Below are 109,730 nucleotides of genomic sequence, written 5' to 3' on the forward strand. Positions count from 1 at the left end.
AGCAAAAAAAAAAAAATTGAAAAATAAATAGAGTTGTGTCGAAAATTCTGTACACGACGTGCCTGAAGAAAAACGTACGGCGTAACCTGCAACATAATAATATATTATATACCTACATTGGAGGCACGCACCCATAACATATAATAGAAGTACGTTGTTTTTGTAGATCCACGCAAACCCGATATCGGAATATCCGAATATATATGAATATGACAGCAAGTATATAGAAATATTATATTATATTATGCGGCCGGCTGCAATAACTGTGAAGCCGGTCCCATATAGCTATACAGTATATCTAATGCAAACGATCATTGCGATATACATGGTGGTAGACGGGATTTAATATAATATAATTTAATATTGTACTAAAAGTATTTGTATTTCTGCTCCGGGCTGGATATTTGAGCAGTTCCACATATTATAATATGATATGTGTATAATATAAGGTCCCTTTGAATGGATCGGATAAGGATCGAGCAGGACGAGATACATTTATCTCAATTCTTTGTATGCTACTATATTCTCACGAAATCTATCAATCTGTATCTATTCACACACCATCCTTAATATTATGATATTATATTATTTATTAATTTCACTAATATTTTATACAGGGTGATTCACCAATAAGCATGCATACCCCTATTTTTTTAAATGGTTTGACAAAAATATAAAATAGATGTAATACCTATTTGGATCTAGTGTTTATTATATTTGGACCATTTTTACAAATTATAAATTTTGATGTATTAATATAATATTATAATCATGGCTCCCATATTTTCCAAGCCATTGACCTATTATCCATGGTACACGAAATTAAAAATCTGGTAAGTGGTTGTCGCTCTGCTGTACAGTAGGTTACAAGAGGGTCAATGTATAATGGATTGTATTAAACTTGAATATGATAATATCTTTGTATATGACAAATGATTCTGAGCGGAGACGGTTTGTCAGTCTGGATTTTAGATTCTGAGCGAAGCGATGAATGTATTGATTTTACAATGATGTGTGTTTTTTTTTTTATTTTTGTGTCTGTCATCACCTTTTAGGACAGTAAAAGTGCTTGGATTTTCTTCAACAGTAACTTTTCTGATAGGAAAGTGAATCTAGTTGGTACTTTGGGGGGTCAAAAGTAAAAATTTCCCAGTAGTTTTCAAAAGCGACATGAAAAACAAAAGAAAAATTAAGGAAAACGGGAATTTTTACGCAAAATCTGTTTTTGAGAAAATCGATTTTGGTTTTTGGTGTAACTCCACAACAAATGACCGTAGGGACAAGAAATTTTGACTGAATGTTTATAATTGCATTTCCTATACACCATAACATTTTCCAAATATTTTGACTTATTTGAGCTGTTTACGGACATTGTCAATTGCCATTTTTTTTAGTTTTTTTTTCTATAAATATCAATAACATTTTATCTGTTGAGTAAAAAAGCTTGAAAATTTAATAGAAGGCTCCTAGGTTATTGTTTCAGAGGCAGATGAAAAAAATTAAAAATCCTTAGTCACAGTTTTTATTAATAAGCATTTAAAGTTCAAATTTTGACAAAATACGGAAAAATCACGAAAATTAGCAAATTATTATGAGTTGAGAATTCATAAAAATTTTTCTTTTTAAATCTAAGATTTGAAAATGTAATACAAGATTCCTTATAAGATTATCTACGTTTATCAAAAAAAAAATGTCTATAAGAAAGTCAAATTAAATTTTTACGAGCGTTTGAAGTTCATGTTTTCACAATATTGGATATTCACTCGATTTCTCATGTAACAATTTTCTTATTATATTGTAATTAAAAAACGAATGACTGTAGATACTTGAAAATTTCACAGAATGGTTATATTAGCATTTTCTATACACCATACAATTTTGAAAATATTTTGACTCTTTTTGAGCTGTTTACGGACATTGTCAGTTTTCAATTTTTTTAGTTTTTTTTCTATAAATATCAATAAAATTTTATTTGTTGGGTAAAAAAGCGTGAAAATTTAATATAAGGCTCCTGATATATCGTTCTAATAGCAGTTGAAAAATATTAAAAATACATAGGCACAATTTTTTTTTATAAGCATTTAAAGTTCAAATTTTGACAACATTTATCAAATTTATAATTTATTGATTATTTTGTAGTTAAAAATGTATAAAATGTTTAACTTTTATGGCTAAGGATTGAAAATTTAAAACAAGGCTCCACGTAAATAGGTTATATAAATTTCTTTATTCACAGTAATATCATCAAATATACTTAGTAATATCATAGGCTGACTGACCGTTTTCGCTCAGAATCGTTTTTCTTATACAATGATTATATTCATTATATTCAAATTTAACACCATCCATTACAGTGACCCACTTGTAACCTAATGTACAGCAGTGCGACATCCACTTACCCACCTTTTTTTATATTGTTATTATTTATTATAGCCTTTATGTTGAATTAATATTATAACATTATTATTTTTTATGTTTCTATGGTGATAAACAAATCGTTAGAAATTAAAATTCTATTATTAGCGGTTTTTCGGAATTTATTGGTAGTTTTTCCTGCGGCATTAAATAACTATTGAGAAAATTGAAAAATTACCTCTCTAAAATATCATCTTGATCCAATTTGCTAAAAGATAAGGTACTATATGTTGAAATCGAAGCACTCCTTCAGGTAGAAATTTTGTATACAGGATAAAAAAAACACCATTGTAAAACCACTAGCTTCCTCGCTCCGCTCAGAATCTAAAAACTCAAAACTGCTCGTCCAAATTTTGATTTTGATTCGACAAAATGTTTAGAAAAATTATCCACTAAATAATTGACTGTATAAAATAGGGGTTGTCATTTGAAAAACAGAAGTTTGTATCTTCACAAGACATCTCTTAAGTAGTTCAAGTAGATGCCGTTGAGATTAAAAGGTAGATTCTATAAAGCAGTTTTGATGCCAGCCACATAATGTTGCATGGATTGGAATGTTGGGGCAGTGGACAATAAAAAAAATAGGTACAGTGGGTGATTGTATCAAATATGAGAATGGTAAGAATATAAGATGGATATATTGAGGGTCTAGAGAGGATAGAATAAGAAATTAATTCATTAGGAATAATGTAGGAGTGACACCGATTGTTGATAAAATGAGAGAGAATAGGTTGAGATGTTTCGGTCTTATTCTTATGAAGACAGGTGATTCGGAGGCAGTGAGAGTAACTTTGGAAATTAATGTAGAATGAAAAAGAGAGATGAAAAGATAGAATAAAGAATGACATAAAAAATATCTGGTGTGAGTAAAGAAGAGGTTGGAGACAGAGCCCTATGAAGGTGTTGGACAAGGGTGGCGGTGCCGACCCCATATTCCAAAATATTAAATTTGTATTCATACATTACATAAATTATTATTTCTAGAATCACTGGTGCATATTATGAATATACCTATATATTTATTTCATTCTTACATTATTAGATTTATCAAATTCATATATATTTTAATGGCTTATTTGAAATGTTATTATAGTTACAAATAAACTATAGACTTTTCGGTATGTATCAGCATTGTGTTCCGCAGACCGTCAACAGGATACTCTCTAAAATATCATAAAATATATCAATCAAACATACTAGTAAAAATAATTAATATATAATGATTAATGAGTAATGAGTAATAAATAGGTAATAGGTATTATGATTTATGAATACAATTCATGGCATCGTGGGCTATTGATGTCTTCATACGGGCGACTAATGTTACCCTTATATTAATATTTATAAGTAGTTTATTAATACAATATATTAGTTTTTATACTTAACCATGAATACGAAGTTTTTGGTAAATATATCTTGTTTTTTTTCTGATAATATTTTCTATATTCTTCAAGATTGCGAACTTAAAATAATTATTATAAACCGAAAACCCGTAATAAACAAAATATTTTCCTGGATAATAGTAATATTGGAAATTAACTTAATTGGGAAAATAAAAAAAAATATGAATTTATTTTAAGTTAGAGATAAAGTTAAAATTAATTTAACTTTTAACTTTACTTCTAATTTACTAAGGTTAGGTTAGTAATTAATTAAACTCGTTAATGCCCACTGGCCCATTTGCCTGTAAGTGACCTTCGGATCCGCTTTGTAAAAAAATTTTAATTTCTGAATGGATTAAAAAGTCCCAGAAATTATAAAATTAACCTCGTTGATTGATCCGTTTACTAATCCGTGAACTTTTTTAAAAAAACATTTTTTTTCACTGTTATTTACCACGGATGGGACTTACCACAAATCTAAGTATAGTCTCGTATTACAGTCATGTTACAATATATACATTATAATCAGTTTATTATAGAAGCTAAAGATCAAACACAATTCAAAAAAACAAAGTTTTAATGTTTGCAGGTATTATCTATATAATAAATAATTTATAACTATTAATAGGTATATGTATTTAAAATTTAAACTAGAAAATTTAAGTGTATTTATATACAACACTGAATTTAATTATTTACCTATTAAACGTAAGCATATCAGTTATAAATTATTTGCAAATCATTTCAAACTAAAACAGCTACTGTATTATATTACAATTTATTATAATAGGTATTGAATAAGTAATAACACAATATTTCTAAATATCTAATAAATAATAGATATTGAAAATTATCTATTTAAAAAAATGTATTTATAAAGTGTATTATTTATATTGCAACGGTGTATTAAATATTAACGAATGAAGCGAGAAAGACGTTATAAATCAAACGTTTTTTTTCATTAGATTCCTTCGAAAATAATGTATTTAATTTTTGTGTTTGAATTCAAAAACCATTCATCAATCATTTATGGTGTGCGTTCATTTGTTAGTTGTTTTTCATATATAACACATGTTAGAAACAAACCATGGCACCTAGATTCACTTTCTTACTAGATTAGATATTATTAAAGATAAAAATTGAAGTATTTTATATAATAGGAAATAATACAAATACATAATATATTATACACATAGTTAAATGATTATTGTTAGTATTTATATTAATATATATGTACACATTTATACATTATTTTATTATGACAATGACAACTAGGTAGGCATTGATATTTTGTCGTAAATGTATGACAGTATGAGTATAAATGTATAATATATTAATATACCATAATTTCATACAAGTACACATAATATTATGTAGCTAGTAGTTACTTATGTAAGCATAAAAATGATTAATGACAATTGACAAATAAACATAACATAATATTATGATATACTCATATAATATGAAAATTGTAAATTATAATTTCTATAGTACGAATAAATAAAGTAAGGCCTGTATACACTGTATTTTAAGGGAGAGACCCTTTTCACCTAGAGCAACCAATGATTTTTTGAAATCTTGGAGCCTATTATTAGGCTGCTAAAACAAATTATCGTTTTAAATATAATATAAATTAACGATAAAATTATTATATTATTTATTTATTTTATAAATATTATTATAATTGTTTTAGCCTTTTAGGTAGGTCCTAATACTTACTATGGACAAGATTTAAACTGTAGATGTTTGCCATTTTTGTTTCTTTTTTTGGTATATATTATCCATTAGGTAGGTACTTATATATTTTTATAAAAATCAAGAAATGTGAACTAATTGCCTATCGTTTAACTCCTTAGAAACAGAGTGCTTCCAGCCCCCTTCATAAATATTAGCTAATTCAAATAGTTGAGTCTAAAAAATCAACAGTTATAAATTTGGATCAATTCTGCTTTCGAGTTTTGATGACGAACTCATGGATACCAATATCAGTGATTTATGTCACAATATTAAAAAAGTGGCTATAACACTTGTGTACCGTAACTGCAGGGTTCGGATTAGATAAGTAGTTTTTTATCTAGATAAAGATAAAGATAATGCAACTCTAATGTATCTAGATAGAGATAAAAGATAACTTAACTCATATTTAACTAGATAAAGATAAAGATAAATACGTTTTTATCTAGATAAAAAAGATACAATCTTTTTTTAAATGGGTTTTAAATTTAAGTATATTTTAGTTGGGCACTAGGAACATAATAATAATAATGATGATATAAATAAAAATAATTACATTATTTATAAACCATAAATTTGGTTTGAGAATCTGTATAAATATTTAAATGCGTTTGTACAATTTCGTGATTTTTATCAATAAAAAATGTATCTAGATGAATTCATTTAGATGAGTAAAAAAATTATTTAAGATGAACGTTTAGATACCTTGTAACTATTTATCTAGATAAGATAAAAGATGAACAAACAATTATCTAGGTATTCATCTAGATAAGTCCGAACACTGATATTAAATAACGCTTCCTTACTTATGATAATATTACTTATAGTACCTACTTAGGTACTAGTGTTAGATACTGAGATGTCAGTATAAGTAGCTTAAGAAGTTGAATATTTAATTCAACATGGAATTTATTAATAGTGTTAAACAATTTTAAATTGAAATTGAAATATGAATAAAAAATAAGTGGTAATAAAACAAAAGTACAGGCAGTATTACTATGTAATAATACATACTAAATACTAATCCTAATTAAATGATAAACGTATATATAGTAGGCATATAAAATTAATTGCTGCAGTTTATATAATGTCTCTTATAGCGAACGGCTTCATCGCGAATTGTATAATGTTAAATTTTTATTTGTCGCAGTTTACATATCGAATTTTAGAAAAATGTTAATTTCGCAGCAATTTACCATCTCTTGTTAATTTACTAATAATTACTCGACTTATACTAAATCAAGAAATAAACCTAAAACAAATTTGCCTTAACAAATCTAATAAATTATACACAATGTAATCTAAAATATTTATACTTATTATATAATATTTCATATTATATGGATACCTACTTATTTGCTTAAGTTTAGGCTATTCTACTGTGAAACACCTACTTATTGTGATTTTTTCACCACCTCATATTATTCCACTCATTTACTTATAGTAAATACTGTATAGATAGTACCTTTTCATTTTATAAACGAATTTTAAAAAAAGGTACTTATTTTTATTACTCCTAAAATTAATACAGTTATGTAACTTAATTTACACTACATTTTTCGGTGTCTACAAGGCGTAACTAAACTTCATTAAATATACATTTTAATTAATTAATTAATAAGTTTAAATAATGATGCAAAAAAACGAACTTTTATTTTTAAATTGTATAATAAATTATTTTACATCTATTAAAATAAATGAATAATCTAAATAAAGATATCTAACTAAACCAAAATAAATACCCAACATGTAAAGAATATTATACTATACAAATTTAAATATAACTAGATAATAATAGCTAAAAAATATGTAAAAATAAAAATTTTACATTTTTATACACATAATGTATGGTATTGTCTTTTGGGACTAACATAGTCATAATGTATATATTATAAGAGTCCCTAATACATTGCAGGCGGAATGTGATTTGCCATTTGCGGTATGACAAGGGCAGTGCCAAATCCTACCAAGTATGTTTTTGCCATTTTTACCCCTTTCCGAAAAATCCAACCAAGAAAAAACTTTTTCCATTTTTATACCCAATTTGGAAAAATCGTTTATTAGTGGGTCATTACATCAAAAAGCAAAACTATACTGACAAAATGTCATATTCAGCGGCTAGGTGATGATGAATCAGTCAAGACGTGTTCTTTTTTATATATAAACTAGCTGAATAACCCGGCTATTCATTCATTTGCAGTATTTTTTAGTGGAAAATCCTATAAAGTAGATGTATACAATATACGCTGTATAGGTGTATTTCGGTTTGAGTGATATCTCAGTTTTAGTGTTCACGGACAAATCGGAGTTTTAGTCAGTGTACCTACTTTTATAAAATAATTCAACCTAGATGACCAACCACTAGTCGTGGATTGGATTTATCACTTGGTAATTGATATATATTTTTTTAACATGATTTAAACTACTTACCTAGGTACTCCCTGAACATATCTGATATCTCTAAAAACAATCTCTAACAATTTCGTCAAAATCAATAGAGTGGTTTTGAGTATATAAACTACAAACAAACGTTTGGTTTTAAAATGTAGTTTCTTTAATCGAGGCCATATATACGTGACGATTTGATGCATGGTTGTGCCCAGTGGTGGGTCCATGGGGGGGGGGGGGCAAAGTATGTAGGACTAACCAAATCGCCGTAGTTTCCCTTTGTTTTATACTGTGTTTAACCAATTTTGTACTTTTTGTACTTTTTCCCCCATGCCCCCCCCTCAAAAAAAAAATATTAAATATAAACCGTCACTGGTTGGGCTTGATCTGATAGACTAGAGATGTAAGCTTGAACATTTTTTTTTTATTGAAATGTTCAATACATAAATTTTTTTATTTTTAATGTATTTTACCTTACATAGTTATTTTTGAGGTTGTGTGGTTGGGGTATGTTAGCAGAATGTTTATTATTTAATCAACCATAAAACGACTGTGAATATGAACTAAAATTAAAATAAATAACCTACGTCCCTCGACCCTCATGTTAAATAAGACATATTATTTATCAATTATAAAGAGTTCTGATTTATTGTATTGTGTTGAAACTATATACAATGTAATTTGTAATAAATAATAACTACACCTAAAAAGTAGTTGGTGTAAAATTTTGTAAATAACTCAAAATAAAATAACAAAAAAAAATAGAGAAATCAATAAATGTAGGAAAATGTTTATACACTCAACATATTTTATACTGAAGTAAAAATACAAAAAATTTTTAATAATAGATAAAAATGCTCATTTATTATAGAGATAAAATTATTTTTTTTTTTGGATTTCATATATTATGTTTAATAGTATAATACTGAAATGGGTAAAATGGTAATACAAGTACACAGTTATAACTATGTAGTTTAAATATACTATAATTATATAATATCAAGAGATTTTAATACGAAATTAATATGAGAAATTATGAAATATTAACAAAAATGTTCATGAAAATGTATACCCGAATAACCAATGGCAACCATAATACTAATTTCTACTATTACTTTTAGATTCTGAGCGGAGCGAGGCAGCTAGTGGTTTTACAATCGTGTTTATTATTTTTTTTTTGTTCAACACTTAAAAAAAGGATTAAAGTTTAACTTTGATTTTTAACACATTAATCATAGAATTACACATTTATTTGTACCTACTTTGGTTTGGGTTTATTTTTGTAAAGATTACGCCTAATACAGTTATACCGTATAACTTATACGTAAACTTATTTTTTTAAACATAAATAACGTTATTATGACTTTAACATAAAATCTAGGTGGAACGTGCCCCTGACTTTTTTTAAATAAATTAATGACTTATGTTTTTGTAGTACATTGTTTTAAAATTTAGCCAACCATTATAAATTATATTATATTGAAATAAACCGTTTCCCGTTAATTAATGCCCGTCGATTTATACCATCTTAATCTCCATTAAAAATGTTTAACACAGTAATTTTAATGGTCATGGCCAAATATAAAATACAGGTCAAAAATATATTCAATCATAATAGCTATTTTATTTTCTGTAACCAATAGCAACCCTATAATAAACGAAAATGATAAATGATTTTTTCGTGAGCCAAATATTCAAATCCCTGCGTTATTTTTATTTTTAGAAGAATCTATAATTTTTTTTAATAAAATATAGCCTATGTTACTTTTGCAGTCTTTCGTTTTGTGTAGATGAAAACATTTTGAAAATCAAACAAACAAACAACTTTACCTCTAGTCCGTAGATAGGTACCTCTCGTAAATATTTTTAATAAACAAATAGGCTCTTCACTACATTTGAAAACTTAGACTCGTGTTAAATGTTACAAATAAATTGCAGATGTTATTTATAGCCTTTTGTATTTTGCATAATATTTTCAAGATTCAACAGTTAGACTAGTTAGAGTACTATTTTTAATAACTCAAAACTGACTGACAAGAGTTGCATGAATAGGTTACTGCAAATAATAAACTGTAAAGAATAGATACGTTGGTAACTAAATAAATAATAATACCTACAATCTACGTCATGTTTAACTTTTAAAAGATTAAAGAACAAACTATACATAATATCATATTTTAAAGCTCTTATATGTATACTCTTATAGCTACTCATATTGTTTCAATTTGAATATTTAGCACCTACAATTTAAACTGTTTAGTAATAATAATAATAATAATAATGAATACCAAGTTCATGTTATCGTTGTTTTGTGTAAATATGTGTTTTTAGCAAATAAATACCCTACGGTTATTACTATGGTAATACAATACTATTTAAATATATAGGTAATATTCCATATTTCCATCATACACATATAAGTTTAGTGTTCAAACATAATAATATGTAGGTGGTATTCAATATTTTTCCTCATTGATAATAGTACCTAATAATTTAGCATTAACACCTATTCATTTTTAAACAGAGAAATTCATACACTTCACTAATGATTATCATTTGAAACATTAAAATAATTAGTTAAACACAAATTATAGCAATTCTCTGTATTATCCACATTCTTAAGTCATAACTATGAATACAAATATTAAAAGCTGTTGAAGTATATTCAGTAGAATATGCCAACCATTAACTAATATAGCATGCACCATTAGTTAAACACCTATACATATTTATATGTATTATGTTGGTAAATTTAATTTAGCATAAATAACAGTTGTTACAACTTTTGAGATAAATTCTGACTTCAATATATTATAGATGTACATGCCGAAATTTAAAATATTAAGAAGCTGTTATTATTAGTGTATTACTTAAGCGAAACTGCAGGATAAAATCCCACACGGGGCAAGATGAAAATTATCTTTAAATTATAATATAATATTAGTTATAGTGATATTTATATTAATATGTCAAGTTCGATTATCAAACAATAGCAACATTTTTTAATGATACGATGGCTTTGCTACAAGGCATAAAGTACACGGCATAAATAGATGATGCTCCGTACAGGCTTAAAGCTGGAAAAATTCTATTTTATTCAAAAATGTTTCATTTAACAAGTGTAGCACGTGAATTTCACCGTGTAGCTGAAACAGTTAGATTACAGTTTCACTTAGTTGATTCATTAATCATTAATCGCGACTGTAAAAAAATATTTCTAAAAGTTCCTATAGTAGAGACAGTAGAGTACTAAAATGTAAGGAATTATACCATATAGGTATCCAAATTTATGCCTTCCATCTGAGCCAATCATTACTTGGTGGGGTACTTAGTTAGCAGCTGTCGAATACTATTCTAACAATTTCAAAAAAATTAAAGCTTATATTTTAAATATTGATAGATAGATACTGAAATCGGTATTACAAAAGCAAAATAATGACCTGAAAAATCATTTAGAATATATTTCCGCAAATTTTTGTTTTTTGGTAATAAAAAAATTAGAAACATGAAATCCAACAATAATTGAAAGTCTTGAAAATGCAGCAAACAGATTAAATTATGTTCAAAGAGAATCCGGAGTTATAATATAAAATAAATTAAAATACATACTCTCTAAAAACATTGCTTTACAAAAAATTAAAACTATTAGAGATATTCTTTTGAATAAAAATGAAAATACGTCAATAGATATTGAATTGACACCATCTGATATAATAAGTATGAAATATACTCCATTATCCTCGGTCAAAGTTGAACGTTCCTTCAGACACTACAAATCAATGTTGAGACCTAACCGCCGAATATTTAAATTTGAAATCTCCAAATGTACGTTGTATCCAATTCTTTCCAAGTTCCAACGAGACAACAATGAAAATGATTATATAAATAATTTTTAATTAATAATTACAATTTCAAAAAAAATTAGATAATAAAATGAACCCATAATATGGCCATATCTACAACAGGTAATTTTTGTATTATGATCATTGATAAATAATTAAAAATTAAATCAAATCAACTAACTGATTTTTTTGTAAAATATTTCATGTTTTTAATAAATATTTTGGCGAAAATAAGAACATAAATATTTATATATTTTGACTTTTTTGTTACATAAAATCCGTGCCTTATTTATATACAAGTAGTTACATACAGTCGAAAGTTCTCAGGGGGAAATGTCCCCTTTGCCCCCCTAAGGTGCCCTTGGACTAATACTTATGTCATTAATAAGTGTGTAGTATAAACTGCAAAGGTATAATATTATAGTATAATAAAAAAAATCAAGTTTATGAATTATTAAAGTCAATTTGTATTCCTAAAGTAAGTACCAGCTTAACACAACACATTATTTTACATTTATACAAAACTACATAAGCTAATTATTAATGGACGCTGAATCAATTATTTTAACATTATGAATAACGCATTTTTGAATACCTACTATAATAGACATACATATATAAACATATAGTAAACTAACAAGTAACAAACTAGGTAGGAAGGTACCCAATGATTTTGTAAATAACTGTTGAATAAGTAATATTATAATAACATACAACATACAGTAGATAGTAGATACCATACTATAATGTAGGTACCTACAAAGAATGTCATTCAAATTTTATGTTGCAAAACAGCGAAGATTTTAATAATAAGACCTTAATTCCACAACTTTTATAACGAACAATTATAATGTCCTTGTACCTATACATTACGACCAGCTATTTATATCACAATTACTACATTAATAATATATCTACTAAATATACAGTCTTGGATTACAAGTACTAAATTACTTTTGACTTGAAGACTACAGTACATTTAACTTGCAATTAATACTGAAATTACATAACTTTTATTCACAACTACTGTAATTAATTTATCAACAACTGTAACTAATTATATAAACATACATAGAACATAATATAATATTTATTATTTATGTATATAGTACTATATATACAAAGCTGATAAATACACGTAAATAATAAAAAACCATACAGTACACCAGTAGTGCAACTACAATACTACAGTTAATAATTTTGAATTTAATACTAAAATAATTACTATTGTATGTAATACATAATAATTAATAATATAAGTAAGGTGCATACTATATATACTATATAATCTATAGCCCATAGGTTTACAAGTCATATATTATCAATAATTATGTGCAGACCCAAGGACATGTTCATGTAGACAATAGCAAATAACACTAAATAAATAAAAATAATCAACATTAATCAATTTTATATGTTTTTCTGTCAAAATTCTCTACCACGCTGTACAAATAAATTGTTAATTTATCTAATATACCTAGTTTTTAATAATTTATAATTCCATTAATACCTACCATAGATAATAAACAACCAATTTTATAATAATATAATAATTCTTATTTCCCTACTTAAAATGTTTTAAACTTGTATTATGTAAGCTATATACATTTATAATTAAAGCACCGACGACCTACCTATTGAATTCTAAATACGTTAGCTATAAAAGCACGTGCGTTATAATATAGTAAAATCAATAACTATCTATCCGGCCAGAATTCTGAACCTGGAATCTGATAAAATTACCTGGGATCTCATGGAATTCAAATTACTTATAAAGTATGTTTTTTAACAATAATCTGAAACGAATTAATTTTTTTACTTGCAACGTCTTATTGGCGAAAGAGGGAGCAAGGGGGTGCCGACTACAGGTAGGGTTGATATGATGGTATTCCTTAACCGTGGTATAATCAGGAATGAAGAGATACGTTATGAATTAGGTGAGTGCGTTTTTACATAGTCTTTAGCAGCCACATAATTTATTGAATTAGCACTCCACCAAACTGTACCGTTGTCGGTTACTAAGTTATAGGTACCATTGTAGATATAGACTAGGTATAGTTAAACTTCATATGTTAATGAATAATGAATAATGATTAATATACGATTTGACGATGATAATATTTGCAAATTGCAATATACAATAATAACTATAATAATTAATATCATATATACCTTCATGGGCTCATGGCTTCATTATGTAACATTAAAAATCATAACACAATAACTTTAACAACATTTTACCAAAATTGTATAAGCCAAAACTAATTTCCAGAAAAGGGAAAAGAACTGTCAAATCTTAAAAATAATTTTAATAAAAACATTTTTAGGAGTTCGTTGTACCAGCATGTTAGTCTTCGTCTTACAAACATTATACAACTACGTAGCTATAATTTGCGTTCATTAATTTTTAAAATACTCAATAATTGCTAATAAAGAAAAAACCCAACATAATATTATTATATAAACATTACAAACATAGTTAAATGTTTTTACTTGCGTATGTTGTAAAATAAGTTTACTATAATATTTATTTTTTATAATATTTACTAACAAAATTGACTTTGCTGAACGCAATTTTTCTATGTTGTACGTTTATTAGACGAAAGCCATACATTCGGGTATGTGATACCCGAATGTATATAATATAACAAATTAAATTTGACTTAATATCATAGACATATAAACTATAAACTTTTTGTTAACTTTTTTATTTATAGGTATATTTGATCTTTTACTTCAAGGGTGATTTATTATTAGAAATTAAATATAAATATAATAGGTATTTTGAGAGATCAAAAATAAAAAAAATTATTATTGTTATTTACCTAATTTTTTGGTACCTACTTCATTCAAAAATGATTAACCGTGGATACTTAAGTTTTGTATTAAATATATGTATTAGCTAAATTAGCATTTTATAGACTGCATAATATAATTTTTTAAATAATTAAACTTTTTTAAGCTAGGTATAAATAGATATTTTCAATAGTTTTTATTTTATTTCTGTAGGCAAATCGCAAATGTTAATGGAAAATGGACAATGGTAATGCTTGATCAAAAATGTTGAAAAAGAAATTACCAGATCCCTCATATTATGTTGTACTATTATAGCTATTTTGAAATATCGAAAATACATTAACACATTTTTTTAATATAAATTTCAAATTAAAATTTTTACAAAATAAGTTAGGATTTTGAAATTTTTCACCATTACGTTTGATATTAATTAATAATTACTATACACAATGCAGTTTTCAAAATGTTTGGTTTCCATTTAAGCTATTGTTATTTTTATACCACAAAACCACGAACCTATTTACATATTATGTGTAAGTGTAACGTTATATGGTACGTCGCCACGTAGGTACTGCTAGCGGTTATAGCTACCTAGTAATTTATATGAAATAATATTATTATTATTATAATATAATATGTGTATGATTTGTTTCAGAAAAAATTAGTTTAACCTACTGTATTAATAAAAAAAAAAAATACTTAAACCAATGTAAATATATATTAAAATATCCTTAGAGTTATATAGGCCGTCTGGCATCCACACACAGGATAATTTTTCGTTTACAATGATTTATTATTGAGATCTAATTTAATTTTTAAACATCTATAACCTAATGATTAGGAACAGTTTACTATACAGCAGTGACTGAGTGACATACACAGTTTTTTTTTATATAATTCATTTTTAACAAGTAGGTATCTTAAATATTTTAATATGATATAATAGTTATATTAATTTATTAAATGACTTGTTATTAGATTATTTTAATTTCTATATTACTAATGTTTAACCATTCAATATTTTGTATAGTGCAATTTTAATTACCATATAATATTAAATATTATATGTAATATGTATATTATTATTTATGGGAAATGTGCTGTAATGATCATATAGATTTATATATTTATTGTGCTCATGTGTTATAAATTATAATATTAAAAAAATAATGAAAACATATACAGTATACCGAATAAAAATGTATTTTATTATTATTCTTAATTCTATAAAAAAAAGAATATTGTTTATAATATATTTAAACGTTTAAACATTGTTAATATATGAAAAATATAATTGTTTTAGTTGATCAACTGTACAGTAAAAACAGTAATTTTTAGTACAATTTCCACTAGGATCAATATATTTAATAAAAAAAGATTATGTATAACATGATTATCTGCACTGTTACGTTCATTCTAAAAGAAACTGTATAATATACATGGTATGTGGTGTAAAAATATGTCACATACCAGTATTGTGTATATACCTACACCACCAGTCCTGTTCCACATTTATACTTATTACTTTAAAAATGACCTGAAATCAATTTAAATTAAGTAACTCTTTATCGACATAATATCTTTTAAATATACGTTGAGTACTTGAGTCTATTTTGGGCAAAATCAATTATTATAAAATAATTTAATCCCGTCTTTCTCATATTATAGTATTCTTGTTCCTTTCGTGTTATTTTTTAGTATTTTTGTATTATTTAAATGATAATTAAGTTTACATATTATATACCACGTTTGTAATAAGACATTAGTAATAAGTAATAACTAATTCAACTTATGATATACACATAAATACATTAACATCATTTGAGATTTCAAAATAAATGTTTTACTATATTAAATAAGCTGCAAAATAAACCTACGCTTGACAACCAACATAATAGTTTAGGTATAGAAAAAATGTATGGTAGAAAAAAATGAAACTATTTACTAAAAATAATTTTTTTATTTGTCATTGTCGGTAAGAATATTTTTTCATTTTAATAAATACAAAATGGATGAAAAAACAATGTTCAAACAAATTGATCTATTATAATTCCCAATTTTCTGTAGTGTTATCAATTATCATTTCACGCAAGCTATATTAGTGCCCACCTATTTATTTTTATGGTTGCAACCACAGCGATTGAAATATTACGAATCTGTTTTATGTAATGTATCGATGGATAGCTTTTATTAAAATTATTTCTATACATTTTTTTTTTTTAAAAACTGCTCATGAATTCAAACCTGTAGGTTATTGCTATAAATTAATTTACCACTTTCATATTTCATTACAGTTAAAACACAAAATTACGTAGACATATTAATATCATCTTATATTTCCAATTTAGATACCTACTCAATTCTATTATTCTGGTGTTCAAAGTATAATTCCAAATAATGAAAAAGATTAAAATTAGCTTTAAGCTGTTCATCAATTATAATATAGTTTTATATATACAGTTAAATAATAGGGAAAAAATAATAATACAAGGTAGGACCAATTTATTGGACCATACAGGTAGACAGATACCTCTATATGTGCAACGTACATACACTATGGCTATACGCCTATACCTACAAATTATAATATACTGTTCGTACCCAGGACCGGAAATTTTTGAAGACGTACCTACGTATAACAGTATAATACAAGTAACCAGTAAGTACTTACGAAATCGTGATACTACTAACATTAAGGAAAATAAACAATTATAACACACTCCATAAATTCATTAAAAAAATGTTTTAATTATTATTATCATTTACTAAAATATAACGGAACTAAACCACATAACTGCACTAATAGTTCCTATGCACCAAAAATAATAATTAATTATGTTATCACGGAGCTCATTAAATAACACATTTCATTAATTTTATTTACCCACACAAAATACAAATACATATAGTTAAGGTCATTAACTAGTTTTGATTTTGGCAAAGGAGGCTATATGTGTATAATGTATAGACTGTATGTCTGCAGTATACACATATATGGTATTGTAATAGTATATGACTTTATAGTTATGGTTTTGCGGAAGCTAGACACTAGAATTCAACTATTGGTTTTAACCTACAATACCTGCAGAAGCGATAACCAGACAGCAGACGGAAAACACTATAAAAAACATAACCGATTTATAAAGACTTTTTTACTAAAAAAACCATAATAATGTATTTTATAATATATAGTTTTATTACGTGTAAGTAATAAAATATTAAATAAATAAGAATACGTATTAAAGTATTTCAATACGTAAATATTGCTTGTGAATTATTATGAAATTATATTAGGTACACTTCTTAATCACTACAATACAATTATAATAAATATAAACAATTTAACTAAAAAAAAATATGTTTTGACGTACAATACAATATGTTGCCTATGGTACATCAGAGCAACACATCATTAGTACATAAATTATTGTTCTTTAAATTTTTGCTGACTATAATCTTAAAGCATTTAAACACCTGGTTACAAAAATATTATATTGTAATGTTATTAATTAAAAAATATAATACTGAATTTATACAGTTGGCTGCATGCGTAGGTACCTACTTACTACTTATTGCATCTCCTCAAAAGGTAAACTAAACAGGTAGTAAATTCAATAAAAAATTAGCTGTAACATAGTATAATACAAATTATCGACAACAATGATGTATCAAAAGTCAATAATCGTATGTTGTGAAATGAGGAGTGAGGACTGAAGAAATATTTTTTAAAACATTTACCATTTTTTATAGAATACAGTAAACACAATCGATAAATATTATTTTTACGATAATTGATAACTATGAACTTATAAAGGAGCCATTTATGCATGAAAAGCTTGAAAGAGTTGGGTTAAAGATAGCACTCTAAGAAAAGGAGTTTTAAAAAAAAATTAAATTAATGATGTTATTACATAATTTACGTTTAAGTCTCCTGGTTGGGCTTTTAGGTAAGGCTGCAATTTTTGAAATTATAGTAATAGGTAATACAAATTATGATTAATATTTAATATTATTCTGTTATAATTAACCAATAATATTTTTTTAGCATTCTATATCATTATTATTAATATATCATATATCAAATGTTGATTCTTTCATAGTATTTCCATAAAAAAATGCATATTGATATAATAATATGAATAGGAATATCAAAATCATGTATAATATGCCCGATAAAATAGAAATATTCATAAATATGCCAAATAGGCAAAAAACCTCTAATTATGTAAAAACATGCAAAATAAGACTTCACATGGGGACGAGGTGGCCGAGTGGTCTAACGCGACGGATTCGGCACAGCCGGTCCGAGTTCGATCCTCGACCACTGGGCGGCATTTTTCTCCGTGCAAGTCACGGTGTCCGGAGAACAAGTGCCGCCATCCCCCCACCCCGGGGCACGGCAGAAACCTACGGGTGCCCCATTAGAAATTCTGCCAAACACAACACACACGTGTACCAACCTACCCAATATAAAACCTACCAAACCTACCCAATATAAAACCTACAGTGCCCTCCCCACACCCAATGGCCTATGTTGCCGCGGGTTACCCAATAAAAAAAAAAAAAAAAAAAAAAAAAAAAAAAGACTTCACATATTTAACCATGGTACCTTGAAATGGATTTCTATGTCATCTAGCATTAAAAACTACTTAGCAAGATTTATATGCAAATGCATGAACTTACGAGCGCTGCTTATGACCTTTCTGAAACTTTTTTTCGGACACAACTTACTTACTGATTATAATTTCTGATGAAATTCTATATAGTAACTATGCACCGATTAAGATTACTTGCATATAAATAAATAAGTGTAATTGTTTAGTTTTATCGTTTAATTGTCGGAGTCTATAAAATATAGTATATACCATCCGAGGACCATGCAGTTAATTTTATGCAAAATCGACGGAGAAACGAATGTGAAGATTTGCAAAAAACGTACAATATTCACACACCAAAGTGACCAAACCACTTAACATGATGACGTGTTGATCGGATAATGCGATACGCGGATAAAACGTGTTCGAATTTCAGAAAACGCCGGAATTGGATATTATTCATATTCCTCGTGTGCCTATATTATATTCTATATGAATTATAAGTACCTAATAATGTCGACGTGCCGTTGTAATAAATAATGAAAAATATCTCAAGAGAATCTCTGGAGTGAGAGAGAAGGAAAAAGATATGGTGTTCTGGTGTCAACCACCGTTGCAGCAGTTTCTAGGTGTTTCGCAAGATTCGGCAAGGTCGCATTGTTCGGGTGCGTGTCCGAAATAAAAACGACATCCCAATAATATGTCACATTCAGACAGCTTAAACATACTTTTTGTGGTTTAATACGAAAATTCTAAGACTTTAGATTTAAATCACATGCATTAGTATATGACCAGTATACGACACACTTTGTATACAAAATGTCAAATTTGAAGTGGATTGCATTCTGTATTAGGGAAATTCGATTATTTTTTGGCTGGGTGTGGCATTATTGAGCATGAGTACGATTAATAAAGACAATAATTTATAAGTATACTGTTATAGAAAAATATAAGCCATCGTTTTAAATACTGATATAATATTTTTTTTTAATGCGAATAATTATTAATAAACCATATACTATTATACTAGGTATACTAATGACTAATGAGTATATATTATATAATATAATATATAGGGACTATAGGGTGGTGAGAATGTAGGATGCAGGTTGCTTCTGCTTCCTCTAGCCTTTATTTACATTTTGCATGCTTCTGAGTTTACGTTCATCGTATTATATAAGTAGGGCTGAATTAAACAGTAAACTTATTGTAATCTATTTTCTGGATTCAGTTGGATTGACACCACATATTTTATAAAGACTGCATAACATTCGCACACATATATTTACATCCCGAACATTATAAATATTTAAAATAATTTTCTGTATGTAACGTCAGTTTACTGTTAGATAGCATATATTAGACGAATAGGTACAGTAGTATATTATAAGAACATACATTTATAACCACGCTACTATATACAGATTGAATGTCTATTTGCAGGAATTTGTCAATGTATGTAGGTATCTACTTAAAGTTGTAAAATCTTTATTTTTTTTTTTTTTGAAAAGGAATGCATTACATTTGTGGGGCGGGTGTTCGTGTACGTTTTGGCAAATACCTCAGTACCTACACCTCCTCACGACAGACCTCGCGAACATCGGTGCAACGTACGCTTACAGTCCGCCACGCGTTAGGTTGTGGGACGATCCCACACTTTGTTCTATATATCATAATATATTATCGTCTGCGAGTCGCGCGCGATTTATTATAAATTAAGTTATTGGAATCCGATAAATAATAGATCAAAGAGCTATATAGTATGCAGGCCGGACGATATTGCAGTGAGGACGACACTATAATAAAATATACCTATATGTATTATATTCTTACTTGCGCGCGCGTGTGTCGCGAGATAAATACTGCTCAAAACGGATGAGTTAAAAAAAATAAGATAAATAAAAGAACGAAGGGGAAAAAATGCAGTCGTCCGGGCCGCGTGTGCAGACATGCTATTATCAAAGGTGCCGCTATATTCCCGTGAATTGCGGTTGGTAGCGGTTCCAGTTTCCCGCGAGGACCGGTTCCCCTACCCGTCGCGCGTCGTCCGCTTACCGGGCGGCGGCGGCGGTCGCGGACGTACGCGCCGCCGCCCGTGGTCGCGGTCCCGGTCTCCCGGCAGCGTCGCGTCGGCCGGCCGGTTACGCCAAAGAACCGGCCGCCGGTAGTAAGTAGTGTGTCTCCGCGGGTCTACGAAATACGTGCGCCGCACAGGTGTTCGCGCTGCTACCATATAATATTATACACGTAGATACTGCACATACGCATATTATAACGATACATAGGTACTTAACGTAAATAATATTATCAATATTATTATCGATTTTCCGTACGCATTATCGATATATTACAGGCACCTCCGCAAGGTTTTTTTTTTTGTCTGGGTTCCGATTTTCCGTCTCCGCTTCACTCGTCCGCACGATCGAGACCAGCGTCCAGCGTGCGATTCCGGGATCGTTTCGATTAATCCCTTCAGCGCTCTCGCGACCGTCGTCGCTGCGGTATCCGTGCGGTTGTCGTCTCAGCCGCAGCCCACACACGCGCCAGTAATGTGCGACCGGCGACGTGCGAAAAATCACTAAACGAAAAGCCGACACATTGCAAAACGTGACACGAGGAATATGATCGTTTTCGCGGGCCGGAAAAACGTTTGATCGATACGGGGGCACAGCAACCAGCTGCTTTAGCGTTTATCGCCGCTTATTCCTACCACCGGATACGATCTCTTCGACGTCATAGTCGCCGTACTATTCATCCGGCTTGAATCGTAAGTTTACAAATCATCGGCATTGCCGGAAACATATATTAATATTATATTATTATTGAATACATTATGATAAGTAAGACGAAACCTAGCTCGGCGTATTCAGGACATTTCAAGAATTGTCGAAATGGCGATATAGCCGGCACCTAAGTATTTTGTGTGTGCGGCGGACGCATTATTGTCAAGCAGACGTATCTTTGTAATTCGGGTAATGGGTAATTTGGTTGCTGCGAGCGAAACAAGAGTTTGGAAAAAAAAACATTGATCGTGACGGTGGATCTACGTCATCATTTATCACACCCGCCGGGCATATATCGCATATATATTTATTGATGTGTATAGATCTATAGATATTAAATACAGAAAGAGAGAGAGAGAGACAGAGAAATGTTTATGCGCCCTCGAGTCCGGCGCAAAAGTACGGTTTTTCGAGGCTCCTGATTCGCGATGATAAATCTATAATCTAACATCCGTTCTACGATGATGATAATAATATTAATAATATATATTTGCAACGTACACGTCCGAAAGAAGGGCGGTGTGTATCTATTTATGTTATACAAATCGTAAGCTGGGCCCGACGGGTCCGACTGCTGTAAACACAACATTATAAAATGAATATGATCTACGCGTAGGTATATACCACGGTAAACATCACAATATGTTATTACCGCGTGCCGATTTTTCGCCGTATTTTGATTCATCCTGCACAACAACGTTCGCGACCTCGTTCCGGTTATATTTTTGACCGGCTCGCAATGCTTTATACGTTGACGCGGTGCTTGGACCGCGGATACCGTGATGATTGCCAACAACGTATAATTCACGTCTGTTTGGGGAAACCTACGATGGAGTACCGATTAATCGACTGTCTTGCCGTCCGATTTATAGAAAAGTCCTACCTCGTCTCTCATCAATCCTTGCCGTCCACGTGCACCTCCCCTCGATAGCGGAAACCACCACGGTAAGGGCTGCCGATATTTTTGTCGATCTTCGTTTTTGGATGAATTCCGCACACGCGTCCGGGTGGGATTTCAGGAAAGTAGGATTTTCCAGTCCCGTTAAATAATATTATCATCACGATACTCGCGTATGTTGCATGCCTACTGTGCACACACACGAGGTTTCACTCTGCACCGTATGTCCGCCGCGGGACAATAAATTATTAATATTTTCTTTCCAATTTCATTATAATAATAATAATAATATCATTACAGTACGCTATAAATTCGCAAATATTGTGTGCTCTTCGCCGTACTGCATATGGCGCATTGGATACTAAGGGCCGTTTATTATTATATACACACGATACACCGGCCACTAATAGACACACGACTAATTGGCGTGTTACTTTTATTGTGTACGCATTCCGTTACACGTATGTAATCTCTGCAGTAACGCGTTGCCAGATACCTACTAGCGATTCGAATAACACGGATATATTTTATTATTTTTATTAGAACACGGCTTAAAGTTATAGTGCGAGTTTTATGATTTATGTGATTTACGCTGTATAGTAATACTGGTTAATTGACTGCGGTTCCAATGATCATAAACGCGTTTCCATTACTACCTACATGTATTATGTATAGAACATAGATACTGTGCATATTATATTAAATATATATGTATAAGCTCTCACGGTTTTTCGGTGCATAATTACACCCAAAAATGCAACGAAATGAAAAATAAAACGTTATTCCACAATAATTCGAACTCGCATAACAAATCGACGACAATGTCGGTTTCGTATATTATGTAAATTATCCAGTTATTCGAATGGTGCTGCAGCAACGTCGAAGCTCGTTAAAATATATTACCGATCGATATCAAAGCGTATCATCGGAAATGGACGGATTAACGAGAAAATAATGTAGTTTACATGCTATAGCGCTTTTAAACTTAAATTTCAGCAAACCTCGTACGACAAACCATTATGTTATATTATAGTTAATCCTTCTAAATTGACCATTGCGGTTAGCCACACATATACGGTCCAACCCACTTCGTGTACCAGAGTATACGATCATTATACTTAATATTTTATTTACAAATTACAAGTCAATTGCGTGAACCTCGTTAGTAGGATCAGAAGTAGTTGTGGTAGTAGTAGTAGATGAGTAGAGATGGTAGTAGAGTAGTAGTACTGTAGTAGTGGTAGTATACTGTACACTATTGAAACGTCATAATATATAAAATTACTCATACGATTTCTTCCGGATAAAAAGACGTACCGTGAGTGGAGTAGAACGCCCCCCCCCCCTACGCATGGAAACTAGTTTTAGTTATACCAATATACAACGAATGCAAGCAATGGTAATTTTTATATTTTCAATTCCTAGAAGTATTTCAGAATCAACGTGATTTCGAGAGAAATCCTCTCTGCACTCAAAAATGGCTCTAAATAGACACCGTTTATAAATCCTCCGCGAGTTGGGGGTTTATCGTCCGCACGTGGTAAATACACAATACTATCGTGGTCGTATATTTTGCATCAGCGCGTGTACATAATAATATAGAGAATAATGAATAACAACAATAGCCGTAATATTTTGTCGCTTTGCAATAATAACGGCGGAATTCGTAAGAAAAGAAAAACGAGTTTTTAATAGTTTGCCAAACTCATAACATCTCCCACCATATACCTGGTGTATATAGCAGCAGGTATATCATGCTTCACGTCTTCTTGAAGGGTGCGCCGCGCCGTGGGAAAACTCTATATAGCGTATGTATCGTCGGCATTGTCAGTGTGTGAATGTGTGTGTGTGTGTGTCTGTGTCTGTGTGCGCGTGTGCAGAGAGTCGATGCCCTGTCTGTGGTCACCTCTCTTCCGGCCCGGGCCGGCTCACGGGTTGTAGAATGCCGTTGGGTCAAGGCTATAGATGCTCCCGCCGCGGTGATCGCCATACAGACTCGCGCGCCCCGCGACGCTTTCGTAGGCCAATAATTCTCCCACCGCCGGCGTCTTCGTCGTTGCCACTGCCGCCGCCGCTCCTCGCCATCTCGATCGCCACTGTGTGTGTGTGTGTGTGTGTATATATGTGTGTGTTTGTGTGTGTGTGTACCACCTGACCTAAATCAACTTACCTGATCCGCCCGAGGCGTATAGGTGCACGCTGACGAAAAATATACGAAAGAAAAAAATCGACTATGTATTATACGTTCGCTATAATACCTATGACCAGCCAGCGGTAACCCGTTCGCACAAAACTTTCTGCCAGTCTTGTAATCATTTCCTAGTCCACTTATTAGTCATGCACTCATATATGCGCGCGGTTACTTACACTCGCAGACACGCACACACGTGTCCGGTGCGATGCTTTCAGAGCATAAAGCGCATAATTTGTATATATATAATACGCTTCGACTAATTGTTTCCGACAATACGTGTATAAGTGTTATACTTATATAATATAATTTTATATGGTTCTGTGAGTCCTATACGTAAAATTAATTAACAAAACGAGTATACCTCACTCAGTTTTATCGTATAAACTTAATCGTTCTTCTCGAACAAACCACCGACGGTTTTTATTTTTGTTGTTGTTGTTAATAGTAGATATATAGGTTAGGTATGGCTTGGAAAAATGGTAGAGAAGACAAGAATGTGTGTGGCGTTGAGTTGAAAAATAAGTGATCATGTTGTATAATGGGGATTGTACCTCAACAGTAAATTATCCGATTCAATTTGTACGTAATAATATGTATGTTGGTATAATATTCGACGGTGACGACTATATATTATGTTCAGGTATATACATGAAATATACCCGAGAGAAGTAAATAAGTATTATCCGTCTATTAATTAGAGGTCCGGTGGGGAGTTTAGGTATTTTCGGATTCGGTAAAAAAAATTCCGTCTCTGGTAATCCGGTTAGGACATCAGACAGGTTTGATAATGTCAGCCCCGGGGCCCCCCTCCCGCGCGCAGTGTGCCCCTCGTGTACCACCACATTATAATATTATGTGCAGCACACGCCCGGTCCCGGGCTGCATATAGCTCACGGACGCGCAAGATCGCACGCACTAGAACTTTGGACCGTCCTCAGCCGTCAGTTAATTTTAAATTCATAACAGGTCCGATACTGACTGTAAGAATGTCCGGAATTTGACCGACTGATGGGCACGCTTTCCAAATAATATTATAATATGTATGTGGCTCGTGCAACAAACACGCGTGCAGGTGCGATGACGTCACCCTCCGCGTGGTAAACCCGTCACTGACCGAAGCACAACTTTACCGTGAGATTTGACATTGTCCCTCGGGGTAGGTATATCCGAACTTAGGATAGGGAGGTCATAATTATTATAGCCATCACCCCTCAATCACTTTTCATCCAATGAACATTAAAATATTATTGTACGTCATATAGATTGAACGTTTTTTCAGTGGTTGTTCTTCAGTTCCTCACACAGGCACGCATTGAGAATATAATGCAAACGTATTAATCATAAAATATACTATAGAATAACAATCTACACCCTGCAATTCGCTACCGGAGACAAGGACGGTATATGCATGGCCAAGTTAGACAATATATTTTATACACATCACTATAATACTAATTCATTGATCATCCTTAGATCATAGGTACTATTAATCATTCTTATCACCAAGTCTAAAACCGAACGAGAGCCCTTCTCAATCCGGGCATGCCCTTATTCTCGCACTCATTATTTGATCGTGTTCACTAATTTACATGAACAATATACACTTGTATTTTCATAATGTATATGTTGTGTACACACACGCTTTTCGTGTGCCGACCCCGCGACTGACGGTCTCGCAGCACGATTCTCGACCGGCTGCATCAGCGTATATAATATAATATAAGCTATAAACATGGTATTATTGTTATTATCAAACACGCGCATTGACGCAACGTGACAGCAATGTTAAAATTCATTAAATCCAGGACGGAACTGACAATGAGCCCACGGGCAAACAATGGGGACCCGCAGCCGCCGTGCGCGATTTGTGCGGCCGACTGCAGACCGACTGATTGATACCGACCGACGGGAGCTCTAATGGTCTATACGAGTACATGATACGCATATGTGCAGCGTTATACGGCCGCGGAAAGTAGGTCGATACGCCGCAGAAATGAAAAACGAAACGAAATAAACAATGCATAATATATATATATATAAGACGCATATATATCCGATATCGCGTATTGATGTGTCAGTATACGTATAATCCGATTAAAATGAATGACAAAATGAAAATATTATCGTCCAAGAAAACCATTTGTCGACGGAAAAAAATAAAGTCCTCATATTATATTATCTATATATCTGCCTACGTATATCCAATACACGCGCACGTATGTATCGTTTTCTTTTTTTGCAGGATAAATGCTTCTCATTGATGCCGCGCACTGCATTATCGCGCGACACGCCTTGTGAAGAGCGACTCGTTTCCGCACGCACATAGTTTTTTTTCCGAGAATCTTTAGCGGATTTAATAATTTATCCGGCGCGCTTAAAACGGAGGCTGCGCGAAAACCTGTTCCTCGCTTCCTCGGTTCTTTTAATACTATAATATGTCTCCGTCCTTATCATCGACGCGTTCCCTCGTCGCACAGACGTATTATTATTGGTCATTCTTCTGTTTTTTTTTTTTCGCCAGCCGATCCATTCATTCGGTTTTCACGGCAGACGTCGATCAACGAAAGTAAATAACACGACAGAAAAATCGTTGTAGGTACACGATGATGGACGTAAAAACAATCATAGTAATAATAATACGCCCATGTCTCCTGCACCACGTCAGCGGCGTACATAATATTATATATTGCTGCAGGTACCTATATACATATACGCGCGGCATACCGGATATACGACCGATCCATTGACTGCGAGTCCGCAGACCGCGCGCGCGTTATCGAGTTATTTCCGCGAATGAGGTTCCGACGAGGTACGTTGTTGTTGCAATAAAATAAAATAATACTCAGAGATCTCGAAACTGCTGCAGCCCGCCGTTGTAAAAAACTAAAAAACCTTACGACCTCCTATCCCGGCGGTATATCATAATGATAATTGATAAATGCGGTTTTATGGCCAACCGTTTTATTTTGTTTTCCGTTTTTCCAGTTTATAACGCTGCAACTGTTTGTCTGTTTGCACGCATACACGCTCGTATGTAATATAATAATATAATACTACGTTTCCACGTGATCAATCACATACATAATGTATTCCCACGTGATGAGTAAACAATTTTGCTACCCGCCGAATATCAGCCGCGACGATCAAAAAATTATAAATAATTATAATATTGACTTCTAGCGGGCTGCAACAGAACGAATACGCGTGTGGTACTGTGGTTTATACACACATTATTGTTACAACGGAATATCGATGTTATACAGACGCTTCTTATTTCTTGCACTACGTCTAAACTGGGCCCGTTATAATAAAGGTACCCGAGAAACGGACACAGGTTGTAAAAATCAAATTATCAACAATTGTTTGAACGGAATCAATAAGGTGTGTGGCGATTTCTAAACGCATGCAGAAACTCATCTGACACACATAATAATAATATATTGTGCTTGGTTGGCCTACGTCATGTCGTCGTGGTCATACGGTGTGCGGGGTGAATCAAACTAATTAATTATATTAGATTCTCGTGTAATATAATAATACCGAGATGAGCGTGGGCGGATTTGTTGGCCTAGAATATACTATATAGGTACATATTATATTATGGTTTATAATATTTATGTACAATACGGAGTAGTATAAACATTTATGCTCTGAAAATCACTCTTGACACATTGGTATACGCGCATTTAAAACGTACTTTGATATATTATTCTCACATTTCTTTATTCACACAAATTCCGACACAGCCGTACAAAGTTAACCTACTATAATCTGTGTAAACGTGAAAAACGTTTTTATAAAAATAAAAAATAAATGCTTAATATGTAGGTAGGTGCATTAGTACATTGTATAGGTATTACATTCAATATTGATTATAGTATAATATATCATTTTCTTCATATATCCATGTGACCATGTATCTCGTTAAAATTTGTGTACCTACCTAATATTTTACAGTCCTCAATTAAATAAAACTAGTTTTAAAGACAAAAAAAGTACCAATTATACATATACCTTTAATATTAAACATTTTATTCAAATTTTTGTTGGATAGGTAGTAATTTGATCGTAATCTTGTTTTTAGTATTCATGAGGTATTTAACAGATGTATTTTTTATGGTATTTCATCTCAAACAAAATAGATATATTTTCAAGTTTTGAGAACATTAATGAAAATTGTAGAAACAAAAATACCTTAATACAATCAATTAGTTTTATAAATGTATAGGTGACTATCAGCTACTAGCTAGTATTCAATAATGATTTATAAATAAACAATATAATAATGATTTCTATACTTAAACCTATTATAGTTGTATAAAAATATTATTCCTTTTTTTTGTTATTTTAAGTTATACAAATATAAATAACAAAATAAAAAATATTGATTGATTAATTCTGCATAATATTCAACATTTCGAATAGGTACCGTGTATAACTTTTTAAACACTGCGTAATTATGTATTATTTATTTGTATACCTCTATCTGTGTAATGGATAGTAGTTTAAAAATATAAAATACTATTAAAATATGTTTGCATAAAACGTACCTTGCAGATAGATAAGGTACCTAACCTACTTATATGATATTTTCAGCAGTCTTCCGGTAAGTCATTACTCATTTTCTATATAAGAATTAAATGTTGCATTTGGCGTAAAATCTTTCGTGACAAATTTGAAGATATTTGATACATTATATTATACAAGCCGTTTATACAAAATTTCTCTGAATAAAATAACTTACTATACACAATATTAACGGTCGTGAAATCTGAATATAAATTTGTGGGGAAAAAATTGGCAATGATATGTGGAAAAAAATAAAAAATGTGCCAAGTGCTATAGACGACTACAGATTGTTGTATACACCTATTTATACATAATGATATGATATATGGCTCGCACAGATATCATAAACATCCGACGATGTTCAACGTCCATTCGGTTGGTTAATACTAAATTTATATTAATTACCTATGGGTATATCCAATATGGCAATATGTGCGTTCACGGCATGTTAGACGTTAGTTTATACAATAAACATATAGCGGTCGTGGCGATCGTCATCTAGTATAATTTATATATTTATATATATAATAGCACAGCATATATATATATAAATACACAGCATCCCATAACAACAATATATGCATTTATGCGTGTAATAGTGCTGAGAGTGAGCATACTATTATAATATACCTAGGGATAATATATGAATTGTAATTTGTAAATGACTTTGGTCGGACGTGGTTTTCCGCACGCGTGCTCTATCTCTATATATCTCTTGACGTATATTATTAAATTTTACGATAAAACGGTGGTAAGTATATTATATATATATTAAAACCTAACCCAACCTGACCACCTAACCTACCTATATATAATATATAATGCGTATATACCTCTGTATTAAATAGGGAAAATAAATTCTCGACGAGGGTTTGTCAGATTATATATGAACGTCGTTATAGCGAAATGAAAAAAAAAATACATAAAAAAAATGGGAAAAAAACCGCGAGCTCGTGGTTATAATATCGTCGCGCAAACGATTCCGGGAACAAGCGGTGCATGCACTGCAGACGGGCTGGACACGGACTTAATTACGTACTGATGGCACGTATTACGGCTGTCGCCATCCCCCCTGCCGCCCGCCCGTCCACCCCGCCACACCCGTCCATCGTACGCGCGCGCAGGTGTCAGTGTCGTGTGAATACCCTCCGCCACTGCCGCCACTTCCGACCCATACCGTCTGTGCGATTTTTTTCTATATATATATATATAGATATATTTATTATTTTTTTTTTATCTCTTTTACAGTTAAAAACGTCTCGCGCGCCATATCCGCCGCCGTCTAACCTGTACCTCATAATATGTTTATAGGTAATAATAATAATATATACTCGGCACGGCGACCGACCGACCGACCGCGGCGGGGCTGACGGACGGGACGAGGAAACAATCGTCGTCGTCGTCGCCACCGTCGCCGTCGCCGTCGAAATGACCGGCCGCGCGAGCTCACGGTTTTTACGATTATCTGTTTTTAACGAGTGCAACAAATCCACGCGCAACGGTACGGCCGTGTATTATATTAATAATTATTATTGTTATTGTGATAATATTATATAGGAAGTAGGTACGCGGCGAACGACGATATAACGCAATAAATATACTTAGGGATTGGAATTTGAAATATTTGAAAATTTTAAATTTCCCTCTTTTTGAAATATTATAATAATAATTTATTCAACATAACTTGGTAGGATACATAAATAAAAATTAATTTAAATGATAATGTAAACCGAGCTGAATACCCCAGATCCCTATTATGTAAAATATTTTTTTTATACGTAACCTGATATAGATAATTAAAGCATTGTTTACACAATATAGTAAACATTGATAAATGAATGATTGAATTATTATTATATTTTACCAACGTTAATAGCCGAAGTTAAGAAATAAGCTTTAGAATAACTTTCGTTACTTATAGATATTAGTTATCACTTAACAATTAGGTTTTTATTTTTTTGTTAATGAGCTTTTTGAGTCAAACGAAGCCGTTAAGGTTTAAAATGTATGTAAATGCATTCAAGTACTTTGACTTACTAATATTACTCTATTAACTAGGTATTTGCTTAGTTTTCTTTCATTAGTAACTACACATATTGATAATAATAATTAATAAGTAAGAACTAATAACACTACTATAATTTTATAAAAATATATTATAATTTAAAATAATTATCAAACAATATAAAGTAGATAACAGAATGCTAAATAATATATGTAATAAATCATTAAACATTTTTTATTTTAGTCTTAAAATGTGTTATGAGTACTTATGACCATGTGACTAACCTAACCTAACCTAACCTAATCTACCTATGAGTTTTCAACTTATGAGTTGGGACTTTATGAAGTACCTATGTTTAAATTGTTCGATATATCTATATAAACTATATAGATATTTATGAACAATATATGGTTTCCGCTTTGGGCGATCCACAACAACATGTAATATGGTCTTTGGAAATCACATAATGAATGCATTTCACCGTCAAGATCAAGTATATGCATATACACTGACTTCTCTAAAGCTTTTGACCAAGTAAATTATGCAATTCTCGTCAAGGTATTGACTGATTATGGCATTGGTGAACCACTCCTCTCCTGGTTTAAATCGTATTTGTTAAATAGGCAGCAGCGGGTTAAACTACTACTACATAGGGTTGAATCAAAAATCACTGTACCATCATCAGGAGTCCCTCAAGGGGAAATTTTATCACCCTTCCTTTTTTCATTGTTGGTAAATAGTGCACCCTCTGTATTGATGCATGAACAATTACTCATGCTCGCTGACGATATAAAGCTCTACATGAAAATACAATCTAGTATTGATTGAGACAGATTGCAAGCTGATCTTGATCGATTGGTTAGTCAGGGAAATGGTCTTGACCTACAGCTTAATGTTTCAAAATGCCAAGTAATGTAATGAGTAATGACTTTCAGACGTACTAACAATTATACTAAATTTTCGAAAATGTATAACCCTAAATGTATGCTACACATAAATACAAAATATTAAGTTATAACTTTAAGGATACGGTTTAATATTATTCACGCGTATGGACTTACCAGTATGATAGCAGTGAACCGGTATACGTAGATATTGTATTATGTGCGAGCACGTGTATATATACTACCGCCGTCGCCGCCGCCTCCTCGTGTAGCGTGCGCGCGCTCAGCTGTCCGTTTGACGGTTATTGTGGTGGTTGTGCCATTTAAAAAAAAAAAAAATAATAATAATAACGATATATTATCACGATAATATACCTATGCCGCCGCCTCTATGTACGTTATTCTACATTTTTGTTGTTATTATTTTGTTCACAGAGTGATGCTAGAGATGGGAGACAAGACCGCCGCCGCATGGACCGCTTGGTGGATCCTCACGTTTTCTGTAAGTACATGTATATGTATATTATATTATTAAAATATATCATCGTGTGTGCATTAATATCGTTGCTATACTTATCAGCTACCGCTACGCTGTTACCTGTAAGTGCACGATTTATTATTATTTTGTTGCTGTTGTTACTATAGTTGTTGTAGTAGTTGTTTTTTTAAATACAACAGTATTATAATATACCTACATTATTATCAGACCGCACCGTCGCACGACTGCGCGTCGAACCTATATTCATGTAGAGGTACTTTCCATTGCGATATTGCGGGAAATATATATTGAGAATCTCGGGAGTTTTACAACATATTATATACGTGTAAGGTAAACCAAAGATACGAGTGTTTTCGAGAAATGTAATATAGCGAAATTGGACTTGGTTGGAAGGGTATGCACAAAGGAATTTTAAGTTCTGAGATATGTACTCCCGGTAGGATTTGATTTGTATGGCACCGTTAAAGAAATTTGTTATTGTTAGTAGGATCTAAATAAGACAAATAATTTTGAAAAGGAAAACTTATTATGCAAAACCCATACACCATATTTAGTTCGATGAGTATTGGCGCCGTAAGTTAGAATGAAAAAATGTCTTTTGTGAATTAAAAACAGACCATTTTGAATTCCTTAAAGTGTAATTTTTAAACGTATTACTCACTGGGTGGCAACGGATGGGTAACCCTTTTTATATTAAAGCCATTAAATGTATATTTTGGAAATCACTTTTTTTTTATATATCTTAAGACTGCAACTTTGGGCGTAAGCTATTTGTAGGGGACGTACGGTTGGATTGTAACACGTGTAGTTAGGTGGTCACCCATCCGGGAACTAGTGACACCGACTTGTCCTTGCACTCAGAACACGTTTAGTGACGCCAAGCCCCAAAATCACCTTCTGCAGTTCTGCTCAGTATCAGAGGTGAATATTAGGAGGTAACGGCGTGTGGGGCTTATCCACTTCAAAACAATGTTTTTAAATTAGTTTAGCAGAATAATTATGTGTATAATATTTATTATTTTAAGACAAAATATATTTATATACGAAATGTTAAATCAATAGTGGTTATTGGGGTCTGGTGTGGTGCGGTGGTTGGCCACAGTCGCTAATGTTTGCTGCGGTCAAGCATCGTCCGTCCGGCGTCGCTAGCTCTTGGATGGCTGAGCACCCGGGTTTTTAGCGACGAATCCTCGCTCAAGCCTCAAGATATACACGTGTTGCTCAAAACCAATCAGAACCACCCACCAAAAAAAACCTAACCCACCCCCAACCAAAAAAAAAATGAATAAAAATAAAATGCTATTATCCGCATAGATGCCGATGCTTCAAAAACTAATAAAAATAAAAATAGTGGTTATTATTTATTGATTATTAAATAATATTTTACGTCCAACTTTAATCTCAGAACTATAAGTATATACTAATATGACCAAGCATAATTAATAAATGACAAATAAACTGTTTGAGCAAATCAAAGAGGTTTAGTCTACCTGCAGCCTACTGATAGTAAAACAAAATAACCTTTTCACTAAAAAAAAAGTAATATTATAAAAACCCATGATAGTTTTTAGTTTTTAAAAGTGATTAATACGTATATAGGTACATAAATAATTGATTCAAAGAAATCAAATCGGTATAGTTGTAAATACTAAATTGACTTTCATACGCACCCTATATTTAGTTACGTTTTAAAGCTGATTGCGAAAGATAAGTCGCGTGTAAATGTATAATACGTATAGAGATGGATTTAATATTATATTACACATTTATACCCCAACCCCAATACCCCATATATTGTACCATACAGTATATAGTATACATATATGATATATCCTCGACTACTGCAACAGGTATCTATTATTTATACTATATAGTCATCTAGTTGGTATGTACACGGCACGCGCGCGTTACACATACATCTTACCCAAACTCATATGTACAAACGGGGTGATCCATAAATAGTTTACAAAATAATGAGTGTCTTAAATGGATCACCCGGTGTATATATTTGCCATTTGGCTGGGGAATTGCATGTGTGTAAGTATATGACCTGTTGATGTACATATACCTACTTTCATATAGTCCCACGAATTTTTTACCGTAGGTTATGTATTTTTGGGCATGATGAGAAAACGGGTCTATCACTGTAATATCACTACCTATATTATTATAATATATAATATTGCCGGGCGGAATATTCACAGAAATCGCCCGTTATATCTTATAATATTCTTATACGGTCCGTTTGTGCAAACAGCGATCCACCACCGTCGAACGCGACCCGGCGATGTTTCCGCGCGTAGGTTTTGCGCCAAATAGTCGAAATGTCACGCCGGGTCAAAGACACACGCCACCAACACGCCAACCGCCAACCGGAGGACCCTAATGCGCGTTTATTTATATTATATTTGTGTGTAGACGCACTCGTCTGCGCATATAATACACGCACTTAATAACTTTTGAAACTGGTAGGTATGTCCATGAAACGCGAAGCGTCCCATTAAAATAGCGTAATAATATTGTTTTATATAAAACAGCAGTGGTAGAAAAAAAACTGTCGGACGACGTTTAACATAAATACATAATATCTAAATTTACATAAACATTTTTTTTTTTTTATATTACAGGTTTTTTTCAAGTTCTAGGACACGGCGAGTTTTAATAATATAATTACACTATATCATTCGGCAGGTTTATACGCCCAGGCGTTATTGTTCCCTCGGCGCTCGTTTCCTCTCCACCGTTGCCTTTCTACGATATATATTAATACACGCGTGTATAGTTATAGTAATAATAATAATAATAATATAATATGATGATATCTGATTTCGAACAACCGATTACTCGCGATATTCGATACGTACGGTTCAATGAGTAGGTATAGGTAATAATAATAATAATATATAGATAGCTATATGGGCTATACGGGCTATTATAGGTCTAACCACCTACCGTACGCTAAATAATATAATATTATATATTATTATATATAATGCAGCGTGTGTACCTCTCTATTCGTAAAGCCACCGATCTTTCGCCGTCAGCGTCATATATAACATTGAAATATTGAATTATTATTGATATTCTCGTCACTTCGTGTTTAGAACGCCCGTCCTATCAGATTGTTATACACAAATTTATATTATTGTATAATGCACAATAATAATGTGGGAAAGTTAATCAATTTTTTTAACTCATCAAGTTAAGTTAGTATAGAAAAATGCAAGTTAAATAGGAAAAAAGGTAACTTGTAACTTCGTTAAAACTCAGTTACCTACGTTTTTTTTAAACTAAATTTTTACGATCCACGCCAAAGCTCACTAAGTAGATTTGATAAAATTATAAACAATATCGAATATCTACACAAAAACAAGAATATACTATAGTATAATTAATAATATATAATATAACCTACAAAGTTTAACGTGACAATAAAATTAATTGTTAGGGCCAGGTGTGGCACCGCGGTTGGCCGCAGTCGCTATAATGTGTGCTGCGGTCAAGCACCGTAGTCCGGCGTCGTTAGCTCCCGGATGGCCGATGGGTGACCACCCGGGTTTTTAGTGACAAACCCTCGCCTCACATAAACACGTATTACTCAAGTCCAACCATAACACCTCCCCCCCCCCCCGAATAAAAACGAATAAAAAAAATTAGTTGACCGATTACTCTCAATCATGGAAAAATTTTAACACGTTAAGTTAAAAATTACTAATTAGGTACTTAAAAAAAAAGTTTTGTTAAATGTAACTTAACTTTAACTTTTTAACTAGTTTATGCCCAGCTTATATATATATATCAAAACATGTACGCTACATTATCGTAGTTAGATGGTGTCTCTGTGGCCACCCCCCCCCCCCAGGTCAACGCTGAATAACATAGTACAACAATAATAATTGCGCTCGACGATTAGCTACAATAATAATATGTCGTGGGTATATTATGTAGTACACTCGCGGACACGCACAATGTTTTGTCTTTTGTTTCTTAAAACTGTTATTGCGACGGTTTTACGGTAAAAATATCCCCGGACGAAAAACGTCCGAAGTTGTTCACTGCAGTAGATGCCAATTATATTCATATAAATACCTATTATATACTTAGGTATTACAATATTATAGAGATAACGGTAATAATTTTCGACAATTATTATATTATTACGTTATTTGCAATATAGCCATTCTGTGATATTATCGGCCACTGCGATTCACGTGGTCACATGGGATCTGGATAATCGCAACAATAACGGATACATAAACATAATATGTAATAATATAATTAAATATACCAGATACGTTGCCCTTCCATCAGTGTACGTTGATAATATTAAATTTTGTGACCATTGTCTTCGGTTAGGCTAGTCAATGGACGTGGGGTTGTTCTCTTCCTTCTTGTGAGGTCATAAGCAGGCGGTTCAAGTCACGTGCTTTACTGGTTACCTAAACTGGTGTACCGTTGGTTTTGAATGAAACACACACAACTGGTTTTCGTGTGCTCCCTATATTGAGCAACGGCTGCAATATACGTATATTCTATGTTTAGTTTTTTCTGTTCTTTTTATTTTTTTCCATTATATATAAGTATTACTATTAATATCTACGTTTATTGCAAGTTGCGGCCGACAATGACGTGCGTTAAGCTTCCACTTACGCGATTCACTCACCCTTGGAGAGAATAAACTAAGACTACTATAGGTATAGGTTAAAATGTTTTGGTAAATGTTTTATTACAACAAATATAATTGGATAGACAATGAATATACTATAGTACTCACTGCAAAATACTGTTATAACTAATAACTTTAACGTAATGATCCAGCAGAAACGACGATGCGCATCTGCACATATTATTATTATGCTGTTCGGGGCTGACTTCTCAACGGTCGTGCATCTGACCGCCACATTTAAAAAAAATATTTCTTGATCGATTCGACGTAAACGAATCACACACGATAATAGCATAATACCTATACAATAATTATATACACGTATAATACACACTCTTTGCGCGTTCTAAACGGATACAAATTGTCAGCTTTCTTTTCCAGTTATTAATAATTAACGTTTGCCAATTATATATAAACTCCGCTATGTATACGAAGAATGCAAGCACACGCGCGATGTATTATTTCGCATTCAATTGTATATATTTATGTATACATATTATTATATATTGTATATGAATGATTTAATAAGCTTGAAAGACACCGACTACTGGTTTTTTTTTTTTATGGGCTAATTTGCTAATAATGATATACTTAAACCACGGATAATATTCGAAGAAATTCAATAACCTGCAGTGTAATATGTACTGCATGCGTGTTTCTAGAAAATGTTAACCATGCTTTATTCAAATATTTTCATTAGAAAACCTATTTGACAATTTTACTATAATATTTCGTTATTGAAATGATTATAATAATGTACCTATTTGAATACTTTTATATACATAAATATGTTACATACTATGATATATTTACTGTACACATTATAGATAATATTATTATCTATATATAATCTGTCTAGATTGTATATATTATATATGAATAGGATATAATAGGTAAACCTAATAATTTATAGAAATATATAATACCTACCTAATAAAATTGTATTCGACACGCTGTGCTGTGTAAAAATCTACTATTTATAATTATACACAATTTTTTCGTACTTTAAAACGTCATTATGTATTAACTAACCGGAACGAGTATATATAGTATACAGTATCAGTCCTATGTATATATTCAAACAAGATTATATATTATATCTTTATACTATACCAAAGACTTGAATCAAAATCATAGTGCTTAAAAAACGTATTTCGTTTTTAATTTATAAAGCAATTTATAATGAGGTAGCAATATAGTAGGTAATATACTAAATATTTAATTTTAAACTGTATGGTTAATGATATTGTTTTTTATATACATGTTTCATTAGACCGTTAATTTTGTATAGAATATATTTTTCAGTATCTTATAAACGCAAAAACCGTTTCTATATAATAAGTGTACCTAAAGATCATTTATATGTTTGTACCTAGACATTATAGGTTATAAGAGATAAGTACCGTCAAAAACGTGTAAATCGAGTTCTTTAATATATTTAATAATTAGCATACTTTTTTCGTAGTTGTAAATAATTATATATTTTTTACTCTCATTTCCAAATTACACAAATTTACACGTAAAATGGGATTTTATGCGGTGCTTATCGACGGTGAAATTTAATTGTGTGCTATGTTGCCAAATACTAAATAGCGTGGTTTTCACAGTTGTATATTTAACAAAATAAAATTAATCTATAGTACGATGAACGGTCCAAAAGCTTCCAAAAAATGTAAAACAGACAATTTAATAGTGCTGACTGCTGACTGCTCATCCACTAATTCATGTACATCATTGTACCTATAGAATGATACCCATAAGCCCGGATTAAAGGGGGTACAGGGGGTGGGCATGGCCCCAGGGCCTCAATAGTTAGAATTTATTTAGGGTCCATTACTTTTTTCGTTATAGGCTATAATGCTATAACACCGCATACATCACCTAAAAAAAAGCGATGGTTATTTAGCGAAGAAAAATGCTTGTAAATTATAATTTATAAATAAAATGTTACAATATTCATTATTTATTGATATGTACCTAATATCTGTATATATTTATTATAACAGGTACCTAATATTAAATAATATATACATTATTATTTTTTTTTTCGTACAGGGGCCTCATTTAAAACGTTGGCCCCTGGGCCTCAAAATGTCTTAATCCGGGCTTAGTGATACATACTAATATTAATGGAGACCTATGTGGCATGTTGAAACAATGACAACAATTTGTTTGATCGAAATATAAAAAATATTGAATCGTGTAAGTGGTAGCTTAACGCATATGTCATTGTCGGTCGCAACTTGTAGTAAACGTATATATTGTATAAATGGTATTTAAAAATAAAAGAAGAAAACAACTAAACAAAAAATATACGTATATCATAGACGTTGCTAAATATAGGAAGCACTATCTTATAAAATAATGGCTCTATCTGGTTTAAAACTTAATATAGTTATTTTAATAATGGTGTTTAACTATAGTTATGTAATTTTGTTGTTATCTGACTAAAATATTTAATTTAAAAGTTGAACAATTATAAATTTGACAATGTTGGAGCCTATATCAGTACCTATACGTGCACGCAATCGTGTTGTATATTCCTTTATTATTCCACATATTTATATGCGCAATAATCGTATTGGAAAAAATGTAAAGAGGACTTACGCAATCAAATTTTATATAAATTTACTAACCTTTTTCATAAAAATTGACATATAAGATCAAACAATTTCGCACAAATTAATTTCACGTTTATTAGCAAAAAATGTTCATTCAGTTAAAACATACTATTACTGTAATAGAGTGACCTAAATTGTAAGCATAACGTACATACCTACCTACCAATTAACACACATCTCAATAATTAATTTAAATTATTCACACATTTTATAGTTTAATATTATTATAAAAATAAATACATTTATTATAAATTTACAAACCACATTCATATAGAATATAGATGCAATTAATACATTAGTAGATCTAGACGTTGAGGTTAATGAACGATCAAGTGCAATAGAGTAACTTCTTTATAAAATCATATTATATAGTAATAAAGACGTAAAAATGTTTGGACATTTTTATTTATTTTCTGAGTACATACTATTACTTACAACTGCTTACAACTAATGGAAATATGATGATGATATTTGATCACAGCTAATATAATTATGTATTATAATGTAGGTATATAGTATGTACTTTTGGTATCTAAATATCAGTTCAAAAACCACAATAATAATATATGTGAGATTGTGAGAGAGCAAAATGAAAAAATTTGATTAAATTTAATATAATTTAAACGTCCTAAACCAACCATATCAATTTTTAAATGATTAATAATGATTATACCTATAGTAAATTATAAATTAAATGTATTATCCTTCTTTTATTTATCACTTTTAATTTCTTTTTAAAATTGAAAATATTAAAAAATATATATATTGACAGTATTACACAAAAGAAGTAATGTGCCTATTATACTGTTAAAAATGTTAAAACATTTCTATCACTCGTGAAGATAAAAATTATATAAAGGTTTAACACAAGGTCTTACAATATTATTGATGAGTGAAATTTTATTTTGATCAATGATCTATTTTGCACATTCCATTATCACCAACATAATATTGAATTGTATTACCTACAATTGTACTTTTTAAAATTCAAATCACTCATTTTCATTCGATCACATATTATTCGATTTCCCTTAACAAAACAATCCTGTTCTACTTTATGTATAATCAAATCTATTCATTATTTTCTTTTATATACGTACGTGATACGTATAATATATACCTAATATATTATATACCCGTAGCTAATACAAACATGAATTAGAAGATATGAATGACTAATTGTTACACGCTATAATAGTCACTTAAATCTTTTCTTTGAACTTCATGAGAACTAAAATTGATTTGCTTAAACAATAATAACAAATTAATAAACCATTTAAAATATATCAATGTTATCTTAAGAACTTTTGATGATAATATTGAGAACAAAAATGCTTATTTTACTAATAAAATGTATTTTTTATATTACTCGACATTTTTAACCCTTAAAGAAGCCATAAGCGTAAGATTTTTTTAATAATTTATAGGTACTTCAAACGTAAAAATGTGTTAATGCGTATGTAGGTATATAGGGTAACTGTAAGGTTATCATAACACAAATGAAACTATTTTATTCTATATTTCTAATTTCTATGCCAATAATACTAAGCATAGAAGTTAATTATTCTTTCTTTTAATAGTAAACTATGGACTATATCAGAGTTTCTTATCCGTTAATCATTTTTTTTGTGAATAATGTAATTTATTAGGTAATGAGTTGTTTTTAATTTTTTTAATGTACGTACCTATATTATAATATAAATTGAACGCAATGTTCAATTAATCGTTTTAAAAATACAGGCAACGATGTATGTATCCATATTTTTCATAAATTATGATAATACTAGTGAGATGCACAAAAATAATAACACCAGTACAATAGTAGAATAAAAATATTTAGTCCGTAAAACTATAATTCACATAATTATTCTTATAATTTAATTGTCACCCACGATTAATTTATTGTATACTAATAGTTTCGATAATTATTATTAAACAGAGCATAACGTGACGTATTTTATAAAGTAATTATTTTTTATTACCGTATACACGTAGCTTAATTTGACAGTAATTTTGTTTTTTTTTATAACACTTAAAAACTAAAATATGCGGTCTTCTTCAAGTTTTGTTTAACCTAGATTATTTTATTATTCATATTTTATAAATTGAATAAAATGTTTATTAATGAAATTAATGTCTATTTGTATCACAATTGTATTAATTAGTTTAAAAACATAATATTTTGTAATATAAAATCTATACTAATATATATATAATTTGATTATAAAATTTGACTTAATAAAGATGATTAGATATTAAAAAAATGGTATGAATACATCTAACATTTTATTTTGGGGACTCAATTTACCGCAGCAGGTGAGTTGATTCCCGAGACCTACTTTATGTATTAGTTGATTCCCGGGTCATTATATGTGACGGTATACTAGTTATCTCATTACCAGATACCAATTTTTAAAAACAATATGTTATAATTTTTTACCTAATTACTAAATTTTTAATAATAATTTTTTACTTACTAAATTTTTCTACTAATATTTTTTTAACATAAAATCAAATGATTTTCAAAATATGAAAAAACTAAAAAGAACAACATTTTTGAGAAAATTGTCAGCCAACCTCCTCGTGGTGTTTCTTGGGTTAGACTAATTGGCTGAATATTTGACTAAATATTGAAAATAATATATAATGACCCGGGAATCAACTCGTACGCAGCTCAATTTAACTAGTAACTTTTTTTCCGGAACCCAATTTACCTCCAAAATATTGTGATCTTTTAATTTTGTTCTAAGTGTTTTTGTTCTAACACCAAAATTGAGTGAGTTTTATTCAGACTGCGTAAACGCGTTTTGTCTATGTGTATGACGGAGACAAGTAGACAACACATGGCGGTTTAAGTGGTCATCTTAATATGCTATTATGAGTTTCAGGATAGTAACTTTATTTTGATTGCAAATTATTTGAACTATTAGGAATATTATATTATAATATTGTGTTTAATTATTAATATCGGACGTAAGAAAACATTACCATGTTATTAGGTAATATTAATTATATTTACAGAATAGAATATAAATGCGTATATTATTTTAAACTACGTACAAAATGTATTTAGTTTAAATAAAAACAAATTAAATATTTAATATAGGTATTATCCTTTAACATCTAACTACCGAATAACTGACTTCAACCATAATATAAACATGAATCATCTGGTAGAATTCGATTAGGTATACCTATATAAAATTTACATTCGCAGAATCACGATTTGCGTATATTATTTTGCAAAATATAACAAGAATCCCTACAATATGATGCCTACAATTCCGTAGGTTCTAAATAAGCTACCCCACGCTGCCAAATTTATTATTATACAGTTCATTTTTTTAATAATTATCAAGTTAAATATTTTTTATCAGACTCAAAAGAAATATAAAAGATTTTAGGTAAAACAATTTAGACAGCAAAAAAGTAAGAAACGTTTGCTATGATAATTAATTTGATATATTATTATATCAACACATTTCAAACGTTTCATATTATGTGGTCGAGTGGCTTGCGAAATTGTAAATTGTAATTATTAATTTACTTTATATAACACGTGCCATGGCGGGGGATGATCGTGGATACGCTATAGCTGTTGACTAGTAGGGCTCATATATTCTATCTTGTCTATTAGTCTTCAAAACAACTAAATATTGTCCTTATTTTTCGCAGTTGGTGCACAGCGCTGTGAGCGTTGGTGGTGGTGGAGGTGGTGGCGGCGCCAGTGACATTTGGCCGCTGGAGCGACCCGATGGCATGCCGGTGATTCAGTCGCTGGAGGTGATGTGTGGCAAGGACCACATGGACGTGCATTTGCAGTTCACACATCCGTTCGAAGGCATCGTGTCGTCCAAGGGCCAGTACGCTGACCCGCGGTGCGTGTACGTGCCGCCGTCCACCGGAAAGACGTTCTTCACTTTCCGCATAGCGTACGCGCGGTGTGGCACCAAGCCTGACCTCAACGGTCAGTTCTACGAGAACACTGTGGTCGTCCAGTACGATAAGGACCTGCTGGAAGTGTGGGACGAGGCCAAACGGTTGCGGTGCGAGTGGTACAATGATTACGAAAAGACCGCGTCCAAACCACCCATGGTCATCGCCGACCTGGACGTTATACAGTTGGACTTCAGAGGTGAGACGGCAAGAAAATTAAAATATATTAGTGCGTAGTGGTTATCAGTAAGCAAGCGCGATTTTATTTTCATTTTGATGAACGTTTTGTAAATCGAACTTCACTCAGATTCGTTTTCGGAACTTATTTAAAATTAAATCACTGCACAGCAGTGTCCTGATCACTATGCCACTATGTATTTATATATATTATTATATTATGTTACTATATTATATCCGTACTTATTTAATATACTACATATCATAGTATTTATTAATAAATTATATAATTTTTGTCTGAAATACTATAGGTGATAACGTCGATTGTTGGATGGAAATACAACACGGAAAAGGACCATGGGCTCCACCAGTTAGCGGTATAGTGCCTTTGGGTTCTACGTTAACGTTAGTGGTAGCCATCAATGATTATAGAGGTAATAAAATATAGCACTATTAAATTATAAAACATAACAGTACAACATTTTAAAGAAGTATACTTAATACTATATTAGGTACCTACTATAATATAAAGTAGTATATAGCGACATAGCGTAGTAACGGTAATGCAAATACTATAAACTATGAATGATGTGTGATTGTATTCAGAAAATATTGAAGGGTTATCCCTCTTCGACTGCAGTGTCAATACATTTAGTACAGTGTATTAATAATTAATTAGTTAAGACAAAACCAAATCTTTAATTTTATAATGCATATTGCATGTTTATATATTGTTTGATTTTTAACATAATATTTATGTTTATTTTTTATTTTTTAGGCATATTTCTTTTGTTTAGACTATTTTTATAAATTTTTTTTATGTAACGTTTATTAAAACGACAATATTTTCTAATACTATTTCAGATTTTATGATTCGAAAACCCCCGTGCACTGCCACACTGACTGTAGGTCATGGAGTATTTAGTCTACACACGCGTCGTGTTTTATTTTACATCGTTCTTGTTAGTTATTTTTGATGCAATTTATGTTTATTAAATGAAATAAGACGATAAAAACCATTTTTAGTGCATATTTCAGATCTATAATATGTTATTCTGTCCTAATAATAATTCATCTATGTATTATTTTTTAAATAAAAAATAATGAAAATGGAATAAATATGGCACTGTCCTATAGAGGGACAAGCTTTTCGTGTTTATAGTTCAGAGTTCAAAAATATAGATACGACCATAAATCATACTAACCACATAAATATATTATACTATATCTAAAAAAAAAACGCCTTAATTATGTTTTGTTTTGCCTGCGCAGGAGAGTTTGACATGAGAGTGAAATCTTGCGCCGCGTCCGACGGGGGTGGGCACGTCATTCAGCTGACGGACGACCAGGGGTGCGTGTTAAGACCAAAAATGATTAGTGGGTTCCTGAAAGCTCGGACTTCAGACGAACGAGCGTCTGTCATCACGTACGCGTTCTTCCACGCCTTCAAGTTTCCAGATGCGCTTAGCGTGCATATCCGGTGCAAGGTGGAGATATGCCGGCATGGTTGCCTGGATCACTGTCAGACAGACGAACGTACATCGGCCGGACATTTACTTCAGCAGCAGCAACAGCACCAGCTCCAATATGGACCGGTGGATAGGAAGGACCAGCAGAACGATCGGTTGGACTACGTCCAAACGGTCGTGGTCAACACGGACCAGCCCAGTGCTCAAGCGCAGATGGCGGTGCACACTCCGTTCGATACCACCAGTCACAATAACAAGCCACAACCTGGTCAAAACAAGGTACGATACCAAGATAAATATTTTCTTTATTTCACAATTTTTTATAGGTATTTATTATATGATTTGTTTTTCGTGTGCAACATTGGAGTTTAAGACATTAAAAATTAAATTTATATATCACTTAAGTCTAATAAAAACGATTACAATAATGAATGAATGATAAAGCATGGACAAAAAAATGTTAGGATGTGATAAAGTTTTATTTATAAATTTAAAACATAACTATTATATTTTTTTTTCATATTTTAGAACTTTTATTGAATGATTTAATATTAAAGACAGCATTTTGAAATGATAATATTATAATCACGAGTAATATTATTATAATGTTATAATAATATTTTTAGTCAAACATTAGCTGTCTTAAGAATCTTTTTGCTGCATATTTTTGTTTATGTTCTATGCGCATCAGCATTTTTAGGAATATAGCTACAACATATACGTAATATTCAAGCATTTTTATTAGTACACAAACTTTTGAGTAATTTCATGAATTAAAAATATTGGAAAGTTTGAAATAGCTTTTGTTGTGCATACAAAAATCAATCTACTGATACATTACCTTACATTACCCTTGTGTTTGATTAAAAACGAAAACAATTTTTCGCAGGAGACGTTGAATCGGGACGGTTTTCCACACGGGCCACGGAACCTGGACGACGGTGTAGTCGCGCCGTCGGAAGGCAGCGACGATGACAAACAGCTGCCAGCCGCGACGCCAGCGTCCTCCAATAACGGGACAGCGGGTGATCAGACGGCCGCGGGCTTCGCGCAACTGCAGAGGCGCCGGCGCCGGCGTTCCGTGAACGTGTCGGACGCTGGCAATGCGGATGTGGGTGTCAGCGGGTTGTACGACGTCATATCACAATCGGACCTGGCGTTCACGCCGGACACCAAGACGGACAGCGAGGCAGTAACCATATTCCAGGGACGGATCCGCGAGGACGTAGTGTACGGCATATGCATGCCGGTGCACGGGTTCGGCGCGCTGTTCATAATGTTCGCGGGTTCAGCGATCGTGTCCGTTGTGGTGGCCGGGTTCCAGTTGCACAAGTACCAGGTGAGGCGGGAGACGCAAAAGATGATGTCCGTCCAGGCGCACCAGCACAGCGTGGCTGCGGCCGCCGTAGCCGCCGGTGGAGGTTACATACACAATTCGCTTGCCGGCATCGTAGCGCTGAACAAACTGATAGCGTCCAAAACAGCCGCCGCCACCGCCGTCCAAACCAGACGAAACAGTTAATCGACTACTATTAATAATAATAATATTATATACTGTCTATATATATACACATTACTACTACGATGACGACGACGATCACGCTTTTCATACATAAATAACGCGATCGTTGTCATTATTATTATTATCAATTATCATCATCATCAGTATCGTTGGTGCACATTTATTTACACGCATTTATAACGTTATCGTGGCTGGATTTATGGATATGGGGGGGGGGGGGGGATCCATTGCATAAAAGCACACAGAATATTATAGTTAACAATATTTTTTTTCTTTTTACTTACACATCACCTAACTGAAAAGAGAAATACATTTTCATTTATCTTTATTCTGCAATTTTTTCCGATATGATTATACTACTACACTAATATAATATTACCAGGGCCGTATTTAGGGGTGGGGAAACCTCTGGGTTGTTTCCCCTGGTGCCTAATTTAAGGGGGTGGACATTTTTTTTTAAAAATTATTATTGTTTTAATCCTCTCATGACTCCATTCGCTTAGTTATTTCCTACAGTTAATATTATAATATTTTATATTTTGATATTTTTTTCCATAATTTATTATAATACATAATATTGACATAAGCATAAATGCCTTAGCCGTAAACGAAAGTAATCTAACGATCACCATTAATTATTATATTGTAATTGAAGAATTGTGTGTGTCACAATTCTGGAAAATTTAAATTATTTTATTATAAATTTTTTTTTTTAAAACTGATAGATTCATTTTTACCCGTTAATTTGACGAAAAATCCCTAAACACGGCCCTGAATATTAGTGTATTCGTAACACTCTACATCGTTTATAGTGGCCTAACATAAACAAAAATACACAATATATACCTAAGTATAATATTATAATCTACCATCAAAAATTGACATTATACGTTATACGTATTATATTATAATTTATAGTAAATTTAGATTCTTAATAAAGCTTTCCAGGGCAGCCCACCACGACAATAATTTCATCTTAGAACGTCATATTATATACCTACCACCACGTGCGAGCGTACATATATACTAAAATACTCCGACTTTTATTGTGATGTAATATATTATAGTTGATGCTAAAAGCAAATATTTAAAAATATATATATATTTTTAAATTGTACACGTTTAAAAATATTGTAGTATTACATAGGTAATATAACGATGGACTATTATTATTATTATTATTTTCTCGTTTGAATTAAGAAAATATTTTTTTAATTGGTGCTATATTCTAAATCAGCAATGGATATTTAACTTGGATACAACATGCATAAATATTTGTTATTTAAATAACTATATTAGCGGTTTGTTCAAGTACCTAATTTATACATAGATTACCGTTATATTTACTAATCTGTGGAAAAAAAACTTATTAGACAATTCATTATTTTATTCCCCTTTTAGATCGTATGACTTAGTTTAATTATGCTTTTGTAAATAAATATCTGAATACTGAATGATAGCAATCAAAACTAGATAATTTTGTTATTATTTAATATATTTTAATATTTAATAGTTTAATATTGTGTAGTCATGAAACTGGCCAGTTCTTCGTAATAACGGTTGAAGTTTTATTTACAAATCTAGCAAATTTTATCATCTAGTTAAACCAAAATTTTTTGCGACTTAAAAATTAAATTCTTAAAGTTAGTTTAAGTTGTAGTTATGACACTGCGTTTCTTACAGCTGAAACATGTAGGTACAGCCATGTAAACGAACATCTTATTTTAAATGAAAACATACTATAGTCTATACTCTATAGTATAATATTAAAATAATATATTGTATATTATACTATTTACATCTGATTTACAACACCCGTTGGCATTTTTTACTTAATAATTAAGTTCTTGTAAATATTTTATTATTATTGTGTATTTATTATTTATTATGTTTAGCGTGAAATTGTTTTGCTCAGCATTTTGATGAGGGGTGAACAGAATGAAAATGGAATTTTCTTAATTTTAATGACATTTGTATATTATTATCTGAATTTAATCTAAACTAAATAAGTCTTATAATTTGTCATACTATTTTAAATTTATTTCAATTAAAAATAAAAAGTTCTTAAACATACTTATATCAAAAAACTCAACTTTTACCTACCTAATTATATACTATACTTCTTAGAAGAATAGTTCAATTCTGGTATCTAAACAAAATATGAATATTATTGAGTTATTCAAAAAAATTAAAAGTTATAAAATAGGTAATGCAACTATAGTAATTGTCTAATCCATTTTTACTCTGAGCCTCACATAATATTGTAATCTTATATTTTATGGTATAATTTTTACTGCGTTAATTTTTTTTTTATATATTTATAAATATTTTGTTATTATCATAAAATTAATAACTGTATTATGTAAATAAATTTTAAACAAGTTTTATAATTTTATTTTATTTATTATTACTATTTAAATCCGAACCAAATACACTGTTAAATGCACATAACATAATGGCTTTTAAGTTTTAATGCATAATATAATATATAGGTACCCACTACCCATGGATTAAATACACACCGACATAATGATTTATATTTAATTACAAAAATTCAAAATAATGGTCGTATTAACAGTCCTAGCACGAGGAACCTGTGAAGATTATAGGTATTACTACCTACCTATATATATTATGTTACCGTCAGACCTAAATTAAAGAATTATATAGGTAGGTACATAACGATATTAATGATATTTCCGATCAAATTACATTGTATACGATATTGATTAAGAAACGCCCATTATTTTCAGGCAATGATGCATTTAGCAATATTTCCTAGGTATACTATATTACTATGGTCACTATAGTGACGAAAATTCCGGTATTTTTCAGCCTTAATAATTGTTAAACGAGCCTGCTTTGATTTCCGTAAGTTCCATTTTACTTCATAAATAGTTCTTCGACAATTGAAAAATATCCATAAGAGGTATTCCAAAAATACTAAATACCGTCATATTGCAGTCGATCGGTACCAGCCGCAGTACCTACCGGCTACCACAATACTTTTATCTAGAAACGAGAATGAATTATGAAGCAACCAGAGCCGTATCAAGGTTTATCAGCGCTCCTGGCCATTTAACATATTTCGGCATTCCACCCTTATACATTTTGTATTTTGTCGAGAAAATGGATTTTGGTTTTTGGTGTAACTCTAAAACAAATGACCGTAGGGACATGCAATTTTGACTGAATGTTTATAATTGCATTTCCTATACACTATAAAATTTTGAAAATATTTTGACTTATTTTGAGCTGTTTACGGACATTGTCAATTTCCATTTTTTTTAGTTTTTTTTTCTATAAATATCAATAAAATTATATTTGTTGGGTAAAAAAGCGTGAAAATTTAATATAAGGCTCCTGATATATCGTTCCAATAGCAGTTAAAAAATATTAAAATACATAGGCACAATTATTTTTTTTATAAGCATTTAAAGTTCAAATTTATAATTAAAATTTAATATTTATTTTGTAGTTAAAAATTTATAAAATGTTCAACTTTTATAGCTAAGGATTAAAAATTTAAAACAAGGCTCCACATAAATTGGTTATATATAAATTACTTTATTCACAATAATATCATCAAATATACTTGGTAATATCATAGGCTGACAGACCGTTTTTCTTATACAACGATATTATATCATTGAATTCAAATTTAACATCATCCATTATAGTGACCCACTTTTAACCTACTGTACAGCAGAGCAATATCCACTTACCCACCTTTTTATATTTTATTATTTATTAGAAAGTCTAAATTATTAATAAATATTTTCTCTGCCACATTTTGGTGTCCCTGACATACATATATTCTGTTGTTATCCCAATTGATCATTTAATATAACAATTAATAATCTCGAATAAAATAAACTGAGCCAAGTAACATAAAAGACAATTAAATATTTGCAAAGCACTAGAAATTAAACAAAAATAAAAATGTATTGAATGTATTATAATATAATTTATTTATGAGAATTTTATTATACTATTTGTATATTATATATTTGTATACATTGTATTAAGTTAATTTATAATTCAGAAAGCATGTTTAATAACAATTCTATTTTTTTTTACCCATTGTTGACCCTAAAAGGCACAAAGTTACTTATTTTTAAGTTGATTTTTATAACATTTGACATTATTTAAAATGTCCTATTTTTAATTGTTGTTTTCTAAATCTTTAAAGATACAGTTTAAATATATCTACAAGGTATATAATTGTAATATAAGGTATACCTACTCAAAGAACTATAAATCATTCATAAAACATGTTGACATTTTTTTGTTTTTGCTATTCTATCAAATTTAAATTTAGAATAAGCAACTAAGTGCCTTTTAATATAACGTCCACAAAGTTATACATTTATTTAATTTTAAATATACTATTTGAAATTATACATATTATTGAGCTACATTGATCAAATCAATCAATACATTTATTATATAAACTTTATACAAACAAAAATTTAAAGTATAATTTACTAGGTAGGTATTAAAATATATAACAAAGACCAACATTTAACAAATAATTCAACAAAAATAAATATTGGTAAATAATATTATCTTTAATTGACTACCCAAATATAATTAAAATAGTCTATAAATCTACAATTTAAACGAATAAATAATATACATATTAACTAGATAAATATATCACATAAGTATATTTCTTATAATTTAAATATAAATTAGTTATAAAAGTGCAGAACTTAAATGGAAGGTTGATTGACCAAGATCATTAACTGCTGATGAACAGCAGTCACCTCCTATCAATTAGAAAAAAGAAGAATGAGTTACTGAAACCTGAAGGGTAGGTTTATGAAGGTAAAGCCAACCAAAAATCATAGCGTTCACTAATGATTCTAAACAGAGCTCATATAATCCAAAATAAGTACATATTTATTTAATATATAGGTACATTAACTAAATTATTTCTAATACAATTCTAGGAAATTCATAAGATGACTTATATTTGAAAAACTATCTATATTAAATCTCCAAACTATAATTACGATGCATAGAACTTTTTGAACTTTTTTACTGTGTTTTTCAAAAAATGATAATGCAATTAGTTAATAACTTTTTTAAATTAATACCCAATATGTTAACGTAAAAATAAAAATATAATTGATACTATTATTCTGTTATAGAGATTATTATTTCAAAGTACTTATTTTAACAAGAAAGATCGTCTTTTTGTATATTATTTACTAATTATAATTGTGCTCAGTGCTTAATAGTAATAAAGATATATACAATTGTAATACAAATGACAAATGTGTGTACATCCTGACAGAAAAGTAAGATGGTAGCTATTTTTTTATGTTACAAAACATTGTAACTCTAAAGTTTATTTTTTCTTGTATTAACTTGTAATTCAGGTACGAATCATTATTTTATTTTTATTTGTACCTTAATTAATCATTTCATGAAAGCAACTTGTTATATAGGTAACTAATAATTGTGAAACTTGTGAGAGACAGTAAGTTACTCAAGCTACAAAAATTAAATATAGACAGCTATGCTTATGCAGTATATAAAAACTCAAAAGGTGCGCTTCAATAAAATATTTAAAAAAAGCAAGATACTCTGTACATCCACATCCTTTCTAATTCAACCACCGACTATCCAATTATATACATCAGTGTTTCCCAACCAGAAGTACTTGGGCCTGTCATAGATGCCAGGTGGTCCATGGCACTTAAGACTTTTTTTCATTTACAAATTGTATAAAATAATAGTATTCATTTATATATATAATTTATTTTAATTTATGGGGTTGTGTTTACAGTTAATAGTCGAATATAATGGCAAGTAAATAACAATAAGTATTACACAGACCGATAATAATCATGACTTGTTTCTTATTGTTATACTACTGCTAATCGATATAAAACCTATTGTTTTTATTTATTCTAAATCTAAAATCTGTGAAAAAAAGTGATCCTTGTATATAAACAAAAACAAAAAAAGTTGGGAAACAGTGATTTACATGGTTTGATTATTGATCTAAAAATAACAAAAAGTTTAAACAAATTAGATAAATTATTTAAACAAGTAGAATTAATTTCTATATAATATAGGTGTTAGGTATATCACTTCCAGTTCCAAATCAAATTTAAAAAATATCAAATTTTTTGTTTAAAATTAATTAGGAAATAATAAATAACTTTAATTTAATTAGGTAACTCAAATAAAAAATAATACTACCACAGTAAAATAATAGTAAAAAAAATTTAATAATTTAATTTTGAATTGGTATCAAAATACTATATTAGTTTTATTTAAGTTTTAACAAAATACATATAAGTGCAATAAGTATATAACAAAAGATAATATACTTGTTTACTATGGATATATATTGAAAGGTTAATAACTTTTTGTAGTTTTCTGCCAACGTATACTAAAATACATATGCTCTGGTAAAAGCACACTTGAATGTTTATATTTTTTATGGTAATCATATGTGCTGTGAATACTAAAATGGGAATAATTAAGACATTTTAAACCAATCAAATTATTAATTAAAGCAAATGTTTAAAAATAATTACCAAAATAGAACTTGAATATAAACTCCATAGCCTGCAAATATATGCCACCAGGCATGCATTTGAGTGAATGGTTGAATAAATATTGGAATCTGTTCTCTTAAGATCCTGTACAGTTAAAAATAAATAGATAGATAATTAGATTTCACCTAGGTACTACAGTTGATATATAAATATATATATATATGCTGCATCCATTAATTAATGAAATTGTTCATTTTGAGTAGTAGATGTCCACTTTTTTAACACAATATAGATAACTCATGAAATAGATGGAAATGTCTTCATGCTATGAATGTCCATATTGAGTAAATCTATTCATAGATTACCAAGATTAGAATACCAATACTGCATATAATTAATCATTACAAATTTACAAAGGATTATTATTTTTTAAATATTCAATTACTAGAAGTAATTGGACCTTAATTTATGGATGTATTGAAAGTAAATAGGAGCTAAATGTGTCATTCAAACATAATATGTGTTGTATTAAATCATAATAATAATAATTTATATTATCAATTACTAATTAGATACTAATAAGCACAGTTACAAGGGGAGGAGGGTACTCGGCAACTTGTCGTCTAATCCAGCGGTTCCCAAAATGTGCTCCGCGGAGCCCTTGGGGCTCCGTTTGTTATACCACATCAAGACGTATACATGCAAGGTAGTATTATTTTTAAATATTTTTAACTAGTTTTATTCTAATTTTGTAGATTTCAATAATAAACAATATTTTCTCCAGTTCTTTTAAAACTATTGTTTCCTTCATTCATAAATATAATTTTATTTTGACTCCCGTATGTATACAGTTTGTGTTAGTTATGCTTCATAGAACACAGGCAAATGCAAATTAACGTTAAATATTTCTTGGGGCTCCACATGAAATTTCTCTTTATAAAAAGGCTCCGAGGCTGAAAAAGTTTGGGAACCGTTGGTCTAATCCACCAATAAAATTAATTTGTATAATGTATTATGTAATCTTAAATAAAAAGGTATAACTAATATTTTTTTGAGCACCCATTTTCTGGATTCACGCCTGAGTACTAAGCATGGCTGTTTTAAAAAAGCTGATACTTGATAGTAACTTTGTAACAATTGAATATGTAGTCATGTAAGACATAACAAAAAATTAAAGAACTGTCAAGATAAATGACTAGTGGGATTTTAGATGCTCAATGTTATTTATCTAACATTTAATGCGACATATAAAACAAAAATTCATTTCCAAACTATCAAATTTATTTTATTTTTAAATGTGTGTGCTTTAAAAATAATGTTATGCAACAGCTACTGCCACAACTCTGGTAGTTGCAATAACATAAATATTTTTGTTATAAATTATAATACATTTTTGATTGTACAAAGATTTAATTATTGAATTACATACAAAAATATATATATTTAAAAGTATTATAAGCTTTTAAATAATATAATATATGGACATTTATTTTTAGATAAAATAAAATAAATCATTTGTATTATGTATAATATACAATATGCAATTTTGGTAATCTGAAATATTGAAGAATAGATTTACACAATATCAACACCTATATTAAAAAATGTTTATCTAATTCATGAAATGTTTTCTATATGGTGACTTCTTGATAACATATTAAAATCATACAAGTTAACAAAAATAATTTAGTAAGAAGTTTTTTAAATATATCTTTTATATAAGGATCTAAAACATATCTAAAAAGATTTAGGTGTCTTGTCACTAAGATACCCTACATATAAAATATGTTATAAGGTTTTTAGTTCAATCTTCAATGACTTAGGATTTCGTTCAGACCTGGGGTAGCCAGTGTTAAGTTGCAAGTTGCATAGCATAATCAAAAATAATTGAGAGCCAAGAGCAAGAAAAATATATTAATCATAAGGTTTTTACTTTTAAAAGTGAAAAAGGAGCATATTATGATATTTCAGTATATGTGAAAATTGTTTGTCAGAATTTTGGGTTCAAATTATTTCAATTCAATAGTATAAAAAAAAAAGTACAATATGAAAATATAGCAATTCATTAAAAATGTGTCAAACAAAAACTTACGTAATATTTTTGCAGAGTATATTGTCTATATTCCACAAAAAAAACCCAAACAGGTACAACGCTATTGCGACCATGAACATACGTTTACAAACAGCACATTTAAATTCTAATATTAATTTGATTTCCTGTGCTAATGATATAGCAACTAGTATACCATAACAAAAATGTTGCAGTAATGGTTGTGGCCAAGCAAGATAGATTATTGCAAATCCAATACTTATAATTATTAATGTTAATAATAATAGTTTATTCGGAATAATCTTAGATCTCATATCATGTTTTACAATTGATCTGTAAAAAAAGAATAAACATTAAATTAGAATTTTAAATATAAACTAGATTTTTAATAAACTTACAAGCAATAAACACAATAGCATGTTCCCCAAACCATTGGTAATTCATCAAATAACTGCATTTCATACAAAAGTGTCATGTGAAACGCCAAACTTCCAAAACCAACCACTAAAAATGTCATATACTTATTTGAAATTATCAAAATGATTTTATTGTTCACTCCACATACCCAAAATAAATGAATAACAAAAAAAAAATCTTTGTGCAAATTTTTGTTTTTTCATATCCCAAATACCCCATAATGGAGGTATTATCATCATTAAATTACTGATAGTGTTCCCTTTAATAAATTGAAAAAAATATTTAAAATATTTACTACTTTTTAGTTTTTATTTACTTACACATTTCAGCAACATAGTAATTTACTTCGTAATTTTTCTCACACCAATCAATGGTAGCTGTAGGTTTACCCCAATAACCAGTATCATTGAATTCTTGAAAAGCCATCGGTATCTACATTACAATTTAAACAAAAAAATATACCTTAAAATAAGCACAAATGAATAAGTAGGTAAAGTAGATACCTTAAATAAAACTGTTTGTGTACAATAGCTTGATAAAATAAAACTAGTCAAACATTTTTTTTTAATTTAAATATCCACAATCTACTATTATAATATAATATTATTTGTGTGCTCAGCAAAATAATGATATTGGTGAATTGAGGTCTACAGATGCAGACTCTGCTTCTATCAAAACAATATTTAAAAATATTCTTAAGATTATCATCTTTCCCAATTTTTGAGAACAGTATATACAGTATAATATAGTTATATAATTATATACTTAGTTATTATAGAAAAATATATTGTGCAAGTTAAATATTGTGTTCCTAAAGCAACCTAACTACTTTTATATTTATATTTAAAACTGTATAGGTACCTAACATATTTTATTTATTCCCTACATACCTACATTCTATACTACATTTCATAGAATCCCATCTGAATTTTTTAAGAAATCATACATAACCAAAATACATAGTAAACACTCTCATATTTATTTATCATAGTATAATTAATATTAGTTACCTACTTAAATATTTTATAAAGTATGGGAATTAAATATTGTTTTAATTTAGAATCTTCAAAGGTTTTTTAAACACATCTCAAAAACATAAAAAATATCTAAGGTATTTGACAGTTTAAAAACACTAAAATACAAGTAACATACAAATTCTCAAGTATAAGAGACACAGTGATCAATAAATGTAATATTTTATTATCAAGACTTTCTACTTTCTAGTTTTAAACAATATATTATTGGTTAGTTATTATTTACATTTATACACACATTAAAACATATCACGTATTTTAAAGCGTGATATGTTTTAATTATAAATTATAATGTTAAAATATATAGTTTCAATTATTGATAGGTATTACATGTAGTTATTTTTTTCTATTCAATTTACATTTTTTATTTTATTATAACGGGTAAACTTTAAGAGCATGTTAATCACAAATCACTAGAAGTCAGAAGATAATAGAATATATTCAGAAATATGCTAACAGAATAAATTATTCACTAATAATTAATTCAATGCAAGTACCTATGTATTTCCAAGAATTAAAAATAGGTAGGTACCATTGATATGCCAAACGAGTACAGAGTAGGTATAAACACTTCACAATTTGGCATTTGCTTGTTGAGATTTTAACATAAATAAGATTTTGATAAGTTTATTTAAGATAGGTATTTTAATCTTTGTAATTTATAGCAAACACTATATTTAAACAATAAGAATTTAATATATAATATTAATACCTGTAAGCTCTAAAATTATTTTAATTTATTAATACTTCATAATTATATTTATGTAGGTACTTCTAGTTTAAAAATTAAAATAATTCCAAAATGTTTAGAGTATTTGAAAAACTAGTTAAAAAATATTTTAATAGACATACCTACTTATTTAAATTAATATACTAAATTAAAAATAAATCCAATATTATTAATAAAAATATAAATACCAAAACACCCATATAATTTATGATAATAATTTAAAATACCTGGGAAGATTTAAGATTAGGTACATATTATTTAAACACTATATTGGATAAAAATATTAAATTGATAAATCCAAGTTAAACTTGATAATTATAATAAACAAATAGTAAAATAAAAACTTAATACTTTCATAGGATATATTTAACACAATTTTAGTTTTAATTTAAATATATAATAATAATAATAATAATTATATAATAATATAGGTACATAAGGTATTTATATGATAAAATACTACCCAGTACTTATAGGTACAGATACAGGTACCAAGATACCTACGTTATTGGTACATTTTAAAATAAGTCTGACAAAAATATTCAACAATATCTAACATTCTTACTTGTATGTACTTAGTAAATCAGTAACAAACTATATTACAAATTTACAAATAACAATATAAATATAAAATAATACATTAAAATACCTAGAATAGTTAACTGTTAAGTACTAGACTACTACCTAGTGTAAATATATGTATATTAATAGATTACATTTTATATGTTTTACAAAAAAAATATTTATTATAAAATTAATGCTAAAGTACTTACATATTATGGTTATTAGCTATAGGGTACCTACTACCTAGGTATATTTAAATTTTAAATAAATAATATTATAATAAAGTATAATATATTATTATAGATTCTTCAATTAATGATGTAAAAGAATGGCAATTTCAGTGAGAAAATCCACCCTATTACGACTATTGAGAACGATAGCACCGTATAATACTGATATTGTCGAGAACACGAATGGGATTTGGGGTCGATGTTAATTTACCTAGAACTGTTGTGGAAAAAAATTTTAAATTCTAAAATAAACTTAGCGACTAGCCGCATATGAGTCCACCGACCTACACACCGGCACCACCGAGTCGCAATGGTAACTGGTGCGAACTGCGGAGTGCGACTGTGCCCCGCGACACTGTGCACTGAGCAGTGGCTGCGGCACCGACTGTCGTAGTGTCGTTGAGTGTCGGACACCGGGACACTCCTCACTCCAACAGCGTAGACCGCGTTCCCCCGGGAGGCGGGAGATATGTATATTGTATAATGTATTTCACATAATGTTCGGAAACGGTGATGTCATTGACTCATACAGTGCGGCCACCACGACGGACGAGATATCGGTCGATGGTCGCATGCAAAAATCATTTCGATGGGGACGATTTTGACTTTTTTCCACAGATGACAGAATACAGAGATATATATACTATAATATATTAGTAGTATATAGTAGTATATATCTGTGGTTTTTTTCAAACATGAAACAACTACTAACATGTAACAACATAGAACACAGTCTACTGAATACAATAGTAAGGACTGATGAATAACTTAAGACTCGTAAGGAAATAGGAGTAATAATAATTCGGTTGAACTCTGGTTTTTGGGTCTGGATTATGGATACCGTGCGGCGTGCGATACTTAGATCGTAATTCGTGGCGAGAATAGATATAATGTACCTATATTATCTTTCCAGTTTCCACCTTTATAAGTCAATGCCGGGGTGTGCCTTAATGTCGCAAGTCGCTTTGAATCACTAAATCGTCGGTCGATTGACGGTTCAAACTTCGAACGTCGTCCGAGGTCCGTCGATTTATGATTTATCCCTCCCACCACCCCGCGGTCATAAACAACACTCCCCTCAATCCGCAAACGCCGCAACACCATCCGCACCAATTTTGTTGATTCTCGCAGCGGTGGTCGAACGGGTTACGCGCCGGCGGTGCAGCGCGCTCTCGCGGAATCGACAAGCCTCTCTCGGCGAGCTCATTTAGTCATTTCCGACAACGACGCAATGGTAAAAGTCCATTGCTGAATGACGGTTTGCGCGCGCTCCACTTGCAGTTTCCCGACCGCACAGGCAACAAATTCCCACTGACGACAGTAAAAAATGGCCGTCGCCGTTCACGTATGATCTCGCCCGCTCCACACCACGTTTCGTGTCGGTTGCGATAACGTCATATCCGCGTCGCATTCGTCCGCCTCGCTCCGCGCCCGTTTCGATTTCAAAATATGCATCACTCCGGCGGCGGTCATCACGCCGACCGTCTTTGAATTCCGTTGTACGACCCCGCCGCTCCTGAGGCATGACTATCATAGTGTTCCTCATCGACACCTCGGCGTCCATGTGCCAGCGGACCTACATGGGTGGCCGACCAACGCTCTTGGACATCGCCAAAGGGGCCGTCGAGTCCTTTGTCAAGGTTTGCGCCTCGGCCCACCCGCGCGTCACCCTTCTTGTCGGTTCATTTGTCGCCTTTGCACGTCGCGATGAACCGACTCAACTGGTTGTTTTATTTACATTTTTATTCCTGCTTATACAGGTTAGACAGCGATCTTCAGAGAGCCGAGGTGATAGATACATGTTATTAACGTTTGAAGAGCCGCCAGCCAACATCAAGGTACCTATTGGATACCTACTATCTAGTGTTGATGTCTTATTGTTATAGGTTTAAACTGTAAAAGATTCATAAACAACGGGTAACAAATGAACCAGGATTAGTCGTTTGAATGTTTAAGAAAATTCCAAAGGGGTAGTTCTAAAGTATGACTTGTATGAGGTGAAATATTTTTAAAAATATGAAGAAAATTATAAACAAATTGATGTTAGGTACAAGAATATATTTTTTTATATATTCATAATTCATCAAACTATTGTTAATTTCTTCATTCTTGACATAAACTGTTAATTATTATATTATTTATTATAGTGAATATGATACCCAAGGCCATAACTGAAAACAATTTTTTTTTTGTGTGGGGGGGGGTTTAATATATATAGTATGTCTTTCTTGATAAATAGGTACTGACTACTGGACACATTTTTATGTTCAATACCTATATAAATAATTTATTCTCGTTCTTAGTGCTTTAAGAAAAAATAAAATTATTTGTAATACAATAGGTAGACAGTATACTATATTCAATATGTTTCTACTTTTAAAAAAAATTATGGTGGTCCAGATCCATGAGCTCCCACTTTCTTTTGAAACTTAGTGCCTATTTTTAATTTTTAATTGTTTAAAATATTAAATTTAATCATACATCCTTTTATATAAATATGTTTTAAAAACATTAAATGTTAAACCATCAATTAAATAAATAACTTTGATAATATCTACCCAATTAAATTATCATAGTGATATCTATCGAAGCCTCTTCAAATTTGTATCAAAACTACCTATATTCATTACCTATTTATATATTATATTCTCTGTTATTATTTGTGAAGAGATTATATGGTTTTCAAAAAAGAAATTTATGAGTATATAATTTAAGAGTTTTAATATAATTCTGTTATTTATTTATTTTTAGGCTGGTTGGAAAGAAAACATTGGTGCATTCATGAACCAATTGAAGAATTTACGTTGTGCCGAAATGACTACTTTGGGCCTAGCACTTAAAAATGTATTTGACATACTAAATATAAATCGTATGCAAAGTGGTATAGACACATATGGTCAGGGTCGTTCTCCATTTTTTTTGGAACCATGTATCATTGTAGTTATAACAGATGGTGGACGTTTATCGAATGCATCAAATGTAGTTGATGAATTCAACCTACCCATGACAAATCCCATACCTGGATGGGAGATGACTAGAGAACCATTTCGTTGGGATCAAAGATTATTTTCTTTAGTGTTAAGAATGTCTGGCACACCAACTGTAGATCGTGATACTGGACTAGTTGCCAATGATACATCTCCTATTGATGCTATGTGTGAAGTCACTGGAGGTATCAAATTATTTTTTTAATTCAAATTTTAAAGAACTATATTATATAAGTTACAACTTAAAGTTTAATTTATGATTTATTATTTTATTTAATGCCATAATCATAATTTGTAAACAAAAAATATTTTTTGTATTAGGTCGATCATATTGTATAACTTCACAGAGGGTATTAATGCAATGCATTGACAGTTTAGTGCAGAAAATACAAAGTGGTGTAGTAATAAATTTTGAAAAAATTGGTCCAGAACCTTTACCAATAATTGACAAAGAAAATGGCATGGATATTGACATTGGTTATGAAGAATTTGGAAAAATAGGCTTTGGAAATACCGACCATATAAATCATCAAAATGGAGTAAGATTGTACAAATAAATCATAATTTATTTAATTTATGATTAATATCAAATTTTTATTTAGAATAAAGTGAATGGTATTCCCAATGTAGTTCAACCACCTTCCAATGCTTGGCACAATTGCCGTAAACTAATTCATGTTCCAAAATCTGCTCAAAAAGGATTTCCTATGGGTTTTTGGCCTATACCTGAATCATATTGGCCTGAAAATACAATGAATTCTTTGGTATTTACTATTAACTACTATCATATGCATTATATTTACTTAACTTCTATTTTACGTTTAAATAAATACAATGTTTGTTTGTTATAATAGCCACCAAGATGTGCTCATCCGACAGTTAAGTTTTCCTGTGTCAACCAAGAACCTATGGTGATAGAAAGTTTACCTTTTGACAAATATGAATTAGAACCATGTCCACTTACACAATTTATTTTATCAAGGAAACAACCTACACTTTGTTGGCAGGTAATCAATATTAAACTTAAACATTATAATTTAAAATTAATTAACTTTTATTATTTTAGGTTTTTGTTGCTAACAGTTATAAAACTCCAGAAGTGATGCATCCATTTGGTTACTTAAAAGCTAGTACAACTTTATCCTGTGTTAATCTTTTTGTATTACCTTATAATTACCCACTACTCTTACCTATTCTTGATGAATTGATCAAAGTACATAGATTAAAACAAACTCCTGAATGGCGAGCTCAATTTCAAGCTTATTTAAGAAGTACACCAGGATATTATAATGCTGTAAATAATTTCAATGTTTTACTTTTTATTTAATTATTTACTATTATTAAAATAAATCCAATTTGTAGCCTTTAAGAAGAGCATTAACAAGAATGGGTGTGCCTAGTACCGTAGTGACTTCGTTAGTGCCAGACACTGCAGACAATGCTTCATTAAGCTACTCAGTATTAAGTTATTTAAAACGTCTTAAAACCCAAGCCAAAACGGAATATGATAGGTATTGTATAGCAGAAAAACAATTTTTTTAACTTGATTATACTAACAATATTTTTTTTATACAATAGATTATGCACTGAAGTTACTAACAAACAAACCGCTAAAACAAATTTAAATTTGGCCGATTATGTACGTGTAAATCACATATCACTGCTCAAAAAAGATATGACGACAAATCCTCAACTACAAAGTAATAAAAAATATGATTTTAAATGAATTGAAGTAAATTTTGTTTTTATAATTAATTTTAGATAAATTCATTCATCTGCGAGAACAATTAAACGACTTTAATAACTATGTAGTAGGTACAGCTAAAAGAAAAAATGTAGAATGTAATAAAACTGGTGGTTCTGGTTTTCGTAATCCGTTTGACATATCAAGAAGTAAACTTTTAGAAGTAGTCAAAAACATGCAAAATAATTTTTCTCATTTCTCTCAAACCAGGTTTTTTGAAGATGGTAAGTTAATTAAAAAGGAAAATAATATATTTTGTTTAACTTACATTTTATATAAAATATATAATTAGATCTTGTGCATTCAATGCCTGTAAGTCAAATGGGTAACTATCAAGAATATTTAAAACGTATGACATCACCACTGCGAGAAGTTGAATCTATGCCTGTCAGACAACACATGTTTGGAAACCCTTTCAAAATTGATAAAGTTAGTGTTACAATATTATTAACATTTTTTTTTCTACATATATTATACTATGACTATCTTTTTCAACAGAGAATGATGGTAGATGAAGCTGATGTTGACATGGTTGGAGCAGGAAGTGGATCATCGAGTCCTAGAGCTGGATCTAAAAGAGCATTAGATAGCAGTCCTACACGAAGAAAACCTGGACCTTTACCACGACATGTGTGTGCATCACCTCGACCCAGATCACCATCACCTGCGCCTTTCTGTCCTATTAATTCAATAGTGGAAACTCCACCTATACTTTTACCTAATGGAGGAGAAACAGGTTTGACTTGAATATCATATAATAATTTTCTTTTCAATTTTTTTTTTTTTTCAATGATTAATATAACATTTTCTATCTATTTTTACTTTTTTTTATAAATAATCTTTATTACGTAATTGACTAATATTAAGAAAATAAATAAAATATAATTATTTTATTCTCTATAACTAACTAAAGAAAATAGTTTCTAGAATTGTTATTGACATACATAATTTGACATTTTTTTTATTGCAATTTTAGATGAAGAAACTCCAATTCCAGTTAATGGTGAATGTTACCCTAGGGCTATGTGTCCATCACCTCCACCACCAATTCTTGAACCATATGAAAATAATTTTAATGATGATACTGATGATGACGAGATTGTGCCAAACGATATATGTAACCATGTTCCAGTAATTCCAGAAGGAAATGCTGTTCGTCAACACTTGTTAACAATTACCGCTAATATGAATCAAGAAATTGATGAATTGTCCAAACAAGAGTTGTTAGACATTAAGCAACACAATGCAAAAGTTAGGAAACTTTTATTCATTGAAGTTAAACGTCCTGGTCAAAGTAAGTATAATTCATATTTTAATTGGGCGTCATTCGCCTTCTGAAAAATTGTGAGTAAATAATAAATATAAATATATAGTGAAAATAATAGGTGGATCTTTTTTACTAATAAAACAATGTTTTTGCTTTTTTACATTTTTCTTTTCAGATTATACAGCATTATTCCATTGTTTGAGTACATTAAAAGGTCCAGCGTCTATCCAATTGACCTATGTTAATGACATTATTGCCGAAGCCCTTAGGTTTAAGAGAAAAAAATTAGTTAACAAATTGGAGGAGTTTAGAAAATCATATATGCGAATTCCAGCTGCGGCCAGATGATAAAAAAAAAAAAAAATAATAATAAGATATGGATTGTAGGTCTTATTCTTATTATTTTTTCCTCTTTTTTAATATCTTGTTGATCTATTGATACTACCTGATGTGCGGAAATATAACATCTATGTCAAATGCCACCGACTTGCAAACCAATTTAACAACCATTTTTGTAATAAAGATAACTAGGAATAATTTATATGATGGAATAGGATAATATTTATTTAGTTCCTTTTCTATTAAAAGTTAAATATCTGTCTTCTACTTTTCCGTGATACTATTGTTATTTTGTAAAATGGTATATACATTTGAGGAAATAATTTTCATTTCCATTATTGAATGTTTTTTATTCAATCATTTATAATTTTTTTTTTTTTGCTTCTTGCTATCAATTAAACCAGTTACCCAATTTGACACTCGGTTTTCAACAAAATCAATGCATTTTTATTTCTCCAACTACTCTTAAAATGCCAACAAAAATTTGAAAGAAAAGAATATTTTTTTTTCACATGTGGTGCTTCAATAATTAATTTAGTGTAAATTGTAATTGCATTCTAAATAATAAATCTTATCCTTAAAACTAAATCTTATATAATATGGGGAAAAGTATTACATAATTATTATATTCTATTCCAAATAAGAGTAGATTGGGGTCCTAAATTATATCGCTCCCCCTGGCAATGGAAAGCTGGTTTATATCGGCTACCCATTGTTGGCCGAGCACTGGAGCAATTATTTATGGTGGGACGAGAATGAAGAGACTACAGGTTTTATCTGCTGCCTGGTGTACTCTTATTTGGAATAAAATAATATAAATTGAAACATTTAACAAATGAACAACTTTAATTTTTATTAATAATGCTGTTAAGTATATATTTGTATCTATTGCTTAAATCAATAAAATCATTAATCATTAGGTTTTTTGGTTTGAATATTATTTGAATCTTTGAATAAAATTGCTAAATGTATTTAATGCATATTTTTAAAAAATATAAAAATAATATATTAGTTTCAAATGAGTAATTTTTAATAAATCATTACTCTTCAGTTTGTGAAAAAAGGGAAAATCGCCAATGTAAAAATATTTATTACAATAATGGTCATGGATTTTTTTTTATATTTATACAAAATAATTGCGTAGGTGTGTTTTTGGATCATACAATCAATATTATAATATTCTTATAATAAAAAATGACACGAGTTCTTTAACAAATATTAGTACATACACTACATACAAATTAAACAATTATAATATTTTATTGATAACCAATTAAATTGTTGAAAATTGAGTATACGTTTTAATTTTATATTTTATTTTAAATTCACTAAACAGTTTTTAATAAATATATATAGAACATATTATATTCTATACACACTTAACTTTCTTGCCCTCTTGCGATACATTTTGAATCAGATCAATAATTATTTTAACAAATAAATAAATTTCAGTGATATTAATGGATATAAGAATAGATACAAACGAAAAATCAGCTTTTCAATGTACTTATTTAAAATGCTTTTTCTTAATAACTATTTAAAGTCTATATTAATAGCATTATGTGTGGGCATCAATAAGATTTTTCAATAAAATTAATTAATATTTAAACTGATATAAAACATATCAAATAGTAATATTATTTTTGAACAATTTGACAATTATAGTTATTATTTATTACTACCATACAGCAATATTTTTTAAAACTAATAATTTAAATAAGCTCCCCAAAGTTTAATATAATATAATGTGTACTACTTAGGTTATCTTCAAATAGGTCTTTCAGCCTTCTCCAGTTCTTCAGTACAAACCAATACAAATTAAGGTAAGCTTAAGTATTATGTGCTATGCTTGTTTAAATGACCTAACTTTGGGGGGTTAAAGTCTACAGTAATACTAATTTTAAAAATACCCAGGGTATAACTTTCATACTCCCAATTATGTTTTACAAATTTTAAATTCAACATATATCAAGCAAGTTGTGAAATTATCTAACAAACTTGAGTGTTGTCGAATATTACATGGTCGGGTCATAATATATTATTCAAGATTTACGGAAAAATCAATTCTTATCTGTTCGTGTTGATAATTTTTTATCACCTAGCTACCTATCAGGAATGTTATTTCCAACATTCTTAGTAATTTTAATTGGGTTTATTTTCAAAATTATAAAAAATATACTGTTCAAGTACTTGTTGAGGATTATTTGGGAGAGTATAAGTTCCCTATTTTCTCCGATACCATTGTCTTAATGTTTGGAGAAGATGCCTCTCACTCATAATTTATGTTCTCTCCATTTATAATCAACGTAACGAATTTGGGTTTAGTCGAACCAATTTTTTTTTAGCATTAGATATTACTGTATTAGAGTGAATTGGCATATAATTTTCGAACTTAAATGTAAGAAAATTATTTATGTTTATTCTTTAGATTTTAATAATATTTTAGTTTTTAAGCGAGTAGTTATTGTGAAAATACTACAGATGAAAATTACCCACCTTGCTTGAAAATTACAATATCGTAAAATTGTAAAAACCATTATATAAATACCTACGGCAGAATGCAATTATATTATTAATTTTAAATTTGTTAGTAGGACAATATTCCTACGAATGCTGATAGTTGTAACTCAGTATATTTGAATTAGGCGGGTGTAAGTCACCCATAATTTTTTTTCGTACACATTAGTGACTGTCTTTTTAGGGAATATAAATATGGAAATGCCCATCTTTTAGTTATTTTCACTACCTCATCCCCAAAACAAGTTATATAATATACGATATGTCACTGTATAGTAACAATATTTCGGACCCACGTCATACCAATCCATTTTTTAAAATAGTGTAAATATTAAAGTTATGGTTATTTAAAAAAAATAAAATTTATTTATCAAGTTTAGTACATATATTAACTCATCAAGAAATAATTTAAGTATTCATAAATCTATTTGATGTTATATTCAAAATAATCTTTCTGTTTTGTTATAGGTACTTATATTTATTCTAAAACCACTTTGAATAGAGTACCTAATTGTAATTTTCCAATAAGTATTTTTTACGTTTTTATACATCATATTTTTTAATTTATCGTTGCGTATGCTAAGTTCTAGTGAAAAAACGGTCAATTAGTTTTGCGTTTAATCTTTAATCGGTGACGGCCACCACTCCTCAAAAACTCGGTGATATTGTTAAAATATTGCTATATTTTGCACCGTCGTGACCTTGAAAACGTCGACACCATAGAACAGGTCACAGGATCACGAATTAAGGTAAACACTATATCTATCTTAATTCGTGAACAGGAGTCTCCAACCTTTTTTAAGGCTGGCCAAATATGTGATACGCTTCGGTATCACAGGCCAACAAGTTAGGGATAGAGAGATAATGTCATTTAACATAATATAAAAGAATTATTTTTATATAGTAATTAATATATTAAAAACAACAAAAAACTAATATAGGTATGTTCTAAACATCAATAAGATTGGCGGGCTGTAGGTTGGAGACCCCTGCAATACGACATGTCGTATATTGAATTTAGTAATAGGTAGTGGGTACCTACCTAACCTATCTATTATAATTACCAAGAAAATAAATATTATGGGTTGGAATTGTCGAGCGAGCACGTCGGCATACTGTAATCAACACACGGCAGCTTACGTTAAATTTTCGCTATCTGCGTCTGCTGTAAAATAGTTTCTTATGATAACTTATTAGTGAAATAGTGATCACTACAACTGGTATGATATTCGAATGGTACATTATATATTTATATATAAATATTATACAAGTATATAACTAATCAACATTTTTGGACTAAATTGTTGACGCGAATTATTTTATACATTTGGCAATTAGTAATTACACGTAAAATGAATAATATTTTAAATACCTGGTGGACGGTGGTCATATCGACTATCAAAAATAGATCGTCAAAATCAGAGCTAGGGTTTATATCTATATACCTATATAAAATTACTTGTCCTGAGTGATCCATCATCGCCTAGCCGGAACCGCTGAAGCTATGAGTATGAAATTAGGAAAGTAGTTTTGTTTTGTGATGTAAACACTCACTAAGAAAGGATTTTTCAAAATTCAACCCTACGGATTTCCTGACTGATTCATCATCGCCTAACCAGAACCACTGAACGGATCTGGCGGAAATTTAGCATACAGAGAGCTATTATGACGTAGGCATCCACTAAGAAAAGATTCTTGGAAATTCAACCATTAAAAGAGAAAATAAGGGGTTGAAAGAATACAACAGTTGCGCCAACTATCAAGCAATATCAAATTTAAATATACAACATTAGTTTTAAAATACAAAATATACGAACTTGATATTTAGAATAGTGGTTCCTTTAATGATCTAGATGTGCAATAAGAAAGAATTTTCTGATATTCATATTTTAAATAGGTGGTCAAACAGGGATCTTAATAGATTCACGGTGGAAATTGGATTTTTTTTTTTGTTTATTGATGGTTGCCTTTGGTTGCAGGTTACATTTGCAAATTATTTCACAAAGCTAGGTACAATTACCTACGCCGATTTGTCCATAAAAATAAAATGAAATAAATTAAAATAATATAACACCAAAATATATTAGTATATGCATAAATATTAAATACTCCTAAAAATCCGGGATTATCAACTATGGTTTCAATACTATTTTAGGTACACTGTATAAACATTTTTTTCAACTATACAAAGCTATAAGCTATATTTTATCACCCACTGGCCACTTCACTGTGTCTGCAATCTAACAAAGGTAGATTGCTTCACATAACCATAAACGAGACTCACGGCAACTCCGTGCGGGATGGCTAAAAATTAAAATATAATATGATTTTGTTTCCAAATGCACAGCGGCAACAGCGAATTACAGCTAAAAGGAGTTAATTAATCACAATTTTTTTATTCAGCTTGTACTATATGAAATAGTACTAATAATAATCTTTCGAGCTATGGCTATCCATGTGTTGGAAATATTTCTAACAATTAATTAGGTATTCTTTTAAATTTAAATGTGGTAATTTTTCAGGAAGATATACGGATCCAAAAGATAGACAATCATAATCGCAAATAGCGTTTGGGATTTGGGGGGGGGGGGGGGAACTAAAGCCTTACTTTGATAATATTGAATAAGTTTTAAACAAACTGTAAGAAATGTTTTTGGGTGGGCTTAGCCTCAAAATCCCCCCCTATTTGCGCCTAAATAGACAATAGACTTATAAAACGCATGAAAAAAGGTACTAGGTACTTATAAATATACATGAACACTCAACAAGTTGCCTAGTTTATAAGACTGTTGTAGTGACTCCAAACAATATTTAAATTGATAGTTCAAATAACTTGAATAACCTACTTGGCCACCTATAGTACCTAGGTCAGGGTGATCCAACCTTTTGTAGCTGACGGGCCAAATACTATAATCCTATAATAACCAAAACGATATCTACTAATTTCTTATCGTTATACTTATACATAATCTAATTTTAAATTAATAATAGGTATGTTTCCATTAAACATAAAACAAATTTCTAAAACATCGGAATGTATGTGTATTTTGTATTAAATGTGTAATTAAATTTGTTGCGCCTGAAGTAAAATCCTAGGACCACCATTAGGTATATTATAAATAATTATTATACATTTTTCGCACAAACGTAATATTATGTTGCCTGGCGGCTGGCGTAGTACATAGGCGTAGTGTATAGGCAAAATAGGTACATTACTGCAGTGGTCAACATAATACGTATAGGTATGATCCGTTAGCACACTTAGCCGAGAGAAAATGGTTGCATAATGCATACCATCCAAAACGGGTCCTGTGAAACACTATTCCGCCCGTCTTACGCTCTTACCTTTTTACATGCAAAAAACGCAACACGATTCCGCCCGTCTAGCACTTCTATAACTATTTTCCAATACATTATTTATTGTACAGTCTGATTTGGTTACTTTCAACTACGAGTTTAACCAAGGAAAAAAGTAAGGTAAGGCTGGCGCAATTGTGTTACACCCGTCACCCAACGGGTCGTACCCCGCCGCATTCACCCGCAATCTATATTCTTAGTTTAGATATCTAATTTCGTTTGAGTTTTAAATTCAATGAGTTTAAAAAAGTTGTGTTTACATAATTTTAGATTTTTTGGTTTCTGTATGAACTTCTGAGTAACCTTGAATTGGTTTTTCTTTAAGGTTTTTGGATAATCAAAAATGTTGTCATCTATAATTATTATTGAAAAAAAAAACTAAAAAAAATCTTGCAATATAGGTTAATAAATATTCACATAATTTTTAATAAGGGGGACGAAGTGGCCAGCAGCGTTGCCGGTTCAAACCTCGACCATGTGCGGCTCCTCTCTCTGGTCAGGCAGCAACTGTCTAGAGACTAGAGAGTGAGGCCGCCCCATCCCCTGACCAGGCATGGCAGACACCTACGGGTGACCAACTTGAAATTCTGCCAAACCTAAAAACGTGTTTCAACCAACCATTCCAACTATTCCCCCCAAGAAAACAACATAGTTGCCAGGTTTAAAAGTTCAATAAAAAGAAAAAAAATGTTTAATAAAATACTTGATTTATGTGAAATATTAAAAAAAACCTTTATTATTGTATAGTTATAAATTAATAAGTGTTCCTCCCTTCAACATGAAGTATACATAATACATATAGGTAATATGATTTGAAATACCTAATGTTTACTATTAATTATTATATAGGTTTTTATAAAACAATAAAACTAAATAATAAATACTATGTATGTCTGACAAAATTAAATATACATACTATTTTAATCTTAATTCTTAAAAATATTTATTAGCATCCAGCAATAGGTAGGTACATGAATAAGTAAACAATAATATAGTTAAACGGTACTATCTAAATAATGAAGATTTTCAGTCATGATGTACAACAAAATACTCATTTTTGTATAATAAATAAAATATATGTTAATTAAATGCAAAACATTTAAAATAACAAACTTATAAATTGGAAACCATGATAATATTGCATTAAACATAATTAAAACAAAAACAGTTTAAGTATCTATATTATATATATATCTCCTCTAATTCACTGTATAGATATGTGATTCTAAGATAGAGATAATGACATTTTATTATGTACACACACAGTAATACAATATAAGTTTTGGTAAATATACTCAACTATTTGTTAATATCTTCGTCCTCATAATGAACAAAATCACATTATTTATATTTATAAATAATAGTTAATAACTATAATTTATATAATCAACAATTACCAGTTAATACCATAATTTTAATAACCATATCAGCTGTAATAAATTAATCATAAACTAGACATATTTCTAGACACATTTTCTCACACAATTTGAATTGTTGGCCCAAAATGTGTCAAAAAATTGAAAAAACTTTGTACCAATTCAATCAAATAAAGATATCCTAACATAATTGTATTCATAGTTCACTGATTATGTTTTAACTGAACAATTAATTTTAGAAAATAGTTACATACAATTACTAATATTATTTTATCAACTAAAATTTTTTAAATACACAGTAATATATTATATATTTGTTTTAATATAGTTCTGATTACCTATACAATTTAGAACACAAATCATACCACAAATAAATTGTATGAAAGAAGAATGTACCTAATAAACATAATTTAAACATTTGATATTTTCCAATTCGGTTAGATAAAACAGTTACAATTTTCAATTTTGACTACTTTTATAATATTTAATATGTATTAGGTACATTAGGTAAATTTATTTTAGACGATTTGTATAATTTTGTATGTGTTCATAATGTCACCAATATTATAATATAATATCTAAAACAAGAGATGATTATAAAAAACAAAAATAAGTCTTTTTTCAAACATTTTTATAAGTCTTAGGAAAATAATAATATAATCAAATTAAATTTGATTTGATGCCAATATTTTTTACATAATAATAGAATTTAATATACGTTAGGTAATATGTACAGGTTAATTAAAATTACACTTATTTTCTGAGTGTGATATGAATTTAACATTTAACATTAATACTTTTTATGTAACTACATTTTATAACTTATAACAATAATATCATTATAATATAATATACATGTTTTTATTTGCAAATAATGGAAAATGTATCAACAAAGTTATAAAAATTGGTTGAATTTCATTATAATAGAAAAGTAATTAAATTAATAAAGAATAAGAAGATATTAACTTAAAATAAATAAATAAATAAATCATGAAGAAAAAATTACTTTTTAATGTTTGGCCTTGAAGTATATTGTTAAATCAGCTGAAGATTTCCAAATGAAATGTTTCAAAGTCCTTAAATCCATTGTAGGAGAAAGTATTTGATCATTACAGCTTAGTTCAAAATTTTTCTCAGGTGTATTTCCTTGTAGATGATTGCTTATGCAGTCTGAGGTTTTGTTATAAGGACCACTTCCATCATTTTCAGACAACTTTTCATGGATATACTCAGCTATTTTCTGGACTTGAATAAAGTCATTTGCCACTAAGCGATCTCTACTAGGTCGAAGAGTTCCACTATAAATTTTTTTTATAAAAGGTTATTAATGAAGACAATTAAAAATATTATATCTTAACATACTTTTTTACAGGCCTAATGCATGTATTTGATAGTGGCACAAGATAAAACGATATCTTGAGGGCTTTAGGTATACTTTTTTCAACGATAACATTCATAACCCATGCGGGAATAGTTTCGTTTAAAATTGAAACATCATTTTCATCTCCGGCCTGGCTAACTAACATCCTATATAGACACCGACCACCAACTTCACTTATCATAAGTGGTGTATGTTTAGGAATTCTACAACACTGAGAATCTAGTTTTGTCTGAGCATTGACTTCAGTAGACTGGGCTCCATCAGAAGACCCATGATCTGTTTGAATGCGATTAAGCCAATTTTCTAATAGTGATCGCAACATCCGATTGCCATAATTTACTAATAAATAAACAAAAATTATTATTATTTTCTTAACCTCTATAGGAAACAACATTAATTCAATATGATAATTACCTCTTAAGTTATCATCCGTGACATTAATTCCTGCTTCTTTAGCAGAAACCCAAGCTGCAAAACAATCGTTTTCATCTTGTCCCAAGTGAATTGTTAGCATCTAACAAAAATTAAAATTTTACCATTGAATATAATATTATTTCTTATATCTTGTAACTTTAAATACTAATATAAAATAATATATATACCCCTGTTTTCAAATCAACACTAAACCAGTTTGGTATAAATATTATACGATGTCTTTTTTTTATTTCATCATCAAAATCGACTTCCCCTAAATCTTGAAGTTTAGAAGCCTACATAATTACAAATAAATATATCAATTAAATAATTGAATGCATTAAGTTTTATTTTGAGGATAATAACCTTAAGGACATCATAAACTGCAACATTCTTTTCTGTGTCCTGTGTCAGTATAGTTCGTTTATCATTCAGTACATGGTATTTTCGTATAGCAGCAGCTCCTTTAAGTGTCCTAAATGGTTCTTGATTATATGGTACTGTTGGGACATCTTCAAAATCAGCTGTTTCATCACTTTTTCTTAATTTCTAAAAGTATTAAATAATAATTATTTTGTGAATATATTATATTATTATTAAATGTACTATTTAAATTAACATAAAAGCAAACAATTATTTTAATAATTTTTTTTTTGAATGTTATTGACAACGAGGATTTGGCTTACATTTTTATGTAAGTTATAAATGTGTAAATTATTACAATTTAAAAATGCTTATAAATACTGTAAAAAATCCTAAGTAGGGAACAGGTAATATTCTTAGCTCAAAGTTTGATTATATGTGAATTCACTCTAATATAAAAAGTAACAACAAATGGTTGGTGCTGCTAAACATACATTTTCCTATGTTGCGCGTGGGTCAGAGAGAGAAAACAAATGGTACGACATTCTCTTAACATTCAACTATTTGCCAAATAATATGCTTACCCAGCAATTAATAGAGGATTCGGATGTGGCTACCCAAATAGCACTCATATCAGGTGTTGTAACCATTTTTACAACTGGAGCTGTCTCATTGCATATAAGCTGAACTCTATTAGGATTTTTTAAATCTGTCATATAAATTTTTTTATCACGACCACCAGATACGACATGGGAAAAATTTTCAGTTGCCTATAAACATAAGGAAAATCATTTAAATTATAAAATATTATCTTATACAATAATTATTTAAATTTAAAGTAATTAATTATTACTGCTAATGCCCAAACTCCTTCTTTATGAATTCTTAGAGTTTGAATGCATTGTTGTTGTCCTAGAGACCATAGTTTAATAGTTCCATCAGAGCTACCCGATAGGCATTGGGTACCATCACGATTTACAACCAAAGCTTTTACGTTGTCTGTGTGACCTATCAATTTCATCATACAGTCACTTGTCCTTGTGTCCCACACTCGTAAAACTTTTTCTGTGCTTCCACTAATTAAAACTGTACCACTATTGTTCATTGCCAGACTGTAAATAGAGTTTTTGCTACCAGGCAGGGAAGCCGCTAAACATATTGTATAACAATTAATAAAAACCAATCTTTATTTTATGTTATACCTCATAAATAACATACTTGTTACAGTATTATTAGTAGTAGTTAAAGTAGTCAACATATTAACATCCCACATGAATATTGTTTTATCTAACCCAGCTGATGCGACCACTTCTTTATCACGAGCATATGCTAAAGCTCGAACATAATCTTTATGAGTTCGCAAGGTTGATAAACAAGTATTTTCTTTCCGAAGTCCCCATAATTTAACAGTGGTATCTGAACTTGCAGAAATCACTGAAAACACCAAATTAAAATTAAATCACAATATAATAGTAAATAAGAGTGGTAAACATAGCATAGTTATGTTTTTAAGAGATGATGGAAAAATTTGAAGATACAGTGATGTTAGCGCATATTTTATTGAAACTGTAAACAAGATATTCTATTACACCTATTTATTTTTCAGATATTTTTAACGTTATATTATTTTATGTACAATAAATCATTAAAATGTTTAAACTTACAATAATTTCCACCGCAACATAGTACAATATCATTAACCCAGTCAGTATGATGTTCCAAAGACCGTAAATATGTGGCTTCAACATTATCTCGGACATCCCATTGCCGTATTATGCCATCTCGACCGGCTGAATATAAAATTCCTTGTTTAGAATCCAATTGTAAGGAATTGATACCAGCTCTATGTCTACGTTCTTCTTCATCACGTATAACAAATGAAATCTATATTAAAATGAAAAAAATATAATTTTAAGTATCCTGTGAAATTGTCAAGTTAATTTTAATCATAACACCTATACAGATTAAAAAATAAAATCATCATTACTTGAACTTTTTTACGTCCAGGCTGTGCAAGACAATTTTTATGTAAAGTACTCATTTTGTACTTTGATTATGGCAGAATTACGAATATCCAATGCATTTTTCTATCAATTGATCGAATCAATATAACTATACCATCCTTAAAATGCAGGCGTTGATTATTTCTCTTCTTTGAGTAATACTAAATATTACTGTTCTGATTCTAAAAGACATTTAATACTTTCAAGTAACTGTTTTGAATACCGATGGGCGATAATAATATAATATATTATTTATGTGGAACATAATTTGATTAAATCTATTTAAATTCAGAATTTTATTATTAAATAGAACTTATCATTTTAAAAATATAAGTACAATATTAGGTGATAAGAACTTAAGATAACAATAATATCATGGCTTAAATAAAAATGTTATCTTTTATTTTAATTCTGATTTCCGAGTGCACGATGTAGAAGTACTCGACAAGTAGATTGTAATTAGTAATTACTAATTAATAATAACAATTTATACTATTTACAGTAAAAATCGTTTATAATGACACCGGACGCAGTGACATATTAGATTTGAAGATTGATTCCTATATTATTGTATGCCTAGATCACGATTAAAGATATATCTTGAATCGTGGTTCAGATGCCCTAATTTGTATCGATTAGTATAGCGATTGGCGTCTGTATACCGACTACCAGCCATATGGATTTTATGGCAGTTATTTTCGGTTATACCTATCGGAAAAATCTTTTGTCTATAATGACTGTATTAAACTTAGATACTATACAAGTACCTAGAAGGTAATGCAACTTACCGATAATCCTAAATACTAAAAACAAATTTTAAAGAAATTCAAAACAAATACTGCATGATTTTTAAACAAACAAAGTATAAACTTAGAAGACAGATTTGTTTAATACAGATTTAAAATAATAAAACAACTTAGATTTTGTGCGGAGCGATGATTGTATTGATTTTACAATGACGTGTGTTTTTTTTATTTGTTTGTCATCACCTTTTGGGACAGAAAACATGCTTCGATTTTCTTCAACAGCATGTTTCCTGAGAGATAAGTGAATCTAGTTGGTATTTTGGGGGGGTCAAAAAAAAGTTTTCAAAAGAGTCGAGAAAAACAAACAAAAAATTAAGAAAAAACGGAGATTTTTACGTATAACCAGTATACTAAAAAAATAATCGATTTAGTTTTTTAGTTGGGTAGGTACTTTAAAAAAAAAAAATCGCACGGCAGTAATGCAAAAGCAATTCTCGCGGCGCCATCGGTTACAAATTGGAAAAAAAAAGGTACTTTAAAAAATAACCGTAGATACATGAAATTTGAATTGAATATTTATATGAATTGTTGCAACTATTTTTGAGCTATTTACAGGCATAAGGCATTTTCGAAATGTATTAGTTTTTTTTTAAATTAATGTCAATAAAAAATGTTTGCACAGATAAAAAACTGGAAAATATGTAATACAACGTTCCTCACAGTTCCAGGAACTCATAAGACCTCCACTGTGTAGGAAATTATAGTTACAAAGAACTAAAAGAACTGATCTCAAAGATGCTGTTCAACTTTCAGAAGATACAATAACTTCTTTGAAAAATATTAGATCGAATTTAGAACAATAGTTTCCAATTATATGTAACTCAATGGAGGTAAATATTAAAATACTTTATTTAAAACGATTAATGAAATCATAGTCATAGGCGCAAGTGCCAGGGACTGGAACCGTACCGAAATTGACCGGTTTTGGACCGAAACCTTTTGAAAATCTTGGGACCGAAACCGGAGCCTAAAATTATAAAGATTTCCTGTATAATTTCCCCAACACTGTATATCTATTAACAATAATTTCAAATCTATATTTATGTAGGTACTACCTATATTTGTAATATTTTTGTGAAACAGTAACAGTAAATACTAAATTGTGACTACTATATCTACATACATTTACGGCCAGTAAATTGTATTTATTTAAACTACCTACTGCTACTTGCTAGTTCAGACTTCTGGACGACGTGTTCCAACTCTCCTATCTCAATTATACCCTAATCAATAATGCCATTACAATTATTTGTACCTATTCAGTTGTGTAGGTACTTTTTAAGACTGATTTGAACTAGAATTAGAATAGCTTTAAACAGAAAGACTTAGATCGTTAGTTTTGTATTTTTTTTTTAAATACTACATATACTATGAACGTAAATAGGGGCAGCCTAGAGGAGAACTGTACCTACTTGGTATTAATTTTTTGTATCGTGTGTTGGCCATAAACACAATATAAACACAAACGTACACTAACAAGTTAGGTATTTATATTTATTATTATAATAAATAATAGATACGTTAGGCGCTGGCTCAATAGTATGCTGCCTAGTTATTAATTTTCTTAATGTTATTACTTATTACGAAATAATAAACGATATTGCGTAAAAATTCCAGTTTTCCCTTAATTTTTGTTGTTTGTCCCTCCACTATTGAAAACTAGCGGGAATTTAAAATTTTGACCTCCCCAATGCACCAACTAGATTCACTTTCCTATCGAACAAGATACCTACAACTGTTGAAGAAAATTGAAGCAGTTTTACTGCTCCAAACCGTGATAACACACAAATAAAACAATTTAAAAAAACACGCACACATCATTGTATAATCAATATACAAAAAGGTGGGTAAGTGGATGTCGCTCTGCTGTACAGTAGGTTACAAGCGGGTCACTGTAATGGATGGTGTTAAATTTCAATTCAATGATATAATATCATTGTATAAGAAAAACGATTCTGAGCGAAAACGGTCAGTCAGCCTATGATATTACCAAGTATATTTGATGATATTATTGTGAATAAAGTAATTTATATATAACCTATTTACGTGGAGCCTTGATTTAAATTTTCAATCCTTAGCCATAAAAGTTAAACAGTTTATACATTTTTAAATACAAAATAATTAATAAACTATAAATTTGATAAATGTTGTCAACATTTGAACTTTAAATGCTTATAAAAAAAAAATTGTGCCTATGTATTTTAATATTTTTCAACTGCTATTAGAACGATATATCAGGAGCCTTATATTAAATTTTCACGCTTTTTTACCCAACAAATAAAATTTTATTGATATTTATAGAAAAAAAACTAAAAAAATTGAAAACTTACAATGTCCGCAAACAGCTCAAAAAGAGTAAAAATATTTTCAAAATTGTATGGTGTATAGAAAATGCTAATATAAACTGTATAACTAATATTCAGTGAAATTTTTATGAATTCTTTCATAAAAGTTAAACAGTTTATACATTTTTAAATACAAAATAATTAATAAACTATAAATTTGATAAATGTTGTCAACATTTGAACTTTAAATGCTTATAAAAAAAAAATTGTGCCTATGTATTTTAATATTTTTCAACTGCTATTAGAACGATATATCAGGAGCCTTATATTAAATTTTCACGCTTTTTTACCCAACAAATAAAATTTTATTGATATTTATAGAAAAAAAACTAAAAAAATTGAAAACTTACAATGTCCGCAAACAGCTCAAAAAGAGTAAAAATATTTTCAAAATTGTATGGTGTATAGAAAATGCTAATATAAACTGTATAACTAATATTCAGTGAAATTTTTATGAATTCTCAACTCAAAATAATTTGCTAATTTTCGTGATTTTTCCGTATTTTGTCAATATTTGAACTTTAAATGCTTATAAATAAAAACTGTGACTAAGGATTTTTAATTTTTTTCATCTGCCTTTGAAACAATAACCTAGGAGCCTTCTATTAAATTTTCAAGCTTTTTTACTCAACAGATAAAATTTTATTGATATTTATAGAAAAAAAACTAAAAAAAATGGAAATTGACAATGTCATTAAACAGCTCAAAATAAGTCAAAATATTTAGAAAATGTTATGGTGTATAGGAAATGCAATTATAAACATTCAGTGAAAATTGTTTATTTGTTTTTAAGTTACACCAATAACCAAAATCGATTTTCTCGAAACAGATTTTGCGTAAAAATTCCAGATTTTCCTTAATTGTTCTTTTGTTTTTCACGTCGCTTTTGAAAACTACTGGGAAATTTTAACTTTTGACCCCCCAAAGTACCAACTAGATTCACTTTCCTATCAGAAAAGTTACTGTTGAAGAAAATCCAAGCACTTTTACTGTCCTAAAAGGTGAAGAGACACAAAAAAAAAAACACACATTGTAAAATCAACATTCATTGCTCCGCTCAAAATCTAAAAAAATATATAGGTAGGTACATTTTTTTTTAGTAATTTTAAGTTGAAACTTGGATGAAATTAAATGTTTAAACAAAGATTAACAATATTTGTTATTTCTTTAATTATAGTTCAAAAACATTATTCGTATGGTTACTTACAATTTACTTAATTTTTATATTTTATATACCTACCTAGGTACACAATGCAATGTTTTTGGCAAAAGTTTTACTATTAATAAAATAAATTACTTAAATAGTGACAATATAGATATAATATCTATTCTTAGTAAATTAGTACTATATAGTACTAATATATTACTATATAGACTTACTTTTTGATGTATTTGACCTATCAATTCAAAAATCACATCAATAATCGTTATACAAAAAATAATTTTCAAAATTAATACATTTCATTTAACTATCTAATAAGTATTTAAGTGTTAGGTTTAGGATACTTAGGTACAGCAGTATAATAGTATATTGTACCATTCTCTGATTCTCATCACAATATAAATTTAGACAATATTACTGTCATAATTTCAAATGTATGCTCAAAACACAGAAATTTAATTCAAGACGAGTGGCTCTACTGGAGCCACTCAAGTTTGCTTGGTTAGTCCATAGAGTATCATAGATGTGCTGTGGGATTTATACTTGTTACAGCATGGGGTGCTTCTCAAGTTCTCACATCCCACAGCGTTGTCCCTAGGTAATGCTAAGTCACTCGCTGTTTCGTTGGGTTTTATCTCTTAACCTAATGGCTAATATTATACTCACCATTAAAGATATATACTTCATAAAGTCGTGGTCATACTAATTATAGTAAAGCTAGGTTAGAATGTCTTAAAAATAAAATATCTGATGCTGTAATATTAGTACATTAGCTATTGATCAAGCACATCAAAACGATTTCCAATCCTCTTTAAATTCTTATCGATAATTGTGTATGGTAGTGCCTGTAATATGAATTACAAACATTTAATATTTTGCAGCAAGCATTTATGCTGTATGAAACACATTACACCAAGTATTTTAGTACTTTTGTGTGTAAAATATATTTACCAAGGAATTTAAGATATATTCCACTATTTTACGTACACTACTATATTGTTCTTCTTACATCAAATAACGGATTGCGATATAACCTTGATTTATCGGTGTTTGTTTCAGTGGTGACTGGCTTGCCATTTCAACTCAAGGAACAAAGATTTTAGTTTTTTTTTTGTCGGTTATCAACTTTTGAGGCAGTAAAAATAATCCAATTCTCTACTTCAGCATCTTTTGGCTGATAGGAAAGTGAATCTAGAAGGTATTTGGGGAGGGGGGGGGATAAACAAAGAGTAACAATTTTAGTTATTTTGTTGTAAATTAAAAATATTATTCGTTGCTACATGAAACTTTCAAGTATAACAAATGAATTGTTTTCGACAAAATTAATTTCACCTACTGTTAGTATAAAATACACCTGTAGTAATATAGGCAAAGCATTAGTCTTTGAAACAATTTCGTACACAATGAATTTAATTCAAATTTAACATATCCATTACAATGACTAATGACCCCCATGACATAATGTACAGCAGAGCGGTACCCACTTGACCATCCTTATAATATAGACCCTCTTCTCCATGCCACTGGTTCCCTTACCAAAAAAGTGCAACCATTCAAGTCATGATTATGATCTTAAGATGAAAATTGGGTAAGAAATATCATATTGAGAATGTCATTTAAGTAGCATACTATAATTCTCTGACGGAATATTTGAAATATGCGTTCAGTTCTGTTGTAAATAATACACACTCATCTTATGACAGAATTTAGTTGGGAATAATTTAATAGTTGTCATTACAACTAAACAATATTTCTTTGTTAACAAGAGATATAATGACCATAGGATCAGGTTAAAATAAAATATTATTAAAATGAAAATAAATGAAATTTTTGTTGAAAATTTATTGTAATTAAACCATTTTTCTCAATAACTTGTTAATGGTATCTTCACGGTTTCCAAAATCACCACCTTCAACATAGTGATTGGTCTTCTTACGCCAGCCTCCAGTTGGGGTGTTTAACTAGAAAAATAATAACAAAATTAAAATAAACACATTAAACCTTATTTTTGTTACTATATACAGGGTGGCTATTTATAGTTAAAGATCTGATAATATTTTTTTTCTTGAGGAGCTATAAACATACATACTATTGTCGACAGCAGTCATTAAACTTTATCAGGGGGAGGGAGGAGGGGGAAATAAAACTAAATGTATAATAATAAATTCTTCCCACAAACGGAGATAAACTGAAAATGACCCGTGGTATATATAGAGTATTCAAAAATAAAATATGAAACTTAATTATTTATAAACTTATTAATGAGGCAAATATATTTTTAACAACAAGAATAATTGAAAAACTAAACATATCACTTCATTATTTACTATATGACAACTTGGAAGGCGTAACAACCAGAATGATGTCATACCATGGATGTGTCAAATTTAAGTAAAAAGTTATTGGAATTGTATTCTTACTTTGAAAGGCCAAAGGTAGTTCATCGCATACTTGAATCGACGATCAGCTCTATATATACAATGAACTAAATCTTCCGTGCATATGATACCATATTTTCCCAATTTTTTCTCGATCATTTCATTGTTGGTGATTGGAATTCGTTGTCCCTTGATTTTGGCAAAACCTCTTTTGTAGACCAATTCCCTTACACTCTTCAAGTTAGGATAACCCCAAGTCACATATGGTTCACAAATTCTCAACATATTTAATGTTGCCTAAAAACAATATTAAAAAGTTAAGAAATAATGCTTACTACTTACATTTAATTATATTTTTACTTTGTTTAATTTGATGAATATTCCATTGTTGATCTGACGTAATCTGAACAGTTGCAATACTTTCTTCACTTTAGGAGCTACTTGGTTCACACTAAAATATTGTTTATAATATAATATGTAATAGAAATTATCTTTTAAAACAGATTTATAAAGCAAACATACCCACGAATACGCATGATGAATGCTAATTTTGGTTCAGGAGGAATATAAAAGTCACCGGATTTCTTTGCATTTCTTGCTAAACGGATCTCATCTCTTTCTTTCATTCTAAATTCCTTAACATAAGCTTCGGCGCGTTTAAAATACTTCTTAGTTTTCTTCACGCGTTCTTTACGTTCCTAATAAAAAAAAAAAAATAAAGAATGGAAATGACATGTCGATCTGATCAACTAAATAAATAGGCATGTAAGGAGAAAATTTTGAACAGCTAACAACTAAGTATGATATGTATGGAATATAAAATAATATTTGTTATTAAATGATAAAATGTCCACTTCTCTTTAGTATTATTTAAGAAACAGAATTATTATCATTGAATAAATATTTAAATATAAAAATACATGTAGGAAAATAATAATTACACTACAAGTATATTACATAGCTATTCAATTATTTATATTGGTTACAACACTGAGTAAATCATTTGATAATTTTCATAATTAATTGAAATGTATAATAATGAAATAAATAAATGTAGATACGGTAAGATAGCATAGAAAAAGAAAAAACAAATATTTTTGGATAGTGAATTATCAGTAAGTAAAAATAATAATTTTTCCCTCGGTGGGTAACATTTTAAAACTTAGAAGATTGTAGAATTCACATTGAATCTATACATACTTATAAATTCAATTTAAATCAATGAAATATGTTAAGAATTTAATATGATTTTGGCAAATTTAAATTAGTAGAAAATTAGCTTTAGGTGATTTGGTTACATACCTCAATAGCTTTCTTCAATGATTTAAGTTTGAATGCTGTACGCGCCTTGCGTCTTTTGAGTACAGACTCCGGCACCGCCGGAAGCCTTTTTGGGGCACTGTAAACATTAAATTAATTTCAATGTAAATATTTTTTAGTAACATAATAAAGACGAAACTGTCGTTCGCATCGCTCTTCATTGGACAATAATTAATACATTTTAAATGTTTAAATAACACTTTTTCGGAATTCATAAATGAATTCAGAATACGTTTTAACGTGTAGCGGATTAATAAGGATGAAAAATATTACTTACTTGTCATCAACCATTTTTGCAGAACGGGATGGAAACGATCGACACAACAAGTAAACAGTAAATACTAGAGGACTGCAAAGTAAAAAGAACAATCTCCCGTAGAAATGTTGTGTCGAAATTCAATATTTGAGGTTAGTAGTTACCGGCTACAGTGTGACCGTTTTATTCACGGATAAAAAATGCGTGGTAATGTGGTATTAATGTTATCATAATTCGACTGATCTTAGAAATGATAACGGACAACGGTCAACACGTCCACGGCCATATAGATAGGTCTGGCATCTCGGCAATTTTCGTGTGCCGTTATAATTGTATACGGGATCGAGGGAATGCTATCTACTTACAAATTAAAAAGACAAAGTATAATATAATTAATTATGCATTATAAATAGTAACAACTAACAAGTAATATATTTAATATAGGTATAGTTGTTTAACACTTTAACAACAGTGTATACATATTTACATATCAACTTAAAACCTTTATGTAGTACTTACAGAATTTTGATAATTTTTTTCTTTTTGATTATTTTGATTTAGCTGCATAGTAAATTGGCGCCTTATAGAGTAAGTAATTATTTCGTCTTTGTGTTAAGGACAAGGGAAACCTAAACATTCATTAATCAATATATCTTCAACTACTTCTTCAAACACATAAAGACTATTTTAAAATAATATTAAAAATAAAGTGAAAAAATTTTGTATTTGGGTGGATCAGTTTTCCCCCAGACTTCAATTCTGGCAATTCAGATTTAGGACCTTGAAGTTTACCATTCGAAAATATAGCTTCTTTACATACACTACATTGATTATGCTTTATTATTTGCTTACACAAATATCCTGTTACATAATATATCAAATAATCTATTACAGGTGCGTATGAATAATCATGTTCTAATTTATCTGTAAACTCCCTACTCCCACAAATCTTCGAGTAGAATGTCATCTAATTTTCTTTTTAATGTTCTTAATGCAGATTCACTTTTATTATCATATATACTTTTTAAGTCATTAATTTTTATAAAATTTGATGATTGATTAGATGTATCAGTATCAATGGAACAATTTCCATACTTTGGAGGACGCAAAATACTATACACAGATAACATTTTATACAACTGTATAAATGTTGGGGTTCCTGGATGGTCGTTTGCTCCAGCAGCTTGTCTAATTGTTCCAAAAAAAAACGCTGAAAGTGTGATATTAAAAAAAAAAATTACTTTTTTGACATTTTAATTGTATGCAATTTTTGGTATGAATTTAAGCCAAATAAATAGATCACTAACGTCAATATAGAAATTAAAAATCAATTAATTTTACATTTAATAAAAACTCGACTTACTTTATTTTTCCAGTTAATACATAAGTGAAATTGTATCTAGTATATAGTATCTTGTATCTAATTAAATATTCAATAATATCTAATTTTGACTGAAGTGTTACTCATAAACCTTCAGCTGTGTTAGCTGTTTAGCTGTTAAAAACTGATTTTCAGTTATTTTGCTAATGTAAAACACATTACAAAGTACAAACTAAAATGCCCAGAATCATAAACAAAAAAAACTATTCAAAATATTTAGTTCAATAAAGAATTATTCAAAGGGTACCAGATTGTCATGTTTAAAAAATTTGGCTAGAGTTAAAATCATAAAAAAAAAAATTGAAGGGAGATGTTGGCTCCCGCAAGGCTAATAGATTTTAGAAAACCAAAAAAAAATTTAGAAAATATTTACAGTCGAAACACACATTACGAAGTTCAAACTAAAATATCCCGAAACTTAAACAGCAAAAACTATTCAAAATATTTTGTTCATTAAAGAATGATTATTCATGGGGCACTAAGTTATCAATTTTAAAGCCAATAAAAAATATTCAACAAGATTAACATAACTAAAAAAAAAAAGGTGGATAAGTGGATGTCGCTCTGCTGTACAGTAGGTTACAAGTGGGTCACTGTAATGGATGGTGTTAAATTTGAATTCAATGATATAATATCATTGTATAAGAAAAACGATTCTGAGCGAAAACGGTCAGTCAGCCTATGATTTTACCAAGTATATTTGATGATATTATTGTGAATAAAGTAATTTATATATAACCTATTTACTCGGAGCCTTGTTTTAAATTTTCAATCTTTAGCCATAAAAGTTAAACATTTTATACATTTTTAACCACAAAATAATTAATAAATTATAAATTTGATAAATGTTGTCAAAATTTGAACTTTAAATGCTTATAAAAAAAAATTGTGCCTATATATTTTTAATATTTTTCAACTGCTATTAGAACGATATATCAGGAGTCTAATATTAAATTTTCACGCTTTTTTACCCAACAAATAAAAATTTATTGATATTTATAGAAAAAAAAACTAAAAAAATTGAAAACTGACAATGTCCGTAAACAGCTCAAAAAGAGTCAAAATATTTTCAACATTTTATGGTGTATAGAAAATGCTAATATAAACATTCAGTGAAATTTTCAAGTATCTACAGTCATTCGTTTTTTAATTACAATAAAATAAAAAAATTGTTACATGAGAAATCGAGTAAATATCAAATGTTGTAAAAATATAAATTTCAGACGCTCATAAAAATTTAATTTAAGTTTCTTCTAGACATTTTTTTTTTGATAAAGGTAGACAAACTTATGAGTAATCTTATATTACATTTTCAAATCTTAGATTTAAAAAGAAAAATTTTTATGAATTCTCATCAAAATAATTTGCTATTTTTCGTGATTTTTCCGTATTTTGTCAAAATTTGAACTTTAAATGCTTATAATTAAAAACTGTGATTAAGGATTTTTAATTTTTTTCATCTGCCTTTGAAACAATAAACTAGGAGCCTTCTATTAAATTTTCAAGCTTTTTTACTCAATAGATAAAATTTTATTGATATTTATAGAAAAAAAAACTAAAAAAATTGAAAACTGACAATGGCTGTAAACAGCTCAAAAAGAGTCAAAATATTTGGAAAATTTTATGGTGTATAGAAAATGCTAATATAAACATTCAGTCAAAATTTCATGTCCCTACGGTCATTTGTTTTAGAGTTACACCAAAAACCAAAATCGATTTTCTCGAAAACAGATTTTGCGTAAAAATTCCCGTTTTTCCTTAATTTTTCTTTTGTTTTTCACGACGCTTGTGAAAACTACTGGGAAATTTTTACTTTTGACCCCCCAAAGTACCAACTAGATTCACTTTCCTATCAGAAAAGTTACTATTGAAGAAAATCCAAGCACTTTTACTGTCCTAAAAGGTGATGACAGACACAAAAATAAAAAAAAAATTAAAAATTAAAAAAAAAATAAAAAAAAAAACACACATCATTGTAGAATCAATACATTCATCGCTTCGCTCAGAATCTAAAACTATTCAAAATATTTAGTTCATTAAAGAAGTAATTTTCGTATGGAACCAGGTTATCAATGTTTAAAATATTCCGCTAGATTTAAAATTATAAAAAAAAATTGAAGTGAGATGTTGGTTCCCGCAGGCAAATAGATTTTAGAAAACAAAAAAAAAATTTGGAAAAAAATTTAGAAAAAACTTCAAAATATTTAGTTCATTAAAGAAGGAATTTTCGTATGGAACCAGGTTATCAATGTTTAAAATATTCAGCTAGATTTAAAATTATAAAAAAAAAAATTGAAGAGAGATGTTGGCTCCCGCGGGCAAATAGATTTTGGAAAACAAAAAAAAAAATTTGGAAAAAAATTTAGAAAAACTATTCAAATATTTTGTTCATTAAAGAATTCTTCAAAGGGTACCAGATTGTTAATGTTTAAAAAATTTGGATAGAGTTAAATCATAAAAAAAAAAAATTGAAGGGAGGTGTTGGCGCCCTCAGGCAAATAGATTTTAGAAAACAAAAAAAAAAAAAATTTGGAAAAAAATTAACAATAGAAACACACATTACTAAGTTCAGACTAAAATATCCCGAAACTTAAACAGAAAAAACTATTCAAAATATTTTGTTCATTAAAGAATTCTTCAAAGGGTACCAGATTGTCAATGTTTAAAAAATTTGGCTAGAGTTAAATTCATAAAAAAAAAAATGAAGGGAGGTGTTTGCGCCCGCAGGCAAATAGAGTTTAGAAAACAAAAAAAAAATTGGAAAAACATTTAGAAAAAACTATTCAAAATATTTAGTTCATTAATGAAGGATTATTCGTATGGCACCAGGTTATCAATTTTAAAGTTAATACAAAATATTCAAATAGAGTTACATAACTAAAAAAAAAATTGAAGGAGTGAGTTGGCGCCTGCAAGCAAATGCATTTTAGAAAACAAAAAAATAATGTGGAAAAAAATTTTACATTAGGAACACGCTTTAGGAGTACACGGGTATAAAAAAAATTGAAGGAGGGAGTTGGAGCCTGAAGGCAAATGCATTTAAGAAAACCAAAAAAAAAATTTAGAAAAATTTTACTGTATGAATACACATTCAATGTACAAACTAAAATGCCCAAAATCTTAAACAAAAAAAACTATTCAAAATATTTAGTTCATTAAAGAATTCTTCAAAGGGTACCAGATTGTCAATGTTTAAAAAATTTGGCTAGAGTTAAAATCATAAAAAAAAAAAAATTGAAGAGAGGTGTTGGCGCCCGCAGGCAAATAGATTTTAGAAAACAAAAAAAAAAAAATTTGGAAAAAATTTTACAGTAGAAACACACATTACTAAAATATTAACACAAACTAAAATAAATAAACTAAAATATCCCGAAACTTAAACAGAAAAAACTATTTAAAATATTTGGTTCATTAAATAATGATTATTCATGGGGCACCAAGTTATCAATTTTACAGTCAATACAAAATATTCAACTAGAGTTACAGTACAAAAAAAAAAATTGAAGGGAGGTGTTGGCGCCCGCAGGCAAATTGATTTTAGAAAACAAAAAGAAAATTTGGAAAAAAATTTAGAAAAAACTATTCAAAAAATTTAGTTTATTAAAGTATGATTATTCATGGGGCACTAAGTTATCAATTTTAAAGTCAATAAAAAATATTCAACTAGAGTAACATAACTAAAAAAAAAATTGAAGGAGGAAGTTGGCGCCTGCAGGCAAATGCATTTTAGAAAACCAAAAAAAAATTAGGAAAAAAATTAACAGTAGAAACACACATTATAACGAAGTTCAAACAAAAATGCCCAGAATCTTAAACAGAAAAAACTATTCAAAATATTTTGTTCATTAAAGAATTCTTCAAAAGGTACCAGATTGTCAATGTTTAAAAAATTTGACTAAAGTTAAAATCATAAAAAAAAAATTGAAGAGAGGTGTTGGCGCCCGCAGGCAAATGAATTTTAGAAAACAAAAAAAAAATGTGGAACAAATTTTACTTTAGGAACACGCTTTAGGAGTACACGGGTACTCAGCGTACTCCCAGGTATAGCCGGTTAATCTTGAAAAATATGTATACAAACAAATCTACTAGAGTTCAATGAATTGAAAAAAAAATTGTTTGAGAAATCTGTGTGAAATAACACTAAACAAAAGAATACCCTGAAAGCTAAATACTGCAATACATATTTACTACAATCCAAAAACTAGGTATTGTTTACATTATAATAATACGAACAGTTATTATGATCAGAGGTGTATCACCGTAATATGTATTAGAAAATGTATAAAAACGAATGTAATTTATAAAGGATGAAAAAAAATTAAATCAGGAAAAGGTCCTGCACGGACTCTACTATGTGATTGTAATTTATGGAGGACATAAAATAATGTTTAATTTAAAATAATATTGTGTTTGGCTGGGTCTACAGTCAATATTAAATAAAAAACTATAAAGTCTATATAATTACAAATAAAAACATAGTCAGATATCTGTTTTAGTCTTGTAAAAATGTGCGGAAAAAAATTAGATTTAGTACAATGTAAAAAAATGTGGAAAGAAAACCCTGAAAATTCTTTGACAGTAGGATATTAAAACACAAAACTATATAATAAATTAAAACTATTGATTTTATACATTTTCTATTTACAAAACCTCATAAGTATTGAAAACCTTATAAAATCCTAAAAAAATTATATTTTGTTATATTTTAAAATACATTTTATAATTTGTTGTGTTAAAAAAATCATTATTTAATGTTGGCTGTATTTAAGTTTTTAATAACTATACTGGTACAACTCTAGCTGACAGTCTTTAAGACCGTGTTAAAAACTATGATAATTAGTTAACGTCTAATTTACTGTCCTATCCTAACCTAACCTAACTAACCAAATTAATAATATTTAAATATTTTCTTTCATTGTTATGTTTACAATATCGAATACCTTTATAGTTAGTAGGAAAAGATCATCGCAAAGCTCACGACCAGTGATTGTAGTCGTCTATCATCACCATAGCTTCCACTAATCTTAGGTTTACCAAACTGGCCTTCTTATGATTCATTAGGACACTTTGTAAAAAAGATCCTGAGTTGCAGGTTGCCGAACTTAAGTGATTGATTATTAAGTTACCTTAATCCATGCTATGGATGAAGCCCATAGATAATAAAGATATGGATAGTCCACGCCTATGTTATATACATTTGACGCCACGTTCCCGCTGGTAAGACTATTATGTCCTATCCATTATGTTACATCTATATTATCTATGATGGAGCCATACCCAGCTCACTCGTGTAAACAATTTGAAGCACATAAAAGCGATTAACAAGTTTCTATTAATGATAATATGAAATCCCAGACCTGTCCCCCATACTCTGATATTAAGAGCCCAGCCCGCCTTCATATTCTCTATGCAAAAAGTAAATTTAATACAAATTTGTAAATCAATGCACAGTCTCTCTATTGTACTTATATTTGTGATTTCATTAATTTTCAGTATTTTGTATAATTAGTAATAATTAGTAAACCTAACCTACTGAGGCAACCTTGAGGCGTTTCCTTTTAGGAAATTAATTAAATCCTCAAACATAACTCTTAATTCAAGAGTTTGTAACTAATACAATCATAATATAATATGAGTATAGTACATTTCGTAATATTTTTTTATAATATTTACTGTTAGTGAAATATTAAGTTTGTATTTCTAATATAATATATGTTATGATATTTATGGACGACACTTGCACCATGGCCCCTCGATATAGTAATGTGGCGACCCGGCACGTCTCTTTTAGAAAAATGATTAAATACTTAATCAAGTCTTCCAATTTACTAAACTTTTATGTTATGTAGATAATTTGAAGAAAAATTTAAAATTGAAGAGAGACTGTGTGAATTAACAAAATTTATGGTATGAAATGTTTATTTGAACACCTGTTATAATGTATTATATTGAACTTAAGTTAATTTTTTATAATGTACTATAGTAAACATTTGAACATTTATTACAATATACGTATATTATACATAGATTTCAAGTATGATTTTTTTTAGTTTTTTTTTGATAGTTACCTACCTACTACAATACAAGACACTTTATTTTTATATTTTGAAGCAATATTATATGTTTTGGATTATTTAGATCTATATAAACTAAATTTCAGACCCATAGTTTAGTATTTAAAGTTTGTATGATCAAAGTCGTGGAACCAAATTTTATCAGACTCTACTAGAATGTTGTAGTTAAATTAAACTATAATAGGTATGTGGAATAACAGTACCTAACCTTCTATTATAATTTGTTATGAATATAATATTTTAAGTAATAACTCAAATTTAGCACTTTTACGGTACTAAATACATTTTCCTAATATTTTAACAGAAATTATGGAGCTAAAAATATAGAAATACCTATATTATGTCACGGTCCATAGTTGATAGTTTTGTTTCATTTATATTAATAATGCTTTTTAATATACTTTTTCATAAATTAATATTTATTACAGTTGGCTTTTATGATTTGTTTGAACTATTAGTACGTATTTTTTGGGGGAGATCCCTATTATTACAACACCGTTACCAATATGCGTTTTTTTCTGGTTAGTTAATATAATTGCATGTTTTCATGATTTCTTCGTATTTATGCTTATTTTCTTAAAATGTTTTTATATTTTCGGTTCATCCGTTACCTACCTACATACCTACCTACCAAGTGTGTAAATAAAGAATTTTTTTTGTAAACCAATTTGAATTATTATTTATTCATTTAAAAAAAATTTTAATAAAAACGTTTTCAATCAGTATTATTTTGAATATTTTATTATTTTTAATATTTTTAAATATTTCAGTGCATATATTTACCTATTTTTAGTGCATACATGTAGGCAAATATTTAACACTTTTTCATTGCATTAAATTCACAGCCCTGCTAATTACTTTTGTCCAATCATAATACCTACCACAATTAATGTTAAATGTCAAATTGTCAACAATCAACTGCTTCTTCAACTTGATAACACTTAAGAGGATGTCAGATTTTTAGCGCACCATCTATTTCTCTCTCCGACCCACGCACAATCATTTTAGTGTTTTCTTAATCGTACATTTGGTATGCTACGCGTGGGTCAAAGATGGAAAACAAATAGTGCGCTGACATCCCAACCAGCAACAAGTTTACACGAGTGAGCTGGGTATGGCCACAGATTATATGAATATAGTATATCATATAATCTGTGGTATGGCTCCATCATAGATAATAAAGATATGGATAGGACATAATGGTCTTATCAGCGGTCTTCGAGGGGAACAATTGAGGCCAAATAAAGTATACTCATATCGAGTATCGAATATCAATATAAAGGAGCCTCAATAGCCTTCCCCTCCGGGAACGCGGCCTGAAATGTATTTAACATAGGCGTGAACTATCTATGGTGTCAACAATCAAAGGATCAACTTGATAATCAAACACTTAAGTTTGGCAACCTGCAACTCAGGATCTTTTTATTCAAAGTGTCCTATAATGAGTCATATGAAGGTTAGTTAGGTAAACCTATGGTTAGTTGAAGCTAGTGGCCTTTGCAATTCAAGATCTTTTCCTACGTATTCGGCATTGTTAAAATAACTATTCTACCTTTACACTTTTTCTTCCCCCGTCTCTCACAGCTATATACAGGTTCAGCCACTCTCATTCCACACCTCCATATGATCGGTATTCTGTCTATCCATCTCTTCTTCAGTCTTCTCGCCCCTCATTTCCCACCTAAATTAACTAACTTCTATAGCCACTCTCGCTATCTCTTATCATACTGTGACCGAACCACCTAAACCTATTCTCTCTTGTTTTCACTACAATATGTACACTATCTTACACTACCCTTAATTAATTAATTTCTTATTCTATCCTCTTTTGTACCTTAACACCTAACTTATTATTCTCATATCTGCTACCCTCACTCCACTTGCCTACCCTAAACTTACATTTCTTTTTTCATCTTTCCCTTTCATACACCAAACATTCTGAAATTCTGTTGACCCATTTCCTTATCTTCGCCATATTACACACTACCTAATTCCTATTCACTCAGTCTCTAGTTACCTACAAGTTATCGTACTTGATTATCGGTGAAAATATTTAAATATCATTGAGCGAATTCCCTACTCGAAAGAATTACTTAAAAAAATTTCATACCTCCCAATTTTCTAATTTTTAACACGACTTTATTGATAGTCGGAATAGTGTTATACCAGTATAATTACAATACAAATATTGAAAAATTTCGGGCAATACATCCTTTGATCAATTAACAATAATAAAAAAAAACCTACTGAGAAATAAGAAAATACATACCCCGTGACGGAATCAAAATCTGCTACAAAAATTACATTTATTCACAAGTCAGTTATCAACTAGAACTCGACTACGAGTAAGACAGCGTTTGGATTGTTCGGACTGGCGTATAATTTATTATTATTATACATTGCGCCTTTGGTAGGTAGTAGTAAACGTATATGCTTCTACCTTACTGAGTTAACAGATTTTCCGTGACAATAAAAATTTAATTCAAGTCTAAAAAATAAGTAAATGTAAGCCCCAAAATAATATGAAAATAAACTTACGCATAAACATCGACTCTTTCAGTGAAACCTAGCTGTACTGCAGCACACGCTGTCGTCGAAGAAACAGCTATCTTTATCCGTCTCCATCTCTCTCTACATCTCGCTAATTGAAACTTATCTAGTATACAATACTAGTATCTTTATGATCTGTAATATATTCTGGTGTTCGATGAAAAAGATTGAAATAAGATAAAAATACATATTTTTTTGGTTTTGAATATGAAAGCTGTGAGATGATTGATATGAATTTTGTGAGAAATCTAGAGGTACCAGAAATCTGAGACGAGTGTGTTGAATGAAATAAATTAAAAAATTGATTAACACAACAATCGCTTAAAAATTAATTTATATACGATACGAATTATAAGTTACGTAGCTACTTGTCCAATACTCGACTACCAGAATTTAAATTAAAGAATGTGATATACCTAGGTAACCTATCGATCGATTCTAAAACAGAAACTTAACCTAGGTACAAATAATATCATAATATCAAATAGTGAAATGTGAAAATTATCCCGTAAATACCCCAAAATAAAACGTGCGTTTGAGGTGTTCTCTTAAAACCCAAATGTTTAATACCCGTATCCCGTATGCGTAGAAAATGTATGTTTCACATTTAACGAAAACTAAAACTATCGTGACGGAACGGAATTACGAAGAACGTATAAGACAAAAATAATCGTCACCAAGTATAATCTGCTATGTACTTACAAATCATATTAAATAACATTAATCATTATGTACCTATTTTCTTATTTTATTAGGTAGGTATAAAAACCTACCTTCCTACTTATAAAAGCATTGCCTAATCATTGATTTCAAATTTTAAAAATTATTCTACTATAACAATAAATTAACAGTTGTAGGCAAAGTATTATAATTTAAGGTATTTTTCATAATATCTTAATTTTTGTACACCTATAACAACTGGATTTTAAAATCTACTCTACGCCTAGGCCTAGCGAGTATATAAGTTTGTCTGACAATAAATATTTACATTAAGTCTACCGCGTCAACAGAGTAGAAGGACAAAACTTACGTAATTATTTATTCTTCCGGCGAAACGCGTTCCCTTCGAGTGTATAATATTGTCTAGTGTCAGAGCTGTGCATCTCCGCCAAGGAAAAAGCATATCTCCGATCCAAAAGTTCAGTCTGGAAGTATTGAGATTAATGACATTTATAAAAATAGGCACCTAGCTTAATAACCAGAATGGAACGAAATATGTGAGTACGTATTGGAATCGCTGTTCGTCTCAGACGATTGTCATTTGCCATAGATTATTTATAATTACAACCTAACCGTCCTAATCATAGAAAATATATATATGGTCTTAACCGATGGATGATGGATATTTTTACATTATCTTCAAAAAAACATTTATTTGTTTCTATGCGGTAAATTGAATTCAAATTTACAATATAGATAACGGTTTTTTTTACTTGGTAACCATTTATTTATTACTTGGTTTATTAACAAATTCTAATTGATATAAAATAGTAATTAAATAAAAATAGTTTTATTGATCCCAATATTTAAAAATAATGTTTTGAATAAAATAATAAAATTAATTTAATAAATCAGCCATATCCTCCCCTTGACAAAATCATTTGACTCATTTAGCTACTTTTTGAATTAGAACAAACGTACAACACTGTACCTACCTACATAATAGTTACCAACCTATTAACCCATCAATAAAATTATATTTTTTATTGTGTACACTAATCGATTGGTATATACAATATAACCTTAAGTTATAAAGAGGACGTGGATTTAAATGCATTTTATTAAACTTTAGTTAATTTTTTATAATGTACCATAATAATTAATAAGCATTTGAACATTTATTACAATATACGTATATAATTACGATTTTTTTTAGTTTTTAATTTGATAGTTACCTACCTACTTTAATACAAGACACTTTATTTTTATATTTTGAAGCAATATATGTTTTGGATTATTTAGATCTGTATAAGCTAAATTTCAGACCCGTAGTTTAGTATTTAAAGTTTGTATGATCGTGGAACCAAATTTTTTCAGACTCTACTAGAATTTTGTATTTAAATTAAACTATTATAGGTATATGGAATAACAGTACCTAACCTTCTATGATAATTTGTTATGACACGACAACTGGTGTTACACTATAGGTAATAAAGTTATGGTTAGGACATAATGGTCTTATCAGCGGTCTTCGAGGGGAACAATTGAGGCTAAATAAAGTATACCTATATATGGCTAAGGATAAAGGAGCCTCAATTGCCTTCCCCTCCGGGAACGCGGCCTATCCATATCTTTATTATCTATGGTTATACCACGAACTGGTATTACACCACAAATCAACGAATGGATCATAGCAGGAAAATGTGATTTACAAATAATAATTTTTCAACTTTATCTATGTTTAGTCGTGACCTCCTATCCGTTAACACCAAGTCAGCCTTTGAATGATATATATAAATAAAGAGGTTAAAAACTTAATTGTAATTTTGACATAACTAGATAACATGATATCGGTGTTTGACTGATTCAAATCACTCAAGTGACCGAAGTACCGATTATCGAACCATCCCCTCTCTATAAATCGCCCAGGAATCGGCCTAACCGAAAAATTGAATGAACGAATCAAATGACCGAATCATTTTACTGATTCGTCCCGAATGATTCGAATCATCCCATCTCAAATGTTCCATAGAAAAGTAATAAAATGGTATGTTCTGTGGGATGGGTTCGTCACGAAAAACTGATATCTTTTTATCTTTATAATCGTGATTTGTACGAATGGATCATAGCAGGAAAAATGTCTCACTGTCCATGACGTCATTACGCCGTATTGCCGTTTATCATTGTTGATACTGTATGACGTCATGGACAGTGAGACATTTTTCCTGCTATGATCCATTCGTTGAAAATTTGATTGAAAATTTTATTACAGACAGTCGTCACCACCGGGAGCGCTGTATGTCCTAAAGAGGCCGATGAATGAACAGTTTAGTTCACCAAAGCTATAGAAAATTGAAAATATATCATGATTTACGGAATAAAATTCAAAATTTTTCATTGCATAATTAATTCTATGTTCTAAATTATTTATATGCATGTATTTAAATACTTTCTTTTAATCAAATTCTACATACCAACCACCAGATCTAGATGATGTCAAAGAAAGCGTTAAACAAGGTGTAACAAAAGTAGCTGGGAAATTATCATCTCTAGCTAATGGCATGATGTCATCATTTCAGGTAAAATGCTACATAAACATATAATATTTTTATAACAACATATACATATAATTACAATTATCTAATATTAATTTAAATTAATAAATATATGTCTTATTTGCAGGAAAAATATGGAGGTTATTAAAATGTTTGATTCAATGCATACACATAAGAAATATCTAATAAATGGTAACAGTGTTATATGGATATATTTTGTAAATAATTATTTCATATTATTATATTAGTAATTAAATCAGTTTATTACATTGTTAAAGAAAACTATAAAGTAGTCTACTTATGTTCAAACAAAGTGTTAGAAAGTTAATTTGTTCGACAATTTGTTACAACAAAGTAATAGATGGTACTAAAATAATATACAAATATATAATATTTATTATAAGAAATAATATGTATATTATATATTATATTATTTTATCCTAAAAATCACATTTAAACGTCATTTAAATTGTTTGGATAAATTATAATTTCTAACACATTGTTTTCCATTATTTGAATTTCTGAATTTTAACATAAGTACCATTGCCAAACATTAATTTTATAGTATTGTTTATATCATGATTATAATTTATGGACTTCTAAAAAAATATACTTTTATTACAAAAACTATAGTTTTTCTTATTACTTCATTATAAATTGCAAATCCTTAATTAGTAATAAACTGAGGCTTTCACAATAATTTTACTTAGTACCTTTACTCCATGAAAATTATTTTTGAGTGAATTATGTGTTATTGTTTTCTTTGATCCATAAAAAATGTATGAGATTATCATTTATCACAGACTTTAAACTTAAAGTAAATGGAAATTGTAACATTCAATGATCAAATTTTGTTCAGTGATAAACAGTAGGTACTACTCTACTATATACACCAGTATGTTGTGGGCAATAAATACATAAATTCACAAATGTTCTACACGAAATGTGGAGTTTTCATTTAAATTGCGAGTTCAGATAATATTTAGTTTAAGTAACATTATTATTAATTGTAATGGTATTAAATTAGTATTATTTGATCAAAAAGTGTTAACCATAAATTAGTCGCTTTATAATGTGGTCGAAAAAGCAGCGTTACGACTAATGACATGATAAACACTGGCACAAATTACGTCGGGTTAAGTAGGATTACGGGTACAAGTAAAGGGAAGCTAGCGACAAATTTTTTCACTTTCAAAATATAAACAAAATGCAAATATTTTATATATAATTTTTTGATGCTACCAGAGAATTTTAACTTTAATGACACCCATGTGAAGAACCAATTGATAATAATTGTAGGTATACGAAAATGTACCACAAAAGTACGATTTTTTGATAGTAAAATTTTTGTTATACCTTTTTTATCAAATCAGTTATATTTTTTAATAATTAGTGAGTCGAGTGTTACTGCTGGGTAGCACTCACCTCCCGCATTCAAAAGCCATGTAAATAAATTCAGCACATATGCTCATTGAAAATATTATATTACAGATTGTATATAATCTAATAAATGTTAAAAAAAAAAAAAAATAATTAGTGAGAAGTAATTTGAATTTTGTAAAATGTACATTGGTCCGTGATGTTAATTCATAGGGTGAGTATCAAAATATGTTCCATAGAGGTAGGTCGGTCGCAAGCGAATGAATCAAAATGACCGAATCAGTCTTGTGGCCGAATTACGACCGAATCTAATATCTAAATGATTCGGTCATATGGTTTTTAGATCTTTCGGTTCTCAGTACATTTTGACTGATTATGCACTGGGGTGTATCACCTATTCACTTATCCGTGGGTGTATCATATTGGTTATATTTTGACCAAGGACTAATTAGACGTGATTTTTACGTTAACTCGTTAGACGTTAAGTGTTAACTAGACTCGAGAGATGGCATAATTCTGTTACTTTTTTTTATTAATTATTAAATAAAATACATTTTATTGTTCTAGATAAATTGTAATAAACTAATACAATTATAATTTATGAATTAACTAGACCAAGTCTAGACCACGAATTAAGATATCTTAATTCGTGGTCTAGACTTTAGTGATGGGATATCGATTCGGTCACTTTTTATTATTATTCAGGATATTTACAATAATAAATGTCAAATTGTCAAAAAAATCGTCTGAAAAATAATAATTTTGATAATAATAATAGTAATATATAACAAAAATGTCAAATCTATTCTGTATTGTGATTTACAAATAATAATTTTTCAACTTTATCTATGTTTAGTCGTGACCTCCTATCCGTTAACACCAAGTCAGCCTTTGAATGATATATATAAATAAAGAGGTTAAAAACTTAATTGTAATTTTGACATAACTAGATAACATGATATCGGTGTTTGACTGATTCAAATCACTCAAGTGACCGAAGTACCGATTATCGAACCATCCCCTCTCTATAAATCGCCCAGGAATCGGCCTAACCGAAAAATTGAATGAACGAATCAAATGACCGAATCATTTTACTGATTCGTCCCGAATGATTCGAATCATCCCATCTCAAATGTTCCATAGAAAAGTAATAAAATGGTATGTTCTGTGGGATGGGTTCGTCACGAAAAACTGATATCTTTTTATCTTTATAATCGTGATTTGTACGAATGGATCATAGCAGGAAAAATGTCTCACTGTCCATGACGTCATTACGCCGTATTGCCGTTTATCATTGTTGATACTGTATGACGTCATGGACAGTGAGACATTTTTCCTGCTATGATCCATTCGTTGAAAATTTGATTGAAAATTTTATTACAGACAGTCGTCACCACCGGGAGCGCTGTATGTCCTAAAGAGGCCGATGAATGAACAGTTTAGTTCACCAAAGCTATAGAAAATTGAAAATATATCATGATTTACGGAATAAAATTCAAAATTTTTCATTGCATAATTAATTCTATGTTCTAAATTATTTATATGCATGTATTTAAATACTTTCTTTTAATCAAAAACAATTATTAATATTATTAAATATTGTCATTTTTAAATTTCCTATTAAAAAAAAAATATATAAAAACTGTGAGAGTTAATTCACTAAATTATCATACATAATGCTTTCAAAGTGTTACAATTAACAAATAATAATTATTAATTATTAATTAATATATGGATTTTAAATACAATTCATAATATGTTGATATTGAGGTTAATACTAGTATTCATATTACCTATGTGTTACCAAAATGCATATATTTTGAATACCTTTTTATAAGCATTTATTACTCAGTTGTACCTATCACCATTGATTTTATAATATATTCATAGTATTTATAGTATTACTATTACCTATATATTATTATATATTATTAACAGAGATCCTGGGGATAGAAATATATCTATATGCTAAATGGTTGATAGATTTATATGGTCATCCTAGATCAGTGCTCTTTTTCTTTAGACTTTAAGCGTTTATGGAAAAAGTTTAAATGCTTAAATTTTAATACTTTTATTAATATTTTTCAAAAGTATATTAAAACATTAATTTACTATACATTATAATAATTTATCTGTGTGAAAAAGTACATGTAATTTTAGTATATACCTAATCTAGAAAAAACCATTAATAATTTTGATTAAGTGAGCCTTGACAGTTTTACATTAAATTTAGGGAGCCTCTTGACAAAAAAAAATTGAGAATAACTGTACTAGATTATACTGTAAAATATCTAAATATATATAACTAGCGGTCCCAGTAAACAATCATGTTTGTAATGTTGCATTTCAATTTAAAAACTTCATATACATTTTTCACTGTTTAAAATCACATTTATTTTTATTTTTTCGAACACATCGTTTCAAAAATTATTAATTAATATATAATTTATTGGTATAGTATTAAATTAATTAATGAAATAAAACAAACACACCTACTATAATTATTAGTAATAATAATATATCTATGTATATAAATTATTAAAATACAAAACGAACAAACGAAAAACGATTCTGAACAAAGACATCGTTAACTAATAAATAATATTGAGATTAAAGTAATTTATTTTACTATTAGACATTAGCACCTACAATAGTCGGTTAAAGTCATTTTTGCCCAAATAATAACATTTGAAAGTGTCATCGTGTCTATAAATTATAATAATATACTCTAAAAGTTTCATAAATCCGCGAATACTTACTATTTTTAAATTACAACAAAATAACTAAAATCGTTATTTTTGGTTTTAATATGTAATTTCGTCCAAATTTTAACTTATAATATCTGTAAAAAGTAACTGTGTTTATAATAGATTATTTAGATTTTTCGGTTACAATATGAACCAGGGGCGGACTGGGCCGGCGGGATACTGGGAACTTTCGCGGTGGGCCGCTACTCAAAAATGATTTGTTATTGCTATATATTTATAATTATTATTAATATAGAAGATCGGTATAAATCGGTAGAAAATCGGTATAAATATGAATTATAAATATTTTTTATTTTCATACCATGACGCGTGTGTGAAAAATTGTTTATATTAAGTGTTTAAGACGTTAGATTTCAGGTTCGGCTGATTGTGCACCTCCCTCACTCTTCAGCATCAATGCATCAGAAATTATTATTTATAATTAGGCCACGGATTTAAATATAAACTGCATTTTCTGAATTTTCTAAACATTGCTTTCCAAGCAAAGAATTCGTTTCATATATTATCAACGAATTGAAAAATGAAATAAGAACATTTATATGGGTTGAAGTCAATATTATAAAAACTTATTAAAAAAAAATTAAATACAATTAAATAAAGGTAATTTTTTTAAATTATATTTCTATTTTTTTACGTACCCATTATGTTCGATACTATAACTTCGGTCTTCAGTTAACCTTGCCAATATGGAATTACTGTCGAAGTTTTTATTTTAAAATATTAAATAGCATCTGATTGACTGATGTGCTATAATGAAACTCAAAATATAACGAATACACTACCTATACACCTATCTAAATTCTATTTTATATTCGTTTAAATTGGACTTTTAATTTTTCTGGACATTTTATTAAGCTACGAATTTATTTAGTTATTTTGTTATTAAGGTAATACATATTAATTAATAGGTATTTCTTAAAATTTTTTTATTATTTTATTCGAAACATTATTTTTAAATATTGGGATCAATAAAACTATTTTTATTCAATTACTATTTTATATCAATTAGAATTTGTTAATAAACCAAGTAATAAATGAATGGTTACCAAGTAAAAAAACCGTTATCTACATTATAAGTTTGAATTCAATTTTCCGCATTTGCATCTAGTAGAAACAAATAAATGTTTTTTTGAAGACAATGTAAAAATATCCATCATCCATCGGTTAGGACCATATTATATATATTTTCTATGATTAGGACGGTGAGGTTATAATTATAAATAATCTATGGCAAATGACAATCGTCTGAGACGAACAGCGATTTCAATACGTACTCACATATTTCGTTCCATTCTGGTTATTGAACTATTTGAACTAGGTGCCTATTGGCTATTTTTATAAATCCCATTAATCTCAATACTTCCAGACTGAACTTTTGGATCGGATATATGAAGACGCGCGCTGCATTTTCCTTGGCGGAGATGCACAGCTCTGACACTAGACAATATTATAATATACACTCGAAGGGAACGCGTTTCGCCGGAAGAATAAATAATTACGTAAGTTTTGTCCTTCTACTCTGTTGAAGCGGTAGACCTAATGTAAATATTTATTGTCAGACAAACTTATATAACCGCTAGACGTAGAGTAATTTTTAAAACCCAGTTGTTATAGGTGTGCAAAAATTATGAAAAATACCTTAAATTATAATACTTTGCCTACAACTGTTAATTTATTGTTATAGTAGAATAATTTTTAAAATTTGAAATCAATGATTAGGCAATGCTTTTATAAGTAGGAAGGTAGGTTTTTATACCTACCTAATAAAATAAGAAAATACATAATGATTAATGTTATTTAATATAATTTGTAAGTACATAGCAGATCACTTGGCAGATACCTACCACTTGGTGACGATTATTTTTGTCTTATACGTTCTTCGTAATTCCGTTCCGTCACGATAGTTTTAGTTTTCGTAAATGTGAAACATGCATTTTCTATGCATACGGGATACGGGCATTAAACTTTTGGGTTTTAAGAGAACACCTCAAACGTACGTTTTTTTGGGGGGGTTTTACGGGATATACCTAAGAGAAATTTTCTTCAAATTTTCACATTTTACTATTTTATATTGTGATATTATTTGTGCCTAGGTTAAGTTTCTGTTTTAGAATCGATCGATAGGTTACCTAGGTATATCACATTCTTTAAATTGAATTCTGGTAGTCGAGTATTGGACAAGTACCTACGTAATTTATAATTCGTATCGTAATTTAATTACTATAAAAATATATTTTCCCCAACAGTGTCACCGGCAGGAGAATACATTATAGAATGTCTATAAACTTGTGGTCTAGTATATGGTTAAAATTGGCATGCGACCATCAACCGGGGGCTTGTTCTGGACAATTTAAATGATCTAATAAGGTTCATCTCATTATTTGAATTAAATTAATTTTTAACCAATTGTTGTGTTAATCAATTTTTTTATTTATTTCATTCGACACACTCGTCTCAGTTTTCTAGTACCTCTAGATTTCTCACGAAATTCATATCGATCATCTCACAGCTTTCATATTCAAAACCAAAAAAATATGTATTTTTAGCTTATTTCAATATTTTTCATCGAACACCAGAATATATTACAGATCATAAAGATTATATTATATCATATATTTTAAACTAAACAAGCCAGTGCCATCTAAAATTTTTTTTGCCCGCTGGCGCCCACATCTTCTTTTCAATTTTTTTTTTATGAATTTATCTTTAGGTAATGAAATTGTATACATTTTTTAAACATTGGCAACCTGGTGCCCTATGAAAAATCCTTCTTTAATGAACTAAATATTTTGAATAGTTTTTTCTCTTTAAGATTCTAGACGTTTTAGGTTGAACTTTGTAATGTGTATTCCTACAATAATATTTGTTTTTAATTTTTGTTTTTTTTTTGTTTTCTAAAATGCATTTGTCTGCGGGCGCCCACACCATCCTTCAATTTTTTTTCATGATTTTAACATTTGCCAAATTTTTTAAATATTGATAACTTTGTGCCATACGAATAATCCATCTTTAATGAACTAATTTTTTTTTTCTTTTTGATTCTGGACATTTTAGTTTGTACTTATATAATTGTAATATACTTGTGTACTTATATAATTGTAATTCCTGCAGTAACTTTTTTTCCACATTTTTTTTGGTTATCTAAATATATTTAATAGTTTTTTCTGTTTAAGATTCTGGACATTTTAGTTTGAAGTTTGTAATGTGTATTCACACAATATAATTAATTTCAATTTTTTTTTGTTTTTTAAAATGCATTTGCCTTCGGGCGCTCACACCATCCTTCAATTTTTTTTTAGTCATGATGTGACTAGTTGAAATTTTTGAATTTACTTTTTGAACATTGATAACATGGTGCACTTTGAATAATCCATCATTAATGAACTAAATATTTTGAATAGTTTTTTTCTGTTTAAGATTCTGGACATTTTAGTTTGAAGTTTGTAATGTGTATTCCTACAATATAATCAATTTCAATTTTTTTTTTGTTTTCTAGAATGCATTTGCTTGCGGGCGCCAACACCCTCTTTCAATTTTTTTTTTAGTAATGTGACGAGTTGAATTTTTTGTAGAGACTTGAACATTGATAACTTGGTGCCCTCTGAATAATCCATCATTAATAATCTAAATATATTTAATAGTTTTTTCTGTTTAAGATTCTGGACATTTTAGTTTGAAGTTTGTAAAGTGTATTCACACAATATAATTAATTTCAATTTTTTTTTGTTTTCTAAAATGCATTTGCCTGCGGGCGCCCACACCCTCCTTCAATTTTTTTTTAGTAATGTGACTAGTTGAATTTTTTGTGTAGACTTGAACATTGATAACTTCGTACCCTATGAATAATCCTTCTTTAATGAACTATATATTTCTATTAGTTTTTTTCTGTTTAAGATTCTGGACGTTTTAGTTTGTACTTTGTAATGTGTATTCCTGCAGTAACTTTTTTTCCACATTTTTTTTGGTTTTCTAAAATGCATTTGCCTGCGGGCGCCAACACCCTCTTTCAATTTTAGATTCTGAGCGAAGCGATGAATGTATTGATTTTACAATGATGTGTGTTTTTTTTTATTTTTATTTATTATTTTATTTTTTATTTTTGTGTCTGTCATCACCTTTTAGGATAGTAAAAGTCCTTGGATTTTGAAAAGGAAAGTGAATCTAGTTGATACTTTGAGAGGTCAAAAAAAGAATTATTTTTGCATCATCAATTTTAAAACGTTGATTTACCTAGATTAAAAAAAAAAATTAATTTGTTATACTTAAGCTCGGTAAACTTTAAGCGTTGTACGGATGCGTAAGACACCGAAAATCGTGAACTTCGTAAGGCTATACCATAAAAACCAATGATTTCCCTGTAGTAGAGTTTTGGACAAGTACCTACATAGGTAATTTATAATAATTCCTATTGTTTTTTAATTAGGTACCAAAAAAATATAACTTCTCAAACACTGTGTCTATTGGCACTGGTGGGAGAATGTATTAGAATGTCTATAAACTTGCGGACCAGTTTGTATAGTTAAATTTGGCATGCAAACTATAATTGAAATAGAAAACCAGAATAGGTGCATTGCAGATGATAAAGATTTCTGTAAAATAACATACGATTTATCAATATACCGTTTAGGTACTGAGTATAATACTATAATATATAAGTTCTATGGATTTATCATAGTAAATAATATATTTTATAATATCTATGGCAATCGTTAATATTGTCGAAATTCGTCGGCGACGGTTAACAATTATAATAATTTCAGCAAATACTATTGTATTATAAATATAATATATTGTATATTTTGATTTCAGTGAACAAAAAAATAATATGCCACCAATATAAACGGACAGTTTGTTAAACCGTACATATTATAATGTAAGTTTTAACACAAACTCGCAAATTTCATTATGATCAGGTTATTTTCATAAAATATTTCGATACTTTCAAGTTTCAGCTCATCGGAGTGAGATGATTAGATAAAGATGGATGAAGATAGCTGTTTCTTCGGCGATGGCGGCACTCTAGCTACGTTTCACCGGAAGAGTAGATGTTTACGAGTAAGTTTGTTTTCATATTATTACCTACTATTTTACATTTACTTTTTAGACTTAAATTAAATATTTATTGCCACGGACAATCTGTTAACTGGGAGACGTAGAAGCATTTATACGTTTACTCCCAAAAGTGCAATGTATAAAATACGCGAGCCCGAACCGTCCAAACCCGTCTTCGTTTCTCCACGCCAAGTTTAATGCACGTACCTTTTTGCATATACTATACGTCGGGTATTAACTTAGATTTGCGCTAAGTATTTAAAACAATATAATATTATTAATATTTATATTTTATATACATTATACACCTCATATATTTTATTAGCATACTTACACCTTTTTTAGTACAGTTTATACCCTCTTATAGAAATAGGTACCTATTAAATATTTTGAAATTATATATTATAACCATACACTTTAATATAAATTCGTTGTTATCAAGACTCATCGTCTTAGAACGTAGGTACTCTTTTAGCGAGGGAACTTCGATCCACAAAAATTAAAATTGAGGGGATTGGCGGTTGTATATACTTCATAAATCTTTTTCGATTGAAATCGTGTAAATAATTTAATTAAACAATCGGGTATCACTAGTATCAATTGTATTATATTACGTGCAACGGTATAAGATCACCGGAACAAGATGGCAGAATGAAAATCGATTAAATAAAATATGAAATAATGTTGTAGTAGAAGATGGAAACTTCAGTTATTTATTCTAATTTATAATCCGAGTATTGTAATAACTATTAAATTCATCATTGAACGATTATTCAGTGGTCACTTGGGGATAAATTCCAAAAGTATAAATGTAAATTAAATTAAGAATCATTAAAAACAATTTTGTGAAAGGAACAACATTATTTCTAATATTAATGTCTTAATTATTATTAACAAATAAATACAAATACTGGATATTTTAATAGCTTTTAACTAATAACATTCAGTGTAAATGGTTTCTGATCGACGTACCTATATTTAAGTAACTTCTATAAAATGATTATTCACGAAAAAAAATCCTAACAATGTAATGCAAAGATTCTCATAAATTGATCTTAACAGCAGCCTAAAAACAGCAAAAATACATTTGTACAACATTTATATTTTATGCATCACACCTACCAAATTGAAATGTTGACAACATTTTAATTCCCTATTATGGTGTAGGTACCTACTAATACAGACAATAAATTATTATTCGAAAACACAATTTTGTATATTATTATATATTAAAATACTAAATACCTACAATGAAACTAAAAATAAACAAATTATTGCGTCATACTGAGTGCCTTTGGTATATTATATATGAAAATAGAATCTTTATTACGAATTCTTATCGATTACACCGACACAAAAAATATACCTAATTATAAAAATTAAAAAATTAAACAACACACATTATTGTAAAATCAATACAGTCATTCGATCGATCCGCTCAAAATCTAAAATCTAAAATACATCCGATACAATTAAACTTAACATATATTAGGTAAATCATTATTATACATTTTTTGCTCGGCAGTATTGGGAGAAAATGTTAGACTTGGAATTTTACAAATCTAGTTGCAGGTATTAAAGTCGGTACTGTACATTTGACTGTATACCTTCATGTTAACTCTTGGTTAACTCTATAAACCAGAAATCACATTTTTATTTAATGATTTATTAAAAAAACAATACGCTTTTATAAAAATATGCTTGTGCTTCTAATATCTATTCACCACCTTAATCAATACCTAGTTAAATTAATATGAAAACGAAAATAATAATTTAAATAATATATTTTATTATTATAATTTAAATTATAAATATTAAATTGTAAACTATTTTGGTTATATTGTCATATACAATTTCAATGAACAAATTGTTCCTTAACACGGAACTCTTTGACATAAAAAGTTGTATTATATTATATCTATGGATTCATCATATTGACGTAATATAATATCTACCTATCATGTATATTCTATGGCAATTCTCAAAGTCGTTGCAGAAGACACAGTCGATTAAAAATTCTAAAATGTCAATTAACAAAACAGACATGAACAGAACAAAAAACATACTGCGTTCCGTATGGTTTTATTTTTTATAAATCAAAATAGTTTTAGTTCTGTATCTGGAGCATTTTCACATCGGCATCGCAGTGAACACACGTCACGGATTCAGTCGAAAGAGTCGATATTAAAAGTAAATTTGTTTTCATATTCTTTCGGGGCTTAAATATTTACTTTTAAGATTTAAAATAAATATTTAATGTCACGAAAAATGTGCTATCCAAGTAACGCACTACGCATATTTTAGACCCGAGCTGGAAATGTATAAAATACGCGAGATCGAATAATACAAACGCCGCACAGTGTTTCAAAAAGGATTT

General features: G+C 29.5%; 5 protein-coding genes across 10 annotated transcripts; 2 read left to right on the forward strand and 3 right to left on the reverse strand.

Annotated features, from left to right (window-relative positions):
• Positions 1 to 21,282: 21,282 nt before the first annotated feature.
• Positions 21,283 to 49,779, forward strand: LOC132940056 (uncharacterized). Its single transcript, XM_061007453.1, has 6 exons — positions 21,283 to 21,919; positions 32,921 to 32,987; positions 43,947 to 44,406; positions 44,696 to 44,818; positions 45,657 to 46,132; positions 46,743 to 49,779. Exons 2-6 carry the CDS (start codon positions 32,925 to 32,927, stop codon positions 47,373 to 47,375), a joined length of 1,755 nt encoding a protein of 584 aa, XP_060863436.1. The 5' UTR covers positions 21,283 to 21,919; positions 32,921 to 32,924; the 3' UTR covers positions 47,376 to 49,779.
• A 2,146-nt stretch (positions 49,780 to 51,925) lies between these two features.
• On the reverse strand, positions 51,926 to 59,360 carry LOC132940057 (alkaline ceramidase 3). 6 transcript variants are annotated; one of them, XM_061007455.1, is made up of 9 exons: positions 58,898 to 59,356; positions 56,864 to 57,028; positions 56,681 to 56,792; positions 56,509 to 56,619; positions 56,342 to 56,447; positions 55,986 to 56,276; positions 53,933 to 54,037; positions 53,759 to 53,859; positions 51,926 to 52,147 (listed from the first exon to the last, which is right to left on the reverse strand). In XM_061007455.1, exons 3-9 carry the CDS (start codon positions 56,784 to 56,786, stop codon positions 52,074 to 52,076), a joined length of 894 nt encoding a protein of 297 aa, XP_060863438.1. In that variant the 5' UTR covers positions 56,787 to 56,792; positions 56,864 to 57,028; positions 58,898 to 59,356; the 3' UTR covers positions 51,926 to 52,073. The 6 variants fall into 6 exon arrangements, with proteins under 6 accessions (XP_060863438.1, XP_060863437.1, XP_060863440.1 ...); XM_061007454.1 differs by lacking the exon at positions 56,864 to 57,028 and having other exon boundaries at positions 58,898 to 59,354; XM_061007457.1 differs by lacking the exon at positions 56,864 to 57,028 and having other exon boundaries at positions 53,723 to 53,859; positions 58,898 to 59,350.
• A 728-nt stretch (positions 59,361 to 60,088) lies between these two features.
• LOC132941386 (integrator complex subunit 6) lies at positions 60,089 to 65,672 on the forward strand. Its single transcript, XM_061009420.1, has 14 exons — positions 60,089 to 60,558; positions 60,679 to 60,756; positions 61,670 to 62,090; positions 62,227 to 62,444; positions 62,508 to 62,669; positions 62,760 to 62,912; positions 62,972 to 63,199; positions 63,268 to 63,416; positions 63,484 to 63,605; positions 63,667 to 63,873; positions 63,942 to 64,078; positions 64,148 to 64,385; positions 64,626 to 64,943; positions 65,092 to 65,672. The coding sequence occupies exons 1-14, from the start codon at positions 60,442 to 60,444 to the stop codon at positions 65,262 to 65,264; spliced, it is 2,721 nt and encodes a 906-aa protein (XP_060865403.1). The 5' UTR covers positions 60,089 to 60,441; the 3' UTR covers positions 65,265 to 65,672.
• A 6,375-nt stretch (positions 65,673 to 72,047) lies between these two features.
• On the reverse strand, positions 72,048 to 76,987 carry LOC132941531 (WD repeat-containing protein 48). The gene is made up of 10 exons (XM_061009628.1): positions 76,651 to 76,987; positions 76,328 to 76,547; positions 75,882 to 76,097; positions 75,517 to 75,812; positions 75,248 to 75,433; positions 74,667 to 74,849; positions 74,489 to 74,596; positions 74,301 to 74,400; positions 73,868 to 74,225; positions 72,048 to 73,803 (listed from the first exon to the last, which is right to left on the reverse strand). The coding sequence occupies exons 1-10, from the start codon at positions 76,702 to 76,704 to the stop codon at positions 73,515 to 73,517; spliced, it is 2,010 nt and encodes a 669-aa protein (XP_060865611.1). The 5' UTR covers positions 76,705 to 76,987; the 3' UTR covers positions 72,048 to 73,514.
• Positions 76,988 to 82,797: 5,810 nt separating this feature from the next.
• LOC132941595 (large ribosomal subunit protein uL30) lies at positions 82,798 to 85,113 on the reverse strand. Its single transcript, XM_061009718.1, has 6 exons — positions 84,955 to 85,113; positions 84,660 to 84,756; positions 83,880 to 84,055; positions 83,718 to 83,808; positions 83,400 to 83,654; positions 82,798 to 82,940 (listed from the first exon to the last, which is right to left on the reverse strand). Exons 1-6 carry the CDS (start codon positions 84,966 to 84,968, stop codon positions 82,830 to 82,832), a joined length of 744 nt encoding a protein of 247 aa, XP_060865701.1. The 5' UTR covers positions 84,969 to 85,113; the 3' UTR covers positions 82,798 to 82,829.
• Positions 85,114 to 109,730: the final 24,617 nt, after the last annotated feature.

Source organism: Metopolophium dirhodum, chromosome 3, assembly GCF_019925205.1.
Source record: "Metopolophium dirhodum isolate CAU chromosome 3, ASM1992520v1, whole genome shotgun sequence".
Taxonomy (NCBI): domain Eukaryota; kingdom Metazoa; phylum Arthropoda; class Insecta; order Hemiptera; family Aphididae; genus Metopolophium; species Metopolophium dirhodum.

What these genes read in the sequence shown, in the direction of transcription:
- LOC132941386 (XM_061009420.1), top strand. Translation starts at nt 60,442, where the DNA reads ATGACTATCATAGTGTTCCTCATCGACACCTCGGCGTCCATGTGCCAG. An exon ending in AACCAGGTTTTTTGAAGATG is followed by an intron (nt 63,874 to 63,941) that starts GTAAGTTAATTA and finishes ATATATAATTAG; the next exon opens with ATCTTGTGCATTCAATGCCT. An exon ending in ACCTAATGGAGGAGAAACAG is followed by an intron (nt 64,386 to 64,625) that starts GTTTGACTTGAA and finishes TTGCAATTTTAG; the next exon opens with ATGAAGAAACTCCAATTCCA.
- LOC132941595 (XM_061009718.1), bottom strand. An exon ending in TTCATCATGCGTATTCGTGG is followed by an intron (nt 83,809 to 83,879) that starts GTATGTTTGCTT and finishes ACAATATTTTAG; the next exon opens with TGTGAACCAAGTAGCTCCTA. An exon ending in ACTACCTTTGGCCTTTCAAA is followed by an intron (nt 82,941 to 83,399) that starts GTAAGAATACAA and finishes TTATTTTTCTAG; the next exon opens with TTAAACACCCCAACTGGAGG.
- LOC132940056 (XM_061007453.1), top strand. Translation starts at nt 32,925, where the DNA reads ATGCTAGAGATGGGAGACAAGACCGCCGCCGCATGGACCGCTTGGTGG. An exon ending in GGTGGATCCTCACGTTTTCT is followed by an intron (nt 32,988 to 43,946) that starts GTAAGTACATGT and finishes TATTTTTCGCAG; the next exon opens with TTGGTGCACAGCGCTGTGAG. An exon ending in TATACAGTTGGACTTCAGAG is followed by an intron (nt 44,407 to 44,695) that starts GTGAGACGGCAA and finishes GAAATACTATAG; the next exon opens with GTGATAACGTCGATTGTTGG.
- LOC132940057 (XM_061007455.1), bottom strand. Translation starts at nt 56,786, where the DNA reads ATGGCTTTTCAAGAATTCAATGATACTGGTTATTGGGGTAAACCTACA. An exon ending in ATACTCTGCAAAAATATTAC is followed by an intron (nt 54,038 to 55,985) that starts GTAAGTTTTTGT and finishes TTAACTGTACAG; the next exon opens with GATCTTAAGAGAACAGATTC. An exon ending in TTGGCAGAAAACTACAAAAA is followed by an intron (nt 52,148 to 53,758) that starts GTTATTAACCTT and finishes TCTAATTGATAG; the next exon opens with GAGGTGACTGCTGTTCATCA.
- LOC132941531 (XM_061009628.1), bottom strand. Translation starts at nt 76,704, where the DNA reads ATGAGTACTTTACATAAAAATTGTCTTGCACAGCCTGGACGTAAAAAA. An exon ending in CTGGACGTAAAAAAGTTCAA is followed by an intron (nt 76,548 to 76,650) that starts GTAATGATGATT and finishes ATTTTAATATAG; the next exon opens with ATTTCATTTGTTATACGTGA. An exon ending in TACTAATAATACTGTAACAA is followed by an intron (nt 75,813 to 75,881) that starts GTATGTTATTTA and finishes CAATATGTTTAG; the next exon opens with CGGCTTCCCTGCCTGGTAGC.